At 45.3% G+C, this 144179-nt stretch overlaps 1 protein-coding gene across 1 annotated transcript; it reads left to right on the top strand.

Annotated features, from left to right (window-relative positions):
• Positions 1-69153: 69153 nt before the first annotated feature.
• UCMA (upper zone of growth plate and cartilage matrix associated) lies at positions 69154-138332 on the top strand. Its single transcript, XM_069228676.1, has 5 exons — positions 69154-69311; positions 70974-71039; positions 71169-71264; positions 91367-91465; positions 137763-138332. Exons 1-5 carry the CDS (start codon positions 69254-69256, stop codon positions 137858-137860), a joined length of 417 nt encoding a protein of 138 aa, XP_069084777.1. The 5' UTR covers positions 69154-69253; the 3' UTR covers positions 137861-138332.
• Positions 138333-144179: the final 5847 nt, after the last annotated feature.

Here is a 144179-nt window from a genome sequence, read left to right as displayed (position 1 = left end):
AAGTGGTGCTTACCATGAAGTTGGGTTTGAGGGCTAGAGCGTCTGAAACTGCTAGGTGTTTCCTGCCCGATCTCATCTGTACATCTCAGCATTCCCTAGAGGGCTGCTCATAGGGGCTAGATGCTCATTCTTGACCTCTGCGCTCCCGGGGGAGCATTCTTCGTCCGGACACAGCCACCATTCCTCACAACGGCAAGCTGGGAGGCACCAAGCAGCCTTGATAGCCTGTAGTGAATTGTCTTTTTTGAAGGAGTCCCAGGAGCTAAGTGCGGTATCTACTCATCCTCTTCAGGTTTTTGGATCGCGCACATAGCTTTTTTTTGTTCATTGGGCATGTCAATTTCAGAAAGAGATGTATCTCTGTTTATGGCTTGACATTTACTTATGACAACTATGATTTAAAGACACAGCACCTCTGGCACTAAGGGGGTTATTCCAACTTTGGAGGAGGTGGTAATCCGTCCCAAATGTGACGGATTTACCACCAGCCGTATTACGAGTTCCATAGGATATAATGGACTCGTAATACGGCTGGTGGTATATCCGTCACTTTACCGTCACTTTTGGGACGGATTACCACTTCCTCCAAAGTTGGAATAACCCCCTAAATGCTTGTTTGGTCAGAGGGTGAAGTGAGAGATATCACTTCCTCATTTCCAGACTGTTGTGTTTTCCTGGAGCAAGGATCTTACCTCTTTGTTTATCTCAACCATAAGGTACAACAGTCTTATTGTGCATGTAAATGAGCGTGTACAGTGAATGGGGAAGATAAGTGTGGGTGAAAGAGGATGTGCATAAGGGCACACATTATCTAGTTCCCTCTATCTCCCTTTCAACTGACTACAGGTCACACCGGTGGAATTGCCTCTTCTCACAAGCTATTCTTGGATGTTGACCTAGCAAGAAAGACCATTCCTCACTGTTAAGAGTCAGAAGGCTGTGTTTCTTTGTTTTATCCACTCCCCATTCCCTTGGGTGTGCTTTCTGAGGGGCAGAGAAATCTGTTCCTCTGGCAGTACACAGTGGGGAGTAGTCGGGCTGTCTTCTCACCATCGTCCCCGCCGGATGGGTTCGACGGGTTGGTGCTTGTACTACGCAGGTTCCTCACGGAATCCGACAGTAATGGTAGGCTGATGAGCCTTAGAAACTCCTGTAGGCCTTTGATTCAACTCTTCCCTAAATTGGAGAAGTATTTGGGGGTTGATGGATAGAGGGCAGATGTTCAAAATCATGAATGCATAGATTGAAAAGGCCTTTTGTCTTCTCTTTTTTCACACTTGTTAGTCTGCTGTCTGATGGTTTCATGGCATCGGGTGTGCCGAGAACCACCAGAGATAGTGAGCTTGTCTGCAAGATAAGTGGGGTGCTGGTTTTGTAGCTTATGCAATTGGTTTTGAAGATGGTGCAGGGCAGAAATAGAAGCCGATCTGATCACATTTATTTAGGCTGAGATGTGCTGTGGCATGTAGGATTCCCCTAAGGGGTGCCAGTCTGCAGTCTGGGTATCCATGGAGTAGTGCATTGCCACCATCCAGATGCAAGGGTACGAGCACTTGAACAGCAGTTCTGAAGTCGCTTTCTGAAATAAACGGTTTGACTTTCTTTGGAAAGTAGGGCTGCTACTAGACCGTTTTTGTCTTTTTGATGATATATGCTCCTAGAGGTTGAGGTTGGTGTCCAAGGTAAATCGAAGTGACTTGGCATTCAAAGCCATCATGGTTCATGTAATTGAGACAAGTTTGTTCTGTATCCTGTTTTTAGCAAATAAAAGGAATTCTGTCTTGGTTGGCTTCACCTTCCGGGTAGACATGGGACATCCAGGTCTGGATGATGTGCAAGCAGTGTTTGAGGAGTTGGATGTCTGCAGCAGAGGAGACTTTCAAGAAAAGTTGTATATCATCAGCATATTGGTGAATCTTGATGCTAGTGTCTATGAATAAAACACCAATAGACTCCACTTAAATGTAGAAGATGACAAGAGACAGTGTGGAACCCTGGGAGACTCCATAAGTAATAGGGATCTTTTGTGACTTGGATATGCCCATGTGAAGTCATTCGAATGATTTCCCAAATGTGATATCTTTCGACAGGCCTCTGGACATCCCAGTGCAGCAAGAAATAAAAGAAATGTGGTAAAATGGTTCTACTATCCGAGCGAGCAACATATCAATAGTTTAAAAAGGGTGTGTGTGGCCTACTGCAAGGATCATTAGAGCGCAGGAGGCTGCATGGTTAGCAGAGAGACCTTTAACAGTGTCCCGCTGAAGGAGACAACCAACATCGCCAAGTGAGGCCTGGTGTAGTGTGGGAGGCCGCAGCCCATATAGAAAGGCGACCCCAGCAACACCGCAAAGTGTGGGCGAGCAGTGACGAGGACTTCGTCTGCAAGTGACGCCGAATTGCAACAGCCCCTACAAAAGTCAGAGTGAGGGCCAGCAGTTGACCTGACGTAGTGGAGAGTGCTGAAGCCTTGCCTCCAGAGTCCGGACGGACAGCATACAGCTCAGCAGGCACGATGCGCTTTTATGTAATATTGCCACCATGCAGCCCTACCTGGAACCAACTGGAGCCTTCCCGGAGCAGGACAGATGAGCAGCACTGAGTTGCTGGGCCACTGTTGAGTGAAATGGGGTCATGGAAGGAAGTCAGGGAAGCGCTCTTTTGGCCAGTCGGCACCAAGCAGACCGGTCACCAACAGGCAGAGGTGATCCTGAGAACATTTGGGGCACTCAGCTGGGCCCCAGTAGCTGGGGAGCAGTTATTGGCAACCCACAACAGAGGCCGAGAAGTCCTGTGACATGATGTGCACAGGCCCCTTGGGTGCCTCGGGCCCAGCGAGGCAGTCGGTCCCTCACAGGGCCTCCCAGGAGATCAGCAGCAGGTCCAACTATGCAGTACTAATGGCGAGGAGCTTGAAGAACAATCTCTGTTATGGCTCCTATGACTGAATAAGGGGGCCTTCTTCCCACGTCTCCCCCCACTGGAGTGACAGTCAAGCAAGGTGGTTACAGCGCAACTGTAGGTACTGTAGCAAGAGCCCCACATGGGGTAGTCCAGTTACAGCCTTTTCGAATATGACTTTGTGTGGGCTGTGCTGTTCCTGTCCTGGCACTGCATAGGAAGCCCCCCTTGGGTGCATCCAGAGGCAGCTGGAGGACGAGGGGGCCCACGGGGTCTGGCTCCTAAAGACATTACCCAGGTGAAAGACATCACTAACGCAGAGCGGAGGGAGTGGATTGCAACCCAGGCTCAGCAAACTGTTCTTGCCCACAGGCACTTGGTGTTTGATCTGTGGCCCCTGAGGAGCAAAATCCGGCGCTTGGCCTTGGAGGATATCCTGGACAGCTGGTGGCAGATGGTGGGAAAACTGGCAGGCCGCAAGGGAGGTCCTTGTCTCGGGGATACCCCAGGCTGGTGGCACCAATTACCGCTATGGCCCTGGAGTCAACTACGAGACCAGTGATAGACAGATATGACTGGGGTCCAGGCCTCATGATCAGTGCACCAGACAAAACCAGACAAATTTGCTCTTCCCCACGATGGCTGAAGTAAAGCAGAGGTGGAAGAAGTGCGGACCCCGGTGGAGCATCTCCTGCAGAATGTTGAGTCGCACACTCTCAAAGACATGATTCCAGTGATCCAGGGGTCCCTGGAGACACGGTCTCCATGGAGGTTACACTGTTAGAACAGACTTACACAATATGAGTGCAAGAGAGAAGGAAGCAGAGGTCTCAATCATTATCCTTAGAGCTAAGACTGTAAAACACTGGAGAAATAGGTCAAGAACCTATGTACTATCATGGATGTCATAGGGGAGAAACTTGAGAACTCAAGATGGAATAATATTCACCTGGTCGGGGACCCTGAGAAGACAGAGCGGCCAGCAGTAGATCTGTTTGTGGAAGACCTCATACTTAAGATACAACAGCCCGAGACCTGTCAAACTACTTTTCTGTTGAACTAGCCCATAGGATACCAGACAACCCCCAGGCCTGGAGCACCTCCACGCATGATATTAGCTTGCATCTTCAACTTTAGCGATTGTGATGTTATCCTTCAAGCAGCCTACCATGCCCCACCGGTCAAGATGGAAAACACAGTCATTCGTTCTTTCCTCAACTTCATGCTCTGAGTCCAGAGGCTCTGCTGTAACATTGCCGAGGGGAAACGAGTGTTGTGTGGGCACTTACCTGAAATTTTCTATGATGTTTCCGATGCAGCTTAGAGTGGTAGCAGAAGAGAAGACTTGGCATTTTGTGACCTCGGAGGCAGCATGGGATTGGCTCGATAGATGGAGACAGGACAAGGGGGAACGACCAAGGAACCAGTCCAACCAGTCCCACAGACAGCAAAGCAAACATGTCATTCCAGACCACAGGATGGATAACGACAAAGCAAGATGCACTCAACATTCAACACAACAGCAGGCCTCAGGAGGCAATGCAAAAGGAACCACAGAAAGACTGGTTCGACTGAGTGGGCTTAGACTGATGGCAGCACGAATAACCTCAGTCACATTGGGCCAGTGCCACGTACAATAACTTGTGGGATGATGATGTTGTACGAACGGTCCAGCTGAAGAAGTTGTGCTACCGGCAGAGAAAGATTACTCGTGGTAACATGAGAGCATTAGTAGTGAAGGGCGGGTGGGGCAGTTGTTGGTAGTTACCACTGTCACTTATTGTTTGAGTACAGGTTATGGGAGACAAGCATCCTGCAACTTTGGGGGGTGGGCAGTTTTGAGTCAGCTATGCAGGAAGGCAGTGAGGGAGGGTGAGTTATGATTTTTATCACTGTTTGTTTTTGGGGGGAAGCTTATTTTTAAGGGCCTGACACTGCTCTTTAAGGGCCTGAGACTGCTATTTGACACGCTCGTATACTCTGCTCCCCTGCCCTATTCCCGGGTCAGCCAGTAAGGCTGACAGGCTGCGGAGGCATATTGTTCAGACACACCAATGGGAAGCAGAGCAGACATGCCGGCTATGAAGCTGTTATCCTGGAATGTAAATGGACTGGGAGGCAAAATTAAACAGGGAGTCATTTTGCAAAACATCAAACAACAGGCACCTGATGTGGTCCTCCTACTAGAGACCTACCTGAAGGGTAACACGTACCGAGCACTAGACAGATGTGGTTACAAACTTGTGGCTTATGGAGGTAATATATAACACATTCAAGAGGGGTGGGAATTTTAATTAGGAAGTTGCACTCACATACTATTAATCAGGTCTGTCTGGATACCCATTGCAGATATGTTCCCCTCACTGGGTGTTGGTAAGGAGTGACTATTAATTTATGCTCGGTCTATGTCCCACCATGCCTCCACAACATCACGCTCCCTGACTTGAGCGCCCTACTATTCCGATTGCCTCTTGGGGGTGAAACTTTAATCTGACGCTGTGAGAAGAACGATATCACCAGCCCCGCAAACAGGCATGTTCTTCCCACTGCTCTCTGATTTCCTTATAGCCCTAGGGTTGACTATCATACGGCAGGCCCACAATTCCAGAGGACAGCAATTCACATTCCACTCAGGCGCACATGGCTGTATTTCCTGCATCACCTATCTCCTCATCCTAACACACCAGCTTCATCACTTCTCAGTGGTCTGTCACCTGGCTAGAGGCATCACAGATCACTCCCCCACATAGGTAATTTTGGCCTTTGTGAAGGCCCGGAACACGTGGCTGGTAACCCCTGATAACTTAAGTTGCCCAGTATCAGGAAAGGACTAGGAGATGCCACAGAGCATTATTCTAACGAGAACTAGACCTCAGTTGACTCCTCTGAGACCCTCTGCAGGCATACAAGACAGTAATTAGTCATTAGGCACTCTCCCTAATTGCAGGACACAAGAAGGAAAAAGGGCCAGGGTTGAGAAGCTGGAACAAGAGATTCATATGCGGGAGAGGGACTCATTGTGCTAGAAAGTACTGAAGCCAAGCATGCTCTCCTATTTAAGCAGAGAGAATTTGGAACTGTGGCAACAGATGTCACCAAGATGAGCCATAGGGCCACACAGAAACTTGTATGAAGTTGATAACAAGGCGGGCAAGCTGTTAGCCTGGTGTACACACTTGCAGAATTCCTCCCTGGTTGGCCCACCCTCCACTTGCCAGGCCAGCAAGCTTAGACAGGTTACCCAGGGTAGCAATATCTTCCCCAGTTGGCTCAGGGGCCTCCTCTTCTGGGACCCCGTCAACCACTGAAGGAATTTCTGGGACTGGTTTCCCATGCCCCTTGCCCTTCCTCTGTGCAGCTGTCTGGGCCATTGTTCCAGGCTCCAGACGCCCTTGACTCCCTGCCCGCGTAGCCAGGGACCGTATGGTCATGCAGACCCATTCAGGCAAACACAACATCTCCAGGTGGTATCTGAGCTCTACCTCCTTCCAGGCAGTGTCCTCAAGATCATTGCCTAACAGACAATCTACAGGCATGGCAGGACTCACAGCTACTTTTAGAGTACCAGAGGACCCCCACACACACACACACACAAAGGGAACAAGAGTTACCGGTAGGTGGCTCTCACGATTGTCAGCGACTATGACCTGGTGGAATGTATTAGGGATGACCTGCTCTGTTGACACCAGATGACCCCTGACAGTAGTCATACTGGCTCCTGTGTCACACAGAGCCTCCACCCTTTGCCCATTAATGGTGACCCACTGCCTATAATTGGAAGTATTTGCAGGCATGTGGTCTTTCGGCACCATTTCTTCATCTCCCAGGGATTTTAGGGACACCTATATCTGTTCCCCAAAGCTAACTGGGACTATCTCCCCCCGAGCGCTACACTAACCAACCCAGGTGTCTGCCCTCCAATGTGGGGCCGTGCCCTCTTGGGACACTGAGAGTCACTCTTAGAGTGTCCATGCTGGAAGCACTCTAAGCATTTAGGGATCAATTTACCTTGCTTTTTGTCAAAGAACCCTGGCTTCTTCCTAAATTCAGGTTGCGACTGGTTTCCAGCCCCCACCCCAGGAATTGTTTTGAGGGCCTTTTGAGATCTCCTTATTTTTAAGTTTGTCTCCCCCGTCTTTCTTCTGGTGGGAACCCTGACCACCTTTGTGGGTGGGTGTCCCCCAGGTACCTTCTTGGACACTCTGGTGCTAACCCAGAGGTCCGCCTCCTCAGCAAGCTTTCTAGGATCAGTCAGCTTGCTGTCAACTAGGTGCTGGCGCAACTCTGTAAAGCAAACACTGAACATATGCTCTTTCAGGATCAAATTATATAACCCCAACTAGTCATCTACTTCAGTGCTTTACTGGAGAAATTCAAAAAGTCTACCCACTTCTGTGTGGACAGTTTGGTGCTGTCCCAGAACCTCTGACGGTATTTCTTGAGGGGTCAGCCCAAACCTGGCAAGTGAAGCAGTTTCCATGGGTGCGTATGTGTTTTGATCCCTTGGATCCAATGCAAGGAGTGTGTCCCTCCCCACTACTGGTACATACCACCACAAGGCTGCCCCCCATTGCTCTTCAGAAACGCCATGAACCCTCAGTGCAACTTCATAAGCAGCCAACCACTTATCAATGTCATCTCCCACCACATAACTTGGCACCACATTTTTGGGTATACGAACCTTCCTTTCCCCAGCATGTCCTGCATGTATGCTGCCACTATCACTGCTGGACTCAGACTGCCTCGCCTTGATATCCAGCTCTTTGAGACTCAGTTCATGAGCCAACAAAAGTTTATTTTCAGCCAAAGCCCTTTCAGCCTCCGCTTCAGCCTGTTTGGTGCCTCTCTCTGCCCTCCTCTCCTCCGGTAGAGCTTCAATTTTTAACTTTGCCATTTGCAGTTGAAATTCTCTCTCCTCCTTCCTTTCCTCTGCGGCCAGGCCATGGGTAGAGACACTGCTCCCTGGTTTAGCAGGAGGCACAATTCCAGGGGTAACATCCCCCACTGCTGGCAAAAAATGCTCTGAGGGGCCATCCTCTGTCTCCTCCTCCTCAACATTCTCCTCTGAATGGGCTTCTGCCCAGCCCCTCATCGCCTTTTGGTATTCCTCCTTTCTGGATGCACACTGAGTAGGTACTCCCATCCCCTTGCAGAACCCCTTCAGCTTGTTAACAGAGTATGTCTCCAGCTTGGCTAGGTCAAAATCTTCAGCTCATGCTCAAGATCCAGCCAGCAACATGTTGAATGAGGATTAAGTTAAAAATGTCAGGCAGAAAATGAAATTGCAGAAAAAGATAAAAAATCAAGTTGACCTTCACCTGTGGGTAGGTAGTGTACACGTAGCTATTGTATGTCACTGCACAAATAAAAGTCCTATCCCACCACTGATCACCAATGTTAGAAATGAGGTCTTTGGTTGGCACTCAGGTTACCCCCTGTCTAAGCAAGGACCCTCACTCTAGTCAGGGTAAGTCACATACAATCCAAATCATCCTGTGCCCACCCTCTGGTAGCTTGGCACTGAGCAGTCAGGCTTAACTTAGAAAGCAATGTGTAAAGTATGTGTGCAATAAAACATGCAATAACACAGTATAGCACCACAAAAATACACCACACAGTGTTTAGAAAAATATAGAATGTTTATCTGGATAAAATAAGGTCAAAACGATTCTTAAAAGCAATAAGTGTCTCTTGCAAGCACAAAGTACCTGGTTTGCGTCTAAATTATCCACATGAGACAGCAGAAGAGGAGATGCGTAGAAAACTGGGAGGTGTGCATCGGTTTCTCCGGGCGCACACAGTTGATGCATCGATATTTTCCACGCAGCAAGGGCCTTGCGTAGATTTCTGGTGTGCAGACTTGGATCCTCTTTGGGTTGCGGGGTACTTGGATGCCCCAGGGACGATGGGGAGAAATGCTGGGCATGCAGGACAAAGTCACAGGGGGGCTGCGTCGATCCAGTGGGCGATGCAGGGAAATTTCTGTCGCACAGTAGGCGCTGCATCGATGCTTCCCGCAGGAAGTTGGGCTGCATCATTCCGGCTTGGCTATGAGTCGATCCAGTGGGCCTTGTGTCGAAGTTCCGATCACAACACTGGCACCGCATCGATCTCCACTTGAGGAGCCGGCTGCGTTGTTCCAGTTCGGCGTGCAGTGATTTTCTCACCCCAATGCAGGCTGTGCGTCGATTCCGGCAGGCTGTGTGTCGATTTTCGTCACACAAGGAGTTATTTGCAGAGATGAAGTCTTTTTGTCCCTGAGACTTCATAAAACAGGAGGCAAGCTCAATCCAAGCCCTTGGAGAGCACTTCTCAGCAGAGCTAGAGGCAGCAGGGCAAAAGCAAGGCAGCAGTCATTTTCAGCAAAGCAGTCAGGTGAGTCCTTTGGGCAGCCAGGCAGCTTCTCTTGCAGGTTCTGGTTCAGAGTTTCTTCCCCAGTGGTATCTTGTCCAGAGGTGTCTGAGTTGGTAGGCTCAGGGGCCCTGTTTAAATATGTAAATGTGCCTTTGAAGTGGGGGAGACTTCAAAGAGTGGCTTAGAAGTGCACAAGGTCCCTTTTCAATTCCATCCTGTCAGCCAGGGTCCCAGTAGGGGGTTTGGCAGTCCATTGTGTAAGGGCAGGCCACTGTCCTTTGACATGTAAGTGTCAGGCCCTCCACCCTCCCAGCCGAGGAAGACCCCTTCAGCATGCAGATGTGTGCCGGTGTGACTGAGCATCCTGTGTTTGGGGTTGTCTGAGTGAAATGTACAAGGGAGCTGTCAACTAACCCAGCCAGACGTGGACTGTAAGGCACAGAAGGATTTAAGTGTAGAAAGAGAAATGCTCACTTTCTAAAAGTGGCATATCTAAACAAGTAATATTAAATCCAACTTCAACAGTCAGCAGGATATTGTATTACCATCTGGCCATACTAAATATGACCTTGTTACTCCTTTCAGATCAGAATCAACCACTCAAACAGTATATGAGGGTAGCCCTAATGTTGGCCTATGAAAGGAGCAGGCCTCACAGCAGTGTAAAAAGAACTTAGGAGTTTTACACTACCAGGACATATAAACTACACAGGTACATGTCCTGCCTTTGCCCTACATAGCACCCTGCCCTATGGGTTACCTAGGGCCTACTTTAGGGGTGACTTATATGTAGAAAAAGGGGAGTTTAAGGCTTGGCAAGTACATTTAAATGCTAAGTCGATCTGGCAGTGAAACTGCACACACAGACCTTGCAATGGCAGGCCTGAGACATGGTTAGGGAGCTACTTATGTGGGTAGCACATCAGTGCTGCAAGCCCACTAGTAGCATTTAATCTATAGGCCATGGGCACATGTAGTGCACTTTTACTAGGAACTTATAAATAAATTAAATAAGTCAATTTGGTATGAGCCAATGTCACCATGATTTCAGGGAGAGAGCATATGCACTTTAGCACTGGTTAGCAGTGGTAAAGTGTGCAGAGTCCTAAAACCAGCAAAACAGTGTCAAAAAGTGGAGGGAGGCAGGCAAAAGGTTGAGGGTGATCACCCTAAGGCTGTCCGGGCTAACACCCCTCAACTACATTAACCATCTGAGGGGTCCCAATAAGTAGAGTCTTAGCTTCTTCAGCACCCAGACAAATGCAAAAGCTTCCGCTCAATTGCACTCCACCCACGTTCCCTGGGAAGTAACCTCCTACTAATGAAGGCTACAAGTCGATCTAGGCCCTCTTCATTTAGCTGTGACAACATTGTTCCTACACCATGCTCTGAAGCACCAGTCTCCCCGACAAATTCCTTGGCGTAGTCAGGTGCCTTCAGCACGGGTGCCATGCAAATGGCTTCCTTTAGGGCATCAAAAGCTGTCTGTCAAGACTCAGTACAGATCACCTTATTTGGATGCTTCTTAGAAGTTAACTTAGTCAAGGGGGCAACAATGGTGCCATACCGCTTGAAAAACTTCCTATAGTAGACTTTGAGACCCCAAGAGGCGCTCACCTCAGTCTGGGTCTTTGGAGGCTCCCAAGCCAGAATAGTGTTGGTCTTGGGTTGTTGGGGTGCCACCTGGCCATTCCCCACCTGGTGTCCCAAGTACACCACAGAACCCTGGCCTATTTGGCACTTGCTTGTCTTAATAGTGAGGCCTGCCTTCTGCAGGGCCTCCAACACTTTGCAGAGGTGCTGCAAGTGTTCCACCCAAGTGGAGATGAACACATCAATGTCATCCAGGTAGGCTGCACTGAAATCATCCAGTCCAGCCAACACCTGTTTAACCAGCCTCTGAAATGTGGCAGGAGCATTCTTCATCCCAAAACACCTTAAACTGGTAGTGCCCATCTGGGGTAGAAAATGCAGACCACTCCTTAGCCCCCTCAGTCAGAGCAATCTGCCAATATCCAGAAGTCAGATCAAATGTACTTATATATTTGGCAGCCCCTAACCGGTCACTGAGCTCATCATCTAAGGGGATGGGGTGCGCACCAGTCTTAGTGACCGCTTTGAGTCCCCAGTAGTCTGCACAGAACCTGAGTTCTGGAGTGGCACCAGGAGCAGCAGCTTTTGGGACCAAGACCACAGGGCTGGCCCAAAGGCTACTGGAAAACTCAATAACACCTAATGCTAACATCTTGGACACCTCATCCTTGATGTTTGCCCTAACCTTGTCAGTCACTCTGTAAACCCTATGTTTCACCGAAGGACTGTGCCCATTGTCCACATCATATGTACACAGATGAGTGACACCTGGGATCAAGGAAAATAGGGAGGCAAACTGCCCCAACACTTGGTGACAGTTCCTCTGTTGCACTGGGGTCAGTGAGGGGGAGAGGTTCACACCCTCCACGGGCCCATCTTTTTCCTTAGTAGACAGGAGGTCAGGAAGAGGCTCACTCTCTTCCTCCACCCCATCATCCTTTGCTAGGAATATTGTCACCTCTATCCTCTCAAAATGAGGCCCCGAGGCGATTCATATGTAGGATCCTCAAGGGGTTCATGGGAGTCCGCAAGTTCACCAGATAGGTGACATCACTCTTGCGATCCACTATCTCAAATGGCCCAGTCCACTTATCCTGGAGAGCCCTAGGCTCCACTGAGGCCATCATCCACACTTTCTCACCAGGCTGAAACTCAACCAGAGTGGCATTCTGGTCATACCACCTCTTCATATCTTCCTGGCTTGCTTCCAGGTTCTCTTTAGCGAACTTCCTGAAGCGGGATGTCTAGTTGCTAAAAGCCAGCATGTAACTGAATACATCCTGGGGGAGCTTACTGGCGGCTTTCTCCAAGCCTTCCCTAATCAGACTACCTGACAGGGTGACCATACAGTAACTCAAAAGGGCTAAATCCAAGGCCCTTTTGAGGCACCTCCCTGTAGGCAAACAGAAGGCATAGCAGGAGGACGTCCCACTTATGCCTCAAGGGCTCTGACAGGCCCATGATCCTGCCCTTCAAGGTGTGGTTGAATCTCTCAACCAGACGGTTACTTAGGGGGTGGTGAGGAGTGGTGAACTTATATGTCATCCCACACTCCTTCCACAGAGACTTCATATAAGTTGAAGTTGGTTCCCCTATCAGATACCACCTCCGTGGGTAACCCCATGCGAGTAAAAAACCCCATCAATGCCCGGCCCGCCACAGAGGCTGAGATTGACCTCAGAGGTACAGCTTCTGGGTACCGGATGGCATGGTCCACCAAGACCAGGATAAACCTGTTGTTCATTGCTGTCTTGGTATCCAGAGGCCCCACAATGTCAATACCCACCCTTTCAAAGGGGATGCCGACAACAGGAAAAGGTTGGAGGGGAGCCTTACATTTCACCCCACTCGTGCCACTTGCTTGACAAGTTTGGCAAGACCTACAATACGCATCAGAGTGCATGCACATTTGGGGCCAGTAAAAGTGGGTGACAAGCCTCTCAAAGGTCTTGTCCTGGCCCAAATATCCCACCTAAAGCACATCATGAGGCAGACCCAGTAGGAAGGCTCTGAAGCACTGGGGTACCACCAGCACATGGGCTGCCCCCAGCTCAGCAACCTTAGGCTCGCTATATAGGAGGGATCCCCCTTCCTGCTGCCACTGAGTCAGCGCAGGCACCTCCCCCAGCTCAGCCACCTGCTTCCCTGTAGGCTTTGGGGCATCCCCCTCAGGTTCAGCCTCCTCCCTGACCGTGGGAATTTCTGGGGCTGGTTTTCCATGCCCCTTGCCCTCCCTCCTTCTGGCAGACAACTGGGCCACTCTTTCAAGCTCCAGGGTCTCCTGATCACCCTGACGGGCTACCATTGACTGCGTGGACACACACCAACCCAGACAAACCCAACATCTCAAAGTGAGACCTGTGTTCCAACTCCTTTCAAGGGGAATCCTCCAGGACATTGCCAAGCAGACAATCTACAGGCATGGTTGGACTCACAGCTACCCTTAATGAACCTGAGACCCCCACCACTCAAAGGGTACATGTGCCACTCTACACAGGCGCTCTGAGTTGTCTGCTGCAACTACTTGGTGAAGTACCTGCTCTTCAGACACCAGGTGACCTTACTGTAGTCACATTTGCTCCTGTGTCTCTCAGAGCCTACCCCCTCTGTCCATTGATGTCACCCACTGCCTGTATTTCTTAGTGTTCTCAGGCATGAGGGTCCTCTGGACCATCTCACTGTCCCCTAGTGAGACAAGGGTGATCTCAGCTGGCTCCCACTCACCTCGAACCAACTCCTCCCTAAGAGCTACACTGGATAAACCCTGTGACTGAGCACCAGTGGGTGCCTGTGTCCCCTTGGGACATTTGGGATCCCCCCTCATGTGACCCACCTGATCACATGCAAAGCACTTGCGGGGACCATTCTCTGCAGGTTTCCCTGCAGAAACCAATGGTTGTTTTTCTACTTGGGGCTGGGAATCTTTACCCTGGGAACTAGGTTGGGGGCCTTTAGAAAACTCCCCGTATTTACCCTCCCCCACTTCTTCTGATGGTGACCCTGCCCAACCTTGGCATGGTCTTCCCTATACCTCTACTGGAACTTGGTGCTCTCCCACTTTTCCGCTTCCTGCGCAAGCTTTCTGGGGCCAGTCAGCTTGCTGTCAATCAGGTGTTGGTGCAGCTCTGGAAAACAAAGACTATACAAATGCTCTTAAGCAATCAAATTGTATAGCCCCTCAAATGTTGTCACCTTACTGCCCTTCACCCAACCATCCAGTGACCTGCAAAAAGAGTCTACACACTCCAACCAAGTTTGGGAATCCTTCTTCTTATAGGACCTAAACATTTCCTTGTACTGCTCAGGGGTGGGACCATATCTTGTGAGTAGGGCATTCTTCATGATAGAGTAGCTGCATCCCTGAGGATCCTCTAAGGATGTCAGAGTGTCCCTCCCCTCTACCACAAAGTGCTTCCACAGACCCACCCCCCAATGTGCTTCAAGGACCATGTTTATGTGGAGAGCTGACTCATACCCCTTAAACCACAGAGAGATGTCATCCTCCCTCCTGTAATCCTTTACTAATTCCTTTGGAATGTGTACCCTCTTCTTAGGCTGCACTGAGGTACTGCTGCCACCATCTCTGCTAGACTGGATCCTCTGATCCACCTCCCTTAAACTGAGCTCATGAGCAAATAGCATCTTTTTCTCCTCTATGGCCAACCTTCTCTCTTCCATCTCCATTTAAAGCTTCTCTAATTGCAACTGGTGCATCCTCTCTGCCTGTCTGTCCTGCAACTCCTCAGGAGTCAGACCCTTGGATGACACACTGCGACCTACCCTGGAGAACCTCCCCTGAGGCAAAACAGGCAAAACAGGCATACCCACTACCACATTGTGAACACTCTGTACCTCCTCACCCTCATCCTCATCGTCTGTGTTTCCCCCAGCCTCTTTGGATGCCACCCAGGCCCTCAATGCATTTGGAGCTCCTCCTTCCTAGCGGTGCTCTTGAATGGGAAGGAAAGATCCTTACAAAATTGCTTAAGTTGAGCCACTGTGTACTCCTCCAGTTTCTCCAACTCAAAAACAGCCTTTGTAGACACAGCTGGTGCACCCCCCGATTGAGACATGTTGGTAAGGTTCACTCAAAGATACAAAGTTCCAAAAAGGACAGAGAGTTCCCAAAAGAACTTCAAAAATCACCAGAAAAAATGGAAGCAGAAAAAGTCCAAAAAGAGAAAAAGCAAAAACACCAAAAACAAGTAGTATGTGGTCACGTAATGGTCTGCACTGAAAACAGTAGTGTACACTTAATCACTGTATGTCAAGTACAAATACAAGTCCAATCCCGCCGCTGCCCCCAATGTTAGAAATTGGGTCTCTGGTTGGCAGTCAGTTTGCACTCTATCCAAGTAGGGACCCTCACTCTAGTCAGGGTACACACTTAAGATAACCTCTGCTCACCCTCTTGGTAGCTTGGCACAAACAGTCAGGCTTCTCTCAAAATTCGATGTGTATAGTATTTATACCTACACCCACAGTAATACAGTGAAAATGCTACAAAATGGACACCACACCAGTTTAGAAAAATGGGCCATATTTTGTCTGGATCAAACAAGACCAAAATGACAAAAATCCAACATACACAAGTCAGAATATGAATTTTCAAAAGAATAAAAGTCTCATACATAGAAAACAATGGGAACGTTGATTTTAATCAAAGTACCTGGTTTGCGTAAAAAATAAAGCCGCACGAGCGAACGTCTGTCGGAAAAGTCAGCGATGTGTTGATTCCTTGCTCGCAAGTGAGGCCAGGCATAATTTCTTCTCAGGTCGGGTAAGTGATGTATCCTTTTTCTCCCTCGCAAGAGAGCGATGCGTTGATTTCCAGACAGGGCACCTTGGATCCGAGCAGGTTCACAATGATTTTGAAGCCCAGTGACAACGCATGAGAAATTCAGTTGCACGGTGTTAGAAAACCATGCTGCATGGGGGTTTGTGTCATTATCAGCAGCCGCAAGAGGGTATTGCGTCATTTCTCCATCTGCGATGCATCGATCTCCCAGCTGTGTTGCAAGCGGTGCATAGAAAATTTCCCAGCATGGTGTTCTGTGCATGGATTTCAGTCCTTGTTCTGCCAACTTCACCTTTGAAGGGCCCAGGAACTGGATGGGGCACCACTTGGCAGGGCAGGAGTCTCAGCAGAGAGTCCAGGTGCTGGCAGAGGAAGTCTTTGATGCCCCTGAGACTTCAAAACAGAAGACAAGCTCAGTCCAAGCCCTTGGAGATTCTTCTCAAGTAGGAATGCACAACAAAGTCCAGTCTTTGTCCCCTTTTGCAGGCAGAAGCAGCACCTGCAGGATAGCCCAACAAAGCAAAGTCCCAGGCAGGGGCAGCACTTCTCCTCAGCCCTTCAGCTCTTCACCTTGACAGAGGTTCCTCTTGAATCCAGAAGTGATCTAAAGTATGGGGTTTTGGGTCCACTACTTATACCCCTTTCTGCCTTTGAAGTAGGCAAACTTCAGAGGAAATTCTCTGTTGTTCACATGATCCTGCCTTGCCCAGGCCAGGTCTCAGACACACATCAGGAGGTTAGAGACTGCATTGGTGTAAGTGACCTCTCCTTCCTCCACTCTAGCCCAGATGGCTCATCAGGATATGCAGGATCCCTTTGTGTCACTGTCTAGACTAGATTCACAAACAGCCCAACTGTCAGACCCAGACAGGAAATCCAAACAGGCATAGTCACAGAAAGGTATAAGCAAGAAAATGTGCACTTTTTGAAAGTGGCATTTTCAAACTAACAATTCTAAAAACCAACTTCCCTAAAGTTGTGTTTTTAAATTGTGAGTTCAGAGACCACAAACTCCATATTTCTATCTGCTCTCAAAGGGGAACTACAATTTAAGGATATGTAATGGTAGCCCCCATGTTAACCTATGAGAGAGATAGGCCTTGCAACAGTGAAAACCGAATTTGGAAGTATTTCACTGTTAGGACGAGCTACCAAGGGGGTGAGCAGGGGTTATGTTAGGAGTGTGACTCCCTTAGCCTGACTAGAGTGAGGGGCCCTACTTGGATAGGGTGTAAACTGACTGCCAACTAAAGACCACATTTCTAGCAGGCGGGTTTCCGCCTAGTTCAATTAAAGATTCTTCACTGCTCCTACTACGCTTAGACCACACTGGTTAAGGCAGGTAGAGAATTGAATGAAAAGTGCTGGTGAGGTTGTGGACACACTGGTACTTTTTATCATACTGTTTGGGACTGTCCAGTGGTACAAAGCTTCTGGGTGGATGTGGTGGAATATATGATTGATGTGTATGTGGGGGGTTCCTTACTGCCTCAGCAAAGTAGTGTCTCCAAAATGTCTGAGATGAAACAGATTTGCACCGTCTGAAGCATATGTGGATAACCCTGGGGTTAACTGTAGCTAAACAGAATGTTGCAAGATTGTGGGGTGCGGAACTGGCATCACAGCTTGAGGACTGGAAACAAGATATGGACTGGTGTATGTTGGAAGAGAGGAAAGTATATGAAGGCTGGGGATGCCCCCAAAAGTGGGAAAACGTATGGGGACATTAGAATAGCTACAAAGCTAACGTGATGTCCTCACACCCTTCAATTTGGAGGAACTGAGGTCATTTATTGCTGTTAGCTGTGTTGGGAGGAAGGGGGGAGGAACGGAAAGATTTTAAACTGCCACAGTTCCAGTGTCAAAGAAATTAACAGTGCACAGTTTGAGTTTGTATATGTTTTTATTGGACTGCCAATTAAAAGATTTGTGTAAAAAAAAAGGTAACAAGGGCATGAAGCATAAAAATACATTTGGAACAACTAACGGCTTGCACAAAGTATCATTACTTATGACACAGGGCAGCCATCATTTGTAGATTATTCTCATCCAGCAAGAAAGGATTTGAAAGAAGAGTGCTTTTCTATTTATAATTTAAAAACATTTGTCAAATGAATAAATCTCACGCATGACACCTATTTTCTTTGCCAATAATTGTTTTTCCCCAAATGACTGCTGTGTTTTGTACACACACGGACATCAGCCATTTTGGAATTAACTTTTTTTTGTTGGTAAAAAACATTCCAAGATGCCTGCCATTCATGTGCACGCATGCACACTGACTGTTTTCCAAAGGTTTTTCTTATGTACTCACAAAAATTACTCCATGATTGCCACTTTGCCTGTGCTTACATAAGAGACAAATAATTCAAAGATAGCCTCACATGCACAAACAGCCATTATGTAATGGGCTACAATCAATTTAAAGAGGTTGTTAGCTGATGCACTGACAGGCAATGGTCAGAGTACAAGGGGTCTGAGGGTACAAGATTTCGACATTGTGGCATGGTACAGCTGATTTAATTAAAACATGGTGAGATTGAACAGCTCCTTGGGCAAGACATATAAAAGAATAAAGAGGAAAGTCATTGAATCATGAGCAAGGGGCAGGCAGACAACTCACATTAAGTATCTTCTGGGTAAAATAGATCGGTTTGACAGCAAACAGCTATAGCTGTCTATAGGGATGACTAATTAAAGACATCAGAGATTCCGGCAGAAGAAGGGAGATAAACAGTGGTTTATAAGGCTGTCATTCAGCTTCTTGATGTTGCTTCACCAAGCAGTGGGGAAAAATCTGCGGGAACGTTATCAATCTGCATGTGTCACACCAATGAAAGTCTGAAGGAACTGTATTGTAAGTGTTGCATTCCCCTTCAAACAAACTAACATATGTGGCAACAATTCCTTAGGTTTGATTATTTATAATAGCACCAGGGAATATATTTTAAACATGGCAAGGGTCAAAGAAGCTTACTCTGAAATGTTTCACATTACGTTCTGTCTCTCATAGGGTTGAAGCGGTAACTCCCCTTCCAAGCTAACAACAGTGCCATGGCGTTAGTCCGAGGTTCTGGGTCCTGGTGAAGAAACACGTAAGGAAGCCGTGTGTGGAGCCACACTGGCATAACCCCTTTCAAGTCATCCTGGTGACCAATACTGCTATGAAGTGCAGTGGCCTTCCAAACTAGGTGCATGCTTCAAACACCTGAAGAGGGAGACAAGGTGGTAAAGAGGTGGCGACCACCACCACTGATCTGCAGAGTGTAATTCCAGAGCACCCCAAAGGAGGAGAGGGGGGAGAAGGGTCTGCCCAAGTACCCCAAAATCATCCTTTTATAAATGCTGAACCTGTGGTGAATGAGCCAAGAGTGGCTAAAGTGAACTAAGGTGAAGGAATTGTAAATGACGATGCTGATCGGAAGAAGGGCCTAGCAGTGCCACCAAGGAGGGGCCGAGAAGAGAATAATGGCCAAGGAAGGGTGAGAGACTGAGAGCTAATGAATCAGAGGAGCTCATCCCAGAGACAGTCACTGAAGGAACAGAGACAAGTGAGCAGCCAGTTGGGCATCTCAAGGAGAACATGGGTGCCTCGTCAAAGGCTCTCCACTCCTAAATGGGGCTATTTTGCTGAGCATGGGTCTGATCAAAAAAACACATGAGGCTGAGAATCAACCAAAGGTCCTAGAAAAGCCTCCATGAATAGGGCCACCACAGTTAAGATTGAATGCTTTCTTGACTCAAATTCAAGAGAACTTCACAAACAAACTGAATTTTTCAGATCTCATTGAAACTCCTAAGAGCCGCTCTATAAAAAGAGTAGGGGTGTCATTTTAGAAGAAACCTATGTGGAGTTAAAGATAATGTCTGGAGATAACCAAAAGAATATATTCATCTCTGAACTAATCAAACATTTTGCAGATGAGAAACAAGGCTTGCTTTTGCCTCTTGATTTTTGTGTTCCTACAAATCTGACTTCGAAGAAACCATGGTATCTACATCACCCAAACCACATAATGATACTAGTTGTAGTGGCATTTATCTTAGTATTTTTCATGATCTGCCTGTTAGTGGGCTTGAATTCTCCTGTTCCACCATAGCTAAGCCTAATGCACATCATTTAGATGAATTTAATATGATGATTTTACATATAGATGTTTCCCAAGGGAACTGAAAATGTGTAATTTAATATGTTGTATGAATACTCTAAAGTCATGCTATATTTGTGTTTACTTGCCTGCATGTACTGTGGGGGAGTGACCTCTCATCATTTACCTCTCACATATTCCTTTACAAGAAGTATAATGCTTAGTCGTCTTTTCCAACAGGATCGCTTTCAATATTATTTTTCAAATTGTTACCTAGTCCTTGAACAGGTGCCTATGTAAAACATGTGAATCCTCATTACAACGCTAGATACATGGATAAAGTTTGACATTTCTGGCCAATATTGATGTTTCTAGTGCTCAGAAGGAAGGGTTGACATGTAAGATACCAAAATCCAAAAAAGGGTTTATTGACAAATAGGAGGACTTGAGCACAAAGCCAACAAGGCACCTCAGGGTGAGTTGGAAAAGGTAGAGAAGTTAAAAGATGTTGGGTACATCCAAAGCTGAATTTGGATTGGCAAAAGAAAGGAAGTTTGTTTCATGAAAACAAAGGAAAATATTAGATATCCAAATGCTGGGTTGGAGTGAATGCCCACAGAGGTTTGAAGTGCTGGAAGAGCGGGTGCTTGGTGGAAATTATCCTGTTATTGTGTATGTAGGAAGAATGCTTAATTTAACCATCCTCCAAATTAGATAGGCAGCTGCTACCTAGCCTTGCTGTTTCATAAATTGTAAATAAATTAGATGATAAGGAAGGGACGGTTCATGAAAGACACAAGCGTAGTGCTTTGCAAATAGTAGGTGACATATTTGGTGCACAAAGATTCCTTCGGTAGAAGTAGCTTTGAGTAACCTGAAGATTAGAAAGCTATCTACGTTGGTTGACTGTCTCGCATACAACACTCCAGGAGCATTGCCTTCTATTAACTCTGAACTTGTGGCTATTAGAGCCATGGTTCTCCAGAATAGGTTTGCCTTAGATGTCGTACTCACAAAAGAGCGTGGAGTCTGTACCATTTTAGACATTCAACATTGTGCTACACTTATGTACCTGATAAGAGCAAAGAGATTAACAGGTTTGTTACTAACATTGCTGGAATTCAAAAAATGTGAAGAAGTTGGAAGCAACAGGTGTTTGGGGACAATTGGGAAAGGATATCAGGAACTGTTTGGACCCCTTTATTAATCATTGCTGTCATAGTTATCTGTTCATTTTTGTATATGAGATGGATTAGAAGGATGAGTGGAAGGAGTGTTTTAGGGAGCAAGGGAGAAGAATCAGGAAAAAGCGGAAGTTAGAGATAAAGAAATAGGAAAGAGCTGGAACTTGAATAGCTGCAGTGCCACATGTCAGATAAGCTCAAAGACATAGAGAGGTCTAGACATAAGCAGCAAATGTCAACAACTGGCATTTGCAATACAATCATGAAAGAGATTTATGAATGTTTTGTGTGATGGTCAAGCCATCAGAGGGGGAATTGGTAATGCTCTGCTTCTATTTTTCATTTTGCTTATACATGTACTAATGTGTATAAGTAATCTTTATATATATAAGGTGCGATTTTATGTTAAAATGTGATCCTAATTAGTGAATCTCACAGTATAGTTAACCTTAGTTAAAGTGTGTTCATGTTAAGTTGGAAATAGTTAAGGTAGACCCCGACTTACCAAACTCATGATAGCGTTTAAAAAGCATTTTGGCTGTCTTATTCTTTTGCCATTTCTCTTATTCTAGGACCCAGATCGGAGTAAGTTGAACGTAATAAATACTTGCAATTATATTATCTATATGGAAGCTGCTTATCTTTGAAAGTTCCACCTAAAATAGTAGAATGAGCTTTCTACATCTGTGCCTGGGAAAGCCTGAACGAAAATTATCATACTGTGTGAGGTATCTCCAGAATGTCATGGAGCTGTAAGCCTCCTTTGTGAAATGCCTGGGAAAGATAGTGAAGTTACTTTATCAAGAAATACTGAATTTGTATTGGTGTCTACCTCTTGGGAACCACGGGGAGTTGTACTGCACTTTAGAATTGAATTTTTAATTACACATTACTCAGTTCATTAGTTTCAGATACTCCTACCTACTCTTTTGAGAGCAGATGCCCCTTTCTACTCTGTTGAGACCACTTTGTTAACATGCCCCGCTCATAGAGGTATGCTCTTGAGCTGAATTATTTTTCTTTGCCTAACTGAACCCTTATCTGGTTCTGACTTTAGAAGCCTTACTTGCTGGCATCTGCTGCTTAATTTTCCCCATTCCTTCTTGATTTTCAGTTTAGCGTTAGGGGGATTTTCTGCAGGGAAACTAAATCTTACTCAATGTGCATGTATCTTTAAATATCTAGCCTTTGCAACAGTCATTTTGACCAGCTTTCCATTATACTGGTCCACACTGTGACAAGGTGATTAGTAACTTGTGACTAATCCAAATGATTTGAATATGTAACTTTGCTAATCTGCTCATAAACCTTCATGGTTTGCAAATCTACTACTCTCTGTCCTCATTGTGGGGCAAAATGTGCTTCACTGTCAATTACATTGTTGAACTGTTGTCATTTATATTGTTGAACTGTTGATGTTAAGCCTCAATTAGAGAAAAAGGTCTATCCACTTGAGTGCAGCTTGTACTTGAATTTGCAACAAAGATTTGTATGGTGCAAACCCCTCGTGCACTGCAAGTAAATGCATCTAGCACTTTTATGCTTGGCCCAGTATGTTTTGTTAAAAAAGTTAAATCTTAACATCTAAAGAAAATGTCTATGGCTCTAAGGACTCAAAACATGTGAAATCAAATAGTACATTATCAGTGAACTGCTGTTGCTCTTCCACAGTGTTTGGAGTACACGAGTTCGCAAATATTACAAGGATTTTCCATGTGTTGAAACACCTTCATTTACAGCTCTGTGACTTTCTTCAAGGAACAATTTTCAGACATGTGGGCGGTATGTTTCCTGCATGTACTAATGGTAACAGAACATAATGTAACAGGATTCCTACCCAAAACATTAAATCAAAGTAACTTTTTCAGTGAGAGTTGGGTGTGGAGGCAGAGAACTGATGCATGGCAGATTCTTGTTGACATCTCCTCTTTGTATGCATGGACTTGCTGATGTTTCCAGTTCATTACTGTCCCATCACGTCAACATGGTTGGTTTAGATCAGAATTTGGCAATGGTGCAAACATGTGAAAATGTGCTTCACAGCTGATCTGTCCCTTTTTATAATCTCACAGTCTAATAAAGAAGTTCTTTGTCAGACCCAGTTCACGGATGCCAAAGAGCACGCAGTGGCTACTGGGCCCTAGTCATGGGGGCAGGGGTCTTTTGCTTCTGATGTCCTGCAAAACTGGGTCAAGTACAACCACTCCAGCACTTGTCTCTCAGTAGCAATGCGAACAGTCACAGGCTTCTCAGGGAGGTAGTAAAAATGTGCCCAAGCTCTGAAGTCAACAATCATCCGGCTGTGCAACATATTGTGCAAAATAGTGGTTTTTAAAAAAATAAAGAAACGTAGGTTAATACACAGAGAAAATGAAATATTTCAGAGAACAGACTACAGGTACACATGCTTCATAGGCACTGGGGCAGCTGTGCCCTGGGTTTCGTGTCCCTCCTCTCGCTCTCCATTACACTGTTGTCCCTTCTGTGTAGTGGTAGTTCCCCACCTTTCCGGGTTCAAGTACTTTCTGGGCAGATGTAAAGGCACAATTCCAGATTACCCTTTTTCATTACTTGGTATTCTCAGTTTGCTCAGCAGTACCTAAGTGTTATTTCTCATCACATTGGAGCCTCTCAGTCCTTCTTGGGAAACCGACATGGACACGGAGTGTGTGTCTGGCTCTTTCCCTCTTCCAGGAGGAAACACACTGGCTCGAGGTTCTCCTGCACTCGAGCCGTGACCACAGTAGGCAGCTATGGAGGCTGCTGGTAGGAGTCCATGTAGGTGTCCAGGGCTCTGGCTTAGACACAGGTCTCTGGCAAACGATGAATTGCTTTTTAGGCGTTTGGTGAGATAGGGTTTGAACTGCAGGGTCAAAGTTCATAGTCTGTGTCAATACAGTCCTCTGAGGTGGCAAGCACCACCACAGGCACAGTTTGTTAAAGTAGCAACACAATCCACTTGGGCAAAGATCATTGTTGCAGCATTCTAGCCTATTGAGTGCACTGTTGATGCAGTAGCACAGTCTGCTCAGGCATACTTAACTGATGCAGAGGCGAAGTCCGTTGGTGCTATGGCTACTAAATAGAGCTGTTCATGTTCCTTTGAGCTCTCTTTAGTCTTCATGTTTGGATGGACCCTCATACCAATAGGGTCAAGTAGATTCAGAATCTTCCTGGATAGTCATGCCACTAGCAGGGTTGGCAGGCACCTTCCCTTTCTCAGCAAACAGATTGGCTTCCAGGTGCTTCAGGGCAGAAGAATAGCGTTTCCTTCTGGGCAAGATTCCAGGTGATGTTTCCTCAAATCTGGGAGCTGGCTATCAGGCAGACACCACCTCTGGTTGCACAGGAGTTCTCTGAATACTCTATGGAGCAGGCCCTTCACAACTCACACAATAAGTGGGTCAGGAGCTCGGACTTTTATGCAGTGGAAGAGGATGTGGATTCTCTTTCTACACTTTCAGAACCAAAGTGGAGTAGTTTTTCTTTCAAGTGTCCTCTCCAGGCTGGTCTCCAGGCAAAGCTTTTCTGCAAAGCGATACTCCTCACAGCAGGGTAGTCTCTAGCCTGGAGGGCCTGCAACAGTGGCACAGAGAAGTTTGAGTTTTCTGCACCTGGCTATCAACAGCCACACTGACCAGTGATCAAGAAAGAGCTATTTATCATATTGTGCTCCTGCAGATGAGGGTCTTCTTCTCCTGTGCCCCTGGTACCTCTCTTTTATGCTCCGGCCTTGGCTGCACACTGAAAACTAAAAATAATAGAAGATAAAAATCATGAGTAAATATGTCCATTACTTCGTGCAGATAAAAATAAATCTGTGTACAACACAATAATAAATGTAATAAAGACTGACAATGCCACTTAACCTACTCTCCTTTGCCATGCAAGGTTATAATTTTCATGTCAGTATCTATGGTTAACAAAGCATGAAAAGTATGTTACTTCCAAAACAATATGTAGTGTCTATAATCTACATAGAGAAATGTTATATTCCCATATGATCACAAACAGAAACATAGGCATGAATTAGAGGTCAACAGATGACTGATGGGCCCATCATGAATGAGTATATAGTAGAGAATCAGCCGTGACTTCCAAGTGTAGACTGTACGTTTGACTTGACAATTACTATTTTGGGTGCTAAAGTGGGAAAATTGGACAAAATGTGTTTCCCCCTGTCTCTGATGTGTCTGTCATGATTGACTTAACCTAGATTGCAGGTGTTATTTAAATTTAATAATATTAAGTAATCAAGTGCAAAAATAAGGCAGCACACGCTGTGCTGTGTGTGGGACTTTAATTCCCATAATCCACAGCCAAGCCTGAGAGGAAGGGCTGAGTATTTTCATCGCACTCTTAAGCACCAGCGGACTTCGGCAGGACACGCTACACCATGCATGGAGACTGCAAGCCCCATAATCCACAGCCAGGCCCAGGAGGAAGGGCTGAGCATTTTCATCATGCCCTTGACCACCGACGGACTCCAGTGGGAATGGAATACGCTGCACTATGTGTGGGGACTCCAAGCCCCATGATCCACAGCCAAGCCCAGGAGGAGGGGATCAGCATTTTCATTCTGCTCTTAAGCACCGACAGACTCCCATGGGTGTGGGACATGCTGCACAGTGTGTGAGGACTGCAAGCCCTATAATAAACAGCCAGGCCCGGGAGGAGGGGCTGAGCATTTTCATCGGGCTCTTAAGAACCACCAGTCTCCCATGAGTGCGGAATGCGCAGCACCATGTGTGGCAAGCCCATAATACGCAGCCAGGCCCAGGAGGAGGGGCTTAGCATTTTCATCTCGCTCTTAAGCGCCAATAGACTCCTGTGGATCCATCTTCACCCATCTGGGCCCTCTTAGTTCCTAGCCTGAATTTCAGTGAACGGTGAGCCTTCATCAGCTAGGGGTTGTAAGGGGCACAATATGTTTGATACCTGATTCCTATAAGGAACCCATTCCATTTCTCGAAACATTAACTTTAAAAGTTGCTGGGATCTATCCCAGGAGGAACATGGGCAAACCTAAACTACCCGGGGTGAAAGATCATATTAATTCCAACCCATCCCACGGTACTACATACACTGGCTCCTTTTCAGCTAATGCAGTTGCGGTGATCGCTAAAGAGACAGACCTCAAGGAGAGAGACGTATCTCTAGAAATAGGAGAGAGCATTATTTGCCCTCTACCAGGCCACTCAGGCCATCAACCATGCCCAGGAACTAATGATTATTTTGCTCTACATAGACCGCCATCCAACAAATCTGAGCCCCAAGCACATTTCCTCTGACAGAAGTACACAATTACACAATGACTCTGTTATCTCTAATGTTAGTGGCAGTGGACGCTCTGCGAAAAAGAAAGCATCAACACAAGCGAGTCAGTAATGCCAGAACTCGTGCACACATGAACCAAGCAAAAACACTACGTCCATCAGTCAACAGCCTGGTTTGTCTCAAACGTCTGCTAATGATGTCTTACATTTTGACTGGGACTATATTTTGGACAAGTTTAAATCAGTTGTTGCTGTGTGTGTCATTCAATTGGTGGCTAGATTGCAGAGCTTGGAAAATGCCATTTTGGAATTACCCAAGTTGCATGTTAATCAGCAGGCTTTTTCTGGTTCTGCCCAAACAGTACCTCTTAGCCCAGTAGGGGCTTTAGTATGATTCTGTCAGCGCCCTAGTTCAGCCAAGCTGACCCTGTCCTTACAGATGCTCAGATGCCTAGCTCAACAAGTTGGGGGTACTTTGGTGCCACTGAGTAGGGGGATGGGCACCCACTGGGGGTCAAAGGGCTCGAACGTCTTCTCTAGCCAGGGTATTAGAGCCCATGCCCAGTCTAATAATAACCACCCATGTCTAAATCTCCCCCATGAATATTGCCCATACACTGCTATTATGATGGGTGTACCATCTTTGACTCCCTCTACTGAGGAGTCTACCCCCACAACTGAAGAACAAGGTGTGGCATTGGTTGACCTGTAATTCAAACTTTAATATTAATGAAAATAACGCCATCCTGTTTGTTATAGGCCCTATTGCAAAGCATCTGAAGGAGAATTGTATTGTGACTAACTTAAATATCCACATTTGGCCCATCGTTTGCTCTCTAGTAATGCTGATCAGCCTCCTTCCATTAGCTTTCTTTTATTAACATGTGCAACGCAGGATGCGGGCAGAGCATCAATCACGCCCACCAATGGCCTGGAGTCTGCAAGACCATCTGTTCCTATTTCTAATAGATTCCTCACCTTGCCAGACCTGGATCTTAATGACTGACGGCCAGAATACACATATGTGACCACTGCTGCTGCTAAGATATTCATGGCCAGTTCCCCTTCTAGAGTCTTGTCTTCAGAACAGGGCTCTGTTTTGGGTTTGCATGCTAGAACATAGCTGGTATTAGGGCCAAACAGATGGGTCCAAAGTGGCTTGATTTCATCACTCAGTTTGACATGGTCATGTGTTGGAGCGCAAACATTATTATTAAAACTGTGTCACAAAAACGAAATGAAATAACATATTTTTAAATGTGAAATACCAAAGACGTGTGTTTTGAAAAAACATGTTTTAGGGAAAAAAAACACTTTGGTGGCAGCCATAATCTATTTCGACAATAATAATAAATAACTGTCTAATGAAATGTATTTTGTGTGTTCATAATTAAATGTACTGAAAAACAAATATTAATACGTCCTAAAAGGATTACTAGTTTAAATATTATGAAATGTTTCTTGCTGTATGTTCTAACATTTGTTTTTAAAAAAGGCTCATGTTAGAAATGCAGCAGTAATGTTTAAAATGCTAGCACTGTAAAAAATGGTTTTCTAAGCATTCTGTGTGACTTGTTCACTGTGGAAATGTTATGTCCTTGTGTTGTTGCATTTGTTTCTCTTCCTGTGAGATAGTGTGTGTCTAGGACAATAGGTTTATGTGCAGTCTGCAACAAATGTATTCTACTGCGGAAACTGCGGAAACTGGTGACTGCAGGGAGAGAGGATGAACCAATGGTTAATGCAGAAAATGAAGAAAAGATACTTTTGGTACGTGGAGAAAATGCATTTGGCTCTGACCTAAACCACCCCATAGACTGGCCAATGGAGTTTTGGTTAGTGGCTTTCTAGGAGTTTAATATAACAGAATTAGGTGATGTAAGTTCAGTTTCTCTCTGTTCCTGGCTGTGTTCAATTGTGCTCTGATTCTGCTAGTGTAATGTGCTGTGCCTTTAGCTTTCTGCCACTGACAGTTCAGATGCATTAAGGACAAACATTACTGAACTGTTCCCTATTATGTCACTGCCCAATGAAGAAGACCAGAAGATGCTCCACTGATGAAGATATTGCTGCCTGCTGATCCATTTAGGAGAGGTGTAACCAAAATGTGCATTTGTCTTTCTTGTAGATTTTTATGCTTTATCCCTTTTAGAAACCCAAACACTATTTTTGGTTAGTGCCATAGTCAGATGTGTTCCAAATTAATTTTTATCTTCTTTTCTTTTTGCATGAAGTCCAAAAATGCTTATCAAATTAGAGTAATAGTTAAGGATGCCACAATCTAAGGGGGTCATTACAACCCCGGCGGTCAGTGTTATAGTGGCGGTAGTACCGCCAACAGGCTGGCGGTACATACCGCTGTTTTATGACATTGGCGCTTTGGCTAAAGCCAAACCGTCAATGTAACACACCGACCGCCATGGCGGTAACACCCCCGGGCTGGAGACTACAGTCTCCAGCCCGGCAGCTGTCCCTAGGCGGTAGGCACTATCAGTGCCAGGGAATTCCTTCCCTGGCACTGATAGTGGTCTCCCCCGCCCCCCTCCCCCTTCCCAGAGTCCTCCCCCACCCTCCCCCTTCCCCTTCCGTCCCCCCAACATAAACACACATACACACACAGCAAAACACACGCATACACACACGCATACCCACATTCACCCACACATGCATGCATCCATGCACACACCCACACACACTGACATACATACAAGCACACACGCATTCACACATCACAACATACACACACACTCACACCCATTCATGCACACACGCATTCCAAATACCCCACACCCGCATGCATGCACACAGACACAAACACACACACACACACCCACACACAACACCCCTCACCCTCTCTCCTGTCGGAGCACCCGACTTACCTGCTTGCAGGGGGTCCTCCGGCAGGAGACAGGACGCGGCACTGCTGCCAGCAGCAGCGTCTGCTAGCGGAACACCACCAGGCCGAATCATGTGTCATGATATGGTCGGCGGCGTATTTCTGGCGTGGCGCTGCTTCTGGCAGCAGCGCCACCTTATCACCGTCAGCTGCCATGACCGTAGCTCGAATTCCGCCAGCCTTCTGGCAGAATTCCGGCTACGGTCATAATATGGTGGACGGTAGGTAGCCACGGTGACAGTCTTTTGGCAGCCGTCGCCACATTGACAGCCATTGTCATAATGAGGGCCTAAATGTGTCTGTTTCACGTAAATGGATTGTAAACAAATTCATCTGTGAAAACTAAATGTATTCTGTGTCTATCATTCATTTGCTATTGTTGTTTTTCTGTATGGTGGTTCTTGAATGCCTAATGATAAATATTCTTTTGAGACTAAGATTCTTTAGAAGATTTGGTCAGCCTGTGTTATTCATGTACTTATATCATTGGGTCTTGCGTTTGGTTTCCGTGATCTTAGCATTGTTAATCTAAAGGGCAATAAATGTTTGAACTTTACCTAACTGGTGTGACGATTCGTGGCCACATGGGTCATGGTGCGTATACATTACTGACTCTAATATGAAGAGCGATGTTTATTGATTTGATCTCATTGTTGTTGACCATTTCACTCCTATCTGAATCCACAGATCTATGTCGACCTCTAAGGGTAATTGATGGTTACCCTATACATATCACCTTATAAATAAATTATCAAAATAAATATAAGGATGGACACAGCCACAAACTTGATAGCAGAGGATGCTTATGTCTCAATAGGAGAGTTGGTTATGTCTCAATAGGATGGTTGGTTATATGTCATTTAGAAAGAATTTGGAGATTTGGTTTTACAAGTGCTTGATGACATTTTTAAAATTTGATATTTGGTTTTGCCAATGCTTGTTTGGATGAAATTTGTTTTTGCTAAATCTTGTTGAGATGTTCCCAGTGTTCCCAGTGTGATTTATGACTGGGTTATGGTTTGAATTTGCACTGCTTAAGCAAATCGCAGGTGAATTGTGATGTTTATTAGGGAGTTTGCATACTCCAAGATAGTTTGTTAGAGAGTCTGCGTACTCCAAAGGGTGTATGTAGGGAAGTCATCACACTTCAATCGTGTGTGGCGCTTTGTGCTAAAAAATTGCCCACGTGCGTTGTCTCAGGCGCCGAAGTATTGAGTATTGTACAAGTGTAGAAAACACTTGGTTGTTGTTGTTGTAATTTGTCTATTTAGTTGGTCAATTGGGCGTGGTTGACAAATAGTAATCCTAGAGTGTGTGTTAAAGGGAGTGCTAGTTTAACCAATATTGTTGATTCCTGAGTGCACAAGGATGATCTAGTATTAGTCAGGAGTAGAATTTGCTGGTCGAATTTTACTTGCGAATCAGATAAAGCCAAAGTCAAACGAATAGTTGTCAGAACTAAAAGTCGCAGTTGAAAATTCCATAAGGCTTCCAAAGTGATTATTTTCCGTACCTGTAGTAAGCAGACAAGTTGGTGTGTTGATTTGTTTTTTAGTGCTCGCAATATTTTGCTTTCGTTTTTGTGAGAATTGAGTTTTGGAGGAGAAGCCGCAAGACTTTGTCAGCCGCTGTGAGTGTTAGTGTGACGCCACTTATGTCCGTGCTGGGATAGGTCGATTGGTGAAAGGGAGCCATGAACGGATTGGTGGGCAACCATGAATGGCTGTTGGTTTGAGAGAGGCAAGCGAAAAGGATTTTAATACTGAATTACTTCCTATTTTTAATTTAAATTGTAGTTTTAAACCAGCTTAAAGTAAAAATTACATTTTTCAAAGCATTAAAGCGTGCGCTCAAGGGAGATGCTTTTATTCCAGTTAGAGTAGGAGAAATTGCCCCACCAGAAGGTACAACTGCATATCTCGTAAAATACCCAGAAAGGTACTGCAGCATGTATTTAGTTGAAACAGTGGTTCAAAATTACAGAGACGGAAGGGAGCTTAGTGTTTCCTGCCTATGGAACTTTTAATATGAGAATTTTAGAAAACTTAAGGAGAGTGCTGTACGAATTAAAACCTCCTCCATGACCAACACCATTTGAAGCTTTAGCCATTTGGAAGTTAGCGGCCAGACAACAAAAGAAATTAAAATTTGAGAGGAGAATGAGAAAAGTTGAGAAGACATTATTAGAGGCAAAATGGGACACTGAGCAAAGGTTTTGGAGAACTGAAACTTTACAGGGAATTGGAATGTTTCCAGCAGTTACACAAGAGAAGGAGAGCAGTGTCAGACAAAAGTCCAAGAAGAACAATAAGGACTCTTCTGAAGAAGATGAGTCGAAGTCAGATAAGGCTAGGAAATCATTGACTTATGATGATGACTCAGATGATGTTGAATTTGTAATGCCGTTATTGAGAAGTCGTCCTCCACCCTATGCAGCACAAGACAAGAGTCAAGGTACTACTACTGTTCAAAGAGTCAAGTACAGGTTGCAACTAGTGTTCCTGCTATTAGAGTTACTCAGACACCTATTACTCAGGTTGAGCTACCTGTTGTCTATCCTACAATTCCTGTTTTAAGTTCTGCACAGAGTATGACAGTGCCAGTAGTGCAATCATCACGAATATCACAGATTTATCAGTAACCAATGATGGTTGAGGTGGAGTCTACTACTTATACAATGGCTCCAGTACAGGTTCAGACTATGCCGAGGTAAACACCTGTAACAATATCACAGTCGAATTCTTCAATGTTGTCAGGTCAGAGTTCTGGGGTAAATTATGTGAAAATTAAGAATGTTCAATCAAGTCTAGAAGCATTAACAGTACCTGTTACTATTGGTCCTGTTGTACTATTGTTTGCCCAGGGAAATAATTCGAGCAATTTACAGAATATGTTTCATTCAAATGAAGAGATGGAGAGACTCAATGTTACTGTGGGAGTTATGTCTCCAATGAATCAGACGTTTGACAAAACAGGTCCACTGAGTGACTTAAGAATTTGGGAAAGTCAGATTTGAATTTAAATTCATTTCTGATGACTCCAGAGACTCCATGTATTACTCCACAGGGTGTGCCTAATGTAAATAATAATATTTCATTATAAGGTTTGACAGCTCAGCAGTTAACAGACTGGTTAGAAAAAATTAGTTGAGCAAAAACAAATGCTGAAGCGGTAAATTCATTGAATCTGGCAAGACTTAAACTAGAATTAAATTAAATGATTGAGGGGAACACTTGGGTTAAATAGGATTGATTCATATAATGACGATGAGTTACGTTTCATATGTAAAAATGTTAAGAACAGAGCAGAAATTAGCAGAACTTGCAGAGAAATATGAGATATAAATTGAGAAATCAAAGCCTTTGAGAAGAAGTTATAGATTAGAATTTGATTAAAAAGATATTGAGAACATGAGAATACCGGGAATGAAAATTCATATTAAAGAATTAATTCACAATATTCAAACATGGGGAGCACTAGATAAATGGGAAGGCAGCTGGGTAAAGTAAAGAGATCAAAAGAAAACGGAGTCTGCGAAATAAAATGCTAACGTGCAGCAGACTGATAACTCAGTAAAGATATTACCTGTGAGAGAAATTCCTGGAGGTAATTATGTACATGTTCCTTGGAGCAGGATTGATATTTTGTCATTTACAAATGACTACCCAGGATTGAGAGAGAAACGAGTGAAATGGTACCAGCAGATAGATAGGTTTGTGAAGCTTGCAAAATGCCTGTGGGAAGATTTGAATACCCTTTTAGAAATAGTGGTTCCAGCTGTTTTATGGGTTGAATGCAAAAGGAGTGTTAACTGGCCAACAAGAGAGCCTCCACGAGATCCAGGTACAGGTGCAACATCTCCAGATGTAATGTAGTACTATTACAAAGTGATTGAATTTTTGAAAATTAGATTTTCACCTAAAAGTATTGATTCGTAGAGAATTAATAGGACAGCACAGGAAGCATAAGAGTCAATACATGAATACTATGAGAGACTGCTGCAAGCATTTAAACATTACAGTGGTACAGAAACAATTGAGCCCAAATACATGATTCATTTTGTGTTCATATTTATTGAAGGATTGAGACCTGAAATTAGCCAGATGCTTAAGAGTCATTTGATTTGCTGGCAAGCAAAACCAGTTGACCAAGTATTACAGTTTGCTAAATACTGCAGTGATGAGATTGAAATGAAGCAGAAGAAGTTTAGGAAAAGGCGATGATGATGCAGAATGCAATGAATGTTTCCACAGCAGCAGAGAAATACTTGTATTGTTGTTTTGAAATCAGGTACAGGCAAGAGGTAAAAATCATGGTGACAATAGAAATGGAAATTGTGGTGTTGATTTGAATACTGTTGTTATTCCAGGTGATATGCAGACAATGAAAAGGATGTTACCTTTTCACACTTGCGGGGGCCTAAGGCATTGGAAACTGAATGTGTCCAATGATGGTACAGGAAGATGTTGTTACGCAGATGAATGAAAACATTCTTTTCCCAAATTTGAGGGGACCGAGAATGAGGGGGTCCTAAGATAAATGTCCAGTACAATAGTAATCAGATGCAGATTCTTCAACAAATGCAAATGCAAAGTTCTCAACCGATGCAACAGATACAGGTGCCACATTTTCAGGTGCCACAGTCACAACAAATACAGCCCAAAATGCATATGATACCAAAGCAACAAGTGCAGATACCTCAAGCTGAAATGGTGCAGCAGCAGATGATGCGTCCTCAGAAGAACACAGGTCAAAAGTTAAATCAAAGTGATCATATGGTGCAACAGTTCACATTCCATAGTGAGGACGAATTGAATGATGAAGTGATGAATGATGAAGTGATGGGTGAGAGTTCGGATGAAGAAGAATGTGTGTTAGCAGCTTCATTAGAGGTGGATCAAAAGAGTCCTTATGTAAATGGAAAGGTAATGGGTCATGATGTTTCATTTCTAGTTGATACAAGAGCTACATGCTCTACAGTGAGAACTGCAGAAGTCCCTAATGTGCTACTTTCTTGGAAAACAGTGCGGATTGTAAGAGTTGCAAATCAATTTCTGACAAACCTGATTACTGAACTGGTTCCTGTTAAAACTGGCATTATTGAAGGTTTGTATAAATTTGTAGACAGTGACTCAAGTCCAGTTTCCTTAATGGAAAGATATCTATTGCGCAAAACGAAATGTTCAATTACCTGTACAAATGATAAAATTTCTATTCAGATAATAGTTATCATGATGATGATTCATCTGAGCAAATGGAATGTGATTCAGTTTTTTTTTTTTTTTACTATATTTTTATTAACATTAACAATTTGCTGTCATACACATACTGTTCATGGCTTGACGGACACCGGCCACCGTTCTGTTCACCCTCATCCTTGTAGACATCTTATCACTTTCTTGTATATACTATTAATTGTTTTGTTATACCTTCTAGCCGTGCTTCATGTTTAGTTTTACTACGTACTCGGTCTACTCAGGTCTCCTGATCATATATACATTTCGTGAATGCACCATATTGTCCTTTCTACTGAGATGTCTACATGACAGACTTTAACAAAAAATAGTAACTTTTCTTGATGGCGCCAGTGCTAACGGGTGAGAGCAGCTGCAGGAAAGGATCGTATACTTCTCCACCGGTATGTGGGGTGGGTCTCCCCTACCTTCCCGGCTGGTTCCCTGGGGGGAGGGTATCCGACCCGTTCAGCTCCTGCCTATCCCTCGTGTCTGTTCCATATGCCACATTGTCTATTATTATTATATATTTTTTTTTTTGTGGTTTGGGGTTCTCATCCTCGGCCTGTAGTCGCCCCTGTATTACCCCGCATGAGTAGCCTCAGGTCTTCCCTATACACTATACCCCAGCTGATATGACTTTGTTGCCATCTCTCTTATCCTACTCCCGTTCCTGTCATTTCTACATCCTCCCCTCCTGTTGGATCGACTACCATCACTATATGGTTCCATTTCATCAGTACTTCCTCCCATGCTGGCGAGATAGGAGTCTGTCGGAGGCCCCGCGCTTCCTCGCTAATCAGGACCTGCAGTTCTGCCCTCTCCCATTTCGTAACATCCTGTCTCCATACCTTCAGTAGAGGGCATCTGGACGATTTCCAGCCCAATGTGATCAACCTTCTATAAAGGGCCAGGGCTAGGTCCAGGAATCGACTACCCACCTTCCCACTTGGGAGTCCCTTTCCAAGACCCAGGAGGCACACCGTCGGGGCCAGGGACAGATCCACTTCAAATAATTTATTCAGGTCAGTCAGTACCGTTCCCCAACCCCGCTGGAGTTCTGGGAAACTCCACACCATATGGTCGAAGTCTGAATCTATGTCCTCGCATCTGGGGCATGACCTTGGGGGCCACCATATATTAAGGACAAACGGTGTGAGGTAAGGTACGTTCTGTGAATATAATTGTATTGGATGTATCTTAGTCGTGTGTTTCGTGAGACCATCCGGGGGTACGCCAGTATTCTCTTCCATTCCGTGTCAGTTAGGTCCCTACTCACTGTCCTTTCCCATTTCTCCCTTTGTGTTTGGAGCGGGTCCAGGGCGTGCTCATTTTGGGCCCGGTATAGTCTAGTAATTAGGTGGGCCTCGCCCCCTGTTACCAATAGTAGGTGTAATATCTGGTGGGTAGGGGGTTCCGCATTAACTGTTTCCCAGTGTTCCCTTAGATTGTGGAGCAACCTCTGGTATAGAAGGAATTGCCCCTGTGGTACCCCATTACTCTCCACCAGGCCGGCAAAGGATCTCAGCACCCCATCCCTAAATAGGTCCCCCACTGTCTCCACGCCCGCTTTTTTCCATGCTCCCAACCCGGGACTCGTCTGGCTTCTCTCCTCGACTCCCAGCATCAGCGCCGATAGTGGTAGTGCGGGGGAGTAGGGTGGACCCACTCCCACACGTCTTGTGCATTTCTTCCAGCACGATGCAGCAACTCTCGTCATGAGGCTGTCAGTTTGGTGTGCCACCCGCCAGTTAATCAAGCGTGAAATAATCAGATCCATACCCTTCACTCCGCTGGTAGCGCATCTGTCCAGTTGTCCCTCTCCGGTAAACCATCTGGAAACCCACTGCAGCTGGGATGCTAGGTAATAGGACCCAAAGTCTGGGGCTCCCAGGCCCCCCGAATGAGCCGGTCTACAAAGAATGGAAAGCGATGTGCGCCTACGGCCTCTGTCCCATATGAGCTCCCGAAGCAGGGTATTCAACTCACGGAACCATGGCGATGAGATCAACAGCGGCAAGTTAGCAAAATAATAAAGGAGACGGGGTAACATGATATTTTTGGCTAATGATATTCTGGCCATTATAGACAGTTTCAGGGAGTGCCAGAATCCGACAGATGCCCTCAAAGAGCGAAATACCCTCCCGATGTTACCGTCCCTGAGGTCCCCCATTTCATGATACACCTGAATGCCCAGGTACTTAAAGGTGCGGGGTGCCCACACCATGTCCTCTGGGCACGTGGTGGGGCGCTCACACCTTGGCAGAATGGGGAAGACAAATGTCTTGCACCTATTGAGGTGTAGTCCCGACAGGGTACCAAATTGTTCCAAGTTTCGCAGGGCCCAAGGGAGACCAGATTCTCCATCCCTGAGATAGATGATAATGTCGTCAGCGTACAATGAGACGACATGCTCTGTTTGCCCCCACTCCACTCCTCTACCAACTCCGTCCATCCTCAACCTGGTGGCCAGAGGTTCAATGGCAAGGGCGAATAATAGTGGGGACAGAGGACAACCTTGCCTGGTTCCCCTATAAATGGGGTAGGTCTCAGATACCATCCTACCCGTCTTGACCCTTGCCAACGGGGCACCATACAATAGGTCCACCCATTTTACCCAACCCTCCCCCAGGCCCATCCGCAGCATCACCGCCCTGAGGTAGTCCCAGCGGACCAAGTCAAAGGCTTTCTCAAAGTCCACCGCTAGTAACACTCCCAAAGTAAGTCTCTTCTCTATGGGCATGTGTAGGATGGCGAATAACCGCCTGAGATTCAGGGAGGTACTGCGGTTCGGAACAAATCCGTTCTGATCTGTGTGTACTAAAGCCAGTATACATTGGAGTAAGCGGTTGGCCAGAATCTTACTAAGGATTTTGAAATCGCTATTCAGCATTGATAAGGGGCGAAAGTCAGTTACCGATGCTTCTTTAGATTTCAGTTTGGGGAGGGGGACCACCAGTGCTTCCCTGAGCAAGTCTGGCAACCTGCCGTTATGCAATGCCTCTGTGTACATCTCCACTAGTTGTGGGGTCAACAGCGTCGTATATTTTCTGTAAAAGTTAATTGAAAAGCCATCCGTCCCCGGAGTCTTCCCTGAGGCTAGTTGCGAGATGGCCTCCTGCACTTCTTCCGCTGTCACCGGCCCTCCCAGTCTGTCACGTTCCTCATGCGTCAGGGTGGTCAGGGGGAGTTGGCGTAAGAAACTGTCAAGTTCCTCTGTGTTGAGCTCGCTGGGTCCCTATACAGGTGGGTGTATTATTCTTTAAAGGCGTCATTTATAGGGCCCGGTCTACATCTTCGCGCCCCCTCACTGTCTCTTACACTCGTGATGGGTTCACTATCCCCTCCTGATCGCACTAACCACGCCAACATCCTACACGATCTGCCCTCCTCGGATTGCAATGAGGCTAGGTATTTTTGCATATTATGGCAGCATAGTTGTTCCTCAACCTGGGAGTGGGACCTCCTCACTCGTTCATATTCCTCTAGTTCTGGCCCCTCCCCGCCCCTTCTTCGTTCCCACTCGTGCAGATTCTTCTCTAGACTGGTCAACTCCCGCTCCAATGTCCATCTCACCCCCACTGTTTGTCCCATACAGTGACCTCTTGTTGCTACTTTAAGCGTTTCCCACTCCGTGGACCTAGAGGAGGTGGACCCCTCATTAATTTTAATATGGTCTGCCAGATATGAGCGGAGGTCTTCCCTGTATGCTTGATCTTCTAGTGAAGCCAGGGGACAGTCTCCACGTCGGGATGGGAGGCCTGTCTTCGGTTACTCTCCATGTAATCAGTAAAGGGCTGTGGTCAGATAGGGTATGACCAAGATATTCAGAGTGGGTCATTCCCCGTACCACGTTTGCTGTGCACACCACTCTGTCTATCCTGGTGTGCACCCGGTGGAGACCTGAGTAATATGAGTAGTCTCCATCAGAGGGGTGTTGTTCTCGCCAAGCATCCACTAAGCCCCAGGAGTCCAACCACTCCCTCAGTCTCTTGGATACCTTGTGTGTTGCCGCCCCAGGCATCGGTGGGGTGGAGCGGTCCATGTCCACATCTAGAATACTGTTAAAGTCCCCACCTATTATCAGTTCTTCTGCCTGCTGCCGGGTGAGTTGACTCGATAGGCGCGTCATGAAGGTGACCTGATCCTGATTGGGAGCATAAATACTACCTAGGACAATCAAGGTACCATGCAGCTTCCCACTGACTATCACAAATCGGCCCTCACGGTCTATATTGGTTGATACTACCTCGAATGGTACCCCGGCCCGGACCCAAATCAGCACACCCCGTGCGTACGCCGGAGTATTCCGTGGCGAACACCTGCCCTCTCCACCTGCGTCTCAATTTCTCTGCTTCCCCTGTTGCCAAGTGGGTCTCCTGTAGCATCGCCACCTGGATACCCCTTCTTTTTAAATAGGACAATATTCTATGTCTTTTGGCTGGAGACCCCATCCCCCGTATGTTCCACGTTATGAAGTTATACTCTGCCATGTTGATGTGTCATAAGCATTGCCATTTTCCCATCCCACCCCGGTGCCCCGATCCCCCCCGGATCTTATCGCATGCCCTACACTGTCACACCACCGCCCCACAGGCAACATCTGAACTTGTAAGAATAAAACCCAACTCCCCCTCCCCAGGGCGCCCCTCACACAGTAGGTTGCCCAAAGAACTGTGCAACAGTGCAACATATTCAACAGTTTAGTGCTAGTTCTCGCCAGACTGATGGGTGGTCGAGAATCCGGTAGGGGGTGGCGTGCTCAGGGGGGCCCCAAGCTCATGTAACTCTCCTCACCTAGAGGCCGACTGTTCCGTTCAGTTATCCAAGTTCATCTGCCATCTGCGGGGTCACTTTCGGGGCACGCGCCGAGCACCCTGAGCCCCCCACGGAGGACCCCGCTGTGTCATCTGATTCACCTCGTGATCCCTCAGGAGGGGAGGCCTCTCCACTCATGGAGGCCGCTGCTTCCAGGGCCGCTTTCTTTCCCAACTCCCTCTGTGCCTGTGTTGGTGCCGTGCGTTTGTGGTTTCTGCTCCGCCGTCTCCTCGGGCCCCTGCAAGGACCGCCCTCAACTCGTTCCTCCCTCGTGCGCTTCCCAGGTTGGCATCCGCGTGCTTCCAACCATTCCCACGCCTCATCGGGGGATTGGAAGAATGTAGTCTTGTCCTCAAGAGCTACCCTCAGCCTCGTATTCCCTCATCTCTGAGGGCCCTCTTAACTGCCAGGAACGAGGCACATTTGGACTGGACTTGTGAAATCCGGGAACAGTGTCACTTCCCCATTCACCACCTTAAAACGGCCTGCTTTTCTGGCCCGCTGCAGCAAGGTATCCCTATCCCTGTAGTGTAGCAGTCTAGCAACCACCACTCGGGCGGTCTACCTGGCGCCAGGGGCCTCGAGGGCACCCGGGCGCCCATTCCAATGCAAAGAAGGGGGTCAGTCTGTCCGGTGCCACGACTGTGCACAGCCACTCCTCGAGGAAATCCACCATGTTCGAGCCCTCCGCTCCCTCCGGAAGTCCTACCTGTATATTGTTCCTACGGTTTCTCCCCTCCGCGTCTTCTGCTCTTTGTTCTAGCCGTGTCACTCTGTCTGTGAGGTTCATCACTGTGGCTGTTAGGTCTTTTTGTGCTGGTGCTATTACAGTCAGGGCGGATTCCGTTTCTTTGACTCTGTCGGCCAGCTTCTGGTGATCCGCCCTCAGGAGGACCACTTCAACTGCGACTTGATTAATATCGTGCAGCAATGCTGTTTTTGTGTCCTCAATTGCACTCAGTATTTTGTCCAGGGTATCCTGCACTTTAGATTGCGGTGGGTCCTGAGGCTCCCCACCACCGCATTCCAAGGACGGGGTTCGATCCATGGTTTTACCCTTGTGCCTGTTCTTGGAAGACATCGGTGATATTGTGGGTCGCGTCCACAGGCTTAAAGCGGGGGCCTGCTTGCTATTTCAACACCTCTCTGCTCCAGCGTTTTTGGTGACCACACTGCTCCACCTTCCCTTCCGCGTTTATGGGTTGTTCTCCCAAAGAGCGGCTATGCCGTGCTCACCAGACCCCGTCCCAAGTAGGATGCATGCCCAACAGGGCCATGAAGCTCACCCGAGCCTGATCTCTCCCGTCCTCCAAGGCCCGTCAGATGGCCCGCACCGTCGCTTCCCTGTCTCTGGAGGGCGAGAGGCTACGTTCAGCTGGGTCTACCTCTGGTGTTTCTGGAGCCGCTTTGTTCCGTCCGTCCATCTCCGCTCCAAGCAGCTGCCCGATTTCTCCATTCTGTGTTCCCCTGGGGGTCGCAGTGGCAGTCCTGTGGTGGTTAGGGAGGGACTCGTCCTCCTTTGTATGGGCAGCGTTATTGCCTCCTTGTATTCATTATTTACTTTTTGTTCACCTTTGTTTAATTTATTATTTTCCTTATTTTATTTTACCTCCTTTCTTTTCCACACATTCTACTTCAGGCCTTGAACAGGGGTATTCCGTCTGTTCCAGTGTGGAGCTACTTCGAGCCTATGTGCGCTGTCCGAGTCGCTGCTGTTTGCACCCTCGTCCGTGTTGCAGCGCGGCACAGCGCCTTCACTTTTCACTTCTCCCGGGCTCCAGGGCTCAACCTTCCTTTACCGGGCCTCGACAGGCAGCACACGTGGGTTCTTCTCCCCCGTGGTGGGCTGCACTTGCAGTGCTCCTATTGCGCTGGACCTCCGACCTCACACCGGGTCCCCCGCTATCTATTTTAGCGGGACCGGAGCACCTTCCCCTCATGATTGGCACACCCTGTAGTCAGTCGCACCGTGTCCGGGCGCGCACGGCAACTTTGGTCCCAGGTCACGGGGTGGGGCGCTAGGCCACTGTTGCCTCGTTCCTGTTTCACCTCCAGCAAGCACCCTCGGGCACTCAAGGCAGCATGCCCGGCTCCTCATCAGGTCCGCTGTCCACACCGGCAGCGGTGACGTCCGTGTTAAGGCGCAGCACCGCGCCTTCAGTTTTCGCTTCTCCCGGTCTCCTGGGCTCAGTCTCTCTTTACCGGGCCTCGGCTGCACCGCGTGCGGGAATTCTTCTTCGTTTCCTCACCTCGCAGTCAGTTACACTTGCAGCGTTCCAATCGCGCCGGACCTCCGACTACACTCCGGGTTCCCCACTGTTTATCTTAGCGGGGATGGAGCAACTTCCCCCCGCAGTTGGCACGCCCGGCGGTCCGTCGCACCCCGCCTGGGCGCGCACAGCAACTTTGGTCCCCGGTCTCAGGGTGGGGCGCCAGGCCGCCGGCTCCTCGCACCTGTTCCACTTCCAGCGAGCACACTCAGGCGCTCAAGGCAGCATGCCCGGCTCCTCGTCAGGTCTGCCGATCCACACCGGCAGCGGCGATGTCCGTGTTAAGGCGCGGCACCGCGCCTTCAGTTTTTGCTTCTCCCGATCTCCTGGGCTCAGTCTTTCTTTACCGGGCCTCGGCTGCGCCGCATGCTGGAATTCTTCTTAGTTTCCTCACCTCGTGGTGAGTTGCACTTGCAGTGTTCAGATCGCGCCGGACCTCCAACTACACTCCGGGTTCCCCACTGTTTATCTTAGCGGGGATGGAGCAACTTCCCCCCGCGGTTGGCATGCCCGGCGGTCAGTCGCACCCCACCTGGGCACGCACAGCAACTTTGGTCCCCGGTCTCAGGGTGGGGCGCCAGGCCGCCGGCTCCTCGCACCTGTTCCACTTCCAGCGAGCACCCTTGGGTGCTCAAGGCAGCGCGTCAGGTTCCCCGACTGGTCAGCTGCTCCCCAACAGCAGCGGCAGCATGGATGGCCCCTGGGTCGGGGTTATTTTTATCGGATAACTCGTGGGCCCCTCCATAGCAAAAGGTTTATGCGGCCGCCATCTTCGGCTGCTCGGCCACACCCCTTGAATGTGATTCAGTTAATGAAGAATTTCCACTGATCAGTTTCTATCCTGCATTTACAGTACAAGACCTGTCAACTGACTTACAGAGTACAGTTACATTGAAGGTTTGGGATATTTCTGGGAAAGACATTGGTCTGATCAAAGGAGTTCAACCAGTTAAAGTCACAGTAAAACCTAATGTTTTTTTTCCACAAATTTTGTAGCATCATATGGCACCAGATTTTTATTAGATTATTTAGACAATTGAAGGAGTTACGCCTGTAATTGCAGATATTGTGAAGCAGGGAGTTCTGAAAAAAGTGCTGAGCAGCCCATGTAATCGTCCTATTATGGTTTTGCGAAAAACCAGTGGGAAATTTAGATTTGAGGAAAATTAATGACGTAGTGGTCAAATGTTGTCCAGTGGTACCAAATCCAGCAGTGATTTTTTCCAGATCCCATGTGATGCTGAATGGTTGACAGTGGTGGATCTATCGCAAGCATTTTTCTCCATACCTATCCATGAGGATAGCCAATTTCTCTTTTGTTTTACATTTTGCAATGAGGTATATTGTTGGTGTAGAACCCCACAAGGTTTTTCAGAGTCACCGTCAATATTTAATCAGGTGTTGAAAATGAATTTGGAATCACTGGAAATGCCTTAATCAGCACTGGGTCAGTAGATTGATGATCTTTTGGTTGCTTCAAAAATGAAGGAAGCATGCAGGCAAGATACTTTTGCTTTATCGAATCATTTGGGAGAGAATGGACATAACGTGTCCCTAGTAAAATTATAGTACTGTCAGAAAGAAGTGAAATATTTGGGACACCAGATAGAGAAAGGTGCAAGGAAAGTTTCCAGAAAAAGAGTTACAGCTATTTTGCAAATGAATCCTCCAGTAACACAAAGAGATATCAAGATGTTTTTGGGAATGGTGAGCTGCTGTCACCAATGGATTCCCAATTTTTCTGTTATTTCAAAAGCCATTGCAGAAACTGACCCACAAATACATTTCTGATCCTGTGCCTTTTGATGAAGCTTGTATGTAAGCTTTTCCGAAGCTGAGAGAGAGTTTATGCAGAGAACCAGCTTTGGGAATGCCTGACTACACAAAATCATTCATGTTGTTTTGTCATAAAAGTGATTTTTGTGCTCTTTCTGTCCTTACCCAGGTACATGGTGAGGTAAGTCGCCCAGTAGCATATTTTTCTGCTACTTTCGATCCAGTCACAGCAGCTTTACCTGGCTCTTTGGGAGCTGTAGCAGTAGTTGGTTTGTCACTAGCTCAATGTGAGAGTATTGTGATGGGACATTCTTTAACTGTTCTGGTCACTCACTCTGTTGAAGTTTTGCTCACTAGAACAAGAACCCAGTATTTACCTATTTCCAGGCTTACAAAATATAAGCTTCTGATTTTAGGTTCTTCAAATGTTACCTTGAAAAGGTGTACAGCACTTATCCCAGCAACCTTGCTCCCAGTAGGCAATGTTGAAATTGAGAAACTGAAAGAAGTTGAACATGATTGTCTGGAAGTTACTGAATTGTGCAAGAAACCCAGATCTGATATTCAGGATATTCCGTTAGAGGAAAATGATCAAATTGGTTTTGTCGATGGTTCCTGTCTAAGAGACAATGTGGGAACATTGAACTCTGGATATGCTGTGTGCACAATTTGTGGTATACTCAACGTTTCATGGCATCAAAGAGTATTTTCTGCACAGGAGGCTGAATTAGTGACTCTTACTTGGGCATGCTGTATTTGTGCACAGCTTAAAGTTACAGTTTTTATAGATAGCCAGTATGGATTTGGAGTTGTCCATGACTTTGATCAGCTGAGGTTTCATGACCTCTTCTGGTTCACCAATTGGAAATGGTGATAGAATTCACGATTACATGTTAACAGTCATTGACACATGGTGGGGAAGTCAAACGTTTACAAGAAAATGTTTCTGAAGATTAACAGAAAGGTTGGATACAATTAAAATGTATTAAAAAAGGTGATGATCTATGGGTTTCAAATGAAGGGCAGGTGATGTTACCAAACTGTCTACTGACACACACGGCAAGATACTATCATGGTTGAGCACACATTGGCAGAGATGCAATGATTCGAAAATTTAAACAGTCCTGCTTCAATTCAAAGTTAGGAGAGGTTGCTGAAGCAATTCATCACAAACGTGTTAGATGAAATGAATGTGGGAAAAAGAACAGTAGTCAATTTGAGTCACACTGGAAGACCAGGAGGTCCATTCAACAGAATGCAAATGTATTTCATTGAGATGCCTGTGTGTGGTGGTCTGAGATACATGCTGGTGATTGTCTGTATTTTTAGTCACTGGATTGAAGCTTACCCTACACCTAGAAATGATAGTCTCACAGTAGCAAAGCTTTTACTTAAGGAGTTAATCCCTCGTTTTGGGTTCCCGGCCTCTTTAGACTCAGATAGAGGAAGTCACTTCAATAACGAGGTGGTAAAATTACTATGTTCAGCCTTAAACATTGAGCAAAAGTTGCACTGTAGCTATCACCCTGAAGCATCTGGATTAGTAGAGCAAATGAATAGTATCCTGAAAGCACAACTTGTAAAAATGTGTGCATCTACAAATCAGAAATGGCCAGATTTGTTGCATTTGGTTTTGATGAGCATTTGAAACACACCTGATAGAAAGTCAGACCTTTCTCCACAAGAAATCCTAGTGGGTAGAGCAATGAGGTTGTCAGCTGTTCCTGCATATGCTCTTGTAAATATAACAGATGATATGGTGTTGGATTACTGCAGGAGTCTGGCTGATGTGGTTCGCTCTTTCTCTCACCAGATGGAAGCTACAACCATGCAGTCATCCCACGAGAAGTGTCATAGTCTGCGAGCTGGTGATTGGGTGGTCGTCAAGTAGCATGTGAGGAAAACTTGTCTGGAACCTATGTGGAGGGCCCGTACCAGGTTCTACTGGTTACTATGACTGGTGTGAAGTGTGCTAGCATTCTGAACTGGATTTCCGTCAGCCATACTCAACAAGTACCCTATGCTCTGGAAGATTGAGAGTACCAACAACTATTGTACAGTTTCAAGGAGTAAGAAGAGAGACTGTGGAAACAGAAACAGAGATAGTGCAAACTGGTGAAGATATAGGTACTCCTCTGAGAGACGAGGCAAACATACCTCTGCAAGATTAAATAGATGTACCCGAAGTTGCTCAAGCATCAGGAAATATAGCAGGACAGTTGTTAGAAATGGGGTATTTGGTTGGCAGTCAGGTTACCCCCTGTCCAAGCAAGAACCATCACTCTAGTCAGGGCAACGGAGAAACACACCTGGTTAACTCTCACTCATCCCCTTGGTAGCTTGGCAAATGAAGAAAGGTTTAACCCAGAAGCAATGTGTAAAGTATTTGTACCAACAAACACTCGGAAATACAGTGAAAACACTATGAAATGGACACCACACCGATTTAGAAAAATAGGCAATATTTATCCAAGTCAAACATAACCAAAATGACAAACAAAAATCCAATATACACACGTCAAAATATGAATTTTAAGAAGAATAAGAGTCTTACTCCGCAGAAAACAATGGAAACGTTGATTTTACAAAAAGTATCTGGTTTGCATAAAAAATGAAGCCGCACAGGCGAGCAAGCGTTGGAAAAGTTGGCGATGCATCATTTCCTTACTCGCAAGTGAGGCCGTGCATCGTTTTCTTCTCCGGTCGGACAGGGCACCTTGGATCCGCGCAGGTTCACAATGACTTTAACATGCAGTGACGATGCATGAGAAATCCGGTCGCAAGGTGTTAAAAAAACTTCGCTGTGTGGGGTTTGCGTCATTATCAGCAGATGCACGCATTTGTTGCGTCATTTCTCCAGCCGCAATGCGTTGGTCTCCCAGCCCGTGATGCAGGTGGAGCGTTGATTTTAGCCGCAAAGCGGGTGGGCGTCGTTTATCAGCTACGTTGCAGACGGTGCGTCAAAAATGTCCCTGCATGGTGTTCTGTGAGTGAATTTCAGTCCTTGTTCTGCCAGCTTCATCTTTCAAGGGCCCAGGGACTGGATAGACTACCACTTTGCAGGGCAGGAGTCTCAGAAGAGAATCCAGCTGCTGGCACAGGAAGTCTTTGATGGCCCTGGAACTTCAAAACAGGAGGCAAGCTCAGTTCAAGCCCTTGGAGATTCTTCTCAAACAGAAATGCACAACAAAGTCCAGTCTTTGTCCCCTTTCACAGGCAGAACCAGCAAATGCAGGATAGCCCAACAAAGCACAGACACAGGAAGAGGCAGCACTTCTCCTCAGCTCTTCAGCTCTTCTCCTTGCAGAGGTTCCTCTTGGTTCTAGAAGTGATCTTGAAGAAATCTAAAATCTGGGGTTTTGTGCCCACTACTTATACCCCTTTCTGTCTTTGAAGTAGGAAAACTTCAAAGGAAAGTATCTGTTGTGGACAGGATCCTGCCTTGCCCAGGCCAGGCCCCAGACACACACCAGGGGGTTGGATACTGCATTGTGTGAGGGCAGGCACATCCCATTCAGGTGTAAGTGACCACTCCTCCCGCCACTCTAGCCCAGATGGCTCATCAGGATATGCAGGCTACACCCCAGCTCCCTTTGTGTCACTGTCAAGAGGAGATTCACCAGCAGCCCAACTGTCAGTCTGACCCAGACAGGGAATCCACAAACAGACAGAGTCACACAATGGTTAAAGGAAGAAAATGCCTACTTTCTAAAAGTGGTATTTTTGAACTAACAATCTAAAAACCAACTTCACTAACAGATGTATTTTTAAATTGTGAGTTCAGAGACCCCAAACTCCAAATTTCTATCTGCTCTCAAAGGGAAACCGTACTTTAAGGATATTTAAAAGCAGCCCCCATGTTAACCTATGAGAGAGATAGTCCTTACAGCAGTGAAAACCGAATTTGGCAGTATTTCACTGTTAGGACATGTACAACACACCAGTACATGTCCCATCTTTAACTTACACTGCACCCTGCCCATGGGGCTACCTAAGACCTTACTTAGGGGTACCTTACATGTATGAAAAGGGAAGGTTTGGGCCTGGCAAGTAGGTACACTTACCAGGTTGAATAGGCAGTTTAAAACTGCGCCCACAGGCAATGCAGTAGCAGGTCTGAACCATGTTAACAGGGCTACACATGTAGGCAGCATAATCAGTGCTGCAGGCCCATTAGTAGCATTTGATTTACAGGCCCTAGGCACCTCTAGTGCACTTTACTAGGTACTTACTAGTAAATCAAATAGGCCAATCAGGGAAAAGCCAATTACACATACAATTTCACATAGGGAGCACTTGCACTTTAGCACTGGTCAGCAGTGGTAGAGTGCCCAGAGTAACAAAAACAGAGTCCCGCACACAGTCAACAACCTGGGAAGCAGAGGTAAAAAGTTAGGGGAGACCACGCCAAGTATGCCAGGTCTAACAAGAGTCAAGTCAGAGGAGAACTCTCCCAGAAGCAGACGATTTGGAAGATCAGTTGAAAGAAATCACGTTTCTTGAAGCAGCTGAGGAGGGTGTTGAGTTGAATCAAAGTCATGCAGATTTAACTCCATCTGAATTAGCTAATGTTGCAGGTACATCAAATAAAGGTCAAAATCCTGCTGAATCAAGAAGTGTAAGTCCAGTTTTGCAAACAACACTGTCAAAGAAAGCTGTGAAAAAAGACAAGTGGCCCAATCTGCAGACAGGTGAAAGGGTTCCAGATGTATTGTCAACCATAAATGAAGAGCCAGACACAACAAGAGAAGATACAGATGAAGATCTGAGTGAAGGATAAATAAGTGCAAATCTGAGATCAAAGAGAAAAAGAGTTGCAAGTCGAAGATACTCAGGTCCTGAATGGGCGTATTTTACAACAGATGAGTGGCAATGTGATTTTTTGTCTTTGTGTTTTGATCTTGAATTTCCAGGTCAATATTTTGGAACTTGAAATTACTTTTGAACTGAAATTTGAAACTACATTGCCAGCTGAACAAGTGAGACATTGCATGCTACAATTGATAACCACTGTCCAATAGACTGTGATCTACTGAAAGAGACTTTGAAAACTGATTTTTGACAAGCTGCTAAACCGATTTTTCTGGAGAAAAGTATGAAAGCTGCTGTAAATAACCACAAAGAAGAATGAAGATTATTTTTGTTTTTGATTTTTTTGGCTGCATAGTTAAATATTTTTCTTTTGCTTCTACTTTCTGATTCTTTATAGGTCATGGATAACAATCACAATTGCATTAAAACAATATGTGTTGCAAGTGTATGTGTATTAGTTTGGGAATTGTGTTAGTGTTAGTAAGTTTGTTGTTGATAGTGAGTATGAGTATTTATTGTATACCTGAAAATGGTTACCTTAGTTCTTTAGAGACTACTACACTTTCAAAGTTAGAAACGTTTAAATGGGATAAGAGATATTTACACTAGACAACTCACAAGGAGATCTTTCTTCTAATGTTTTTTATCACTTGTTGTATGAATATATGGAGACGATAGATGTGAGAGAATGTTATGTTTGTACGCAGATTCCTTCATCAGTACAGGAAGGAGTTACTTACCATAGCATGCCATTAACATATGGAATTAGTTGTAGTCTTTTACTAACAAGGCTTTATAATCAAGAATACATACAGTATTACTATTCCTGGATGTTGTGTTTTCTTTTGTTCCGATTAAATAACATTTGAGTAACATAGCTAAAGAAAGAAATATTGATATTGTAGGAGGTTTCTTTGAGCCTACACTAACATTTGGCACAGCTTATTCTCACCTCAATAACCTTACATGCTTGCTTTCACCAGTGGAAAAATCTTTTCTAGATCAAACTGAAGACAGAAGAAAGGCACTGAAAGAGAAAATAGAGAAAGGCTTAGTTAAGAGGACATTTAGAAATGACTACGCATTTAGTGAAACTAAACCACAAGGGAAGCTTGCTTTAGATTTTCAATATGTAGGAAAACTTTGCATTTTCAGACCTCAATACAGAACTGATACTAATTTTGTGTGAACGAGTGAGTGCAGAAATGTATTTTTTTTAAATAATATATGGGACTGTATGTTAAATGGACAAGATCTTGTGATTCCTGGGGTATATTACATCTGTGGAAGAAATGCTTATTATCGTCTCCCAAGGGGATGGCATGGGACTTGTTATTTCGGGGTTGTATTCCCGAAGATTTATCAATTTGATAATACAGATGACACACATAACTCAAATGAATTGCAGAGACCAACATCAAGAAGGGAAACTTATTCTTACATAATTGGGGATGTATTTGGAGCAATTATTCCTTCTGTAAGAGTTGTTCTGAATGCTTTGAAAATTAGGAAGTTGTCCACTATTGTGGATAACATGTTAACTGATTTTTCTGGAGCTGAAATTCTAATGGATACTGAAATGGCTGCGGTCCATTCAATGGTTCTGCAGAACAGACTTGCGTTAGACATCCTTTTAGCAAAGGAGTGCGGAGTCTGCCAGGTGCTAAAAGCGAAACATTGTTGTACTTATATACCTGACAATAGTAAAGGAATTAGAAATTTTATTAAGAACCTGACAGATTCAAATTCAAACTTAAAAGATCTGAAAGAGCTAGAGGTATGGGAAAACGTTGGCAAAGGTGTTACAAAAGTGAAAAATTGGCTGGGAAATCTTGGTAAGGATATTATAGTAAAAATATTGAAACCATTATTAATTGTCATTATATGTGTCATCTGTATAATCAGATTTTACAAATTGTACATACTGATTAAAAGACAAAGAATGAAAAATGAACAGAAGAGGGAAGAATTTAAACTAGAGAAATTGAGAAGCAGATACTTTTATGAATTAGACAAACTGAAAACTGGAGAAAAACGAGAAACAATAGATATTGTAGACAAACTAAACTTTGAAATGACTTACAAATATTAATACAAGTATTAAGTATATGTTGTGAAGACACATATAGTCATTAGAGGAGGGATTGTTGGAGCACAAACATTATTAATAAAACAGTGACACTAAAACAAAATGAAATAACAAATGTTTAAATGTGAAATATTGAAGACGTGTGTTTTGAAAAAACATGTGTTTTGGAAAACATGACCACTTTGGTGGCAGCCACAATCTAGTTCGACAATAATAATACATAACTGTCTAATGAAATGTATTTTGTGTGTTCATAATTAAATGCGCTTGAGAACATCACCTGGGATGGTTTTGAGAGTTTTACCATCCCAGCTGTTGCTTCATTGGAACAGAGAGCTTGGGGTGGTCTGGTCATTATGATTAATGTCTCTAACCTCTTAAAGATCATTCCAATTCCTCTCAGTTATAATGGGATTCAGTTTCTGTGGATTGTTTTACCCAATAAACTCACCTTTTTTCTTATCAATTTCTATAACTCGGTCTATCATCTAGGCTGCCAGATAGAGACACTCTTTCAGGCACTGTCCGTTCTGATGTTTAGGTAATCTAGGGCCAGATGTATCATGAAATGGCCTTGCGAAACGCAAATAGCGATTTTTAAGAAATCGCTACTTCCGAGTCGCAATAGGCCAGGTATCAATATAGCGAATCGGAATTAGCGATTTCTTAAAATTCGCTATTTGTGGTTTGCGAGGCCCAAATACCGAATCGCAATTTGCGAGAACGCAAATTGCGATTCGGTAATTGAAAATCGCAAATTGCGAGAACACACACCTGGAGGAGCCTGATGACATAACAAGCAGGAAGTGAGTCATTCCAGGCAGTTTGCAGGTGCCACACCCAAACTAGCACTCAGAGAGAGTCAGCCCAGCCACAGTGAGCAAGTCTCTGAAGAAGGCAGCACTGCAGAACCACCATGGATACCTCTGCACAGGGAAAGGAGAAGGGAGAAAGGAAGCGTAAACTAAAGTTTAGTGAGCAAAAGCTGGAGGTGCTCACAGAGGAGGTGGTCAGGAGCCATGACCGTTTGTTTGGCAAAAGCTCACTCCAGGTGCCTGAGAGTGAAAAGTGCAGACTCCGGGCAGATATCCAGACCAAAATCTGCGCTGTTGGAGTAGCGCAGCGCTCTGTGGAGGAAATAAAGAAGAGGTGGTACGACCTGCAGTCCTGTGCCAAGGAGAGGGGGGCAAGACGACTGCCGGAGGCCATGAGCACAGGAGGCGGACCACCCACAGAGACACCCTCCACCCCGATGGAAGACCTAGTGGAGTCCACACTCCTCCCAGAAGCAGTCAGTGGGGTCACTGACATTGACACATCCAGCACACCAAGTACAAGTAAAGGTAAGTGCAAATTTGAAATGTAACTCCATATGTGTATGCACAAAAGCCCCTTAGGAATTAGCAAGTAGGGCAAAGCATTGTGAGAAGTAGTCCATTCCACATCTTAGAAGCAGCACAACAATGCCCTATGGGAGTGGTAGTCCACAACCCAGAGCTAAAAGTAGCACATACAATGTAATAGGCAGAGCGACACACAGAAGACCACAACACCCACAACATTGTGATGAGAAGTAACTGTACGTTTATTACCATTGTGCGACCTTTATTGATACATACATAACTGACATGCTGGATATTGTGGTTGCAGGTGGCCCAGGCCCAGCAGCTACAGCATGTGCCATTGCAGGGGAAACAGACACCCAACCTGCTTCTGACTCTAATACCAGGGAGTCACAGAACATATCGCCAATCCGACGCAGGTCTAGGGCAGTGCCACTACCAGAACTGAGCCAGGACTCTGATGAGCAGCAGGATGACTCACAAAACACCTTCCCCAAGTGGCAGATGCACTGGGATGCAGGAGCCCTGTCCACAGCGTAGCACAACACCCCACAGGATGCCTATGTATGCAGGCGCACAGGCTTTTGAGACAGGTGAAGGACCATCAGTGTTCGGTGGCCTGGAATCGGCAATGTTAAAGCAGCAACGCCTGCAAAACAAATAAATCTCTGCGTTACAAAGGCAGATGCAGGCACACAATACAAACATGGGGGGGCTGTATCGCCAGCTAGAGTGTCTCAATTCGAACATCAAACAGCTGCATGAGGGACAGATCCAAGCATCGGAGAATACGAGGGAGCTGACTGGTGCAGTGAGGGAACTGTGTCATGAGCTGCGCCACGACAGAGTTAGCCACCGCAGGCAGGAGAGATGTTTCATGGGTATGTTTGGCGGTTTTTGTCGCTCTGTCAATAGGCTGGCAAATTCAACAGCCCTCATATCGCGGCGTGCTGTGGCCGCACAGATAGAGGCCGCGCACAGCAGTAGGGATGTGGCACAAGGACTGGTGCAGATCACAAATGTGATAGACAATATGATGGGTAACCGGTCAGCCACACCAAGTGAACTGGGACTGGGGGACACTGAGGACACATCGAGACTCAGCAGCTTAGCTGTGCCCACAACTGATGCCAGACGTCGCAGTGCCAGGCACAGCACTGTCACTGAGGCAGAAAATAGAGGTGCCAGTGAGGCAACTGCGCACTCGAGTGGCTTGCGTGGCCGGAGGAAATGAGTGTATTGGCCACAGGGGACTGTACATTTTTGTGCCATCAGGAAACTATAAAGGAATAGTGAATATCTGTTAACTGCTTTTGTTTATTGTTTCAATTACTTATTGTTGCTCCTAGTTGAACTGATATTACCTGACATTAAGGTAATAAATGTACTTACTACAAGTACAATTGTCAGTGGATTTGTGTTGTTCATACTTACATCTGAAATGGTTGTGCGTGATGTCAGCACGCCTTTGCCTGCCCTCTGCTGCACTGGTCCGGTCTGCTGGCTGTAGGGTTGGTATGGGATCATCATCCTCATCAGATTCAGAATCACATATTTCCACAGGTATGCCGCTGGTGGTAGCTATATTGTGCATGATTGCACTATTAGCCACTATTCTACATGTTATATCTCCACTTTTGTGGAGGCACCGGAAGCGACTCTTCAGCAGCCCAAAGGTGCGCTCCATCACATTGCGGGTTGCCCTGTGTGCTGCATTGTATCTCCGTTCAGCAGGTGTTGTATGATTTAGGTAGGGCGTCATCATGTAGGTGCGCACTGCGTAGGCACTGTCTCCTGAAAGGAACAGAGGGTATAATGAGTAACTGAGCCATCTGACATCAGCACGCCATCAATGCACCAGTGTACAGAGGGACAATACCTAGTAGATATCCTTCACCAAACTCCCCAGCTAGCAGTCTTGTATGAATGCCATTGTGGCGAAAGATGTATGAATCATGTGTGCTCCCTGGGTACCTGGCCATGAGATCAGTTATGATATAGGAGGCATTGCATATCACCTCGATATTCATGGAATGTTGGTATTTACGGTTGCGGTACACATACTCTGTTGCTCATGGTGGACAGATTGCTACATGTGTCCCATCTATGGCACCTAGGACATGGGGGAACTGTGCTATCTGGTAGAAATCTATTTTTGTCTGCTGTATTTCCTGTGGGGTGTGGGGGAATCGGATGTACTGGTGTATTCTGCTCAGCGTGGCATTGATAAATGCATTGAAAAATCTAGAGAGGGTACACTGTGAGACCCCTCCAGCTGCTGCTATGACCCCTTGATAGCTCCCTGAGGCGAGTAGGTGGAGGGAGCATAATACCTGCACATGGGTGGGGATGCTATGAGTCCTATGTGTTGTGCGCTGCAATATGGGTTGTAGCTGAACTATCAGGTCAAGCATCATGGCTGAGCTCAACCTGTACTTCTCAAATATTTCCTCCTCAGTCTGGTCAAAAAGTGTAATGCGCACTCTGAAATGCGCTGCTGTCTCATCCTCCCTCTCCTCAAACCTGCCAAGATCCTCACTCTCCTCACCATGACGTAGAGTGCAGCCATTGTGGAAAAGCGTCTGAGGCATTCTGGGCCTCTTTATATAGGTTGCACCTGGTTACCACCTGGTTTCACTTAGTGGTATTTTGCATGTGCAAAATGCCATCCTGGTAAAAATCGCAATTTGCGATTTCTTGGTGTATTGAATTGCGACTTGGTTTTGCAAGTCGCATTTTGCATCTCGCAATTTCCTACTTGAAATACCGAATCACTAATTGCGATTCGGTATTTCATGTCACAAATTGCGAGACGCAAAATGCGACTCGCAAAACCAAGTCGCAATGCAAAAAATCACAATTTTTGTGATTTCTTATTTTTGGTCGGCGAATGCCTTTCATGCATCGCAGACCACGTTTTTGCATTCACAAACAGCCAAATTTTGCGATTCGCACCGTTTGCGAATGCAAAAACATTTGATACATCTGGCCCTTAGCTTCTTTAACTGTTTTAATGTGGTATTAGGAGGAGTTTTCAAAGCCAAACAGGGTTCAAACATAATGGGGGTCATTCTGACCCTGGCGGCCGGTGACCGCCAGGGTCACCGACCACGGGAGCACCGCCAACAGGCTGGCGGTGCTCCCTCGAGCATTCTGACCGCGGCGGTTCAGCCGCGGTCAGAAGCGGAAAGTCGGTGGTCTCCCGCCGACTTTCCGCTGCTCGGGGGAATCCTCCATGGCGGCGGAGCGCGCTCCGCCGCCATGGGGATTCTGACACCCCCTACCGCCATCCTGTTCCTGGCGGGTCTCCCGCCAGGAACAGGATGGCGGTAGGGGGTGCCGCGGGGCCCCTGGGGGCCCCTGCAGTGCCAATGGCATGGGCACTGCAGGGGCCCCCGTAAGAGGGCCCCGCATAGTATTTCAGTGTCTGCAAAGCAGACACTGAAATACGCGACGGGTGCAGCTGCACCCGTCGCACCCCTGCAACTCCGCCGGCTCCATTCGGAGCCGGCATCCTCGTTGCAGGGGCATTTCCGCTGGGCCGGCGGGCGCTCTTTTGGAGAGCGCCCGCCGGCCCAGCGGAAATGTGAGAATGGCTGCCGCGGTCTTTTGACCGCGGTGCGGTCATTTGTCGGCGGGACTGTGGCGGGCGGCCTCCGCCGCCCGCCACAGTCAGAATCAGCCCCAATGTGTCTGACTCTTTTCTGTTGAGCGATTTTCTATTTTTTACTAAATCATCATATCATGGAGGGAGAAAGCTGTATAAAGCCCCGTGCAATTTGGGGCTTTCTAGTGCGATGGAAATTGTGGGGGATCCCTATAATCAGCCCCCTCCTTTTGTTGGTTTGGGCCAGGGCTCAACCATTGACTATGTTTTTATCTCTAAGAACATTGAGTGATTTGCTTACTGGGGGAGAGGGGCTGGGGTTGGTGCTGGAAAATTGTTATAGTGATCGTGGCCATATGACGCTTGTTCTAAGTCTCCCTTTTTGTTCCCGCACCCATGTTTCCCGTGGCATAACTGGCCTGTACTAGAAAAAGAAGGACCTTAGTCTAAAATGGAGAGCAATCCATATTCCTACCCTGATGAACTCATTAATTGTGTCAAACGTGGGTATATTAGTTATCTGCCTTTTAACTTTTAACCCCCTGCCTAGCTACATCTCAGATGCTTTTCAGACCTTAAACCAATCCACCAGAACAATCATGTTAGATCTATTTGGACCTACAGGGGTGCGAAAACCAGGATGGTTTGACAAAGGGTTTAGGATTGCTAACCGTAGGCTCTGATAAGTACTCAATGCGAGCCCCAGGAATCAGCAAAGCATTATTGGAACAAGGCTAGCATACAAAGAGGCTGTTAAGAACAGGAAACTAGCAAAAAAGGAGGAATCAAGGGAGGGTTTTGTTTCAACACGTAAAGCCAGAGGCACTAAGCTTTTTTGGAAGATTGTTAATGATAAGCAGGCACCCTCATCTTTGTCCAGTGGCCTAGGTTCTAACATCAAAAACAACAAAGGTGATGGATGGAACGCATGGATTACTCTCAGCCACTGGCAATCGCTCAGGCCGCATCCCATTCCATTTTTTATTGCCCACCATGCGACCTTAGTTTGTATACAGTCATATGCAAATCAGTCTTGACCCTGCTCCTTATGGGAACCATCCAGTCTGAACTGCCAGGCCAGGTCCTCCTTGAACAAGAACACAAGCAACCTAGGACCAGTTTCACCCTAGTTATGGGTCTTCAGCCAGGTGTGGCTTTGTTCCAGTGGCATAGTGAGCCCGGGACCTAGCAATTGCTAAAAAAAAACAATTTGATGGATGGAATGCTTGAATTAATCTCAGCCACTGCAATCGCTCAGGTCGCATCCCAATCCATCTTGTTTTTGCCCACTATGCCACCTCAGTTTGGACCAGCTCTTTTAGATGTGTTATTTATCTATAAGTAGTAATCTATCTTTATATGCAGCAATGTATGACTATTGTGCTACCCTTTCATGATTGTCATTTAAATGCTATTTGCACTTTTTCTGTATTATTCTTTTAAGATGATTTTAATAATCAATAAAGACTCACAACAACAGTAAGACCACGAAACAATGGTTGACCTGAACATTATTTAAAAAAAACACAAAACAGGCAATTTCTACTTACTGTATTCCTACATACCAACATATGTTACAAAGGCTTTAAAAAACTAAGTGAAGAAATATTTATATAATGTTCCATTGAGGTGTGTCCAACTCCAAATCCTTGGAGCTCTGGGTGTGAACACCCTGTGCTCTGCAGCACAAGGAGATTCCCTGCAGATTTCCATCCTTGCTGCATTACTCATACTGTGTGTTTTGTTCCCCCATAGAGCTGACAATATTTTTGGATATCCCCCCATTATTCTCAACCATTTCAGGGGTTTTGGGACAAAAAGAACAGCAGAATAGGAGAGGATGGTCTTTGGATGGCTCAGGAATGGTCTACTCCTTGGCCCCGAAAGTCACTTCCTTTATGTTGTGGTTAGCAGAAAAATCCACCTCCCCATATAGTTTTCCACCTCGGCTGTGGGGCTCTCCACTTATGTTGCGGAGGTGAAGACATCCGCTAAACTGCAGAATAAGTATAACATTTTGACAGGGAAGAGAACAACATGTGTGGGGGTCTAAATAACACCCTAATAGAACATATAAAAAAATGGATTCAAATGTTTGTTTGTTTTAATTGAAGTAGACATATGTTAATATTAAGATGTATGGATGTACTACAATATGTGTTATGTGCCATTCTCTGAACGCTACATCTGAGGTGCCCTGATCTGAAGTTGACATTACAATGTTGGCATTTATAAAACCTACACCTACATACAACTGCCCAATAGGGCTTCCCGGCGCTAAAGTCAGAGAGATGGACCAAATTCAGACATGGTGACCTAGTCTCTCTCAAACAACTAAGTCTTGAGAGACTTTCTGAAGCTGAATTAATCTGGGGAACTGCAAAGTTTCAAGGGGAGGGAATTCCAAAGTTTGGCAGCCAGATAAATAAAAGAACAACCTAAGTTTATGAAATTTCAGGATCCTCACTTGCAGCGCATTATAGGATCATAAAGATCTTATTGGCACATAGATGGCGTAATTAGGTCAGGCCTGTGTTATGGAAGGCACAATTTGTGATACACAGTGCTTTAAATTGAACACTACATTTAATAGGAAGCCAATGATATTTGGCAAGTAACTGAGGAGATGGAGTGATGCTTAGGCACCCTCATCATCAGGAAAGCTGCCATATTTTGGACAATCTGTAATATGCTAAAAGTGTATTGGGAAGTATCTAAGTAAAGTACATTATTGTCTTGTAGTCAAAATGCAAAGTTACTAAAGCTTGAATAACAAATCTTTGGGGGGGGTGCAAAATTCCTTTCCGATAGTTATCAAAATGTTAAAGCAGTGTGCCGCTAGATTCCTGACTTGGACTTCAAAAGACAACTTATCATCATCCAGATCCCCAAGTTCTTAACCAAGGATTTAGGTTCCAGCTGAGATCCAAAGTTGTCAGACCAGCAGCTCAGTGTCCAACAACTATGGTTATTATCTAAGATTATAACCACTGATTTTACACCAATTGGTTGGCCATCCAGTTGGCCAATGTCAAAGGGCATGGTTTGAGGCATGCCACTTAAGAATGATGTTCAGGGGCAAGCGCAATGATCAATTGATTGTCATCCGCATATGACCCAATGAAAACCTGTAAGACTGGACTAAATCTGCAAGAGGACAGACATAGACATTGAACAATATGGGACTCAACTATGAGCCCTGGGGAACTTCACAATCAAGAGATAAAAGATCTGAATAAAAATGGCTTAATCCATACTTGAAAGCTTCAATAATCATGAAAGGATGAGAGCCATTTCAAAGCCTGATGTTCTATCCCATGATAGATAGTATGATAGACCATACAGAAGGCTACACTGAGATCTAGTAGAATCAGGGCTGCTAAGCCACCCATATCCAGAGTGCATTTAAAGTCCTCAGTTCCAGCAATACCGCTCATTCAGTGCTGTGGCTAGGACGGAAACCGAGCCAGGAGTATAAAGCAGAGGTTAATTTACAAAAAACTCTAGATAATTGCTTCTCCAGCACCTTTCCTAGACAGGGAAGGTGTGAGTTAGGCCTATAATTCTCCACATGTGAAAGATCTAGGCTTCTTTAGGAGATGACCAAAACCTTCAGGTTGAATAACTGTTTCATCTAGTGGGACTGCCCTTCCTGAATTATAGAAAGAAGCGTAGATGTAATGTATTATCCTGAAGAAGAAAGTGTTTAAGTCGGCGGTTCCCTATTTGTGGTCCGAGGCCCCCCCGGGATCCATGACACATTCCCAGGGGGTCCACAGGCCTGGGCTGGCAGCACTTCTCCAGTTGGGACCTCTTGAAACACATGAACATTTTTATATTTATTACTTCCTTTGTGCAGCAGTTTTAAGAGCACTGTAAAGTTCTTGTACATTCAGCATCTTTCTGGCAAAAATAAAAGCATCAAGATAACTCTTGTGATTGATGTACCTGCTGGCGAGAGATGGGAGTTTTGTTCAGTGGCAGTTTTGACTCATCTAAGGTAGCACAGATGGTTAATATGCCTCCCACAAAGAATGTGTATCATGCAAAGAACAGTATTTTATGTGCACAGCACAGTGGGCTACAGCTTTTGTCACAGATATTATGTTGTTACTGTGCAGTTCATAAGTTGCGATCGTAATGTAGCACAATGAGCTATGACCTGCCATTAAAGAGCAACATGCATACTGCATGGCACAAATTAGAAAGTTATGTTTTTCCCCAGTCTTTCATTTATCTTATGCTGCTAAAAAGGTTTGCTTGCATAGAAATACATTCTTATTATTAAAGGCAATGCTATGCACTGTGTTATGTTCTGAATCCTGAGTTTGTGCTTCTCCAGACCAAGCAGTCTTAAAAAATGCCTACCAGTGTGGATGACATGTGACCGTGTAGTCCCCTGTAAAGTGCTCTGACACCCAACACTGGTATGAGAGGTGCTACAAAACAAATTAATTACTTGTGACATAGAGGCTATGGAGAGATGAGAGGCCCTTATGGTTTTACTTCCTTTCCCCACCACATATTTATGTGAAAAAGCTTTCTCAGATCTTATGTACCAAAACATAAAAACAGATATTGCTTGGAAAATTAGAATTTGACCTGAGGATTCAGCTTTCCTAAATAAAACTAACCATTGAAAAGTTAGTCACCAGGATGCAGCATCAACCTTCCATTTATAATTTTCGATTTTTGCATATTTTTTCAATATAAAATAATTATATATTTAGTAATTCGAGTATTTGTTTTGTGTGCATTTTTTGTGAATTACTGCTTTCATGTTTGAAATTGAAATCATACAAATTACTTGGTGGTCCCTGACTTCCAGCTTCCAGTAGTGACTCAGTGAGAGTACTCAGGAGTCAAAAGTTTGGGAAATACTGGTTTAAGGGCCTGATTACGACCTTGCCAAAAATGTGACAGATATCCTGCCCACTGTATTACAAGTTCCATTATATCTTGAACTTGTAATACGGCGGACGGGATATTCGTCACGTTTGTGATGGACTAATCCTCTCTACCAAGGTCGTAATACGGACCAAAGTCATTTCATCAAGATTCTGACAGGGCTGCCCCTGGATTCTTTGCTGCAGGATCAGTGAAATACTTCACAATCAAAATCACTTCTTAACCGAGATGGCAGCGTAGTCTATTTTCTTGACAAAGGGGTCTGCCTGATCTTTCCTAATGGTGTAGTGATAGGTGTAAATCACCTTCCTATATTCCTTTTTGTTACCTACATCATACTTCTTTCTCCACTTTTGCTCCAAAGTTTTGCATTTATTTTTCAGGTCTCACACTGGGAACTGGACAAAGGAACAAAAGTATTTTTCCTTGGACCCATACTTTCAGAACAGGAGACACTGCAGTGAAGTGCTGTGGTAATCTATTCTCTAAAGATCTGGTCACCATCAGTCAAAGAATCCTTGATTTTTGGTGTTGTAGAGGTTAACAGGGAGTTGAATTATTTGAGAACAACTTTAGACCAGCATTAAGTCCTGTTTAGCACCTTCGTAGGAGGGAAGTGTTATTGGGCAAAGAAAGTGAAAATGGAACTACAACAAGATCAGACCATGTAAATGAAAATGGCAGATTAACCAACAAGTCATCGATATTAGCGGACTCCGGATAAAGAAGGTAGCATTTCTTATGCGTTCAGGAATTAACCAATTGCGTAAGCTAGATAGCCTCCAAATCTTGAATAATATTCTTTGCTTGTGGACAATAAACATCGTCAAGATGAATATTGAGGTCGCCTACTAGTGTACACTTTGCTGATTTAAGAGCCTGTGTAGCCAATAACACTTGTGGAAAATGAGGTGGAGGGCAAAAAGAATGCTAGGTAAAGGCCCCTGAAAAAACATAAGTGGCTGAAAACTCTACAGAAAAAGGGCACTTTCACAGTTAGGTAGCTGATATGGGTAAATAGTACGACTTAATGGGACCTTCATCCTTGAAAACAATAGCAATTCCACCACCCTGCCTGCTTACCCAGTCCTGTTTTACAACTCGCCGGTATGGCCTGTAATACATCTGGCAGAGTGCTTTTGTAATGCCATGTTTCATCATTATCTCCTGGTGCTATTCATCCTTGATGGGAAATATTTTGAGTTGATGTCTCACTAGGGATCCAGAGTTGATCAAAAAAAGCTGTCTGATTACCTTATTACTATGATGAGTACATTCACCAGACAACTTTGTTGAAAAGGCATAATTTCTACAGGTCCCAACATCTGAGTTGGGGGTCAACAGAGGGTTGACAAATGTTTTTGACACGTCCTCAGCTGAAGTAGATGTGCTACTGAGTAAGTAAGAATGTGGAACGATGCAGACGGAGTTGCCTTTGACACGGCCATTGCACATTCACACTTAGAGCTTCATTAAAAAGGGAAGGAGACAAAAAGACTAGAATGTCCATTCCATCTATTTAAATCAATTCCTCTATTTAAAGTCAGATTCAATAAAGATTTAGGGTCAGATGTATCAAAGGGTTTTACCCATTCTGAATCTATTGGAAAATACTTTAGTACCTATGGCCCTTAGTTTATAAACATATGCCCCAGTTTAGATAAGAGATTCAAAAGTTTTTGTTACAATCTGTATCCTTACATCATACAGCTGTAGACCGCTTCCATGCATCAGGCTTCATGAAATAGGGAAGGAGGCAAAAAGACTAGAACATCAACAAAGATGCCATCAGTCTATGAATATATCAAAACAGAGGTGAGTTTCCCTCAGCAGTTGAAGGGCTGTCAGGGAGCAGTAAAGAAGAGAGGATTCTCTTTCTATTAAAGTGCAGTGTGAGAATAATCACAAACCCAAGTAAATCAAACAATCAATCAATCAGTATTTGTAAAGTACGGCTACTCACCCGTGAGGGTCTCAAGGCGCTGGGGTAGATGGGAGGGGCCTCATCCGAAGAACCACGTCTTGAGGTTCTTCCTGAAGATGGTGAGCGACGGGCTTTGTCTGAGGTGCAGGGGGAGGTTGTTCCAGCTCTTCGCTGCAGTGTAGTTAAAAGCTCGTCCTCCGGTGGTGGTTTTGCGGATGTGAGGGATGGTGGCCAGGGCCATCTGGGTGGAGTGGAGGGATTTGGTGAGGGTCTGGAAGGAGACGCGGTGGTTCATGTAGGCTGGTCCTGCGTTGTGTATGGCCTTGTGTGGGTGAGAAGCTTGAAGGTGATTCGCTTCTCGACCGGTAGCCAGTGGAGGGTCCTCAGGTGTTGGGAGATGTGTTCTCGGCGAGGAAGATCCAGAATGAGTCTGGCGGTGGCGTTCTGGATGAGTTTAAGTTTTTTGATGTTCTTAGTTAAGGTGCCGGTGTAGAGGGCGTTGCCATAGTCGAGCTTGCTCGTGACTAAAGCGTGGGTGACTATCTTGCGACAGTCTGATGGGATCCATCTGAAGATCTTCCAGAGTTTGAGGAGTGTGTGCCAGTAGGAGGAGGTGACAGAGTTTACCTGACGGGTCATGGATAGGGAGGAGTCGAGGATGATTCCTAAGTTGGGGGTGTGCTCAGTCGACGCGGGGAGGCACTGAGGGATGTGGGCCACCATGAGTCATCCCAAGCTGAGGTGGCGTTTCTGAAGATGATGAGCTCTGTCTTGTCGGAGTTGAGCTTGAGGCAGCTTTCTCTCATCCAGGTGGCGACGGCTTTCATTCCTGCGTGAAAGTTCCTTTTGGCCGTGTCCAGGTCTTCGATGAGGGAAATGATGAGTTGTGTGTCATCGGCATATGACACGATGTTCATACAGTGGCTTCTGATGATGGCAGCAAGAGGGGCCATGTATATGTTGAACAGTGTGGGACTCACTGAGGATCCTTGGGGGACTCCGCAGTTGACTCATGTGGTTCTGGAGGTGTAGGGCGGGAGTCTGACCCTCTGCGTCCTCCTGGAGAGGAAGGAGTGGATCCATTCCAGGGCTCTTCCACAGATTCCTATGTTGTGGTGCGCAGAGTGCTGTGGGAGACCGTGTCGAAAGCTGCTGAAAGGTCGAGGAGTATGAGTGCTGCGGTGTGGCAACTGTATAGGAGTAATCGGATGTCATGGGTGGCTGCCAGGAGTGCTGTCTCCATGCTGTGATTGCTGTGGAAGCCGGTCTGGGAGCTGTCCAGGGAGCTGTGGGCCTCAATGAAATTCAGTAGTAAAACCAATGAAATTCCAAGTAAAACCACAGTCCCATTCCCTACTTGATTTTGTGTTTATGAATACCTGGGTGATGTGTTCTTGAGTGTATAGTACATTTACAATTGTTAGTTTAGTAGTGCCGTCATGGTGGTGCAACAGTGGTGTCTCATGATGGTACATGTGGATGATGTTATAGTCCACCATTCATCATTGACTTGATACTGTTGAACCATTGTGATGCAGCAACCAAACTAACAGCTCAGGTGAAATGTATAGCCACTAGTTTGGTACTCACCTGGAAACCCTGCCCTCTGTCTGTGTTCTAACCAGTATCTGGGATCGGGGTGTAGTTCATGGGTAGAGTGTACATGTAAGTGCCAGTCATGGAGGTGTTGTGCAACTCGTGACAAGTTATAATGATGCTGCGCTCTACTTCTGAGTAGTACTAGACCAACCCCAGTATGATCAAGACATCTGAATCTCAACCTGACGATGCCAAAGTTTCACTCAGTAATGGCTTGCATGTAAGTATGTGCCCTATTGTGCCGCTGCTGAGGCTGTGTGGTTGGACTTTGGAAGGGGTGAGAAGATGGGGAGAAAGGGCATACCCTGCATCTCCTGAAACAAAAACATCTAATATTTGTTTTAATATGTTAACCTTTTGAATGTTGCAGACATTCTACACATGCATACATTTAATGTTAGCCGCATGAGTGTATATTGTGATCAGGTGAAGTTATGAGTGTCTATGTTTGTGATAGCACTTCCCTATGTATTCATACAGTCTCAATGAGTAATAATTAAGTTTCTCTAATAGTCTCTTGCCAGCAAAATACCCAGCAATCCACTGACATGCAATAGTTGACTGGCAGAAAATATAGCTATCTTGTGAATCCCCAGGAATTTTAGTATATACATCAATGAAGCAATACTAGACATTGTAGGCAACTTGCATATTTGTTGAGGAAATGGTCTTCTCTATGGCAGGGTGACTAATGGGCCACATGGGCACCTAATACCCAACGTAAGTGAGTAATGTAATTAAATACCAGTGCCTGTGACGTGAAGATAAACTTGACACTGGCCGCTCAACCTCAAAAACCTGAGGGTCAAGTGCTAAAGGGATGTAGAGTGCGAAGGACAGCCAAAAGAGGCAGAGAAGAAAATTGGAAAGTGCTCAGAAGGCCTGGTTATTGTGACCTTTTGAGCCACAGGGATAACTGACTGAGCTTGGTCCCTCTATCAATATGCAGAAATATTATTGATTAGACTGCCACTCCTAAGTCATAAAAGGGAATGAATAGCTTTTAACTTTACAATGGAACTACATTTTTTAACAGACATTATGAATAGGTGTAACTCTACATGACCGCACTAAAATGTGTGTCTCAAGCTACAGGATATGCACATAGAATAAGTGTTTAGGTGCCTTGTGGTGCCACCTCATCAGGCCATAGTTAGTCTGGTAAAGTGTCAGATTTCAACACAAACAGAAAAAAAGGATTTGTTGGGTTATATGTCTGAGACCAATCTAAGGATGTTCCTATTTGAAAAAACAGACTAAGCTGTCATTGGGGTCCGCGGTGTACTAACTAATATAATATGTAAAAAGCACTCAAGATCATTGATGTTCGATAAGGAACTAAATAACAAGGGTCGCATTAGACCTGACATCCATGGTATGTTTTTCCTCCAACTTTTTGCCTTCAATCCCCTTGTTTTTGCTGATTTCATTTTTTTCTGGCCTTATGACTCTCCACACTTTTCCACTGCTAACTAGTGCTTCTGCTCTCTCCCTAAACTATGCCAAAATTGGCTTCCACCCAATTGACACATTTAATTTACTTGTATGTCGCTAGTAAAGTGTTACAAGCTGTACCCACAACCTGTAAGTTATTTCTATGCCTCCAGCACTGATTCTGCAACCCACTTAAGCAGTCCTTTAAACATGTCTCAGACCTGCCACTGCAGCCTGAGTGTGCAGTTTTAAATTTAAACTGCCATTTCAACCTGGCAATACATGTACGTCACCCCTAGGGTAGGCCCTAAACGTCCCATAGTGCAGAGTGCAGTGTAATGAAAATGTTGATCATGCACTTTTAATTTTCACATATCACAGTAGTGAAAAACTCTTTCATTCATTGTTCACTATTACAAGGCCTAGCATACCCTCATGATAGCATTGGTTTACCTTATTACATTTAAAAACTTTTAATTGGGATCAGATAGGAATGTTGAGTCTGGTGTCTCAAGAATTGCAATTGAAAACCCTCTCTAATGGCAAAGTAAGATTTTCAGTCACAATTTTGAAAATATCACTTTTAGAAAGTTTACATTTTCTTGTATCAATTATTTGGAGCTTGCTATGTGTAGCTGGCACTTGGTCTTTGTGTATTACTCGCGGACAGGGAGACAAAGTAGGAATTGGTGTTGGCCGAATGGGCCATCTCTGACTTGAAAAGGAGTGGCGCTGTCACCTACCACACTTGCACGCCAGTAAGACTCACTCACAAAAGGTTTTAAACTAGCCTTCTGTGCCCCCAGGCAAGCTAAAGCCAGAGCAGGGAAGCAGGAAATTCCACACACCTCTATGGGGGGGTGCTTCACAAGCATCTCCCACTTCAAAGCTAGCACAGGTATAAATATTGGACTCTCAGACCCAACTCTTCAGTACACAGCTGGACCTGTGGAAGACTCAGAAAAAGGACTGCTGTGCTTCTCTGCTGTGAGAAGGACTGCTACTCTGCTGCCCTCCTGCCTGAAAGAAAAGGACTGGGCCTGCATCTTGAACCCAGGACCACCAGGGTGACTCCAAGGGCTAGCTGGCTGGCTTCCTGATCAGAGCCTCAAGGACATAAAAGGCTCCAACTACCTTGAACCCTGCACTGGACTCTGCATGCTGTGACTTCTAACCCCCAAGTAGTGCCACCCCAGCCCTGGGCTTTGGAAGTGAGCCTGAAGGGCATCAGTCGGTCCAGCTGAGTTTTTTTGGCAGAACTGAAGCAACATGAGGCAGCTCTTCGCAGCTTCACACGGAACCACCTCTGCGTGACACACCCTCGACTCAGGACCCCCAGGCTCTTCAGAACCCCTGCTGCAGGATGTATACTCAACACAGGACCTCGCATCGTAGCCCACAACTCACTGGAACAGCCACTACACAACGCAACCTTAACGCAGGATCTTGCAATGCTACACAACCAGGATTTAGGGTACTTTGTTCAGCGGGCCTACCTTGGCCCTTGTATCTGTCTGGCGCTCCATCACAGTTGGCCTCAACTTGTGACTACATCCAGGTTCAGAGCGACCAAATAACCACCTTTGTGAATTTAAGCACATTTTTACCTAAATCTTTTAAATTGTATATCTCTGGTTCTACTAATTGGATTTTTGTCATTTTGGTGTCAAATAATTTAATAAAATATACTATATTTGTATAAATTGGTATAGGGTTTTTCTTGTGTTGTGTTTTCATGTTATTACTGTTTGAAGTGCTGCATAAATGTTTTGGACATTGTCTCTAGGTCAAGCCTGACTGCTTTCCTGCCAAGCTACCAAAGGGTTAAGCACAGGTTACATTGTGGTAATCCAATTTCCTACAGGCAACAAGGTTGATCCTGATGCAACATCACAACTTACACAGAGAGGAAGGTGAGCCCACAGGAGATCACCCAGGCACAGAACAATTCTAGGACTGAGGTACCTTCATTCATGAATTTAAATTGGCACTTCTATCCCATTAATGACTGCTTCAAAAGTGGCAGAGGATCAGAAAGGTACAAAAAGATGGACATATTTTCTTTGCAGCCACCTTGTTCAGATTATATATTGAAAGATTCATCGCTGTACTGCACCAGGCATAAAAGCCAGATAGCTTGTATTATAAACATGGCCCCAATCAGGGTGAACTCAATCTAGGGTTGTTTGTGTTCTGGTTCTAAGATGACTTGACCTGGCAGTTCGGTCTGGAGAGTTCCTAGTGGAGGAGGGTCAAGCTGATTTGCATATGGCTGGGTCCAAACTGAGGTGGCATGGGGGTCAAAAGAACAATGGGTTGGAATGTTACCCCAAGTGATTTCCAGTGGTTAGAGTTATTGCAAGCATTTTCCAATCACCTTTTGTGTGTTTAAAGTACAGCTTTAGTTGGGAAAAGGGTATGCCTATACACGAGTCTATAGTCACTGTGCCACTGCAGCCAAGCAACACCCGACTGAAGAGCCCCAGTCAAGGTGAAGCCGGTTTTGTGTTGCTTGTGTTCCTGTTCAGGGTACAGCTTATCTGGCAGTTCGGCCTGGATTGTTCAAATTGGAGCAGGGTCAAGTCTGATTTGCATATGGTTGGGTCCAAACTGAGGTGGCATAGTGTGCAAAAGAACAAATGGTTGGAATTGCTACCCAAAGATAACCCAAAGATAGTGTTAGTTGTTAGACTTATTGCAAGCAACTTCCCATCACCTTCCAAGTGTTTCTAAAATTATTTAGCCATAGGGCCTGATTTAGATTTCGGTAGATGGAATACTCTGTCACAAACATGACGGATATCCTTTCTGCCGTATTAGGATCTCCTTTGGATATAATGGGATCGTAATACTGTGGGCAGGATATCCGTCACGTTTGTGACGAAGTATTACCCTACGCCAAGATCAAAATCATGCCCATAGTTTTCTCTCAGATTTTCCTCATACAGGGGAGATATGTGGTGAGGTAAAGGTTATTTAGATTGCAAAAATCCAGATTAGGCTTCCCAACAAGGGGAGTGATCCATCTTGCTTTTAAAATGGATGGAAATATGTCCAGGTACAGTAATAGTGGGCAATTTCAACGGTTATCTTTCACTGGTGGAGTCAGGGCTGAGTTCAGTGCTATAGGAAAAAAAAAAAAAAAAAAAGAAAGATCGTCACTCAAGAAGGGATTATTCATGATAAATAACTTGATAAGTATGATGAGATCCTGAAGTAAACTGAGGTCACTCAAGAAGGGTTTATTCATGATCAATAAATTGATAAATATGATGAGATTGTGACGTAAACTGAGGTGTGGAACCAGAGAAGAATGCACAATCAATGATAATTTTATTCAAAATTGTGTTATTAAAGACTTGAGAAATATGCAAAATTTCCCATATAGATCATCCCAGCTGCAGGGCTCATCACTCACCATTTCATGACCTGGTTGAGGGTACCTATTCTGCCTGCACTCGACATATCAGCTAACTTGAAACGAATTCTGCTCAGAGAAGTATGCTGACGTCATTTGCTTCTGCTATGTTTACGGATGTGCAAAGGGCAGAAGCGTGACTGTAAGCAAATTTTTTATTTGTTTTCAAAATTGGTTTCTTTAGGTCACCACAGAGTTTGTGTATCTTTATGTCTTGGTACCTGGCTGGAACTTACAGTGCTAGGTTACCTCCATCCCCACGCCAGTTCGAAATAGGCTTTTTGCAAGCTAGAACATCAGTCGTGTTAACTTGAGGTTATTAGAGATTCATACATCTCATCTCACCCTAATTTGGATACTTTCACTCAAGAACTTATTGTCACCCTCCAAACGAGTTAAACGCCTCCCACATACTTCAGCTGAACCAACTGCTCACAAAACACTAATTGGCCTCCAAAAATGTATTAATATCTCCGTTGATTTCAATGTGATTACCCTCGAAAACACATCTCACCCTCCATGGAGTCTCAAAGAGTTAAAAGTATTACAGACTTCACAGTATTTTATTTTGCAAATTGTCCACTTGTCTGCGCTAAGACCAGCGTCCTCTGCAAGTACACAGTGCCTGTTCCTGCATGGCGTGTGACCAGTGCTGCAAACCGCAGAGTAATACTTCAGTGAGCTTGGTCACTGACATTTCAAGAACAGGCCTGTATTGCTGGCGGGAGTCGGGGTGCTGTCCTCGCACGCGTACCTAGAGAGCTCAGGCCGTGGGTGGGCGCCTGCGTCCGGCCCCTCCCAGGCCGCTCATCACATTCCAGCCGCCTCCCTCCCCTACTCGCCTACTCCTGAGGAATGTGCAGTTTGCGCTCAGAGCCCGGCCGGACTGTGTGCACCTTTGTTCGGACGAGCCTGGTGGATCCCTGCAAAGATGAACTGGACGCGGCTGCTCTTCCTGTCCTGCCTGGCCGCCATCGCACTACTAGCCCGTAAGTGATATTTATTCTACGTTATATTTCTGCAGGGACAGGAGGAGACATCGGGCGGCCCGAACTCTGCAAAAGCTAGTTTTAAAGATGTAGCATTGGGTCCTTAGGGCGTTCAAAACAGGGAGCAGGTATTCATCCACCTCAAAATGTCTTTACATTCTGTGACAGCCATTAAAACACATTGACAACCCGCTGAGCCGACATCAGTCCGGGTTGCCGTTTTGATTGATTAGAAAATTGTTGTTACAACTATGGTAACGCCATGCTTGAACGCGTGTGCCCTTAACTACATTTCCGTTTATTTGTTGATAACGACTATACTGTCTTCCTAGGGCACAAGGAGCTGTTTAGAGAAGAGGTCCTTACACCCTTTATATTTATACTCTGAAGTTGACGTGTTCTCTCAAAAAGAACACACACTCTGCTAGGTTTTAATCCGTTTAATAGAACGAGCATTTGTATGGAATTCCTACAAGACACTTCCAGGTTAAATGGATAGATGAACACGGCATACATATTGAAATCAAGGCGAACCTAACCATTTATAGAGCCTGAGAGATATGTGCTGTTTTCTACGGTGGATAAATGAATTGACGAGGGTCACACAGTGTTTAGTCAAATGAGAAAGTTCCGAGTACAGCCATAGTTTAATGGTTTCACAATTAACAATGCCGCCTCTGGATTCTGCCTTCAAATGCTGGTTTCTTGATAGAGTCCACGGTGGAAACGACACTTGAACGGTTGCAGATTGTATCGATTCGGTCCATTGTTGACATAAGGGCCTATGAAAGTACTGCTGACGTTTATTCCAGTTTTTTTCGAGGAACTGGGGCATAATTTAAAGGCACAGTTGGGCTATTCGTGTTATTTTCACCAAAACGGTCCATTCGTGTGCTGTGCTCCCTTCCCTCTTGCACTTTAGCTGGAGTTTCCGTCGGGGTCAAGTTCATATTACTGTATTGGTAAGTTCAACACACATTGAATATGGGGACCTGCATATATTGATATTAAAGGAATCTTAAATTCAGAAACAAACTATTCGCTGCACAATATCAGGGCATCAAAGGAAAATCACCGTCAAGGTCAGTACGCACATGGGATATCATATTTATCGAAACAGAAAAATAGGTTAATTTATGTTGTTTTACTGTGTGTGGGTGTGCGTGTGTGTGGATGTGCCTGTGTGTGCGTGCGTTAGTTTGGAGTACTTGTAATGAGGAATGCGTCGCTTTAGCCTCGGTGGATCTATTATATACATACAAGTTGACATGATAGCTTGTTGGGCTACGTGCATGCTGCTGAGTCCAGTCTGTAGCTAAGGCATAACAGGTTCAAGGCACAACAGGTTCTCTCAGCTTTTCCCCTTCCGTGTCTGAAACAAAGACTCAATAGAAATGAGATGTGATAATAGTGAGACCTGGTCACAGCGCTTCGAAGCTACGACCTTTGGAGGGAGTTCTGTATAGATGTTACACTCCACAGCCTTTCCTAGCCTGGCAAAGCTCTGTGGCCTGGCCGAAGACAGTATGAGGAACAGATCTTCAGAATATAGCCATTTTATCAGATGCAGCAGCACTAAATATACAGTATTAGGGCGAGGCTGTGGAGAGACATTAAAACCATATTTAATCTAAGTGCGCTGTACTCTCTCCCTCTCTCCAGTTCTCCGGGAAGGGGAAGGCGCGGCTGTCCGGTCCCCGAGAGCTGCCGGTCCGGAGGAAAAAGAAAGTAAGTGGCGACCGCCGTCCTGAACCCCTGTGACCACGCAGTCAACACCCCTCCCCCCCCCCCCCCCCCCCCCACACACCCCCTGTGCCCCGCAGCCCCTCGCTTCACTAATCCTTCTCCCCCTTCCAGGTCTGAAGAAGAGGATCTTCATGAAGGAGTCTGACGCATCCAGCTTCTTCAAGAAACGTGGCAAAAGATCACCCAAATCCCAAGACGAAATCAATGGTGAGCCTGTGCATTACTACCTTCCTCAGCCAGAACTCCCCCCCCCCCCATCACCTCACTTTCCTACAGACACCCCCACACTGCCAGCCGCCCTGTGACGCACCCAGCGCCCAGACAGGGTGCACATGTGTTTTGTTTCCATAGTGGGCGACGCCTGGCTCGACATAACCGCCTCTGAATTAATGAAGGGAAACAAACGTGACAGGTTATTAATAATGACTTCAGAGAAAGCTGTACATCATGCAACCTGATGACATTTGTGACGACTATATATCCCCTGAGCGGGAAGATATGTGGCCAAGGAGTTAGACTTGTATTTTTAAAGTGCACTTCGGTGGGCGCGCTCCTTGCCCTCACGCTGCGTCCCGTAGCCCGCTGCGACCGAGGTTCTTTAGTGCTGGAAAGTAACGAGGGTTTGGGCGGGACGTGAGCTGCGCCGCCTCGCGCCCGGTGCTCCTCACAGCAGAGGCCGAGGCAGGCAGACAGAGGCGCACTATGTGCTGGACAGCAGCTGCAGGCGGCTCTGGGAGGCACAGGGTCTCCTGGAGAAAGTTCAGACGGATTGCTCTGCCTCTGCTCTTCAGCTGTGCTCACAGCCCAATAGGTACTCGAGCGATACTGCAAGGCAGGGACATTCTGCATCTCTTTGTCAACTATCCGTTTTCTTCCTTTCACGTCAAAGCAAACATGCTTTTACATAAACAGAATATTTTACACCAACCCGCGGTATACAGCTCCCTGCAGGTGTGGTCAAAGGCACTGCACACCGGAGTGTACAGAACACTTTTTATGAGATGTCTCGGTTACCAGTCTATTCATTTTAACAGAATAAACACTTGCCCAAGCGGTAACGGTGGCTAGTTTTTCTACCGCGAACCGTCAATCATTGGTTAGAAAGGTGTACATGTGGTTGGATGCATAAGTGTAGGATAAAGAGACATTGGAATATCACCCACACCATCGTGTCCTCTACGAAATTCATAGTTAAAGATGAGTCTACGGGCGGATGAATAAAATATAAATCAATATTGCTGTTCAGGATTTATGTTAAAGATGTATATTAAAATAACTAAATTTGAAATGTAGTTTAGTTTCCTTGCCACTGCACAAGGTCCAATCTTCACCCCTCCACCCATTCATACCCGCCAACATTCATCCACTCCATACTTGCCTCAACGTCACCCACTCCATTATGCAGTACGAGCAACAAACCAAAATATGAAGCTTCCCCAAGCACTTGTTCCCTGTTAGTCTCCCTTCCCACATACACCACATTGCAGCTACAGCCCAATCTTAACAACCTAACAAACTACACACACTGTACACCGCCCCTCATGCCTCCCACCCTAAGTTCTCCATATTCAAATGTAAGCCTTACACACACACACACACACACACACATACACACACACTGCATAGTCTAATCTGCCCGAAACAAAATCAACACAACCATTCCACCACAACTCCCCCTCTTAAAACTACACACAATCTCTCTTTCATCCACTTCCACACAAAGAACAAATATCACATGAACACTATCCTCCCAAACAATGCACAGTATCACAACCGCCCCTCACTACACAAAATATTAAATTCTTCGTCTCGACTCACTTCAGCATATCTGTAAACCTCCCTTCCTCATACACTTGTCCCCCTTTTTACAACCCTCTTTCCAGAGCCAGCAGACTGGGTCACTGTATCGTCCCATCTACGCCACACACCCTGTCTCTCCACCAGTCATTCAACCTACTGTCATACGTCACACCAGAACACACACCATCACACTCTTCACTCAGCACTCTGACGCAGCACACTCCATTCCTATCCTTCACATGAGATGCCTCATCAGTGTTTCCTCGCCTGTCCCCACAGACTCCATGCTTCCACCTCCCATCCTCCTCACAACCCTCATATGTAGCACACATGCTGTTCATACTGTACACCAGGTGCCCAAGATCACACAGTCGATACAGCCATCCTACTACACTACTTCCACACACTGTAGGACACGATCTGCTCAGCTTATTTCACTCACATTAGACACCCTTGCTAGCCACTCTCTCCTTCATGGACACTACGTCTATCTATATCTCCTTGTACGTTCATGACACTTCCAACCCTCCACTGCGGTCTCATTTAAAATCAGCCAGCTCCACTGGTTCTGAAAGAGCCATTCATGTAGGGTTACTGAAGGGAAAGACACACGTCAACATCTATACAGCCATACTTTCCTCAGGGTGGAAGATTTTGCCTTTAGCTTCAACACCAATGAACGTAAGAGTTCTGGATTTGGTCGTAACCATAATTGGAATGCACTGATCCAATGGCATGGACCAGCATGTGCAGATCCGGAGTGTGCAACCGGAAGCTCAGCTTCAGAGCATCCAGAGGGGATAATAACCTCACCTGGTCACTTGGTCACAGCTGCAGCTGAGACTACCCCCTTACACTGCAGATGAAGAGCACGCATTAAACGCACAAAGTATTCTAACCTCATATATCATTGAAAGATAAGCTCACCTGGGTTCGTTCTCAGATGATCCATAAATCACAAAATCACAATTTCTGTCTTGGCTGAACTAAGCCTCAATCCATTTTGGACTGAAAAAACAATCTACACACTTCTTCCCATCTCTCATCACTCTACTCACACTGAATCCACCACTCATTCCTTCATTCTCTCTGTCTCTCTCTTTCCCAACAGGGGATCTCACTCCTGTGAATCTCCCTCTCTCCTCTGATTGTAGAGCCACTGGCAGGGGCTGAAGGTGCTGCGAGGTCATTCTCTTCTTTCTCTTCCTCCATTTTATCCTCTTCTTTCTCATGATCATCATCCAATTTCTGTGCTGTAGCTTGCATCCTGCAGACCTCCTCCCAAGCTCGGAGGGCTACTCAACCTTTAAGGAGCAATTGGTCAGCTTTAGCTCCTTTTCCCTGTGAAACCTTTTCAGGTCTGCCATACTGTAGTTGTCAAGGTTGTCGTGATCCAACTCCATCTTTTCAAGTTAGAGTCACAGGTGCTCAAATGTGAGACAGGAACAGAATTTGAAAAAAACGTAGCCAATCAAGGAGAATTTAAAAGTCAAATCTGATCTCAGATTATATTTATGGGATTATTGGTTTTGCACAAATCTGTGAGTGCACTGCACCAGCACAAGTACTGCATCCCATCAGGTAACTCCAGTGTAAGAAATTGGGTTATTGGTTTAAATGGGTGGAAGCTCCACTCAAGCAACAACCACAGTCCTAGTCAGGGTGAACCACAACAAGTCACTATATTAACCTGTGTTTGTTACTCTGGTAGCCTGTCACAAAGCAGTTAGGCTTAATTTAAAGGAAATATGTAGGGCATTTATGCAGACCATAAACAAAAATAAAGTGAACATACAACACAAGAAAAATCCCAAACCAATCTAGAAAAATAGAGTAAACTCAAATAAAATGATACAAAATCGACAAAAATCAAAGTAGTAGAATCGGAGATATTGAATTTTAAAGCTTGTATTGAAAATAGCAGCAATCAACATAAATCATCACTCGCAGTAAACCGGTCACATTAGACCAGGAGACAGTCACAAGTTCAGGCCAACAGTGATGGAGCGTGTGGTCAGATTCAGGGACCAGGTTAGTCCTGTTGATGAGTTACCATCTTAAACCCAGCATGAAGGGTTCAGTTTGAATTGGAGACGAGAGGAAAAGGCTTTTGGTTGTGAAGAGGTGGGTCGAGCACTGCAGATGGTTGTCACTGCAGCATAAAGAGCTCATCATCACTGGAGCTTTGTGTTAGTTGATCATTGCATATGGTTGCTGTTGGCACAAAGAAAATGACTCACCGAGTTTCTTGTTGGCAGGGTTCCGGCATGAATGGGCCTATTCATGGTCACAAAGAGCCTAACAGTCAGGATTTTCACCTTTTTCGTATGGAGGATGTTTGAAATGGCCCTTTTTGCAGGGTTATGCCCAAACGTTTTGCCTCTTCCTCCTATTTTGTCAGATCTGTTTTTGTCGGTTTATTGTCTCTGCGCACCTTACCACTGCTGATCAGTGCTAAGGTGCAAGTGCTCCCTACAAAAATTGTATTGCGATTGGTTTATCCATGATTTGCATATTTGACTTACTGGTAAATCCCTAGAAAAGTGCACAGGGGTGCCCACAGCCTGTAAATCAAATGCTACTAGTGGGCCTGCAGCACTGATTGTGCCACCCACATGAGTAGCCCTGTGAACATGTCTCACACCTGCCACTGCAATGTCTGTGTGTGCAGTTTTAAATTGCCAGTTCGACTTGGCAAGTGTACCCACTTGCCAGGCCTAAACCTTCCCTTTTTATACATGTAAGGCACCCCTAAGGTAGGCCCTAGGTAGCCCCATGGGCAGGGTGCAGTGTATGTTAAAGGTGGGACATGTACCAATGTGGTTTACCTGTCCTAACAGTGAAATACCGCCAAATTCGTTTTTCACTGTTGCAAGGCCTATCTCTCATAGGTTAACATGGGGGCTGCCTTTAAATATTCTTAATGTGCAGACTCCCTTGGAGAGCAGATGCAAATGTGGAGTTTGGGGTCTCTGAACTCACAATTTAAAAATACATCTTTTAGTGAAGTTGTTTTTCAGATTGTTAGTTTGAAAATGCCACTTTTAGAAAGTGAGCATTTTCTTGCTTAAACCATTCTGTGCCTCAGCCTGTTTGTGTATTCCAGATCTGGGTCAGACTGGCAGTGGGGCTGCTGTGAATTTCCTCTAGACAGTGGCACAGAGGGAGCTGAGGTGTAGCCTGCATATCCTGATGGGCCATCCGGGCTAGAGTGGAGGGAGGAGTGGTCACTTACACCTGAAAGGGCTGTGCCTGCCCTCACACAGTGCAGTCTCTGAACCCCTGGTGCATGTCTAGGGCCACGCCTGGGCAAGGCAGGACCTTGTCAACAACAGGGACTTTCCTTGAAGCTTGCCTACTTCAAAGGCTGAAAGGGGTATAAGTAGTGGACCTAAAACCCCAGACTTTTAGAACCTTTCTGGATCAAGAGGAACCTCTACCAAGGAGAAGAGCTGAAGAGCTGGAGGAAGACTACTGCCCCTTTGCTGTGTGTACTTTGCTGGGATGGCTTGCAGTTGCTGCTTCTGCCTTAAAAGAGAGCAAAGGGTGAACTTTGCTATGTATCCTGCTTGAGAAAGTTCTCCAAGAGCTTGGAGTAGAGCTTGCCTCCTGTTGGAAGTCTCAGGGACACCAAAAACTTAAATTTCATCTGCCTACAGCACTGGGAACTGTGTGTTTTGTGCTGTTTAGGAAGAAAAACCACTGTGACGCCGCCAAGGACACCGCTGGGCTGCACTGTGACCTGCTGACGCTGCACTGAGCCGCACCGCCCTGCTTCATACCGCAACCCTGGTCTCACAGCCGCTGCCACAGAGCCGCTGCTTGCACCGTGGCCTGTGGGCCCTGCAATCTGGCATCGTCTTGCTCACACCGCAGCCTTGGCATCCCCGACAACGACGCTCCTGCTGACACCGGCGCCCTGCCTGCACAGTGGCCTGTGGACACCGCTCCTGAGGTACACGAAGCACTGTCCCATCTCGCACCACAGCCCCGGTCCACCGATGCCAGCACCATCGACTCCAGTGTTGTCACCAGGTGTCCCTGTCTGCACCACAACCCGTGGACTCCACATTGAGCCCGTCCCGCACCTTACCGCTGACTTAGGCCTACTGAAGACAGCGCTTCAGCAACAATAATGCAGCTGCCTGCACTGTGACCTGGTGACACCGCACATCGCATCGTCCCGCTTCACACGACAGCCCTGACGCCATCCACACAAGCGCTTCTGACTTCATCAGCCCAGAGTTTGATCTGCAATGCATGTGACTTCAAGGGCCCAAAGACCCCTGCACCGGCTTCCGGAACTGACACCACAACACCAGCGACGCTGTTCTCTGAATATCATCGCGAGGATCACAACGCCCTGCAATTCCAAAGGTACTGTTTGCAGGTGTTCCTGACACCATAGCTAGCCGGCCATGCCGTGGCCAGCCTGAGCTGTTTGTTTTGTTGATCACGACGCCGTGCTAGCCCTAGATGGAGCTATCGACTTCAAGGAACTGTCTTTTTAAGTAACTTTTGCAGAATTGATATATTCCTTACTGTTTGTTGGATTTTTATCGTATTTGGTCTTGTTTTATATAAATAAATGTTGGCTATTTTTCTAAAGCCGGTGTGGTGCCTTTTGTAGTGTTTTCACTTATTACTTTGTGTTATGTGCAACTGCTTTACACATTGCTTCTGAGATAAGTCTGATGCCCATGCCAAGCTACGAATGGGGTGAGCAGGGGTTATCTGTGCGGGTATCTCCCTTATCCTGACTAGAGTGAGGGTCTCTACTTGAACAGGTTGAAAACCAACTGCCAATTAAAGACCCCATTTTTAACAGAGCAGCTCTCACTGATACCAGCTAGGGGTCCAAGACCTGGGTGGAGGGCACCTCTTGACTCACTCCAGCAGAGGCCAGCAGCAGGGATCAGGCAGGTCCTGTTGCAACTAGTCAGCTGAGAATTTATAGGGAGTCCTCTGGAAGCTTGTTGTGTGCTTGTAGCTCACACTGGATGTCAGACAACTTACCCTTGGAGTCACTCTGGTTAACTTGGGTTATCAAGGCACACAGGCTCAAACTTTCTTCTTCAGACAGCAAGGCAGTCCAAGCAGCAGGGCAGTCCTTCTTGCAGCACAGAAGTCCTTCCTCTGAATCTTCCACAGGTCCAGGAATGTTCTGATGAGGGTCCTACTTTTATATCTGGTGCCAAACTTCATGTGGGGGAACTCTTCGATCTACCCCCAAAAACTGGTCCTGGTCAGTTCTTCCCTTTCCCCTGGTCCAGTATCTAAACTGTCTTGTGTGACAAAGGGCAGGACAGGCCTGGTGTCAGGTTCCTATGTTTGTGCCGTAGACAAAGCCCTTTGAAGTATAAATGAGGCTGGGTACAGCCCTTCCCCAGCCTTCTTGTCAGGATAGCCCATCCTGTTCACATATAAGCCCCCTTTGCCTCACTGTCTAGAAGTAATACACAAACCCCAACAGCGGAGCCCTTTACAGTCATGTGACCCAGGATACTGGCAGAAAGGCACTGTTGGTGTGGACAAGAAAATTCCAACTTTCTAAAAGTGTCATTTTCAGAATTGTATATTAGAGTCCAACTTTACCCTTAAAAACGATTTTAAATTCCAATGAATTTGTGTCTAAATAACATATTTCTATCTGCCCCAGTTGGAAGTTAACACTTTCTAAATGTAGTAAGGTAACCAGTGTTAGTCAATGAGAGGGAAACGCCTTAGAACAGTAAAACATTACTTTAGGAGGTTTTCATTGCTAGGACATGTAAAACGTATGTGCATGTCTTCATTTTAAAAAAAGAATGCACCCTGGCCTATGAGCCTTTAGGGCCTACTTTAGCAGTGACTTATAAATATAAAAAAGGAAGTTGTAAGCCTGGCAAAAGGTTTATTTTGTCAAGCCAAAAAGGCAGTTTAAAACTGCACACACAGGCTGCAGAGGCAGGACTAAAATATTTTTTACAGTGCTAATTTAGTGGGTGGCACAATGAGTGCTTCAGCCCAGTGTTATCATTTAATTTACAGACCCTGGGTATATGTAGTGCCATATACTAGGGACTTACAAGTACAATAAATGTTCCAATTAGCTGTAGGCCAATTTAAACATGTTTAAAAGAGAGAGAACAAACGCTATACTTATATACATATATAAGCAGAGAAAAGTGCACAGAGTCCTACAAGCCAACAAAAAATAGGTTCAGCAAATGAAGGCAAATTAGGGCAAACATCTGGGGGGGGTGGGGGGTGGTCTGGAGAAAGGGCCAGATTCAACACTTACCTCATATTACCTTTTAACCTAATGCTAATAGGATGGTTCACAATCACCACTCACCGCTGTCCACATGTTCAAATGCATTTCATGAGCCCTTCTTCTTATTACCCCTTATTACTGATATTCAGCCTCGAACCAAAATGATTTGATTATCAGCATACACATACAGGCAAAGACCACTTCTGTCTTCTCTGTATTTATTCAACCTTCTGCTAATCTTCTCTTTGACCCATACAACTGTTTCATCAAAGCTGTCATCACTGATCTCACCACTCTTTTCCATAAAAACCCTCAATAACACCAAGACCTTCTGGACGATTCTGAAGAGCCATGAAAACCCCTTCATTGCTTAGCAGACTGGAACTTAAGAAAATGCTATATGTACTTGATTCTCTCAGTGAAAGCAGCACGTATGAATTTGAATTGATCATATCGCAGACAAAGAGCTCCTACGATTCTGCTCCTAATGCAACCAGATTCAACAAATTATCCTCATTCGTCTCAGACAAAATAAAGAAAATTAGAGAGAAACTTGACATCTCTAAGGATATCTCTTCAGTCTGGGCAAAACTCTAACACTGCTCTTGTTTCCTCCTGGCTTCTTGTTTTCTGGAGTTCCTCCCGTCTCATACCTGAGATCATCTCTCTACTGTCTCAATTATGAAACCCTTGCCATGTTTTGGTGACCCAATATCCCCTTTCATTGTTGAAGGAAATGTTTAAGTCTTTGGCTTTCATTAGTTGACCCTCACCAACTCATCTTTTCACAATGGTGTCGTACAGAACTGCATTAAAGTTGCACAGGTCAAACCCCTCCTTCAAAACTCCTTCTTGATTGCTTGATTGTTGAGAACTTCTGCCCATTCATATTCATATCAAGACTGCCCTTTATTTTCAGACTTTCAAATCCATTCTTAACCTCTTAGCTGCTGGGCCTCCTCTCCCCTCCCCCCAGTGCTGAGCTCTTTTTTGGATATTTGGGGTAGTTCGCGCTTAGGCCTTCATAACTTTTTGTCCACATAAGCTATCCATGCCAGATTTGCGACATCCTAGGGATTCTAAAGGTACCCAGAGCTTGTGGGTTCCCCTGGAGGAGACCAGGAAATTAGCCAAAATACAGCTAAAAGTTCATTTTTTAAAACAAAAATGGGGAAAAAGGGCTGCCGAAGAAGGCTTGTGGTTTTTTCCCTGGAAATGGCACCAACAAAAGGTTTGCGGTGCAAAAATCACCATCTTCCCAGCTTTCAGAAACAGGCAGACTTGAATTAGAAAATCACATTTTTCAACACAATTTTGGCATTTTACTGTGACATACTTCATTTTTACTATTTTTGGTGCTTTCAGCCTCCTTCCAGTTGGTGACAGGAATGGTTGTGAAACCAATACTGGATCCTGGAAAGCTAAACATGTCTGAAAAGTAGACAAACATCTGAATTCAGCAAGGGTCATTTGTGTAGATCCTACAAGGTTTTCCTACAGAAAATAACAGCTGAAATAAAAAAATATTGAAATTGAGGTGAAAAAACAGCCATTTTTCTCCACGTTTTACTCTGTAACCTTTTCCTGCAATGTCAGATTTTTTAAAGCAATATACCGTTACGTCAGCTGGCCTCTTCTGGTTGCAGGTATATATAGGGCGTTTGAGGGGTGATGAAGATCCCTAGGTACCCAGAGCCAATAAATGAGCTGCACCTTGAAATGGGTTTTCTTTCCATACCGGGTATACAGCAATTCATTTGTTACAATATAAAGAGCGAAAAATAGGTATCAAGAAAACCTTTGTAGTTCCAAAATGGGCATAAGATAAGGTATTGAGAAGCAGTGGTTGAAAGTTGAAAGTTTGTTTTTATTGACACGGTTAATTAAAACCATCGCAATTCCAAAATACATAATGACATAAAACTTTGCCTTCTCATTGTGTTAATGGAGACCCGTAAAAACATAAAAGCTTAAAACTAAAACATGGCGTGATAAAGAGTTGTGCATAACTAAAATGTTCTCCACTGATTCCAAAACTTGGTATTAAACTTAACTTTAGGACTTTCTTGCTCCCTTGCGAACACTATAATAGTAGATGAGTGAAGCTGAGCGAGCATCTTAAATAGTGCCTAGGGCTGTTTCCTAGCTGTAACAAAGCTTTCGGAGCTTTACTAATCATAAAATGATGGCCCTTGCACACTCAGCTTCAACTTTGTTCACTAATTCTTTCTGGGCCTGTACCATGAATTTGGTCTCTAAACAAGAAAACGGGATTGAAATTCCGCTTAGCCAGCTAATAATGGCCGGTCTACATGAGCGTAAGTTCAGTGTCTTAAAAATGTTTTTCAGATAAAATGTCCTGTGGTTTTGCAAGGCCGGGCACACACAAAAAATATGTTCTAATGACTCTTTACTGTACCCACACAGTTTACAGGAGTGTGTCAGGTCCTGCTGTTTCCATGAAGAGACCATATCCTTTGTTTCCATCAACCCAAAGCAGAAAAGCATGAACCGATGTTTCAGCGACTGGTTGAAGGTTGTTGCTAGATATTCCTGTGCCCGTAAAGTTTTATATGATGTTATTATAGTCCAGGCGTGCTGTCTTCTTGCCAGTTTTTGTTTGTCAGAATTGAAAGATTTCTTCTTAGTGACAGCATTTATCTTTTGAAAAAACTCCTTTTTGCCCGAGTTCAGGTCCCAGGCTTCTAGCAAACCTAGTGCTAAAATGCAGTTATTTAAGCGATGACCCCAGGTGCTTTTATCATTATGACGCTGTTGCTCCTCAATTTCCATCCAACATAGGTTGTTTAGTGTACCAGTCTCAGCTGCACGCATCGTCCAGCATAGTTTAATGAAGGTACATCTACTCTGAAATTCATAGTTTTTCAGACCCAATTCTAAACGAACCTGAGCTGGAGATACTGGTCGTGGTATCCGAAAGACTGTTTTGTAAGCCTTCATCTGGACTCGATTGATAAAAACTGCCTCCTTCCCCAGCATGATTTCGGAGCCATAAGTGATGGTGGGCATTAGCCGCGCTGCCATGACAGAAAGCAGGTGAGTGTATGAGGGGCAGCTTGGTTTTTGTTTTAGAACTTCAAAGCCATAGGTCTATGAGAGAGCTTTTGTTTGAGCGACAGCAAGCTGCAGCTTGAAAGACAAGAGACGGTATTGAATATTAAAATTGAGCTGAAAAAAACAGCCATTTTTCTCCACATTTTACTCTGTAACTTTTTCCTGCAATGTCAGATTTTTTAAAGCAATATACCAGTACGTGTGCTGGACTCTTCTGGTTGCAGGTATATATAGGGCTTATAGGGTCATGAAGATCCCTAGGTACCAAGAACCAATAAATGAGCTGCACCTTGAATTGGGTTTACATTCCATACCGGGTATACAGCAATTCATTTGCTGCAATATAAAGAGTGAAAAATAGGTATCAAGAAAACCTTTGTATTTCCAAAATGGGCATAAGATAAGGTATTGAGAAGCAGTGTTTATTTGCAAATCTCTGAATTCCGGGGAGCCCATACTAGCATGTGAATTATAGGCCATTTCTCAAATAGACGTCTTTTTTACACACTGTCTTACATTTGGAAGGAAAAATTGTAGAGAAAGACAAGGGGCAATAACACTTGTTGTGCTATTCTGTGTTCCCCCAAGTCTCCCGATAAAAATGGTACCTCACTTACGTGGGTAGGCCTAATGCTCGCGACAGGAAAGGCAACATGGACACATCACATTTTTACATTGAAATCTGACGTGTTTTTTGCAAAGTGCCTAGCTGTAGATTTTGGCCTCTAGCTCAACCGGCACCTAGGGAAACCTAGCAAACCTGCACAGTTTTGAAAACTAGACACCTAGGAGAATCCAAGATGTGGTGACTTGTGGGGCTCTGAGGGCTCTGATTAGGTTCTGTTACCCAGAAGCCTTTGCAAACCTCAAAATGTGGCCAAATAAACACTTTTTGCTCACATTTCGGTGACAGAAAGTTCTCTAATCTGAGAGGAGCCACAAATTTCCTTCCACCCAGCGTTCCCCCAAGTCTCCCGATACAAATGGTACCTCAGTTGTTGGGGTAGGCCTAGCTTCTACGACAGGAAATGCCACAAAACACAATGTGGACACATCACATTTTCCTAAAGAAAACAGACCTGTTTTTTCAAAGTGCCTAGCTGTGGATTTTGGCCTCTAGCTCAGCCGGCACATAGGGAAACCTACCAAACCTGTGCATTTTTGAAAACTAGACACCTAGGGGAATCCAGGATGGGCTGACTTGTGGGGCTCTGACCAGGTTCTGTTACCCAGAATCCTTTGCAAACCTCAATATTTGGAAAAAAACACCTTTTCCTCAGATTTCGGTGATAGAAAGTTCTGGAATCTGAGAGGAGCCACAAATTTCCTTCTACCCAGCATTCCCCCAAGTCTCCCAATAAAAATGGTACCTCACTTGTGTGGGTAGGCCTAGTGCCCACGACAGGAATAGATCACTCAACGGTCAATGTTGGACTTACATGTGGCAACTGTTGACCCTGGGGTGATCCATTCCTGAAGCAGGCACCAGGTATAGGCACTCAAGTGGGGTAGTGTTTTTATCAGGACAGGCGAGGAATCACTTGGTAATAGGAATTTTGTGGATCACAGCATATTCCTGTAGTTTGTGTGACAGAAATGCAAGAAAAATAGAGTTTTTATTCATCATTTCAGATTTGCAGGGTATTCTAGGTAAGAAAACTTTGGGGAATCCACACAAGTCACACCTCTGTGGACTCCCCCAGATGTCTAGTTTCCAGAAATGTTTGGGTTTAGTATGTTTCCCTATATGGCCGCCGAACCCAAGACCAAAAAGACAGGTGCCTGCCTTACAAAACCAGTTTGTTTTGAGATAGATAATTTCTCCACAATACGATTTGGGTGGTGGAATTTGGGGCTCCCAAGAGAGCACCCTGTCTGTGCATGCAGCAACATTCACCTGTGCTCTGGGTTGGGCTAACCCACTATTGCCCCGTTGCACAGACTGTGCTTGCGAAGGGACAACAGGACTGCCCTCTTCACCTCCCTCATAATTTACTGGAAGAGGAGTTATCCAATGGGACTCCTCAGACTGAAAAATCACTCCCAGAGTCTGCACCATTGTCCTATCCCTCAGATGCTGTCTCAGTATCTGCTGTCTCAGTCTCTGATCCTATGTCAGAGCTGTCCTCTTTAACCCGAGTGACGGCGTCAGCAGCAGTCATCCATCAAGATGCCATCTCTGCTATTGACTAAACTGTTGCTCTAAAACACTAACCTACGTAGACAGTCACAAAATTGCTGGTGTGTGTGTGATATATGCAACAGTAGAGGCCACCTTACCTGCGCTTCTTCCCTCAATCAGCAGGTTCTTTCAAGACACTCAAAAAACACCTTGTCACATACCATTTGTCACAGTCTTTAGCACCTCCTGCGCCCAGTCCAAAACCATTATTGGTGCTCCCACTCCCATGTCCTCCTCCTCGGATTCCCTCATTACCACCCAGCAAAAGTGCCCTTCATCACTCCATAGCCACTCTCACCCTGCACATACATTTCATTTGTATTATAGCGCAGGTAATGGCTGATTTTACTAATGTACTCAGCTATTTACATAAAATACAGATTTGCTCTTTGCAGTAGGCACATAAACCTTCTGTGCTTCTTTATGGCACTAAAACTGCCACGACACAAAAGTCTGATCCTTTTGTAGCAGAAACATAATCACAAGACTTACTTGACTTTTTTATTGCTGCCTAAAAGCTACAGTTGAAATGCATCAGTTGAAGTATGTGTATTGCTTTGAAGACGCAAGCTGCAACTGCAAGACAACTGGTGGCAAATAAAGTGATCTATATATATATATAGATCACTTTTATATGTGGGTCTGGTTTTCCTGGGGGCCAATCGCAACCCCAGGGAAACCACACATACATTGACAAAAGTGATCTATAAATATATAGATAGATAGATAGATAGATAGATAGATAGATAGATAGATAGATAGATCTACATGGATATATCTATAGATAGATCTATATATATGTATATATATATATATATATATGTATAGATCTATATATATATATATATATATATATATAGATCTATCTATAGATATATCCATGTAGATAGATATATCTATCTACATGGATTGATATATCTATATATAGATATAGATCTATATATGTATATAGATCTATATTTTTTTTTAGTAGTTGTAGGGTTTGGAAACCCTACAACTTCTAAAAAAAAGTATTGCCCTCACAGGGGGTCGCCCTCTCAATTTCGTTATTTATGATTTTTTTTTTTATTTGCCCCTAGGGGTGGCGCAATCAAGCGCGATTGCGCCCCCCCAGGGGACACCTACCCCCAAATAAATAAATATGGCCAGGGGGAGGGCCGGCCCGTTTTCCGAGGGGGCTGACCCCCCAAGTGAAATCCCTGGTGTCTAGTGGTGTTTCCTGGCTGCGATCGAGGGACAGTAAACACGTTCAGGAAGGCGGTGCATGAAAGGGGAGAGTCTCCCCTTTCATACGAGGCCTTCCCGAACGTTGAGAAGGCCGTTTGGGGCCATTTTCCCCATCGGAGCAGGAAGCGGCCTCAGGGCCCTGGGGAAAACAACAATGTGACGTCAGCGTGGCGCGAGGGTGGCTGGAGGGCGGGGGAGACACGGAAGAGCTTCGGTGTCTCCCGGGGGTTTAAAAAACAAACAAATACGCGGGTGCAAAACACCTGAGGATTTTCTAACCCCCTCCCTGGTGTCGGCTACTGGTCGTGACCTGCACCAGGGAGGTAGTGCGGGCGTCGGCCAGTGGCCGACGCCCGCACCTAACGGGTGAAGAACATTGCTCCTTTGAAAACATCCGCATATGCATGTTGAAATTCATGACTCATATGTACCACCTAGTCTAGCTACCTACTCTCTGTGTTATAACTCCTCAGTGGGACTAGCATCCTAGCTCTTTTCTTTTCTCATAAATATACACCAAAGAAGTGCCCTTATTAATTGCTCTCCAACTTGGGAGCAAATCACCTCAGTGCAGGTCCTGAGGAAATCCCCGGACCCTGTAGAGGGCCTATTCAGGGCTGAAATATGTCGACCTGTGTGGAAATGAGCAGCATAGTTAAGTCTCATATATCCCAGTTGATATTTTAATCATCCCTTCACCACCTTTTCAATAGATATTGTTTTTCTACTTAGGCAGGTGATAGATTTTTAGTTGGAATCCCCCACTCCCCAAATCTTCCCTGCACAGCCCCTCATCCTTTTGACAGGGGCCCATCCGCCATTTGAGTACGCTTTGTCGAGCGCGGTTGGTGAAAGATGAAGCATGACATCCATGGGGTGTGTGAGGCCATACAGTTCTTTTTAGGCAAATGCTGTTTGGGTCCGTGGTTTATTGGGATAAATATATCACCCATGGTAGAGGAGTCTCTCAGCACTGAGGTGCTTCACCCCCAAGTTGGAGAGCAATTAATAATAGCATGTTTGTTTTTTGGTCTATGGTTTTTGAAAGAGAGAGCACAAACGTGCACCCTCATTCAACAATCTCCCTCCTTCCCCCAGCACTTCACGTATTAAGGGCTGTGTGTTATATATAAATATATGTCTCCTTTTTTATACACTTACTCCTCTTCATCACCTTATAGCCACATATCTACTCTTTTGACTGTAAAGATTACATTTATAACCTCCAATTCAGTTAGGATTTTGTCCTCATCATTTCCATCACCGAAGATCCAGACATGGCCAAAAGGAACTTCCACTCAGGAATGGAAGCCGTTGCCTCCTGAATGAAAGAAAATTGCCTCAAGTTCAAGTCCGACAAGACTGAGCTCATTATCTTTGGAAATGCCACCTCAGCCTGGGACAACTCCTGGTGGCCCACATCCCTCAGCGCCCCCCCTGTACCGACTGAGCACACCTGAAACCCAGGCATCATCCTGAACTCCTCCTTATCCATGACCCCCCAGGTAAACTCAGTTGCCTCCTCCTGCTGGCACACACTCTGCAAACTTCAGAAGATCTTCAGATGGATCCCAGGAGCCTGTCGCAGGACAGGCACCCACACCTTAGTCACAAGCAAGCTCGACTATGGCAACACCCTCTATGCTGGCACCTTGACAAGAAACATAAAAAACCCACAACACATCCTGAACGCCGCCGCCAGACTCATCCTGGACCTCCCATGCCAAGAACTCACCTCCTAACACCTGAGGACCCTCAAATGGCTCCCGGTCGAGAAACTAATCACCTTCAAACTACTCACCCACATGTACAAGGCCATACACAACGCAGGACCAGACTACCTGAACCACTGTGTCTCCTTCCACACCCCTGCCAGATCCCTCCACTCCCCCCAGGTGTCCCTGGGTACCATCCCTCGCAGCCACAAAACTACTGCCGGAGGATGATCCTTCACCTACATCGTGGCAAAGAGCTGGAACAACCTCCCCCTGCACCTCAGACAAAGCCTGCACCTCACCATTTTCAGGAAGAACCTCAAGACGTGGCTCTTCAGGTGAGGCCTCTCCCCTCCCCCCAGTGCCTTGAGATCCACACAGGTAAGTAGCCGCACTTTACAAAAACGGATTGATTGATTGTCCTTTACTATTTGATTATTTTCTTGATTTAGTTCACCTTTAGTCCTGTTAGAGTCTCTCTACTTGTACTCACCTCCAGAGTATTTTGTAAGGTTGGTGCCACAGTGTGCCTCTTGGCTCATGTTCCACTTTTGCTATCACTATACAACACACCAGTAACATTTCCCTCTCTCATCCATTTGTGACCAAACATGATCAAATGTTACTACTGTTGCCCTTGTAAGCCTTGCTGTAACTATGTCCTTTTATGTTGGGTACTGAATATGCTTGATGTAACTTAAATGTTCATCACTACTATCTACCTGCCTATTATCGATTTCTGTTTGCCATTCGCTCTGAAACCTGATTAGGATACAGTCCACAATACATGAGACAATATACACAAAAAATAAATGAATCCTGGCAAGGCCAAACTAGTCTTCTATATTTCCAGGATTTATACTTTCAGTGGCATTTACCTGATTAACACTGACAAATGCTATTTACAGCACTTTGAAATGGCAGAAATACAATATGAAGGAACAAGTGCAAACCATTTAGACAGCTTCAAGACAATTGAGGAAGTCTACAAGACGCTAAAGAAACCTGACACCAGTTTATAAAAATGTATTGTTTTTGTATGTATTTTTAGACACCACAATGAAAAAGGTTCACCAGATGGTTTAGGAGATATAGAATTTGCAAGGTATAGTAAATCAAAGCATTTCACTCAACTGCAAACAACATTGGCAAATTCAACAAATGTGACACATAAAAAATGTTTCACTAAAGAGTTTTTCTAGGTGTAATGCAGTCACATTGAGTCACTTTAGTTGAACAACTCCAGTGGGGAGACCAGCAAGGTCCTCAGAAACAGTTACCTCAGCAGGTGACGTAGTCCTCAGTCAGTTCAAGGGTCTTTTATCCTTTGCAGGGCTTTCCTAGGAAAGTGGTCCTGAGGCAAGGGATGAAGGATGCTGAAGATGCTCAAAGAATTCTGTCGATGCAATGAGGTTGAGGGAGATCTTGCTGGGACTATTCCTCGGTCCACGAGGGGGGTGAGGCAGTTCTGGTCACAGGGTGAACATCCCTTCAAGCCCTCTTGGTGCTGGAAGACGTCCAGTTGCCAACTGGACTACCATTCACCCAGTATCGCAGTTATGGGCCAGTCCTTCCTGCGATGATAACTCATCATTTGGAGGCCCCAGCTGCACTCCAATGACACTCCTGGGTTTAGCGAACTTGGGTGCAACTTTGTGCATCGGTCCTGGTCCCTGGTGCTGCATTGCAGTGGTTGGCAGCAGGCTCAAGAATTTGGGCTATCTACTTGCCCCGGGAGGCTTCTTCAGCTGCTGTGTCCCTGTGCTGGGAACAGGAGGTCCTCAACTATCCCTTGGAGTCTCTTGCCTTTGCTGGGCTCTCGAGGTGACTTCTCCTTGAGCAGGACACGGCAGGCACAGTCCTTGTCCTTTGCTAGCCACCAGGTGGAGCAGGTGGAGTCCATAACAGTGCAGCCTCTCTTTATCGGTTCCACGGTGCAGCAGGGCAGTCCTTCCTAGGCCATTCTTCCACTCCTGTAGAAATCTGAGTTTAGGGTGTCAGGGATGCCATACCTGTGATCAGAAAATGCCCTCAGGGCAGGATGGGGTTGGTAGCCAATGGGCTACTAGGTTCTCTCCCACCTGATAACCACTTCCTGCGAAGTGTGGCATTTGGGCATCCCAGGATGCACTTTTCTGCCCACTTCCAATATGGCAGGACCCCTCTCTGAGCGTGTAGTGCTCTCTAGCCCAACCCAGAGGTGTGGCTACAGAGGGAGCAGCGTGCCCCTGGAGAACCGGTTTGGAAACTGATTTCCTTCTCCTGTCCTTGGTGCCAGCCTGTCTGCCTGCACAATGGGGCAGACCCTCTACCAAGTATTATCCACTTGCTCTTCAAAGGTGGCTTCTCCTCTGAAGCTCGCCTTTCCTGAAGGAGGGAGCTTTTACCTCCTTCCAGAGCATACTGCTATTTTATTCTCTCCTGGGAATTGTTGGCACCTCTCCCCAGGAAGGAGTGTGCAACCAGTATGGGCATAGGGGGCTAAAGACAACAAAGTGGCAACTTTGCTAAAGTTTCAAGCTGCAACTGGTTATATTAATTTTGACCTGTGAATCTATTTTGGTTTAATGTAGCAAGTTGTTTGATACCTTGGATGACCCACTTTGGTCGCACAGTTTCAGAGTTAGCAGAGCTGAGGTGTCAACGTGTAACTCTGTGCTCACCAATTGGAAGACCAAGCTTTTCCACAGTAAAATCATATTATGCTCATGGGATATGTTACATCCTGCCTTAGGACTCAATAGGCTTGCCATAGGGGTGACTTATTACTTTAAATGGCAAAGTCAGGCAAGAAGATTACATTTCTCTTCCAGCCTGTAAATGGCAGGCTGGGAGTCTTGTTTTACTTGTGTCACACCCAGGGTGGTACAACCAGTGCTGTAATCCCTGGGGTGCCCCTTTAACTTACATGGCCTTGATACCCATGGTATCATTTACTAGGGGCTTACAGGTAAGTTAGCTTAGCCAAATGGGACAGAGCCAATTTGACATACCAGTCTGAAGGGTAAGGGTACAGGAAATGAGGTCTGGTTAGCAGGCTTCAGTGTACTCTTAGAGTCGATAAACCAGCAGCACAGCATCAGTCCAGAAAACTTGGGGGAGACCATACAAAAATAGATGTTTCTTTGCAGCCCCTCAGCAAGAGTTTTGCTGACATCCCAACTGTGTCTTTAATCGGAGATACCCGCTAAATCAAGATTACAAGTTGGTAGGAAAAGCCACAGTGTTTAGGATTTTCCCAGGACAAAGTTTGCCTTAGAAAAGAAGCCAGGTGTTTTTCTGGCAAAAGTGGCTAGAAAGACGGGCAAGCTCAATAAATCAGTAAAACACTGATTGTTAGGGCAACAGCTCATAATCGGGAATGAACCCAGTGCTGAATTTTAGCTGGTGGTTGCAGGTTGGGTGCACCAGCACTTACTGACCTAAACAAACTTTGATCCACATAGAGAAAGAGAAAAATACAAAAGGGTGAAAGATGGAGGAATAGAAAGGCAGAAAAAGAGTAACAAAGGGAGAAATCAGGAGGGAAAAGAACATGTGAGCCAGATCCAGGGAGAATCTAGCAGTGGATTAAAGAGGCTTGAGGTAATATCAAGATAACAGAGCCTTGATATTCGATAGCCCAACCTTAAATAGCACCGGCTGTGGGCATCTAAACAATACTTTGAGACGAGGCACTTATTCTTTCACAAATTAAGGGCGGAAGAAGAAGCAACACCCAGTAACTACCATACCCTGAGTTATTGTAACTACCACATCCATTTTTTCCAACCCATTTACAGGACCATGCCTAATGAAGGCCTATTTGTTAATAAAAGAGCATTTGACTGATGGTTATGTAAAGTGTTTCCATTCACCCCATGTTTCTTCCCGAGTTGACACACCTCTTCTTTATCTAAAGACGTTCATATGCTAAGTAAGTACTCACATGAATATTGAACTTGAAGATACAGAGGCAGCCAGAAGATGTTATGTCATGTTATGTGGTAAAATAACAATCAGCTTAAGTGCAAAAGCGTTCCGGTATTTAACCCAGTAAACATTTTCATTGTAGCGGAGAACAGACAGAGACTGTCAGCTGATGAGCGCAGGAGGGAATATTATGAAGAACAAAGGAACGAATTTGAGAACTATGTTGAAGAAGAGCAAGATGGTAAGGACACCCTAAACATACACATTTCCAGATAGTGCTAGTTCGGGATGGCAGAAGTTGGAGCTGACGGATATTTGTAGGAAAGGTGAGATATTGTTAGGTTTGGAGTACAGCAGACCATTCCCAAGCAGATGGATACAGATAACTACTCCTTCCTGCTGCTAAATAGCTACCGCAATCCTGTGAGCCCGTGATTTGACAACATACTACCAGTGGCGGCCCGTCCTTTAGGGCGGAAGGGCCATGCCCACCCCCCACCTTTTGCCCCCAGGAAGAGTGTCTGTCAGGCTGAACAAAGGTCAGCCTGACAGACACTCTTCATGTTCAGGTCAGGCAGCCAGGAGCAGACAATGGCGATTTGTGCAGACTCCTGGCTGCCTGAGCTGAACTTTGCTGGGCTGAGGAGATCACTGCTCCTATGGGTGTGACCTCCTCAGCCAAGCAAAGGTGCCTTGAGGCCCTCCCCTGGGTGATGAGGAAAGCGTCACCAATTGACACTCTCCCTGGGCGCTTCAGTTTAGGCCCTGAAGTGCCCAGGGCGAGTGTCAATCAGTGACACTTCGTCACAGAGTGGGGTGGGGTCAGCAGTCTCACTGACCCCATCCCACACTGTGACGAGGCTCGGATTGCTGTCTTCCCTCATTGGCTGACCTAAGGTCAGCCAATGAGGAAGGCAGCAGTCCCAACCCTCCTGGGACCTGGAGGCCGAAGGTAAGTGTGTGTGTGTGTGTGTGAAAGAATGAGTGTGTGTGATGTTTTAAAATGAATGTTTGGTGCGTGCGTGCATGTTTGAATGGTATGAGTGTTGTTAATGGATGTGCGTGCGTGCGTGTCTGTGTGTGAAAGAATGAGTGTGTGTGTGTGTGTGTGTGTGTGTGTGTGCGTGTCCCGCCCGCCCCTCTCCCTCCTAAAGCTGCCGGCCGCCACTGCATACTACATATCACAAACTTTGTGTATTTTTCTATTGGTCATTTCTAACAATCTCATAGAATTGAAAGTGCTTGTGGAGATCTTGGAATGACCAACGCAGACAATACAAGACAGCGAGTGCCTTCCATTGATTCCTGGTTGTTCAATTAACCATTTTGCATATCAGCAGTAAGTCACTGTTGCTACCTAAGGATGTTAAACTAAGCATTTATAGAATGTGAATAATTGTGGCCGATGTAGTGTATTTCAGACCTATTTTACAGGAAGCAGCTGAAGAACACCTACATTTATAAGAAATATGCCACCAGTATGGCCCACTCCTTATGTATTATCTGTCATTTTAGGATATTTTTGCACCAATCACTCAAAAAATAATCACTTAGGGATCTGTATTAGGAGGTAGAAAATCCTACTTTTTCCAGCAGCATCCTGCTGGCTTTAAAGTACTTTTTGACATTATCTTCAGGATGTTCTCCAGACTTCTTAAAAAATGTCTAAAAAATATGTGTTACTGGTCTTCTTGGTGAAATAATAACAGTAACCCTGGATCGTGACAATCGTTTTGGGGGGGGAACAGAGCACCAGATTTGAGTCCATGGATGCCTGGCTGCTATCCATTGCAATGACCAAAGTCTCAACTTCTCACCAAGGGCCACCTGAAGCCACTGAATAATAATATGTTCTAATTTGATTTGGTGACCTCTAGTTATTTTTGGCCAAGCTTTGTCTTATATATGTGCTAGAATCAATAGAAAATGTAACTCTACTAAAGCGCTGCTCGCCTCTACCTTACATTTATTACAGGCTAGGTGGGTGAGAAGTAAGTTGCCTGCCCAGGTTTTGAAAGTGGGTTTATAATGACTACATGAAAGATCTGCCTGTGTCAAACCAGGCAGTAAAACAGATCTTTCTTTTACACTGTAGAGTTCTGACAGAAACCATTCTACTAAATAGAAGGAAGTGTGATGCTCGTTGGGAGGTGGGGGTCATCCTAGCATCATGCCCAAAGACCCATTTGGTTATTCCGAAGGACACTCCATGCCTAGTTAGGTGTAAAATAAACCCTCATTCGTCTCCCACAACTCTGCTCAGAAATAGAATAGAAAAAAGCAAATGTTATTCTGACCAATTGTAGACTCATGCTGCCACCAAGATAACTCTATGAGAAAATCACAGCGCTAGTGCACTCAGGGGACAGACCTGCCTTGCAAGGATCAAAGCCCATGAAAATTCATTTTGACCTCAGAGAGAATCCTTTTCCTGAAATAAATTACGAATTGGAGAATAAATATTCCCCCTCTCCGCCTACTTATCTGCAATTGGCAGTATTTAATCTCTGATTTAAAACTCTCATTTCTACCAGCAGTGAAATATCTCCCAGTACATACTTGGCGTGGTAGGGGTCTTTTATAATACGAACTTGTTGTAACAAAACAGTGATCGTTGGAATGCTTGAATTAATCTGGTTGAATTCATAATCTCTGCTGCTGCCTGGGATGGTTCATGCCATATTGCTGTTCATTCTTGTCCAGTATGGGACTCCAGCCAGAGACGAGCTACCCTTGGTTCTGTTCCATTGGTAGCAGTCCACCTAAACTGCCAGGCCGGGTCAACTCTAAACGGGAACACAAGCAATCGCAGACCAGATTCATCCTAGTTGGACCTTAATAATGAGACACAGTTCCTTTGTTACAATACATATAGAACCCATGTCTGGACATACACAGGATGTCTCACTTAGAAAAACAAACCAGTAATGGGTGGAAAGCTTGAATTAATCTCAGAAACTGGTAAATACTAAGGCTGTATTCCAGGCCATCTTTTTTAGACACTATTCTGTTACAGACACAGATCATCCATATGCAAATCAGTCTTGGTTCTGCCCAGTTCGAATAGTCCCTCCTGGACTGCAAGGCCAGGTCCTATGTAGAACATAAGGAACATCAGACCAATATTGACCTTCTTGAGCCTACTGTTTGAGGAGAAGCTTCATTCCTATAGTACAGTGAGCAGTCTTTCATTGCTTGCTAATTACAGCATATTTAAATCTCGAGTTACTCCACACACTTGGTGATGTTTCTGGATATCAACACTCTTGTACACAATAAAGGTTTTTTCTTTGTCGCTCCCTATCTGCAATACTTCCAATTAATCAGCACGAGAGTTGCACAACCGTTTAACTTCACATTTGATAATATAAAACGTTCTCCATTTGTTTGAGATAGTTCCTTGCCCACAACACCTGACTTTAATAGGAAAACAATGGTCACTAAATTGAAAACTGGTATTAATAATATAGACACTAGGGGGGTTATTACAACTTTGGAGGAGGTGTTAATCCGTCCCAAAATTGACGGTAAAGTGACGGATATACCACCAGCCGTATTACGAGTCCATTATATCCTATGGAACTCGTAATACGGCTGGTGGTATATCCGTCACTTTACAGTCACTTTTGGGACGGATTAACACCTCCTCCAAAGTTGTAATAACCCCCTAGGTTTGAAGATCTGGACATGTAAGGATGAGTATATTCAGGCACAACTGGACAAGCACAGAAAAAAATGTGATGCCATAGAAGGGTGCATCTCTGTAATGGAAGAAGGCTGTGGGATGTGCGAAGTTAATTGTCGCGTATCTAGAAAAGAGCTTCAAGGAAGTGCCGTCTTAACAAGAACACCTAGAAATTAGCTTACACAGAAATAATATGAACACATTTTGAAAACATGCTTACAACATTCTTTTTGAGTGATCTCAAGTTTCACTGTAGTTTGTGGTGGAAAGAACATATAAAGAGAGAGGTGCCTCTATGACCACTTCTGGAACAAACAAGGCGACCAAAAGTTGACAACTTAATTAACAGAAGGATCAGGATGCAATTGTAAAGGTGGTGAGAGAGTAAGTCATGTCCCACCTGATAAGTCTCAATATCTGTTGCAGTCTTTAGAAGCAGGAATGATACAAACCTCAACAACCCTCACAAAACTAAAAATGTAACCTTTGTTTACCGGTTACGTTAATGGCACTGGCATCTCACACTACTTCAACAGATACAAACATATACCCATTACAGACAACCAGGTCTGAGTATGGAATGGCCTCTCACTCCAAATATAATTAGAAAACTGAACTTTTGCATATATGAAATTAATTTCTCAAGCCTATACAGCTTAGGCTATTTCATAATAGGTTTGGTGCCACGGAACACAACACAGTCATGAGAGTTTTCATAATCAAATTCACGTTGCTAAATGGAGGACTCAAGTCCATCTAAAACTCATCTTGCTGCAAGCTACATTGACTATTCCTTGGAGATGTGCTTATTCCATATGCATACTGTGAAAGTCATCAATAATCATTTTTATGCAAAGTGTACTGTTCCCTTGATCAAATGATAAAAAGGACTATTGTGTCATCTCGTATTTGTGCCCTAAAGACAGATTAATTTGAGAAAGTTCATCTTGATTTGTCAAGGAAAGGAGGGCAGATTCTGCAAAGGTACATCAAAAAAGGGCCAGGTCTAGAGAAATAGGAAATAGATTAGAAGAGGGTAGAGTCTGTGTAGCGCAAACGCCAAGGAAACCTTAGACATCAATACGTAACCAGTCACCGGCATTGAATCATGATGCGTGGAGTTGAACATAAACCCTCGATACCTTCCATGTAGTGTTCGCCAATAATCAACCAAGCCATGACTGCCATAAACGGGCAAACAGCTTTTTAAAATTGTGCTAATTGCATGTAACATTTTACAGGCCTTTAACCAAATTAACCAGAATAGTGTTACATTGACACCGGTGGCAATAGTTATATCCAAGTTAGCATGACCTGCACCAAGGACTCAGATGTAAAACTCTAAGGTGTCTGAGTATGGAGAATAGCTTTTCACCTCTGTTAAGAAATTACTTCACGGACAACCTGTGACCACCACAAATCGTCTAATAGAATTGATTCAGCCAAAACCATTTTAAAATTCAGTGAATAATAAAAACTTATAAGCACTACATTGGAAGAATTAGAATACGTAGTATAAGTGTTATGTAAAGAGATTCACAAGCGAAGTTTGTTAAATGCATCTTCTGCTAAAATCAATATTAACCTCATCCCTGCTCAGGACAAACAGTAATGATGCAGAGTGTGGGGGGCAAGTGGGGAGCCAAAGAGAATGCAACTTTGACGTGGTACAGTGTTTTGCTATGAGATGGATGCAAGCACGGTACCTGTTTCCTTTGCCCATTTTAGGAGGCTAAATGTGCTGTCATTCAGGGTAGGGAGGGTAGGATGGGACAGTTGGGATGGTACAGGATGTGGAACTAATGGATGTGCCCTGATCAGGAGTGAGAGACAGAAACAGAATGTGAAACACTTATGTTAGAGAGAGAGCCCTATGAGTGACTGAGATTGAAGAAGATAGATGATGGTGAGAGGGAGACAGAGAGAGTCTAAAGGGAGTTAGACTGTAGACTATGGAGAGAAGAGAGGACATGAGTTGGAAGAAAGTAAACTGTTTTTCGGGAATTAGAGGAAAGATAAGAAGTAAAGTGCACTGAGTGACATGAAGGAGAATGAAGGGACTGCGGCTTCATCCAAAGGGCGAGTATCTTACACAAGGGGTGTAATCCAGACAAACGAGAATGCAAAGAGGTAGACATAGACCAATAGACAGATGCAGATAAATAAAAAGACCACTTGAGATAGACAGGTAAGTAAGTAGATAGAGCAACATATTTTGGTGGAAGAGGATGAAAGAAGGAGAGGACGGAGTGAATGAGCACAGATACCACATTCAGGATGAATGAGAAATTATGGAAAAAGCCTATAGTTTGCTTTAACGAGGTTGAAGGAGTGAAATAAGGACTTTACTGCAATGAGAAGAGAGATAGGGTGGGGGGACAGTCCTCTAAACTGAAGATACAAGATGCAATAGAAAGCCTTTTAGACATGATGTCAAGGGGGCAGAAGTGATACGAGCACTCAGCACTGAGAGGTAGATGGATTACATTCAAGTGACAGAAGAACAGGAAAGAGATGCTGCCTCAATTACAAGAGGGTCTTTAATTATATAGTTAAAAAAACCTCATAAATCATAGAATGAGCTGCCTTTATGGAGACTCCTTCCTTAATATATACTGATAAGGGGGCATGCCCAAGCAAGCAAAGATGGTGGCTGCCTGTTACCCGGGTTCTACTTGGCATCCGCAAGATCGCTGATCATCAAAGCATGCAACACTGACGAATGAGCTCCACGGCTGTGAGGGCTCATGTGGAGGGATCCCAAACCTGGTCTTGTGCTGAAGGACCTGAATTGCCACCCAGCACCACATATAAACTGTTTAGAAAACATGGTTACAGTATGCCTGAGGCCCAACGCTAGAGGTGGGTGCCTCAAATGGGGCACCTGCAGTAGCTGTGGCAGAAGATATGTATATGAGGGCAAGGACGCAGAAGAAGCCAAAGGGTTTGAAGGCTTGGGACTGAGGCTAGATGTCAGTGTCTAAGTTTTTGTTGCTTTATCTTGCCAGGGGTGTGGAATTTTTGAAAAAAATTACTTGTCTAAAGGACAAAGTTCCACAGTAATCTTCTAGCCCTGTAAAGAAATACACTTGTCCCACCTACCGTACAAATCGACTAGAAGGGCTTGCATGGATGCATTAAAACAGCCTCCAAAGTAAACATGTCCATCTCAGCCTCTTGGCTGCATTAGTAGGCTGCCGTGCAAATCCTCTTAGAGAAGCATTTTATCTCCCAGGCTGTTTTCTTGCCATAGGCATAAACCACTTACCCTTCACTCTCTGACTTCTGAGCCCATATCTCTTCCATTGACTCTGAGGATCCATCATACTTTCTTGCTTTCTCACAACACAACATTGGTTTAATAAATTTCCTGTTAACATACAGCACTTTCTTTATATATATATATACATATATATATATATATATATACATACATACATACAGGAAGAAATACAGAAATATGTATGCAACCTTCCCCACCTTTCTCACAACAGATTTCATTCCCCTCTTCGCCACTCTCCCCTCCAACAGCTGCATGCCCTATGTCCAATCTTACTACAGGTTCCGCAATTGTCCTCTTCTTCACCACTCTCACAATAGGTTTCATTACCTCTCCTCCAGTCCCACCACAGGCTGCAAGTATCTTTCTTTCACCTCGACTCCAAAATCCCCTCCTCTGTGCTTGTCAACAGCTGCAACTCCCTTGCCTTCAACTCTTTCACCACAGATTGCCCACTTTTCTTTACCCAGTGTTATTTGTGCTTATCTAATAGAAGGTCTGTCCAGCAGCCGCTTTACTCTAACGATCCCACTTTGCTTCAAGTCTTCCAGCAGTCCTGCAACCTGCCCCCACAGTAACACCGATCTTAGAGGTGTGTTGTAAAGAGCTGCGCAGGTCTAGTCAGGGAAATATAGAAGCTAATTAACGTGTCCTGTGCAGTGATGACAGGATGATAAAACATTTACAATGGTAGCTAAAATATCGATTTAAAGCTCTCAATGAAGCACACACAGTTGCAAATAACATAGTAAACATGCCACAATATTAATTGGGTGTGAACCGAGTGCAAGTGGGAAAAAAAACATGGCAACAGGTTCAGACAAGCCAACTTTTATTAGGGGCGATGTGGACTATTGGCTACAGCTGCTAACCATGCAATATGTGGAACCAGGTTCAAATTCAGCCTCGGCTCAGCATTCTGTGAATCCCAGCAAATCTCTCTGTGATGAAAAAAGGTGGAGCATGGTCTATGTCTGTTGTGAAGAAATGTTATTTCATTGCGTTAGATTTGAGCTGGATAAAACGGGAAACATCCTTTTTTACGACTTTTTTTTTATGAAGGTCGTGGTTAACGAAAGCGCAACAACACTTTTTTTAACCACGACTTCGTTTTTTTGTGCCTTAACTACGTATGTTCTGAACAACGAACATGCGTGGTTAAGGAACAAAGAAGGGACTTGGTGAAGGTAAGTGGTGGGTTTAGGTTTTGGGGAGGGGGTGGGAGGTCAGGGGGTTTTAGGTTTTGGGGTGGGGTTGGGGGGGTGGGGCGTTTTTGGTTTTGGGGAGTGGGTGGGGGGTCAGGGGGTTTTAGGTTTTGGGGTGGGGTTGGGGGAGTGGGGTGAGGGATGTAGGGTGAATGGTGCCTATTGCTAATGATTTTATCAGGAATGCCTTTACAACGAAATATCGTTGTTAAGGCATTCGTGGTAAAATCATTAGTAGTAGCAACAAGGTCGGTGTTCCGACCTCGTTGTTAAAGCAGTAGTTTTTTTTGCAGTCGTTGTTTCGTCGTATATTCGTATAAAACAGTCAAAAATATAACCTGGATTATTCCCATCACAGACTCTCTAATCGTATTCTATAAGAATTAAGTACAAAGCATTACTTCTAGGTAGGTGAAAGAAATAGCTATTTAGTTGCTGAATTGTACAATGTGAAACTGGGAACCAGGATCAATCGTCACTTCCCCGCTTTATCAAATTGTTTTATCCTAGGCAAATACTTTATTTCACCAAGCCTCCTTCTCTCCACAAAAACCTCTCGTTCTTAATTCAGTGGCCTATAATGGTGCTGTAAGTATAATAAGAATCAAGGTCACATGTATGGTGCACAAGATTACTGGCTTGCATCTGAGTTTCCTCATAGCATTGTCATCAGCACTTCATGTGCGTGTTTGAAAACTCGCAAATTAATAAATGCCTCTCAATGAAGTGATATAATTTGATGCACTATGCTGAAAAGCTTTCTTGTGTTAAGGATATACAATTTTTGAGTTGTGAATACACTGTCATATTCTGACATGTTTGTTGCATGATAGCCATGACAAATATTTTAAGGCCTGGCTCACGCAAGGCTCTTAGAGCCAGAGTCGACCCTTGGCACTAAAAGCACTCAAACATTTTACAGCAACCCCCACTCATGGTGGCTTCCCCTCATTTGCCTGGGTGACAAATGTGGTATTTTTGACACCATGATGGTTTGAACAGCAAATCCGAACACATTCTCTGAACTAGTACTTGACATCCACTTGTTACATCTTGTTTGCCTATTCCACTTCCAGCAAGTGACAGCATTCTGGAGCCCCTGCTGCTCAGCAGGCATACCACACTCAGGAACTCGTGCTCTCTTGACCTTCGGTTCCCTGACAAGGAGAGTTGCCTGCCCTGTAACCTACTTCACAATTCCTTCTTCATCATGCCGCCTATCAACAAATCGGGCCACGCCAGAAAACTCTCGGCAGCCACTGTTAAGCAGCATACTCACTGTCAGCTGTTTGGCATGCGAGCCGGGCAGTCACTGTGATCACGGGCTTCTTGTGCTCTCGTTTTTCTTCCAATTTTCATTGTAAATGGCCTGCAGCAAGGAATTCATCTAGATTTGCCACAGTGTTTCAAACATGCAGGGACCGGGCATCTGATACTTCCCACTTCAATCCTACCTCAGGGGAACGCAACGGGGTATTGTTTCACTCTCGGAAGGCATTTTACAGCATGTAATTTTTAGTGTGTCGGCCCACAACCAATAACTAGACGATCTGTTTTCACCTCGCTTTTTAGCTGTGAACAGGAGTGCTCAAAGCTCTCTCTCTTCCTATTATGGTTACCGTATTTACCTATGAAAATTAGCACTCGGGACATTTTCAGCATGCAATTTGAAATAACAGACTCAGTGCTTGTATAAGTTGCAGGAGAGCTTAGCAGAATGTCTGCTTGTCCGGCGGACTAAGTACAGATTAAAACTTCTTGTCTGCGGCAGGAATCATCATGTCTCGGGTGTCGGGAGATACAAATTCCCCACCCCTGTCTTGCACTGGTTTCTTGGCTCTCTACGAGCCTGGTCCTGGGAACTCCTAAGGTATGCAGGCATCTGTAGTCAGAACTGAAGTTGAGGCCCTGTGAAGAGTCAATAAGCGCAGAGCAGCAGCAAGACTATTTTGGAGTTGCTGGGGGCCATGCGGTATCAGCAGGGATTTAGGGACAAGACCTGCAGAGGCCTGTGTGGTTGGTGGGGTTCTCTGCTGCCTCCCAAAAATAAATATGTGAGGATTACTTAGTGAGGGAGGCTCTCAGCTGCATGCCAACACCTCTCTGAACTAGATTCCCTATGAGGGGCAGTGGCCAGGGCCTTCCATGGCCACCCTTCCACTACATCAAAGACTGTGGCCCAGATTTACAACAGAGTGGCGCGGCGCAGAGCCAAAAATAACAGAGATGCACTGCACCACTTTTGAAATGCATGGATGCGCTCTATTTACTGGAATCTGGAGCACCCTTGTGTTCCCCCCTGCAATGGCACTAAATGAAGCTGCCTGCGCCAACACAGGCATCCTTGCACCATAGTGCAAGGGTGTCTGCTTTGAGGGGATAGATTTCTTATGTGCAGGAAGGTGTCTGTTCCTGCACATAAACAATCTACATTGGCAATTGGCACTTCTGTGTGTGCTGCAAAATGCAGCACACATAGAGGTTCCAAAGCGTCATTTTGGAATGATTGTTTATGTGCAGGAAGGACACCTTCTGAGGAACGATCATCAACTCAAAGAAGCCTCAGTATATACCCATAATTTTAAAAAAAGGACTCCCTGAGGTGAACTAGCCAGGAAATTGTGCATTTTGCTGCAGTGCCCCAGTTGATTAGTGGTGACTTTAATTGAGTTTTGCAAGCGTGCCACGACTGTTCACAGCAAAGACCAGAGCTGTCAGCTACAGGGAAAAAAGAATTAGAGGACCCGGGATTGATGGATGCATGGTGTCACAGCGACACACTAGTAACTGATTATTAGCGTTTTTCAGCAGCCCGAGTTACTTATGCTAGGATAAACTAGTTACTCTTTGATAACTAGTAGCAGTAAACTTTATTGTTCAATTACTTAAAATCGTTTCGAAATACCGTAAAAAGAAAAAAAAAAGAGAAAACAGCTGCTCATAAAATGTCAAATGCAAGTTTAAGTGCGAAGAGGATATGCACATTTAAAAACCCTTGACTCACTAAAAAGATTGTGTGCAGCAGTTTTTGCTTTAGTTCATGGGCAGATGGACCAACGTTTGAACCCGGGGAGTTTTTGTGCCAGTCCCAGATATCGTTCCAAAATGCCATTGGGACTTATCAGAAAAGACTGAAATGCGGAAGAGAAAGATACCCTTAATACTCTTGCCTTAAAAAAAAATAGTGCTACAGACTTAAACGAAGTCTGTAGCAAATTGGCCTGCATTCATACCAAGGGGGGTTTTGTGCCATTGACAGATGCCAGAGCCTTCTCAACTCCCAAAAGGTACTTAACAGTCCATGAGATCATTATCTGCTCTGCTTGAATCAAGGCAACACAGGATAGATAGGTTGCCTGCAGGATCCCCAGTTGGTTCCAAAGTGGGCGCAACAGTTTTCTGCACAAGGCCAAGGTAACATTGCAAATACAAAACATGTGTCTCACGGTTTCAGAGGCATGCCCACATTAGCATCATTGCTGGTAGAGTCCCCAAGCTGTAAATCAGGTGTTTCCTCTTTATTCTATAGCTTCTACTTCTGATGCTAACTCTGACCCTAGTCTACTTTTATATTGGGGCATTTTGCTCATTTCATATTCGAATAAGTGTTCCTATTTATCAGCATTTGTCAATATTAAGTGTGTATGCCGATGATAGTATTGTTATAAGTTATGAATCCTGATTGCAATGTACCTCCCATTTTTAAAAAAAATATTTGATTAAGGTTTTCCACAATAATATATGTTTCACAGATTAAAACCACTGGCATCATTAAATAACACCAAGCACAAAAGAATAGAAAAGTGCAGATACCTAATACGATATATATGTCACACTTTGAAACATACACGAGACTGATCTAGGTAAATAACACCACAATCTGTATACACAATCATACACAGCAGTACGATGAAAAACCTAAAGGTTATAGTTTCCATAGTTTGACATGGTCAAAGAAGCAGCTAGTAGTTCTATGAAATAGATTTACCACTGTCAAGTTTTACCAACTAATCAAACTTGATGTGTGCTACCCATGATTCCCAAATCATTTCATTTTTTGGGGCAAGCCTGCCTTTATGTAGCCCCCTCTCCACCGCAATGCACTAGATCATATGATGAGATCTTTATTTGTGTGTTGGAGGAGATGGATTACCCCATCCCTGCGCTATGCCCTTCTCTCCCATCTGGAGGCTTTGGTTTACAAACATCTGTTGATACCTGTTGAACTGACTTCTGTCCCAGATTCTCAGAAATATAGTGGATGCCTCTAGTCTCAAGAAGGAGCCCAATGTCCATGCAAACCACAAACATATGGATTTAACACAAATATCTAATTTAAAAAGAATATTCCTGAGACTTGAAATAGAGATAGCTATCAAATTCTGTGTGGCATACATATAGTCGAACAACATTGTTGACCTATAAGAAGATGCAAAATTACATCTACTGGCCCTTAATAGGGACTAAATATCTTGAATTTAAACGTTATTACTCTATTCTATTTTTTACAAACCCCCCTATCTTCCCTCGGGGTGTTTTTCAAACAGTGCTGTACTGTTCGCCTTCATCTTGTTAGGGGAAGGTGAGATAGAGAGTTAAAAACAGACCTGTTTCAATCTGGTACACACTGATTATACCCTATGAGCCGGGAAGTGGCAATTCCAGATGCTGGGATCTCCTGCCTGGCTACTCTAGCTGAGTATGGAAAATACTGGTTTTCCTCTCCGGAAATGACTCCATATCTGCTCCTGAAAGGGTTGAACATATTTTCTTGTTCCATGATATTATGGAATAACGCAGCTTATTTACTGCAGCCAACACTAGTTTATTGACTTTGACTGGCATTTTGGCTATTTACCATTCAATTACAATACTGCTGGGAGTGTCTGTTAGTGATCATCCTTCCCTCTCTGGGATATCCTGGCTTCAAAAGGACATCCACACCTGATGGGATTCCATGCTGAAGTGATTTGTTCATCAACAATTACACAATTTAAATGTAAAGCGAGGATAACATACTAGATTGTTCATGTATTTTGGACACAGACCAGCGCTGAGTCTATTCCTTGATTATTTCCCTAAACAATTTGATGTCTCCAAGCTCACCTCATTTCGCATTGCATACTATAACTTATGTCTTCAGGTCTGCGATGTGAGAAGGTTACCACCAGCAAAACATTTCCAGAAGTAGGTTGGAGGGTGATCTGGGTTGTAAACCTAAATGATAACATGTATTTTGTGAGTGGTCGCACCAGACATGTCTCTACAAGCTAAATCAGTTTAATTTTCGACATTACATCTAGTGTACACCCAAGATAATCCATGTGGTTGGCTCAGGTAACTCTGGAGAGTGTCTCTGTTGGTATGCTGATAATGAAGGCTTCTTTGCACGTCTGAGAGTCGGTATTTGTTGGTAAAGGCTTTGCTCAGTGTACACACACCGAATAGGTGAGGGCTTGCATTGAAGGTAGCTAAATGTTAGAAGGGCCTGGCTGTGTAAGGCCTTCGACACAGCGACTGGCTGAAGGGTCTCACCGTGGGACAATCAAGAAAGTATATCTAGGGATTGCATTATATTTGTATATAAGCTCGCAAGTCGTCAGTTTTAGTTTTCATTCTGTCCTTAAACCTATGGATGAATATCCAGATCCTCTTCAGTTACTCCTCCCAAGTGGATATTTTCTCATATGGTTTGTTGTTGTGTCGTGTTGCTCATTAAGCAACTCGTTTAGTATGTATTTATTTATTTTTACATGTTTTGTAAAGTACTGGCTGAGCCACGTCAAAGCATGTTGATGAAAGGAAATAAGTTCCTGGGTAACCCTGTCCCCTTCCTCAGCGGAGGGAGCACATCTCCTCTATCACGCTTTGTTGATATTGTCATCGTGTGCTTGCTTACAGTTGGATTCTGCCTTTGTTAAAATAAAAAAGTAAATGAAGTAACAGATATGGGAGTCACACAGGCAGCTCTCATGGGGTTACCTTTTGGAATGCCTCGTGTTCTTAAGTGCAAGCACACCAAGACTACAATAAACTCTTCATGACCGAAACAAGAAACCATGCTAAACAGTCTTTTTGACAAGAAGCACTTGAACCATCATTCGCTGTTTGTTCAGCTTTGACCTTCCTTCTCAAGTGAAACCTGTTTCTGCGCAATTCTGCTCTGCCATGTGTTATTTTGTCTTCCTATTTATATTTCTTAACTTATTTGCCTAAAGCAAAGCAGTGGAAACAGCTCCACTCCAACATTTCGAAGTCTTTGAAAGCACCCCCAACACCCCTCCAGCACAAAGAAACATTCCGACATCACCAGGAATTAAATCCAGAAAGCGATGCATCTTTATCACATCCCCTCGAGATACTCAGGTACAAGAAACGAATCACATTACTACAATTCCACTACGGCTACTTCGTACCCTTACCGCTTGAAAGACCACACACTGAGAGATGTAGTTGAAACAGAGAAGGTGAGTGAGCTCTCATTCCTTAGGGGTCAGTGAGCGAATATGAACGTTTTCTGGAAGCCTTTGCAAGAATCCCATCCAAGTGTACGTCCACTGACCTCCTCGGGCAATAGGTCTAAGTAGAAACAAGTATTGACGCCAGTGGTTTGGCCACAATTTAAAGTACATGTGTTTTTGTTGTAATGGATGAACACTGAACTGGGGTATTGTTATCTGGATATATATGTGGGCAACACACACAGGGCACACATATACAAATACACTCAAACAAACACACAACACACAAACAGATTCACATTGAAGAATGAATGCTTGTGTATAAGAATGGACAGATTGATGGATTTGTGCTTGCATGGATTTGTGGTCGCATTAAGGAGAGGTGGATGGATGCTGGTAGGTAGATATAATATATTGATGGATATAACAACATATCTGGATGGATGAATGCTGGGTGTGGATGAATGCACAGGAGTGAGTGACATGGATGAGAACAAGTTACTTACCTTCAGTAACGCCTTATCTGACAGTGACTAGCCGCAGGTGCCTTTCCAGCTGAGTTTGTTTGCTCTGGCATTCAAAGAGCCCACCAGATGTTGAACCGTCAGGAAAAATACCCGGATATTCCAGCCATGTCCAGAGACGCAGGGCCTTTTGACACAGGATTCACAACCTACCCTTCTTATTTCTACACCACATGGCGGTGGTGTTGTCTGTCAGCAAATGATCCAGCCTTCTCTTGATGGAAGGAAGAAAGGCTTTCAGTGCCAAGCCAATGGCTCTCAGTGATGTGGAGCTGAGGTTTTGAGAACAGAGTCCTCTGATCTCCACCTCACCCAGATGGCTGACCGAGCTCAGGAATAAAGCATTTGCCACCACTGCAGATATTTCACAATTCCCTCTGACACCTGGACTAGGTCAGAGAGATTCCCCTGATGCTGTGCCCACTGGGACTTTAGATCCCACTAAAGAGTTTGCATATGCCAAAAGTCATGTTTTAATAGGATGCAGAAGGCTGTGAGATGCAGCAGCCTCAGAGTCAGTCTCAATGAAATCCAGGATAGTGGCTGAAACACCAGAATAATTGCCCAAATATCCTAGACTCACTGTTACAGAGGATAAGCCTGAAAATGCAGTGCATTCAGAATAGCTCAAATGAAAGGGAGCGTCTGAGAGGAAGTCAGGTGTGACTTCGGCACATTGATAGTGAACCCCAGTGAATGCAGGAAGTTCGCCTGGAGGTGGAAGACAACTGCCTTTGGTGATCCTGCCTTTGGTGATCCCGCCTTCAACAGTCAGTCGTCAAGGTAAGGGAAGACTGGAATCCCTAACTTCTGCAGATGTGCTGCACGACCCCCAACACCAGAGGGGTGCTGCCAAAGCCAAAGGGGAGCACAGCGATCTGATAATGCTCCTGGACTACCGTGAACCACAGGTAATGCCCATGGGCAGGCAGGACGGGGATATGGAAGTAGGCATCCTGCAAGGCCAGCACTGCTATCCAGTTTCCAGGATCGAGAGCCAAAAGTAGCAGAGCTAAAGTAGCATCTTGAAGTTTTCCTTTTTCAAGAAGTAGTTGACAGGGTGTAGGTTGAGGATAGGATGGAGTCCTCCATCCTTTTTCGGTTTCAGAAAGTAGTGGGAATAGCAACCATGACCTTCTGATATGGCACCCTCTCTATAGTTCCTGTGGCCAGAAGAGCATGTACTTATGCAACAAGAGCAAAATGTGGCCTCCGTCATCCAATCAGTAGACAGTCGCCAAGGTGGCAGGGTCTGTTGGAAATAAGGCATAGCCCTGACCGAACAATCTGATGCATCCATTTTCCGAAGTGATCGGAATAGGGAAGGTAGTGTGGAATCCTGCCACCAATAGGGTGGTTATCCTGGTATAAAGGGCAAGCTTTGAGGGTGTGGCTGCCGCGGTGCTGGGCGTGGCAGGGGGATGGATTGGGTCAACCTCTGGCTCTGGTTCCCACGAGGCTTGTGGGAGTCACTACTGTGGCCACAAAAGTACAGTGGTGCCTGCTTGCCATGGTGGCTAGGGGGAAAACAACATGGTTGATAGCCCCTACCATAGGCATAGAATGGCCGGAAGGCAGAATGCAGCTGTTGCAGGGCCATGGTGAGAAGCAGTGGCAGCAGGAGATAGTCCTGTGCACAGGAGTGCCTGTGCCGGGTTTGGCCCAGGACCTGTTCACGACATGAGTGTGGGCCTTATTAAGGGGGACTAGATCTTCTGAGGGGGATACACTGGGCTGAAGCACCTCTGTCAAGACATTGGTCTTGACCTCAACTGTGGGCAGCTGAAGGTCCTGGGCCCCTCCTTAGCCACTGTGAGAGGAGAGAGATGGCCAGTGTCTGCTGAGGTGTCAAGACCACTGGCATCAGGCAGGTTCTCATACAAGGTGTCATCAGCTACGGACTCTGCTAGGGGGTCAGAATAGCCATAGGGATCCTCATATCCCCTACATTTGTGTTCCTCAAAGTGACGCTCAGGAAAAGAGGGCTCCACATCCAATTTAAATGCCAGAACCAATGTCGGATGATGACAGTCCAGCTACATATCTGAGCTGGGAATCAAGATGGGTTTGGTCCAACCGGGAACTGCGCCACTGGAATGGTTCCTGGTGGAGGTTGCGAAGTCATGGCTGGGGCCGATCTGGATCCTGAGAGCTCGACTGGTGCCAACAGAGGACACTCGTGCAGAATCCCAGTCAGAGTATCTCCCAAAACTATGGGGCCAAGAGGCACCCCAGAGGGTTTCAACTGCCGCACAATGAAGATTATGGGTTATAAAACTCTTAAAGCTGGGCAGGGTTCACTCTGGCTCCCGGAAACACAGGGAAGTGCAGAGCAGACCTAGTGTCCGGCCGGAGCTCCACAGGAATGACCTTGGAGCTGGGCCTGGGTTTGTAGCATCCTTCCCACTGGTTGTCCGATGAGTGGGATTGATGCAAAGACATCGAAGAGAACTTCACCTTCTTGGGAGTTACCAAGAAGTAATGACTGAAGCAAGTGACTCTGAGAGCAGTCCTGGAACCTTCCTCACGAGCAGCACCTGGAATGGTGCAGAGTTGTGTGTCGAGCAGCCAGATGCTTCATGGCCCATTCATGGATGGCCTTTGGATTCATGGTCCTGCAATCAGCGCAGGCCATGGAGTTGTGGTCCCATTCCAGGCATTGTGGCTGCCAGGGTGCCGGGGCATCAGGTGCCTTTCACAGGCAAATATCTATGACAGACACTCCAAGTGGGTAGGCACCATAGTGCTTCAAACTGGTTGGTTTCTTCGAAGACAGTCCAAAAAACAGGTGTTAAAAAGACAGACAAATCAAATTCTACAAAATGTTTGAAAAAGTCCGTCAAAGAATGACTTATATAAAGCTTGTCTGGATCCATGCTGATGGAGTGGTAAAAAAGAAACTGAGGTCAGCACACTGGGGTGGCGCCTATATAGGCACCACATATGTCACTTCTGTTGTGGACATTGCCGACGATGCCATGCGGAGCCGACAACACCACCTACTGTTGCTCACAGGGACTGCTCAAAAGTTTCCTGATCTAGTCTGACTCCTGGGGATCCCTAAAATAAGGAATCAGCATCTGTATCAAATGCCCTTCCTAACAAAACTTTCAAACAAGTGTTTGAACCCGAGTACCAATGACTGAGCATCATACAAAAAGTGCAGCATTCATAAACACCCTTGACCCAGCACAGACTGAAATCATGAATGCATCACCAAACAATTGCTTGTTCCATGAACACATAAAAAATAGGAATGGCCTACATGTAAAATACCTGGCTGTAGATATCCATACTCTGTCCAGTATTGACCTTTCCTAAATGTAGAAGGGAGTCATGTAGCCAATTCCAATGCTGGAGTAAAGAAATAAATCTATCACAGGACAGGTAGTTGGGCTTCGGGTCATTCAGATGAACAGACACCACAATGATCGACAAACTCATAAAAGGAACTGTGAGACAGCTAAGTGGTGATCACTCACAAGACTGTCTACTACGAGACCTCCGTTAAGGTATAACTAAAATAGAATAGAATATGACATCCTAACCCTGTGTGTGTGTGCGTGTGTGTAATAGGCATCTGCTGCAGTGCAAGCATGTACCAAAGAGGTAACTTACAAGGAGTGGACAATGTGTGTACTGAGATTCAGTTAGACCATTGAGGATATTTTTCTACTCACAGTGCCATTCATTTAATTGTGAAGTCAATGGTGTAAAAACCCAAGGCTTTGAGGCCCAGAAGTGTTCAACAAGCTTGCCCAATACTTGAGGGGGCAAAAAAAAGGCTGTCAATGCTAGAGAAATCCAAACACTACTCTCTTAGGCTATGTGTACTTAAAATAACAAGACAATCTAGACTGAAGCAACAATGAAAGCACTGCACCGCACCAACTTCTTGAAAGAATAAGACATGCTAGACCAAAGCAACGATGAGAGCACCGCACTGACTATTGTTGGAATCACTCCACACTCATTCCTGGTACAGAGACTAATTAAGGAAAGCTGAAAACCCAAGAATCTCAGTGGAATTTATGGGCACCCGTGTGCCCTCGCCTCATCCATCACTCTTTCTGTCCTATCCTTGCTTAGCCTTTCTTCCTCTAACTTGTGGCACCCTGTAGTAGTCTGTGAGAGGCATGTTTAGCACCTAATAATCATCTTTAAATAAATAAGCTGCTATAACAACATGGCTGGATTCTTTTAGACACGCTAATAAATTAGGGAGCCTTACTAAGTGCTATATAAACTCTTCATTCAAGTAAATGAACATATTGTATGCTGAAAAGACATGTATTAAGCGCAAGACAATATTCAATAAACCAACAAAACAGTTTGGTAAAAGTTGTTCCAAATAAAGATGCATTGCAAGTGAAGAGTAAAAAAGTGATGGCTGCCCAGTAAAGATATATATACATATTGGTCACAAATATGGCTCATTTAACACCCTGACATTCAGTCACTTCAAGAGCAAATTATCTGCAATTCATGTGTGACCAAGCAAAAATCAATCATGTTTCAACTCACTATATAATTTAGAACAGGTCTTTCTTTCTCAGGAAAGAATAGGCAGCAACCTATAGCAAAGCACACCAATATAACCCATAAATCCATATTAAAACAATTGCTGTTGTATAGAGAATACAGACACATCATAACAACATGACGAACAAAGCTCACCTATGTTTGGCAGTACAAAATAGCAGACACTTATGGGGACACTTATAAGTTTGATCCATCCGTTATCGACAACAGGCATTTCTGAAAGGCATAGAATGTGCCAACACATATATATGTCAAATCGTAAGTAACATATATACATGTAACAATTTGAGGTCATTATTGTTACACGTACTTGTATAAATAATAAAATTAGGTATTTTTGTGGTTACAGTTTGGTCTATGAATAAGATGCATTTGCAGAACTAAGGTTTATGAAAAAACACCTCAAAGTTTTACATGGAAAGGAGCCAACATTAGGGAGCAAATCATTGTTTGATGCTTCACTGGTGACTTTCTGAATGAGACAAAAAAGGAGGAAAAAATAAAGGGTTCAAATCCCCGTCAGAATACCAATCACTGGAGGGCAATAAAGGTATTGATCAAGTTGTGGCAAAAATAGTCACATGAAGTACCTTCATTACTTTACTACTAATTCATCATTGACTCTGCAATTTACAACAAAAACAGTGTTTTAAGAAAAGCACTTGCCATCAGATTATGCCATCGGGTGGTAGAGGAAAATACTCACATTTGGCATGTCTTTTCCTCTATTGCTGCCATCTTACTTTTCTCTTAAGGGCACAAACCAGAATAGGCACTGCACAGTCAGTGCTGAAATCAGGCAAGAGTTTGATCTAAAATCAGAAATTCGGTGTTAAAAATAGTGGTGTGCTAAAACAGGCTTTCTAATTAATTAGAGCTCCCTGTAACAACAGCCGAATTGTCCATCATGAATGTACTAACACAATCAGATGTTGAACAGTACTTAATCTTAGTTAAGGGACCAAAAGATGTTTTCTGTGAGTGGGTCAGGCCTGTTTTCTAAATTATTTAAGCAGTTTGATTGGACAACCTTGTTCAGATCATTTCTCAATCAACTGATTCGATTCCAATTATTTTTTTAGTTTTGAAGGTGCAGTTCCTATATAACTTTAAACATTGCCTGCAAGGGAGATTATCTCTCAGCTCCTAGGATGGTAGCTTCAGTACATCAGCAATGAGATCCTTTCAGTAGGTGTATGGAAAAGTGAGATAAACAGCCTATTGTCAGTGAGGTCTAGAAAAGAAATAGCCAATGCGTTGTGGGTCATAGTGAACTGGATACCCTTGGATCGAAGATTCACCTAGTAAAAAAAAGGAATTCAGTGATTCTTCATTATAATTGCAAATCAAAAAACATGATCAGTATTTCGTAACCACATGAAAATATTGCGGACGAAAGGATTAGTGTCCTGTTCATAACTGTCCTTTAACAGATTTGCCAGGTATAAGCAAAGCCAGCACACCTCGTCATACCTTTTTTCTGGAAATAAAAGACATCCTGAAACTGAAAATATTTGCGGGCCAGTGCAATTTCAGACAGTTCGACCACGAAGGCAGAGGAGACCAAAATCAGGTGTTCCTTGCCTTCTGCTGTTGAAAGACTGACCTGTAGTGCCTTTGTTGCCGTACGTTAGTGTAAAGCGAGTGGGTATGCATAGTCACAAACAACTGAGATTCACTGACAGGAAAAGCCCTCAGTGTATTGTACGAAGTGCATGCAATCCCTAACGCAGGCACTTGTCCTAGGGACAAATGGTTTCAGAAATAAATCCACCTATTGGCAAAGTGCTTCTCGAATATATCCACAGTCCAATAATATGGGCCTACCTGGTGGATTCACCAAATCTTTTTGTTTTTTTCTGAAGGGTGTAAATAGTTGATGTCTTCTGATGTTTTTTATTTGAGTTAGTCAATGTACTTTTACTTTGGAATCCTTGCTCAAACTCTTCTTGATTGGTTGCTTGATGTGTGCTTGGACCTCTGGTGTAGGGTCGGTTCTCAATCTAGTGAGGTGTTCCTCCATAAGCAATTGCCTAATGACTTCTGGACAATATGCCTGGGTTCATGTTATACAATCCCTCCACCTTTGTCAGGTCTAATAAATATATCCCGATAGAGTCTCAATGTATGTAGGGCCTGATTCTCTTCTTGTGAAATGTTGTAATGTATGTACCTACTTTGTTGGTTTCATGCCTCTTAGTACTACGTTTTCAAAAGCAATTAGTCCTGCAGGGATCATATGTGATGGGGGGGCTGACTGTGGGTGGACGGCATAGCCCTACTGCACCCAGTACCCCTGTGTGAGGATTATGGGCAAGAAAATACCTCCGTCTAGTTTTGCAAGAACATTTTTTGCATTGATATCTCAATGGAGAAAAAAATATCAGGTCGGGGGGGACAAAACTAAGCACATGACTAAGTACAGATAATTCAGGGGGGTTTACAAAGTGGTTGGATAGACTAATGGTGGTGCCATGTCTAGACTGGATATGATTTAATTTGCATCTTCTACCTTCGTACCTATGCCTGCTAAGACGTGTCAGTGGCTAAAAAAGAAACAGAGCCAGGGGGCTGGGTGATGCTCAGTGTCAGAACCCTCTGATACCGAAGTTTCAAAGAAAGTAGTCAAACTTCTAGCTATTGACAACCTCTGTACGTAAATCTAGCACTTTCTTCTTGTTAATAGTTGTCCTCAGACAGATAGGGATAGGCTTTCAGTTTCTGGTAATTCTTCATATCCCTTGCAAAACTGTCTAGTTTCTTTTGTTGAGTAACAGTTTCAAATCCAACTATGGTTCTTTCTAACCCTTATAAAAACGTTTTGTCTTGATTAGTGCTCGGTCTTAGAAACCTTCCAAAATGTATTTTCTAAGATCAGCAATCTCTTATTCTAGTTTCTGAACAAGTTCCACTTCAGTGTCTACCCCCAGAAGTATGTCAGTGTTTTACACTAATTATACCGTGACCAGCTTTAAACTGCTAAACCGTGTTTTAACATGCATCAGAATTCTTCTAAAATGCATATTTGTGGTTGTAGGGATGCTGGTAGCAACTTAAACAGCTTGCAAAATTAGAGTCCATGACGTGAGTTTAGAAATGCCTCAAATTCCAGGTTATTTTAGAACGGAATATATTGATACTAGCCATAATCTCAGTATTTTAAAAGTTTACAGGCAGTAAGGCCTATGTTTATACTTTCTTTGCGGTGAATTAGCGTAATTTTTTTTACGCTAATCTAGCGCAAACTACACTCCATATCTATATTTAGATGCTATATCCGCCTAGCGTCAAAATATTGGATTTAGTGTCATTTTTTGAACGCTTGAAACCACCTTGCATCAATGAGATGCAAGGGAGGTGTTCCCGTCTGAAAAATGACTCAAAGCCCCTAGCGTCTTATTTAGCCTCCCATGCAAAAATGGTGCACGGGAGGGAAGGGGGCCTAAATAATGGCACTGAGCATGCTAAGCGCCATTATTTAACACCTGGGTCAAGGCAGGCGCTAGGGTACCTGTGGACCCATTTCCATGGGCAAACACCAGGGAAAGAGCCCACAGGTGCCCACCCCAAACCCCAGGAACACCCCCACCCACACCAGAGGGACACCAGAGGATTGGGGGACCCCATCCCAGGTAAGTAGGGTAAGTAGAGGTAAGATTATTATTTTTTTTTAAATGTAAAGGCCCATTGGGGCCCTGAAATGGCCCCCCCTATATGACACTGGGTGCAATAGCCATTCCCAGGGACCCTTGTCCCCTGCGCTGGCCATTGGGGTAGTGGGAATGACTCCTGTCTTTTATAAGACAGGAGTCATGTGGTATGGATGGTTTTGCGTTAGGAAATGACGGTGGGCTGGTTAAAGGTATATTTTTTGCCTGTAACGAGCCTAGCGTCATTTTTTGATGCAAAACCCCATTCTCCCATACCACCACCCCCACTCGGCTAACGTCATTTTCCCAGACATTAGCACACCCTTTGCGCCGGCTTGCGGATTTGTAAATTTGGCGCCCGGCTGGCACTTTGGAATGACACAGGCCGGACCTGTACTTTTTGATGCAAAACTGTGTTTGTGCAGTTTTGTATCAAAAAGTATAAATATGGGCCTAGATCTTTAGGTGCTGATTTCAGCTGAAGTATGGACATGTAGTTTTTTTTTTTATAACATAAGTTCCTTTTGTCCAAACTTTCCCAAAGGCAACAAAGCAATTGACAAAACCATGGTTCAAATGACCACAAAAAGCAAAAGCAACTTGAAAGATAAACATACTGCCAATGACTTTTTACCACCATTAGAACATGCATGTATGAAAACAAAGGCAGACATTTTCTCTACCTCAGAGTCCAGTCCAGGCATGTCTTTTACAGTAGGACATGTTTGCCCATGATTAAATTAAATGAATAAATTTCGCCCCAGCACTTTTTCAGAAAATAAGCACCTTACGTTTTCCCTTGAAATCAAGTCACATTTCATCTGGCAACACATTCCATTTCCGTGGGTCAAGGTGGCAAACGTTTTGATTCTGTGTTAGCCTTTTTTCAAGGCTATTCAGCAGTAAAGATTGAGTGCTGCATATGTTGCAGGGAACAAACAAAAGGATTACTAGAATGCAGCTTCGTTAAGCTGCCAATAACGCTTAGTGAGTCTAAAGACCACCAGTGTAACAGGTGAGGATCTGCAGGATTCACAGTCAAATCTCTTCATGAAAGAGTTGTTATTTACATTGTAAGTTATAGCAGTGTAAACACAAGCTATGCGTGCTTCGTGCTTCTTGCCTCGAGATAGTAAAAGTAACTCGTGAACTCCCTGAGCACCACTGCAATGTGCATAAAGTTGTTATCCGCTTATTCAAGATGCGGAATTGGAAGTGGCTTTTGAGGGACGCAGAGTAGCCTTGTGGAGCTCAACAACTAGCACATTACGGCCACTGAGTGGGAGGAAATTGAGTAAAAGCACTGTAAGCTGGTCTGTTGGTGGTATAAGGCTCTTAATGCACCCCAGCAATGGAAGATTCAAGATACTTCCTTGCACTCAAAGGACAACTGGGAGTACATGACACTTTCTAAAGATTTGTCGCAACTCACCATCTAGGTTAAGATTTAGATTAGATAATTAGTCAGATTTGTACCACAGAGACTGAAGTAGAAGGAACAAACCTAAAAAAAACATTTTCGTAAAATTCACATTTAAAGGGAAAAAATGACATCCACTCCACTACTCCATGTAATTGGAGCTAAGGGTAAATATTATCTGTGAGCAGCATCCTTTTATATAATGCAGAGTCATCTGCGTGCTGGTGGATTAGATGCCTCCTCTATCTTTTCCTGAAACAGGATCTAAGCAACAACATTTACACATTGACAGTAAGAGATACAACTGATACTGTAGCACACCAGACAACATGAAAATAGGGGATTGTTTGAAAATTTTATCTTGACTAATTTGGTCATACTGACGAAAGTGCCTGAAACACAGATCATTTACATCAAGTGGGGACTACAGACATACATTTGGCCCAGAGTGATTAAGGGATCTGCCCAGAATCATGCAATGGTGGACTTAGTGTAGAAGTGAAGATTGAAACATGGGTCCCCAGGTCCCGAAGGTAACACCTCAATCCGCTAGGCCACAGCTCCTCCCAATTTACAAGATGGTGACATAATTGCAACTCTTCAGGTGCCTCCATGGTCCAAGTGCAAATTAGTGATTGACGGCAGACAATTAAGATTTGATCAGTTGACTGATCATGTTTGATTTTACAGTTTTTGAGAGATGGAAAAGATTCTCCCATGGACAAATTTACTTTATATGTTATGCTAAGTGAAGACCGAGTAACTATATATTTTTCGATTTGGTAAGAAGGGATATCATCCACATATATAGTTAAATGCTCTTTAGAGTCGATCTTCTGCAGCCCTGCAGCCTTAATAACAGCAAATTCTTCTCATACTGTGGTGAACTCTCTAACAAGAAGACTTCATGTGCTGGAAGATTTAATGTTAAATTTAAAGTTAAATTGTATTGATTCTGTCAAAAAAATGCTTCTGACGCCAGTGCGGTTGCAGTACATATGTCGGAGGAGTTTGTACCTTGACGAAGTAAGTTCTGCTTTATACGAGGCTTTTACAGCACATCTGCCATCCATGAATATCATGAACAACACGTAATGACTATCTAACTATTTGTTCTTCTCATCTACCAATTTCATCCTAATACTCTGAGACGAACTAAACCAGCAATTTAGACCTTATTCCTCTAGACTGATTAGCGATATTTAATGCCATCCTCCAATAGAAATCCTCCGACTTACCTATTATTACTTACATAAAAGATATAAGACCAGACTGTGTAAAGGTATCTCTATGTGACTACAGGGACGGGCTCCCCCCTCAACCCTGTGTTTAAAGAAATACCCTCAACCGTAGGGTAAGAATGTGGCTATTTCCTTAACTTATTAAGTGACACTAGTTCCTTCACCTTCGTGCACTGTGCTTTACTCCTTGCTGTCTCAAAATACACTGTTTTTGCCTGAAAATTTCTTCCTCTAGAAATTATGTGCATAGAGCATACCAAAATATTATTTATGTGTTTTTTCACCCACAGAAAACATTTGAACAAAAGAACTCTTTATAAATGCGAGTAGTACTCCTCTGACCTTTTCCCCTAGTCATCTTTTATTTGTGGCCTGTCCTAACATATTCACGTTATTTTTTCTCTTGTCCCAAAATATTCACCTCTATAAAAGCATTTAGCAAGAGATAGTTAACATCATAACAAAGATCCCTGGCCCTTTTAGGCTTTTAAATCTGGCCAAAACATGTTGATGACATAAATAGGCCGTCGGGTGATTATAACCCTTTCACCATCGTCTCTCTGGCCCAATTTGAATCCAGTGAGGGTATCCCTAACTAAATTCTACAAAAACAACGTGAATTATTGACAGCACTGCAAAGGGGGAGGATCACGATTGATGAGTGCCATATAAAAAATGTGATGAGTCAAACATCATCCAGCTAGAAGCAAAGCGCCTGCAAGGTTCTGATGGTGCCAAACTCACGTAAAAGAACAACTGCACACTGAGAGTTGTCACATCACATGACATGAGAAGTCACATGTTCATGACGAAGATCCACAGTATGGTGGTGCAAGCTTTAGCACACAACTGGATTTTCCCAGAAAGAAGGAGATTTCCTAAATAATAAAACTCCAGTGCCTCCTTATTTCTACACTATCTCCAAAATTCACAAAAGCCTTGAATCACCTCCTGGTAGACCTATTGTGTCAGGTATCAATTCTATTTTGGAATCTCTGACCCGTTTTGCAGATGCATTTTCAAGACCCATAGTCCAAAACACAGATATCTACCTTAAAAATACAAGGGATGTACTGTGTCTTTTGAAAGTCAGACTTTTAGATCCTGAAAATGAGACACTAATAGGACTTGATGTGGAAAGCCTATAGTTGAGTCTTCCTCATCCTGACACATTACATATAATTGAGGAGGATATCTTTGACTTAGATTGGGTCTACCAAACAGCCAGAAACTGTTTACTCCTGTTTGATAGTGCTTACCCCCGCCATTCGAGAGAGAACCTATCATTTGGACAATTTCTCCGATTGAGTAAGAACTGCTCAGAGATATCAGATTACAAAAAACAAGCCCAGCATTTAAACTGGAGGCTAGGAAATACCCCCTAAGAATAATCAACCGAGGCATGAAGCGAGCTCGTAATAACAACAGAGAAACCCTTCTGGACACGCCTCACCAAAGAGAGAAGGCGGAAAGACCGATATGTATCACAACATTTAACATAGCCTTCAATCAAGTAAGTAAGATCATCAACAAACATTGGCGCATCCTCAATAGTGGCTCAATAAATATTCCCAAACCCATGTTTTTACATAAATGGGGAAAGAATCTTAGAGATATGCTTGTACACACCTGCCCACGCCATCTTCGTAGTAAACCTGATGATATCAACTACCTACCACTACCCAATGGACATTGTCCATGTGGGAACTGTAGGGTGTGCCATCTAACAAAGGTCACTAAACAGGTAACCTTTAAAGACAGCACAACCTGGGACATTAGAGACTTCTTCAATTGTAACACCAATGCAAGCAGTATACATGATCACTTGTCCATGCAACCTACATTATGTGGGGATGACCACCCGCAAGGTTAAGACTGTCATCTGCGAACACTGCAGTAACCTGAGATGTGGACAGGCTACGACTAAAATGTCCACTCATTTCAAAGATAAAGCACACACAGCGAAGAATTACCAGTGGGTTATCCTAGAACACCATAAATAGATTAATTGTGAGTTTACACTGTTCGAAAAAGAACAACAATGGGTCTATAAATTATGTACACACCAAATTGGCTTCAATGAGAACATACCTTGGAGCCAGCTGACGAAGTATTAACATCACATTAATCATTAGTCAGATAAACATCTCCTAAAATGAATGGTACACCTAGGCAGCGCAAAAAGTCCTATGTCCATCTCATTCCTTTACATTCCATAGTGTCACAAAGAGCAAACCCCTCATCGATAAGTATTAGCCACTCACATACACATCACCATCACTGTAAGAAGGGAACAAGTAACCCTTCATTAAACTAAAGAAAGAAACTCCCAAATAATTATCAAAATGATAAGGGAATCCCCAGTTCTGCCTCTGTAAGCCCATGAAGCCCCAATGACCTCTGTGCAATTACAGGCACCCACAAAGGATACCTACTTTTAGGGTCCTTGCGGACTCCCTTTTGTTCCACGGGAGGCCACCATCTTGGGGAGGATAGCGGTCTAGTGCTGCATGCTTTAGCATGCCGAGATGCAAGGGCTGCTGCATATTTAAACTCGGCTCCCATGTGAGCATTCAAGATTCAGACCCCAGGGAGGTGAGCATTAGGTACAGAGCAGCAGTGTCGCTTTGAGCAAGTAAGTGCCTTTGGAACATTGTTTACATCGTGCTACAGATACGGTAAGATGAACAGATTCTAAAACTTTGCCAAATCTTTAGAGTGTGACTACAGGCACACCCTCCTCCTGGAGAAGCTATGATAAGAGAGTCCAAATATGACCGAGTAGGTTACGCATGCACCCCGTGAGTGCTGTTTGGTGTGTTTCATGTGTTTACATGTTTTTAAAGTTTTAAATGTAGTATGTCTTGTATTGTTGATTGTGAGAGTACTTTGGTCTATCATTCCTGATATTCATGAGTGCTGTTTCCCCCCAGTGGGGTTCAGTTTGCAAATAAGTGGCACCACACCCACAAACAACATATATAGCGACTCATTACAAATGGGGGCTATGATAACTATGCCTCTCTTGTATTTCCACATGTATCGATGATGGACACTGTTGGACTTTTGCTTATGCAGGGTCATCCCCAGTCTTTTTGCCTCCTGCCTCCTATTTTTTTCTGACCTGTCGCTGTTGGCTTTTGAACTCTGAGGACTTTCCCACTGCTAACCAGTGCTAAAGTGCATATGCTCTCTGTGTGAAATTGTATGTGATTGGTTTATCCATGATTGGCATATTTGATTTACTAGTAAGTCCCTAGTAAGGTGCACTAGAGGTGCCAGGGCCTGTAAATCAAATGCTACTAGTGGACCTGCAGCACTGGTTGTGCCACCCACATAAGTAGCCCTGTAATCATGTCTCAGACCTGCCACTGCAGTGTCTGTGTGTGTATTTTTACACTGTAAATTCGACTTGGCAAGTGTACCCACTTGCCAGGCCTAAACCTTCCCTTTTCTTACATGTAAGGCACCCCTAAGGTAGGCCCTAGGTAGCCCCAAGGGCAGGGTGCAGTGTATGGATAAGGTAAGACATATAGTAATGTGGTTTATATGTCCTGACAGTGAAATACTGCTAAATTCGTTTTTCACTGTTGCAAGGACTGTCTCTCTCATAGGATAATATGAGGGCTACCTTTAAATATGATTAAAGCGTAGATTCCCCTAGAGAGTAGATGGACATGTGGAGTTTGGGGTCCCTGAACTCACAATTTAAAAATACATCTTTTAGTAAAGTTGATTTTAAGATTGTGCGTTTGAAAATGCCACTTTTAGAAAGTGAGCATTTTCTTGCTTAAACCATTCTGTGACTCTGCCTTGTTTGTGGATTCCCTGTCTGGGTCAGTTTGACAGTTGGGTTGTTTTTCACCTCACACAAGACAGTGACACAAAGGGAGCTGGGGTGTAACCTGCATTTCCTGATTAGCCATCTCTCCTAGGAGGGAGGGGTGGAGTGGTCACTCTCATCTGAAAGGACTGTGCCTGCCTCTAACAATGCCGGCTCCAACCCCCTGGTGTGTGTCTGAGGCCTTGCCTGGGCAAGGCAGGATTTCACAAGTAGGTGTGAGTCCCCTTTGAAGAAAGGTGACTTCAAAGACTAAAATGGGTATAAGAAGGGCACCCAAATCTACAGACTTTAGAAACACTTCTGGAATCAAGAGGAACCTCTGCCTGGAGAAGAGCTGTTAGCTGAGGAGGAAGTGCTGCCCTGCCTGTGACTGTGCTTTGTGGAGCTTTCCTGCAGTGCTGCATCTGCCAGAGTAAGAGGGCAAAGACTGGACTTTGTGTGCCTTCCATCTTGAGAAGAAATCTCCAAGGGCTTGATCTAGAGCTTGCCTCCTGTTGTTTGAAGTCTCAGGGACAGCAAAGACTTCTCTCTGCAAGCACCTGGAGCCTCTGGAGAGACTCCTACTCTGCCCTGTGGTGCCCATCCAGTTCCTGGGACCCTGAAAGGAGAAGCTGGCAGCCTAAAGACAAGAAAATCCACGCACAGAGCGCCGTGCGGGGAAAAGATCGACGCGAATCCGATCGGCGGCTGAAAAACGACGCGCCGCCAGCTCCGCGGCTGAGAAACGACGCTCGCAGGAAACGCGACCGAAGAATCGACGCACGGAGCAGGAGAAACGACGCGCAGCATCGCTGACGGAGGCTGGGAGATCGCAACCTGCGCAGCTGGATCGTCAACTCATCGTGCGGCTGGATTTTTGACTCGAGTACCGCCGTGCGGAGTTATTTTCGACGCACGCCCGCCCGTGCGGGGTTATTTTTGACGCACACAAGGTACATTTTCACTCTAGCAGCGCTAGTGTGTTTTTAAAACTACTTAAAGACTCTTTTTGATTTTTAATTAATAACTTGACTTGTGTATGGTGGATTTTTGTCGTTTTGGTCTTGTTTTGTTTAGATAAATATTTCCTATTTTTCTAAACCTGTGTTGTGTCATTTTGTAGTGTTTTCATTGAGTTACTGTGTGTGTTGGTACAAATACTTTACGCCTAGCACTCTGAGGTTAAGCCTACTGCTCTGCCAAGCTACCAAGGGGGTAAGCAGGGGTTAGCTGAGGGTGATTCTCTTTTACCCTGACTAGAGTGAGGGTCTTTGCTTGAACAGGGGGTAACCTGACTGTCAACCAAGGACCCCATTTCTAACATTGGTGATCAGCGGTCAGGATTTGGACTTGTATTTGTGCCTGACATACAGTGATTAAGGGTACACTACTGTTTTGATCTCAGACCACTACGTGACCACATACTACTTGTTTAGTGATCTTTTGATTTTTCTCTTTAGGACCCCTTTTTGTTCTACTTCCATGATTTTGCTGATCCCTTGACTGATTCTTTTTACTTCATTGGGAACTTATTTTCTGCCTTTGGAACTTTGCACTTGTGACCATCATGTCTCAATCTGGAGATGCAACAGCTGGAGCTGTGTTTGAAATGGAGAAACTGAAGGAGTACTCAGTTGCTCAATTGAAACAGTTCCTTAAAGATCTTGACTGTCCCACTAAGAGCTCCACCAGGGAGGGGGAGCTGCAAAAGGCACAGAGGGCCGGGGTGACAATCAAGAAGGCTGGAGGGCACACAGAGGAGGAGAATGTGGGTGGGGAAGTGCAGAGGATACACAGTGGTGTAGTGGAGGTACCTGTTACGCCTGGGGGGAGGGTCCCCAGGAGGGGTAGCAGGGTGTCGTCTAAGGGTCTGACTCCTAAAGATGTGCAGGACAGACAGGCAGAAAGGGTTCGCCGGTTGGAGGCAGAAAAGTTGAGGATGCAAAGGGAGTATGACAAGTGGGAAAGGGACTTCGAGATACAAAGGATGATTTATGCTTACAAGCTTAAATTGAAACCGCTGGATATCATGAGGGCTGAATCCAGCTGGAATGGTGGCAGCAACAATTTTATATCTAGTGCTGCTGAAGAAATGCACATCCCCAGAGATGTGGTGCCCTACTTGAAGGAGGGAGTTAACACACACCAGGAGGTTCAGGGGTATGAGGTAGCTCTAGTGATGCACAGGGTCCCTGAGGTGGATTGGGGAACTGGCATGGGGAGTCATATTCCTACTGGTGGGAAGGACACTCTACTGACTCTAGGTGAGAGTGACAGGGAGAGGGGTTCCCCCCAGGTAGAAGTCCTGGTTATGGAGTGTGAAGACATCCCAGAAGAGTGTGGGTTGAGTGTCAGGGACAGTCAGGTACTGTCTCACCAGTCTCAGAAGGGTGATGTGGGGTGCTTTTCCAAAGCAGGGTCACTGGATGGTTGGGTGAAGGGTACTTTGGTTAATTCATGTAAGGGGCTGAGTGATGTAATTGCTGGAGAGCATATGTCTAGTCCTTATTTTCCAGAGCTACGCCAACACCAGGTGGAGTGTGAGTTCTCTGACCCCAGGGAGCATACAATGGAGGCAGACCTCTTGGTGAGTACCAGAGAGTCTGAAGTGGCATTTGGGGGTGCTCCTGAGAGGAGTGGTCTAGGTATTTCCCAACCAGGTGAGGTAGGGAAGGATTGTAGTGTCCCAGGTAGGTCCCAGTGTAGTGGGATGGGTGAGGGACCCCATGTCCAGTCTCTGAGGAGAGGGAATGGGGATGGGCTGAGGTCCAAGGTGCCCGAGATCCGGTCCCAGGTCCTGGAGGGTTCCATGAGGGAACACCAGGAGGGGAGCCTAGCCTGTACCAATGGGCCATCTGTTGAGGGAGACCCCACAGTGTCAGGAGAACTTGGGGGGGCGGCTGTAGCCAGCGTCCCACCAGTTCTGGTGTCTGGCAGTACCACTCCTAGTGAGGGGGTGCAGAAGTCCAGACAGAGGGTTGAGAGGGGGTTGCGGACCCCAGTGGAGAACCTGGAGGGTCAGGGGTCAGCTCTGAGAGCAGAGTCCCCCAGGAATGACCTTGGTAAGACCATTTCGGGGTTGGGGGGAATCCAGACTCTGTCAGATGGGCAGAGGTCAGGAGACCTGCGCCAACCAGACTCTTGTGTGGCCCTTGGGGACAGTGTGTCCCTTGAGGGGGGTAAGTGTGCCCCCCCTGGAAGTCCTGGTGTGCCAGGCAGTGGTTCAACCGCAGGGTGGTGACCCTGGGTTGGATGACCAGGTTCAGAGGGTAAACTCTGACCTGGTGGGGGGTAGGTATGCCCCCCAGGAAGTCCTGGGTTGCCAGGCAGTGGTCCAGTCTGTGGGTACAGACCCTGGACTGGAGGATCAGGTGCAGGGGGTAAACCCTGACCTGAAGGGGTGGGCGGTTTGCCCAATCACCCCCCCCTGGTGTGATTTCAAGGGGTACTCTCCCTGAGGGGGGGGTGCAGAACCCTGAGAGTAGGGACAGGGGAGAAAGAGCCTCACCCCTGGCCCTGGTCCAACCTGAAGGTACAGACCCCAGCTTGGCGGACCAGTTGCAGGTTAACAGCCCTGCACTGGTGGAAGAATTGTGCAGGACTGCTTCTACAAGCACCCTGACAGTTTTTGACTCTGGGGGTGCCGCTTCGGCAGGGAGGGTACAGAGCCCCAGAGGGGAGGACCAGGGTCAGGTTGTCATCCCTGACCTGGTGGAAGAGAGAGTGGTCAAAGGGTGCCAGGCACCTGGGGCTACCGCCCCCCACTCTCCGCAGTCACAGTGGTTGGAGAGGCCTGAGGTCGGGCTCTCATCCCTGACAGTTGTCCGGGGCCACCGTGGCTTGCTGTCCTGGTGGACAGAGTTGCCCCTGGGGGGGGACGAGAGTCACACCCCGGGAGTGGAGTGGGCAACACCACTGTGTTGGCCCTGGTGGTACTATCTGCCCATTGCAATTCATCTGTGAGCAAAGTAAAGTTAGGTGCTGCACAGATGGTGTCTGTAGATGTGGAGAAGGGTTCCCCCTGGGTTAGCTTAGTGGGCCCTGAGAGTATGGACAGAGGGATCCAACTGGAGTCAGGAAGGCGTAGAACTGGAACATGCCCCTGCTGTTGTGGGCCTGGGTCCTTGTTCTATCGCCCCAATCAGGGAAGTACATCAAGGTATTGATTGTTCTCCCCTGGCTTTAGGCTGGTAGGGGGTCGTGTTGGACTTTTGCTTATGCAGGGTCATCCCCAGTCTTTTTGCCTCCTGCCTCCTATTTTTTCTGACCTGTCGCTGTTGGCTTTTGAACTCTGAGGACTTTCCCACTGCTAACCAGTGCTAAAGTGCATATGCTCTCTGTGTGAAATTGTATGTGATTGGTTTATCCATGAATGGCATATTTGATTTACTAGTAAGTCCCTAGTAAGGTGCACTAGAGGTGCCAGGGCCTGTAAATCAAATGCTACTAGTGGGCCTGCAGCACTGGTTGTACCACCCACATAAGTAGCTCTATAATCATGTCTCAGACCTGCCACTGCAGTGTCTGTGTGTGTATTTTTACACTGTAAATTCGACTTGGCAAGTGTACCCACTTGCCAGGCCTAAACCTTCCCTTTTCTTACATGTAAGGCACCCCTAAGGTAGGCCCTAGGTAGCCCCAAGGGCAGGGTGCAGTGTATGGATAAGGTAGGACATATAGTAATGTGGTTTATATGTCCTGACAGTGAAATACTGCTAAATTCGTTTTTCACTGTTGCAAGGACTGTCTCTCTCATAGGATAATATGGGGGCTACCTTTAAATATGATTAAAGCGTAGATTCCCCTAGAGAGTAGATGGACATGTGGAGTTTGGGGTCCCTGAACTCACAATTTAAAAATACATCTTTTAGTAAAGTTGATTTTAAGATTGTGCGTTTGAAAATGCCACTTTTAGAAAGTGAGCATTTTCTTGCTTAAACCATTCTGTGACTCTGCCTTGTTTGTGGATTCCCTGTCTGGGTCAGTTTGACAGTTGGGTTGTTTTTCACCTCACACAAGACAGTGACACAAAGGGAGCTGGGGTGTAACCTGCATTTCCTGATTAGCCATCTCTGCTAGGAGGGAGGGGTGGAGTGGTCACTCTCATCTGAAAGGACTGTGCCTGCCTCTAACAATGCCGGCTCCAACCCCCTGGTGTGTGTCTGAGGCCTTGCCTGGGCAAGGCAGGATTTCACAAGTAGGTGTGAGTCCCCTTTGAAGAAAGGTGACTTCAAAGACTAAAATGGGTATAAGAAGGGCACCCAAATCTACAGACTTTAGAAACACTTCTGGAATCAAGAGGAACCTCTGCCTGGAGAAGAGCTGTTAGCTGAGGAGGAAGTGCTGCCCTGCCTGTGACTGTGCTTTGTGGAGCTTTCCTGCAGTGCTGCTTCTGCCAGAGTAAGAGGGCAAAGACTGGACTTTGTGTGCCTTCCATCTTGAGAAGAAATCTCCAAGGGCTTGATCTAGAGCTTGCCTCCTGTTGTTTGAAGTCTCAGGGACAGCAAAGACTTCTCTCTGCCAGCACCTGGAGCCTCTGGAGAGACTCCTACTCTGCCCTGTGGTGCCCATCCAGTTCCTGGGACCCTGAAAGGAGAAGCTGGCAGCCTAAAGACAAGAAAATCCACGCACAGAGCGCCGTGCGGGGAAAAGATCGACGCGAATCCGATCGGCGGCTGAAAAACGACGCGCCGCCAGCTCCGCGGCTGAGAAACGACGCTCGCAGGAAACGCGACCAAAGAATCGACGCACGGAGCAGGAGAAACGACGCGCAGCATCGCTGACGGAGGCTGGGAGATCGCAACCTGCGCGGGTGGATCGTCAACTCATCGTGCGGCTGGATTTTTGACTCGAGTACCGCCGTGCGGAGTTATTTTCGACACACGCCCGCCCGTGCGGGGTTATTTTTGACGCACACCAGGTACATTTTCACTCTAGCAGCGCTAGTGTGTTTTTAAAACTACTTAAAGACTCTTTTTGATTTTTAATTAATAACTTGACTTGTGTATGGTGGATTTTTGTCGTTTTGGTCTTGTTTTGTTTAGATAAATATTTCCTATTTTTCTAAACCTGTGTTGTGTCATTTTGTAGTGTTTTCATTGAGTTACTGTGTGTGTTGGTACAAATACTTTACGCCTAGCACTCTGAGGTTAAGCCTACTGCTCTGCCAAGCTACCAAGGGGGTAAGCAGGGGTTAGCTGAGGGTGATTCTCTTTTACCCTGACTAGAGTGAGGGTCTTTGCTTGAACAGGGGGTAACCTGACTGTCAACCAAGGACCCCATTTCTAACAGACACCATAAACGATAGGTATCATCTTATGACACCACATTAGTTAGGTGAATTGCACCATAACACTGAGCATGTATTATTTATGCCTTCATTAGAGGTAATCAAACTAGGAGTGGCGCCAGGGAGTCCACCTTGGTCCTGAAGAGGAGCCTCGGGTAATGTTCCGAAACATGTAGACTAGGAAGTCGGGTACATTACATCCCCCACTTCCGCAGCCCCCTTTTTAATCATACCGCCTCCAAGAGATCTATTAAATCATTGGAATTACTAGTAGACAGGTATTTTTAACTAACCCAAGACCCCACCACTCCTATCCCTCCTGTGATTCACATTGACAAGACTACATCAGTGCTCCCAGGTATCCCGTAGTCCGTAGCACGCCCGCTCCGTAGCGGAACGGGAAGAAACCCAATGATGAAGCATGGCTCCAAGGGGTAACCCTGGTGGGTGAGGGTTTTTCTAACAGGAAAATCCTTTTTCCTATCCATCCTGTGGTAGTTAATTTAGCTGGGTCTCTGTTGTAATGTTATACAGGCTATAAGCAGGACAGACCCAGTCCCACAACCTCCTTCTCCCTCTTTGTTTTTGCACTCTAGAAGAAATCACAGTGCAGCTTTTTATGGCTAGAAAAGTAACCATAAGGCAGCAAACCATAAGGCAAGGACTGACTTATGCTTGTGGATAAGAAAAGGTAAGAAAAGGTAATACCTGCACAGGGGAATGCAAAGTGCCTTTATGTTGGGGCTCAGAGGTAAAGCAACAAATGAAGGCGCTACCGTTGGACCACTTTAAGAATCCTGCCCTATGGCTCAACATCTGGGTCTACAAGTTACCATTGACATCAAAGAACAAACAACTCCATGTCTGCTGCTTTGAAGGAAAAGTCCTAAGGGCCGTTTTGATGGGCCTGTGAACCGACGGAGGGGACAGACCACATCAGTCCTATGTGGGTGTATGAACTGCATGTTTTGGTTGGATTATTCTTGACCCTGCAGAAGAAAGGAAGTAACATTGACTACAAATTAAGCCCTACTCTCCAATATTTACCACATTACAAACACAGGATTAGCGCAAGAGCATCAGGGGATAATTTGTACATCTTTGTTTAACTCAAAATGACTACTGTAGATTGTTGGGCACCAAGGGCATTCTTGTGCTGCTGGTTTATGTTGGCAATGTTTCACAAGTACTGGCCCACTTAAAAAGTATGTCTTCTATTTGTATCCCTACTTTGTGCTGCTCCTTCCAGTCCAGTTCAGCAAGAAATATCACCGCAGCTAAGATTTGTATGCAGAGCTTAGGGATTGGTGGTTGTGAAGGATGCTGCTTACCTACCACTATGCACATACGCATTGCCATGCAAACTCCTTGAAACAAGGTGCATTTAGAAAAACAGAAATGTTGATAATGGCAGATTTAGGGTCCTGTAGTGTTGAGGGGCCTTAGGCCCTCATGCATGCAAAGTAATGACATGGACACAGCATTATGGTCATATCAACTGGCCTCGGGCATGTGCGCCTGGGCTCTTTTATTTGCAGAGTCACCTGACTGGTGACATCTGTGATGGATGGGTGTGGAGTGAGTGTGGAAACCAGCCCTCAGGGAGTGGCTGTTGGAAGCACGTCATCTCCAAGCACTAGTATGAGTCCAGCCGGACTCTACATCCCTCCCAAATTTTTGTTAAAGAAACAAACAAGTCCAACCTGTGGGAAAGAAGTAAACACTAAAATAAACACCACTGAGTCTCTTCAGGCTGTCCACCAGACATGCTGCATGGGCAGGTGCAGCTGGGGCACTCGTTATCACGGCACACCTCCGTAGTTTAACCAGACTACTCTGGGCAGAAATGGCAGTGTTGGCGAAGTCCGGATCCCTCAATCGCCTGTCCATGGCGTTACAGTTCACTTGGGCACTGTTGGTCCTGTCCCACCTTAGCTTACGGTGTTAAGAGTCTACTTATAAAGACCACTGGGATATCGCATCCTGAGCAGTAGTGTAGTCTATTTACAGAGTACAAAGCAGGTGCATTAGGAGCAGTGGGGAGTCCACTTCAAGGATCTTTTGGAAGGCATTCTGGCTCCCTGGATAGCGGAACTGCAGAGACTGAGGATGATAATGGACGAAGAGGTCTCTTCCTGGAAGACCTTGGTGCTTTCCAATGTCCACTGGTAGAGCAGCTTCAGGCTTCTCTCTCATGCCAGGACTCCATTTACACAGGAGTCCCCTCGAGACCCTTTTGCCGGGCTGCCACAGGACCATGTGGGCCGTGCATGGCCTATCAGGGGCTGAGCGAAGACGTCGCTGAGGAACAGCCAACAGGACCACATCCAAGTCGTGTTTGGTGGTTGCCGCAGGGTCTGTGTGCTCTGGCGGTCAGGGCTCAGGTGCACTGGCATTTGTCCGATAGTCTTTGGGTGACCAGTCTCCGTCCGCAACCTCAGTGCTTCCCAGTGCTTGTCATGGAGCTGCCTCGGGCACATCTCTCTTGTCGGGATTCCCCTCTCACTGGAAATCCCTTGAGGCCCTTGTCCCTGGATTGAGACTGGACTATGTGGGCTGTGCGGGCCTCTCGTAAGCTGTGCCTAGAGGGTTGCTGCAGAACTCCCAAAAGAGCCATGTCCAAGCCTTGTTCAACCCAAAGGGTGGATGGTCCAATGGTCGAGTATGCTCTCTTCAGCAGGTCTCAGGTTCACGGGACTCACAGCATGTTCTTGAGTGGTCATCCTCCCAGGGTGCCAGGGATGCCTTCAACTTCTGTGATGTGTGCGAAATCCAGCCTCACAGTGATGAGGAACCACGCTGCATGGGGCTTTGCATCGATTTTAACAGCCGCATGCAGGTGCTGCATCATTTCTTCAGCCGCGATGCAAGTGATAGGTAGATTTCCCAGCCACCATGCAGGGAGTGCGTTGATTTCTCAGCCGCAATGCAGTTGGTGCATCATTTTTACAGCCATGTTGTAGGTGGTGCGTCAAATTTTTCCGTACACAGCTCCTGTGCATGGATTTCCGCCTTGGCTCCACCAGCTTCACCTTTCAAAGGCAAAGGGACTGGAGTGGGCACCACTTGGCATGGTAGGAGTCTCAGCAGAGAGTCCAGGTGCTGGCATAGGAAGTCTTTGATGGCCCTAAGACTTCAAAACAGGAGGCAAGCTCAGTCCAAGCCCTTGAATACATTTCACAATTAGTAATATACCACAAAGTCCAGTCTTTGTCCTCCTTTAGGTAGAAGCAGCAACTGAAGGCCAACCCAGCAAAGCACAGTCACAGGCAAAGGGGCAGTACACCTCCTCCAGCTCTTCAGCTCTTGTCCTTGGCAGAGGTTCCTCTGGAGTCCAGACGTAATCTAAAAATCTGGGGTTTTGGGTCCACTACTTTTACCCCTTTCTGCCTTTGAAGTAGGCAAACTTCAAAGGAAAGTCTCTGTTGTTCACAAGATCCTGGCCTTGCCTAGGCCTGGTCCCAGACACACACCAGGGGGTTGTAGACTGAAGTGTGTGAGGACAGACAGCCCTTTCAGGTGCAAGTGTCAGCTCCTCCCTCACCACTCTAACCCAGGAGACTCATCAAGATATGCAGGTTGCACCCCAGCTCCCTTTGTGTCACTGTCTAGAGGGAATTCACAACAGCCCAACTGTCAGTCTGACCCAGACGTGGAATACACAAGCAGGCAGAGGCACAGAATAGTTAAGCAAAAAAATGCCCACTTTCTAGAAGTGGCAATCTCAAACTGACAATCTAAAAACCAACATTACCAAAAGATGTATTGTAAAATTGTGAGTTCAGAAACCCCAAACTCCACATTTCTATCTGCTCCCAATGGGAAACTGCACTTAAAAGATATTTAAAGGCAATCTCCATGCTGACCTATGAGAGAGATAGGCCTTGTAATAGTGAAAACTGAATTTGGCAGTATTTCACTGTCAGGACATGCAAAGCACATCAGTACATGTCCTACCTTTATCATACACTGTACCCTGCCCATGGGACTACCTCGGGCCTACCTTAGGGGTGCCTTACATGTACAAAAAAGGAAGGTTTGGGCCTGGCTAGAGAGTACACTTGCCAGGTGGAATTGGCAGTGCAAAACTACACACATAGACACTGCAGTGGCAGATCTGAGCCATGTTTACAGGGATACTCATGTGGGTGGCACAATCAGTGCTGCAAGCCCACTAGTAGCATTTGATTTACAGGCCCTGGGCCCCTCTAGTGCACTTTACTAGGGACTTACTAGTAAATCAAATATGCCAATTATGGATAAACCAATCACAAATATAATTTAGACAGAGCGCATATGCACTTAGCACTGGTTAACAGTGATAAAGTGCCCAGAGTCCTAAAGCCAACATTACCTGGTCAGAAAAAATAGGAGTAAGGAGGCAAAACGTTTGGGGATGACCCTGCAAAAAGGGGCAGGTCCAACAGCGGCACTAACTCCTTAAGTGCAATGCCATCCATAGCTGTCAGGGGCGAGATGGGAGGGGGAGGGATCACAGCACTCTACTCATTTGGTCACTGACATCCTTGACCCAGGGGTAGGTGCTCCCTGCACTGCAGACCATATGGGTAGGCTCAGTGTGTTTTCTCTCTCTCTTAGTCCCTTAGTGCTGTTGTTCATGGCAAGGTGCCTTGGGTGGCAGATTGGTGGCGCTACAGCCACTGCTCTTTATGTTGCCGCCAGCTTCCTGAAGCTGGGGACCTTTTCGTCCAAGCAGCGTCTGGTACCTCAGAAAGCACAATAGAGGTGCAGCTTCCCTTATTCCTGCACACGCATCTTGGATAGCAGGATTTCTGCGTGGGACCTCTTCTTATCCTTGAGACAGCAGGTAGGTGGCTGCAAGGGGTGCATGGTGCTCTCTCACTGGGCCCGCATTTTCCATATTGGGACAGAGTGACCACCGAGACTCGTTTGTGTGTGTAAAAGGCCGCTTTATTGGAACAGGTGCCACTAGACCTACCCCCTTGGCCTTTGCCTTACAAAACTAAAACGTCACTAGACATCGAGTCACCTAGCCCCGCCCCTCCCCCTCCCCTACCCCGATCCCTCCCCCCCTTCTTCTGGACCTGTTTTTTCCTTCCTCTCGTCTCCTTTACTTTCTCCCGCCCTACCTACTTCTTTGAACCTGTCCGCTCCTGAGCAGTCTCCTGCCTGTCCTTGTCTAATTAATGTTCCCCCCGTCCTAATACCTGTCTTTCCTTGCCAGCTCCGTCCTACCCCCGAGCTTTTAATAGCTGCCCTGCAGCTGTCCCCGCCTTGGCAAGCACCTGTCCAAGCGATGCCTACTTAAACAACCCCGGACACCTGCTCCAAGAAAGACCCCTAAATCATCAAAACGTGAGGGAGGGAGGGAGGGGAAAGAAAACACAGAGCCCGCCTGCCTACACCCTGGCCACCAGGTCACCTTCCCAAAATGGTGCCTGTTTCTACAAAATGGCCGTATACATACCCATCCCACCCCCCATAATTGGCACCCCGGACGTCCAAACACGTCCCGGGTCGTGCCACCTGTCCCAAAAACCCCGGGGGGGGGGAACTTCTCGTTCCTCCTCTTCCCCCCCCCCCGAGGCCCCATTCGTACCGCCATAAGCTACGGCTGGCAGTCCCCTTTTCTTCCTTTGTGGTGATAATTAGTGGCCACCAGGTGGCGCTGCAGTCACCCTGAGAGAACGCTGCAGCTTTCATGAAACCGCAAACCACATGGGCCCCTTACCTGGCAGGTGTGGTGCAGGGATGGGTAACGCTTATTCCTTGGTATGCAGTGCCCTCTTTTGGGCGGCTCCAGCCATCGCGCTGCCCTTTTCCTGACTGGCTGTCGGCCCGTGACATTCCCCTATGCGCGGCGGGCTGACCTGTCTTCAATCTCTCGCAGGGCTTCCCCTCTGTTCAGCCTGGGGACTCACCTCATGCCCAGCGGGTGAGCGGGTGCTCGTCTTGGTTCACCTTCTACCGCACGGTAAGAGCAGGCAGCGTGTGCCTACTGTGCTGGTCTCACTGCCCTCAGTGCGAGGTGGCGCAGGGCTCTCCTTCCTTATGGCACTGTTGGTTCGTGCCAGCTCTGCTTTCCTGCTGGTGGGGTGCGTAACAAGGTGACGGTCACTTTTTATGCCACACTGGTTTCTCTCCCTCTGCGTTTATTCTCCAGGGCCGGACAGCGTGCTGTTTCCTGGCAGGCTGAAGAGGGAAGGCTTGGGGGGCGACAGGGGCATGCCTTATGGATGGAATATGTAGAGCGCCTCGTGCATTTCCTCCTTGAGGCGCAACCGAGCTGCAGCTGGCCCATGCATGGGGCAGACCCACTCGTCACCATTGTAGCGTTGGGGGCCCTAGGCCCTCATGGTACTTAAATGAATGACACGAACCCAGCATTATGGTATGATCAACTGGCCTCAGACACGTGCCCCTGGGATCTTCTATTTGCGGGGTCACCTGATGGGTTACACCTGTGATGGATGGGAGTAGGGTGTGTGGGAAAACCAGCCTTCAGGGAGTGGCTGGTGGAAGCGCGTCATCTTAAAGCACCAGTATGAGTCCAGCCGGACTCTACAGGTCCCACCTTCCACAATCCACTCAGTGGTGGTAAGCTTGTTTGGGAGCTGGGTCCCCGGCATCCTCTTCTTTCTCCTGTATAAAGAACAGGGTGGGGATGGGTTGTAACACCTTTATCATGATGGCCTACACAAGAGCTTCTGGTGCTGAGGCGAGAAGGGCACCCTATCACGTATAGCCAACGGCTGGCTCTGTTCTTTGACAGTGAGTGGGCGTGACAGTATTCTTACGGCCCTCAGAATGTCCGAATCCCAGCTATATAAACAACTGTTTATATAGTGATTGGTGTGACCTTGAGCAAGCCTCCTAATAGTAATATCATTCAATTCGAAAAAAACAATTTGTAAACCTATATTAGAGATGTGTGTGTAAAAGAAAGAGCTGTGGTTAGGAAGTGAGGAGGGAGAGGTAGAAGTTGGCAAAGAAGCAGAGGAAGGAAGCATACAGGTGAAAGAGAACCCAAGAAACCTAACGAATAAATAGGATGTAAGCGAATCTTGAAAGAAGCAAGGGAAGAAAAAACTAAAGGAAGGAAAGTAGGAATAAAATAAAGAGACAACGTTGAGAGTGAAAAAGTATGTACATGCCTCTAAAATATGAACATAGCATACACTCTGGTGGGACTGCAAAGGAGAGATCGCTTCTACTCGCTCCACCTTGCCTACCCAAGGCAGCAGGAAGTACCAAGTAGAAGGCAGAGAACAGACAATAAAATCCCAAAAACTCTGAGAAGTGTCAGCAGTTAGGCTGCTGCCCTGGCGCAGGTGCATAATGCAGGCCTCCGAATAGCCTGCAGTGCGCGGGGGCAACCTACAAGCACCCCCTTTCACTCTAAAGCCTATAGCTACCTGTGACATATGGCAGTCCCAGGAGGCCCTAGTCACATTCTGCACGGGGCACATCATTTTGCGTTACACTACTGCCCCGGCGCTGCTTTGAAAGATGAGATGAGCCACTTTCTGGCAGGCAGCGTGCAGCTGACGTGCAGACCTCCTCCGTCCGTTCTTCTCACCTTGACACAGTACTCCAGCTCTGGAGGCAGAAAGGGAAGAGGCTGTTGGCGATACTTCGAAGTGTGAAGGCGAGGAGAGAGACGAGGGACACAGGAATAGCACACGTGTGCATGCACCGTGACTGAGATCCTGCATCTCATTGCCCTGTCCATCCTCTAGCGCTAAAGCGCTCGGGTGCGGCTCACAACTTTAGTTCAGGTCTGGGCTGCCACGTAAGGAGTCAGCAGCACGTGCCACGTGATCAGGTTCGCTAAACCGGGATTGGGCATGGGGTCTTTCTGCAATAATCTGCACATGATGGAGGGAGGGTGGGGGATTTAACTGCGGTTGCCAAGATATAAAAAGTCTCAACTCTCAAAAAACACATCTAGATGTGGACAGGATACCTCGGAGCCTAAGAATAACTGCGGAAAAAGCAACAAATGGGAGGAAAATCTGCGAACTACATCGAATGTTAGCAGTTTACTGCTAATTGATTTCCCAACGGACATTTTGCTATAAGAAGACCTTTCGCACCACAGTGCCTTGAAAAGGTCCTAGCGGTGTGAGCCACGAGGGCAAAACAATTGTTGGCTCATCCTGCAGCGTTCAACATTGAACACTAAGCCAACACTTAAGGAGCATAACAAATATACTCACCAACTTGCATAAAAAATAAAAGCAACCAAAGCCCCATTTGCTCCTATTCACGTAAAATGGTGTTGGTTATCGCCATCTCTAACATTCACAAATTCAAGTGGGGTAGGCAGTCGTAAAAGGCATGTAGTCCCTTCTCCGGTTTGGCCTCAGGCATCCTAAGCTACATATGGAGTCTGCATCTTAAACTACCAATGGAAAGACTAGATCACTGGCCCCTACATCTGGATTAACACTTAGCTCGTCTCATTTTGGCTTTCTTTTTTCCGAAAGAGATCATTTTTTGTGCTGTGAACCACCAAATTATTTATCAAGTCAGTGCCCTTTAAAACTAATATTATTGTGACAGTATGTAAATGGAAAAAAGTGAGAACGGTTTATCTATACTTAAAATTAAATGCTGGCAATGAAAGAAGAACAAAGAAAGTAAGAAAAAAAGTGGGAATAGAGGTGTATGTTTTGCATCACTGGCTAGTAACGCCATCACCCTTGAACATACTGATCTTGCTCAATTTCTGTGTCGAAATAAGCGAGAGACTGCAGTATTGGTCAGATCCAGCTCTCAAACCAGTGCCAAAAAGGTAATTATGGCTCCGAAAGCCGTTGCTACTATTTCTGTGGCACTCACCTAGAGAGGGGAATTTGTGAGGGCCCTCTAATTTGCATTTGACCGGAATTCTTAGGAAGTGACATCACATTAAGTGATACCACTTGACCATTCATTTTCTGAAGCATTACGGAAGCTTGTCATGAGTCAATGGCCAGTAATGCCAGCACTCGGATGTATACTGACACCAGTCAATATCTGTGTCTACATGGGAGAGGGGCGCTGTATTGGTCTGGTTCCACTCTAAAACCAGTGCCAAAAGCTCATCATTGCATATTTGCATTGAATGCTCCTCTAAGAACTGGCGAAGCATTGGTGGATAAGGGGGGCAGGCAGGGATGGAGATATGATGTGAATAAAGGAAGAATGGATGGAAGAAAGAGACCGATTGATGAGAGGTGGAATGATAGAAGGAAGACTAGGGAAAAGTGAGAAAAACAAGGATGTTGGAAAAAGAATAGGAGCTGAGACCAAAAAGAGCTAAAAGAGTGAATGAGAGATAATTTAAGAGTAAAAAAAAATAAAAGGATTAAAAAGAAAAAGGTCGAAAGAAAAAAAGTATAAAGAGCAATGGGAAGAACAATTAAAAAAGGCCGCTATGGAAGGGATTGAAAAAAGAAAACAATGAGTTAAAGAAATACTACGAAAAAAGACAGTAAAATAAGAAGGTAAAAAGATATAAAAGAAGACCTCACTGAAGGAACTAAGGCATGATGAGAACAAAATGAAGGTACTCAGCAGTTACAGTTTGTTGACACTCAAGCTTAATGTCCTTGGTTTATGAGTTCTGCCCCCGCCCCCCATAACAGGTGCATAGAAGATAAAGATAACCCCCTCTTTGCTTGCACTTCTAGAAGAAAAGATTTAATGCGCCCAGTTTAATAAACATTGATGGTTTGAGTTTGTTTGTATTTGGGAAAGCACACACTTACTGCGCCAGTTCATGCCTAACCAATAAAAAATATAAAAGCACTTGGCATAAAACATTCTCCTCAAGTTTCTTCCCCACTTACTATTTGTAAACTGGTGTGGTAAAGTCTGGAATATCTTTGCTCATGCGCAATCCGCGTTTGGTACACATGGATAGGAGGTGCAGTGCTGGGAGGCTGCCAGAAAGGGTTCGGTATGTTTAGTTATTACTGAAGAAACTCCAAAGGAGCGAATGCAGAAGATGGTAAAACAACATATTGGGAGGTGTGATAGAAGACACCATGAACCATGTGTTACTGTTAGATTAGAATAGTTATTTCTACTTTTCTATTTTATGACCATTGCTTTTGGAACCTGTAATTTTAGTCCTGTGAAAAAATAAGGCAATATTTACAAGAGGAGCAATGACTTGCATTACACTCATGACGTGAACATGAGCAACACAAATTGTGAGAGAGCTCATCATTTGGCCATTTAAAAGGCTGAAAAAGGGAAGAGATTGCAATCTAAATAAGTCATCCAAAGCTGTGCAATGGCACGAGCTGTAGCATCGTGCACCTGAGACGTCCAATGTCCCCTCGGCTCAAATAAGTACTTCAGTGGACAATATTGTATGGGGTTCTCGTGCTACACTCACTCGCTCGAAAGGTCTGTCCTTCATTTTTATTATATTTTAATTGCAGAACAACAAGAGAGGACTCGTGAGCAGGTCGAGCAGTGGCGCCAGTGGCACTACGATGGCCTCTACCCATCATACAATTACCAACGTCACAACATCTAATTTTACAAAGAAGCTGGAAGAGAAAATTCAGACCGAGAAACTTTCCCTGTGCAAAAGGACAGCTAAAAGGCGTGCTTTGAACAACACGTGGCCATATGTTGAACTCAGCCATGGCTTGTCTCTCAGTAATGGCTCAGAAACTGAATCTTGCTGACTGAATGTTATGCCATACATTTATTTCGTTTTCTAATATGCATTTGTGTTTCTTTACCTTTTATGTGCAATTTGGAGCTTGCATTTTCTGTTATGTGTGAAAAATCGGACTTTTTTTAAAGGCCTACCAAAAGTATGCAGACTTGGCCTATGGGTGCAATATGTAAATTATAGCTTTAGCTCAAGTGTGTAGAAATGGGCTTCACGTTGAAAGGCACTCTGTTACTTCATCTATTTTGAAACTGTTTCCTGTGCAAAGAAAGTGTAAACTTTTGTACGTAATTTTTAAACAGACTACATAAAAACAGGTTTCATATTTTTCAATGGTGATTGCCTGATGACTGTGTACACTTTTATTTTATATTTGGAAAAAACGTTTTAAAGGCTAGTTTTTCTAAAAGCTTGCATTTCTATGATCTTTCGTTTTGCCTGGATTCATGTCATATAAAAATGCATAAAAGGCATTCTCTGGAAGGGTTGTGGTATGACTACCTTATGCTGCATTTTATAAAACAAAGGTTTTCAATGGTGAGCAAACACGTATATTATTTATACATATTTTCTACACTGGATGCTTCCAAAGCATTATGTAAATAAAATAAGACCCTCAAAGAGCCTATTTATTAAGAAGAGTTCACAGGATCCATTATTTTAGGTCTTAGCCTACCAGCCAGCTTAGCTGTCTTATTTGCTATAGGCTTCTTGGGTATATACAGAAAACTGACAGAGGAATGCATTTTCCCTATTGTTTACCATTGGCTTTGTGGTCTGTAACTCACATTTTCTGACTCTGTTTGCTAGCTTTGTCTACTTTAGGCTGTCCAGCTTGAGTTTGTCCCTCCCGTTGCCCAGACCTTGTTTACTGTATTCTTCCACAATCTAGCTTTCTATAAAGAGACCTTTAAATCTTGTTCTTATCTTGTCACATTTGCTGTGCAGTCAAAGACAGAGGTCAAATGTCAGGCTCTCTCTTCCAGGGAGCTTGGAGTTTATTTTTCTTTCTCTTACTTCAAAGTGAGAGAATTTAAGTGACAATCCTGCTGAGTACCCATGTAAGAATAGAAAAGATGTTCTTTTTTCCAGCACACAAAAAATGAACTGCGCTGATGTTTCAGAATAGTGCAAATGAAGCACAAGTGTGCTTGAAACAAATATTTGGATACAATCAAAACAGCTCAATACACTAGGTGATGACATTTGCACAAATTATCATTTGTGTGCAGTAAAACCGTATTTCAGTGCAAATGTAATGGCCATACACTACCATGCTATGCATACTCCACACTACGCCACTACGCTCTATGCCCTTCACCTCTGTGCCATGCCACTCCATCCTATGACACTCCACTCTACGACATTTCACTCTACTCTGTGCCCCTCAAATAGAAGACACTCTGCAATACGCCACGTCACTGAAGTCCACGCCAATTAAATCCACTCTACTCAGAACACAATACGCCACTCCACTCTATGCCCCTCCACTCTACCTCACTCCAATCCACCCAAATCCAATCTATCCCATTCCACTCCAACATACCCCAATCTACTCCACCCAACTCCACTTTGCTACAGTCTACCCAAATCTACTCCACTCCAATCTACCCCACTCCACTCTGCACAATCTACACCACTCCAATCCGGTCTACCCTACTCCAATCTACCGCACTCCAATCTACGCCACTCCACTCTACCCCAACCTACCCCACTCCAATCTAAACCATTCCACTCCACAAAAAACTACTCCACTCCAGTCCAATGTACCTCATTCCACACAATCTAACCTAGTCAACCCCATCCCACTCCACCCCAATCTACTGCATGCCACTCAACTCTACCCCACTCTGCTCCTATCTATTCCAGTCTACCCCACTCCACTCTAATCTACCGCACTCCACTGCAATCTTCCCCACTCCACCACAATCATGCCCACTCCAATCTACCACACTCTACCCCACTCCACTCCAATCTACCCCAGTCCACTCCAATCTACTCCACTCCACTCTATTACACTATTCCACTTTACCCAAATCGACCCGACTTCACTTCACTCAATCTACTCCAATCCAATCTATGATACTCCACTCAAATCTAGCACACTCCAAACTAACCCACTCCACTACAATCCAACCTACTCCAATCTACCCCGAACCTTCCACCCCAATCTACCCCTCCCCAATTTACCGCACCCCAATCTACCCGCATCTACTCCACTCCAATCTACTCCACTTCAATCTACCACACTCCACCCACCACACTCTACCCCACCACACTATACCCCACTCCAATTCACCCTACTGTACTCCAATCTACCCCACTCAAATCATCCCTCTCTATTCTACCCCACTCCAATCTACCCTTCTCCAATCTACTCCACTTCAATCCAATTTACCCTTCTCTAATTCACCCAATCTACCCCAAGCTAGCCCTCCCTAATATACTCCACTCCACTTGTGTCTACCCCACTTCATACACTTTCCCCTAATCTATCTCACTCCAATCTACCCTACTCCACTCTACCCCAGTCCACTTCAATCTTCTCCTCTCCACTCATCTACTCCAATGTACTGCACTCCAATCTACCCCACTCCACCCTACTGCACTCGACCCCAATCCACTGCACTCCACTCTTCCCCAATCTACCTCACTCTGCTCCAATGTACCCCCACATATCCACTCTACCCTGATCTACCCCAATCTGATCTACTCAACTCCAATCTACCCCACTCCACTCCAGTCTACCTCACTCGACTCCAGTCTCTGACTCAACTCCAATCTACTTCAATCAACTCCTCTCCACTCCAATCTACACCACTTCATTTCTACCCTACGCTCCCACTCCAATGTACACCAGCCCATTCTACCACACACTACCCCACTATACCCCACACCACCCTACTCTACCTCACTTCACCCCACTCTACCCTACCCACTCCATGCCAATCTACCCCACCCCATCCCAATCTAACCCCACACCTCTCTAATCTACCCCACTTCAACAATCTTTCCCACTCCACTCTATCCCATTACAATCTACCCAAAGCTACCCCACTCCATTTCACTCCAATATACCCCACTCCAATCTACCACACTCCACTCAAATCTACTCCACTCCACTTTAATGTAACCCACTCTACCCCAATCCACTCTACTCCTATCTACCCCACCCCAATCTACTCCACTCAGATCTAGTCTACATCATTATATTCCCCTTCACCCCACTCCACCACATTCCACTGCAATCTACCCCACCTCACCCCAGCCTGCCCCACTCCAAACTACCCACTTCAACCATCCTGCAATCTACCCTATTCCAATCTTCCCACTGTATTTCAATCTTCCCTACTTTATTCCACCCAATCTACCCCACCCCACTCTACCCTTCTACACGACACTCTTCACCATTCTAGATCATTTCACTCCAATCTTGACTCCACTCTAATCTGTCCAACTCCACCATACTTCTCTCCAATCAACCCCACTCCACTGTACCGGAATCTACCCCACACTTGTCTACCCACTCCAATCCACCCAATCTGCTCCACTCTACCACACTCCATTCTACTCTACCCAATCTATTGCGCTCCACTCCATACTACCACATACCACTGAACTCTACTCCACTCCAGGTCAATCTAACCCACTTCACCTAAATCTACTCCACCTCACTCTAATCTACCTTACCCAACTCCACCCCAAATTTACCTACCCCCAAACTGCCACATCCAATCTGCCCACTCTAATCTACTTCAATCTACTCCACTTGAATCAACTTCATTCTATTCTAATGTAACCCACCCTAACCCAAACTACCCCACTCCAATCTACCCAATCTACCCCACCCCATCCCAATCTACCCTACACCTCTCTATACAATTCCGCTCCAACCTACTCCACTTCGGTCAACCCTACCTCACTCAGATCTACCCCAATTACTTATTTATCTCGCTCCAATTTACCCCACTCTAATCTACCCCGATCCACTCCAATCTACCCCACTCTAATCTGCCCCAATATAATCTACTCCAATTCACTCTTCCCCATTCTACCCCACTCCACTCCAATCTACCCCAATATATCCCACTACAATCTACCCTACTCTAATCTACCTCATTCTACTCCACTCCAGTACCACTTCACCCCAATTTACCTCCCTCGACCCCAATCTACCTATTACCGCAGTCTACCCCACTCCAATCTACCCCACCCTACAGCCCTCACCCCACTCGGCACCACTAACTTCTAGCCATGCTGAACAGCAGCCATACTGGTGTACAAGATGGCTAAACTACAATCGTGTAGGCAAGGCCTATTGGTGTTACCAATTCTTGTTTTATCTAGCTTTTCTAAGCTTTTACAATAGCTATGTTTTAGAAATATAATGATTGTCACTGAGATCTATGTAGGTAACCATATTTCTACAAGCACTGGCAAAGGCAAAAGGTTGGGACTTTAAATATCAGGGCTATTGGCATTGTCAATGATTGTTTGGAATTCCATGCCAACACAGTCTTGGAAAGGGTTTCATATAAAGGGAATCTTGAGGATGCAAGCGCATGCAGGCATTACAATGGTCTTGTGGAGTCCCTCAGGCTCAGGACAACACAACAGCAGCGATTGTCTTGTCGTTGGTGCAACAGGCAGGGTTTGGCACCTTTTTTTTCTTCTTCAGCAGGGCTTCAGTTCTCATGAAGTGAGTCTTCTTTATCCTGGTCTTCTTTTGTCCATTGAATCTGAGTTCAGGGTCTCGGGTGCCACCTAAATTCTGTATTTAGGGGGCGTTAAGGGGAGTAACTGGTAGTAGCCAATGGGCTGCCTACCTTAGAGTGGCTACACCTTCCTTTGTGGAGTGGGCACAACCATGATCCTAATTGGCTATTTTCCTTTCATCCAAGATGGGGAGAAATTAAATGAGGGGCTCACCTCACCTGCCACACCTGAGGGGTGGTGCTGGCTCAAGGTGGCTGCTCCTTCTATTCTTACTAATTTTCCTGCCGGTTCTCACACGAAAAGTGGGGTCTGCACCTGGGGTTTGCCATCTGCTGCTAGAAGCAGAGGCTGGGGCTGCATTTCAAAGGCAGCAAGGCCTTTAAAGCTTCCAGGTGTGCCGGCCTGGGGGTGGAGGTGTGACACCTTGGCCCAAGAAGGCTTTGTCTCTGGCCTCAGGGAGCGTGGGCTCTCACGCCAGAAACATATCTGGTGTCAGCAGGCTAGCTAAGACCAGTCATCAACAGACCAGGGCTGGTAGATTTTCAAGCAGCACCTCTAAGGTGCCCTCTGAGTACATGTTGCTAATAAATCCGATACTGGCATCAGTGCAAATTTATTAAGAGGAGTTGTTTGGTACCAAACATTCCCAGGTTTGGTGAAGCCATCATGGTGCTGGGGAACCAGAGTTGTTGAGTTTACAGCCCATGTACTCTACATGGCTTCCCTAGCACTTACAACATTAAGAATGGCCTTAGGTATTGAAGAGGCATATTTGCTCCTACAGATGTGGCCACCTAAGATATAATGCACCCTGACTTAGGGCTTGTAAGGGTGCATTATAGAGGGGTGACTTACCTATACCTTAGGCAGTGCTGCTAGCATGGCACACAGGGCTGTGTGCCATGTCGACTTCTCAGTTTTCTTTGCAGCAAGACACGCAGGCTGCAGTGGCAGTTTGCATGGCTTTGGTGAGGGGTCTCCAGGGTGGCATAACTTGGTGCTGCAGCCCTAGGGGACCCTCTTCAGTCCCAATGCCCTAGGTGCCAGGACTACCATTTACTAGGGACTTATGGGGGGGCTGAAGTTGCTATGTGTCGTACAGGGATGGGGAAGGAGATCTGGCCCTGGGAACCTGTTTGCCAGGGGCCCAGGACACTAACTATTCGAAACCACATCATGTTCCATGCAAAAAGTGGGGAGCTAACCTTTCTCAAACTTGGTGGCAGCATTATATTTACATTACTCCTCTGTAAGACGGCTCACATGCTCCATGTGTTGACCCCAGTCCATGACTTCCGATTGTGGAAGTTTTCTCTGATGCTACTTCTCTCATTTTTTTAACCACTCTGTGATGCATTCCAGAATTTCCTGATGCCAGGATCTGAAATTTTGATGTGCTTTGTTGATCCCAATATTGTCCATGGTAACAGTTTGCTGTGAGTCCACTGATCATATTTGG

The sequence above is a fragment of the Pleurodeles waltl genome, chromosome 4_1, assembly GCF_031143425.1.
Source record: "Pleurodeles waltl isolate 20211129_DDA chromosome 4_1, aPleWal1.hap1.20221129, whole genome shotgun sequence".
Lineage (NCBI taxonomy): Eukaryota > Metazoa > Chordata > Amphibia > Caudata > Salamandridae > Pleurodeles > Pleurodeles waltl.
The sequence above is the reverse complement of the archived record's forward strand: the minus strand, read 5'-3'. Positions and strand labels throughout refer to the sequence as shown.

Bases quoted from the DNA above. Each gene is read 5' to 3' on its own strand.
- UCMA (XM_069228676.1), top strand. From the start codon at position 69,254: ATGAACTGGACGCGGCTGCTCTTCCTGTCCTGCCTGGCCGCCATCGCA. The intron at 69,312-70,973 runs GTAAGTGATATT...CCCTCTCTCCAG, and splicing joins CGCCATCGCACTACTAGCCC to TTCTCCGGGAAGGGGAAGGC. The intron at 71,265-91,366 runs GTGAGCCTGTGC...TTTTCATTGTAG, and splicing joins ATCCCAAGACGAAATCAATG to CGGAGAACAGACAGAGACTG.